This window comes from Fringilla coelebs (assembly GCF_963513975.1).
Source record: "Fringilla coelebs genome assembly, chromosome: 3".
Classification (NCBI taxonomy): domain Eukaryota; kingdom Metazoa; phylum Chordata; class Aves; order Passeriformes; family Fringillidae; genus Fringilla; species Fringilla coelebs.
Window position 1 is genome coordinate 106,487,971 of NC_140030.1, and position 142,538 is coordinate 106,630,508.

The 142,538-nt window shown below is 44.8% G+C and overlaps 4 protein-coding genes across 4 annotated transcripts; 3 read left to right on the forward strand and 1 right to left on the reverse strand.

Moving 5' to 3' along the window:
- Positions 1-5,494: 5,494 nt before the first annotated feature.
- On the forward strand, positions 5,495-37,314 carry PARP1 (poly(ADP-ribose) polymerase 1). The gene is made up of 23 exons (XM_084203010.1): positions 5,495-5,640; positions 9,415-9,577; positions 10,052-10,170; positions 10,902-11,116; positions 16,434-16,530; positions 17,949-18,065; positions 20,260-20,436; positions 20,850-20,991; positions 22,476-22,616; positions 23,330-23,572; positions 24,507-24,575; positions 25,369-25,501; positions 26,650-26,845; positions 28,115-28,243; positions 29,812-29,895; positions 30,700-30,822; positions 31,311-31,439; positions 32,139-32,237; positions 32,789-32,941; positions 33,208-33,335; positions 33,701-33,762; positions 34,824-34,938; positions 36,373-37,314. The coding sequence occupies exons 1-23, from the start codon at positions 5,521-5,523 to the stop codon at positions 36,452-36,454; spliced, it is 3,036 nt and encodes a 1,011-aa protein (XP_084059136.1). The 5' UTR covers positions 5,495-5,520; the 3' UTR covers positions 36,455-37,314.
- A 5,633-nt stretch (positions 37,315-42,947) lies between these two features.
- LIN9 (lin-9 DREAM MuvB core complex component) lies at positions 42,948-79,607 on the forward strand (the record flags this gene model as incomplete). The annotated part of the gene is made up of 15 exons (XM_084202263.1): positions 42,948-43,026; positions 52,624-52,656; positions 53,675-53,769; positions 56,286-56,390; positions 58,218-58,351; positions 62,334-62,459; positions 65,283-65,440; positions 66,554-66,687; positions 67,905-68,024; positions 68,195-68,296; positions 73,059-73,139; positions 76,354-76,479; positions 76,805-76,987; positions 77,094-77,191; positions 78,460-79,607. 15 exons carry the CDS (start codon positions 42,948-42,950, stop codon positions 78,563-78,565), a joined length of 1,680 nt encoding a protein of 559 aa, XP_084058389.1. The 3' UTR covers positions 78,566-79,607.
- Positions 79,608-82,282: 2,675 nt separating this feature from the next.
- On the reverse strand, positions 82,283-83,071 carry MIXL1 (Mix paired-like homeobox; the record flags this gene model as incomplete). Its single annotated transcript, XM_084201631.1, has 2 exons — positions 82,283-82,699; positions 82,784-83,071. The coding sequence occupies 2 exons, from the start codon at positions 83,069-83,071 to the stop codon at positions 82,283-82,285; spliced, it is 705 nt and encodes a 234-aa protein (XP_084057757.1).
- A 21,883-nt stretch (positions 83,072-104,954) lies between these two features.
- On the forward strand, positions 104,955-122,713 carry ACBD3 (acyl-CoA binding domain containing 3; the record flags this gene model as incomplete). The annotated part of the gene is made up of 8 exons (XM_084203032.1): positions 104,955-105,213; positions 112,128-112,269; positions 113,312-113,452; positions 114,182-114,340; positions 115,795-115,969; positions 118,673-118,865; positions 119,534-119,818; positions 120,656-122,713. 8 exons carry the CDS (start codon positions 104,955-104,957, stop codon positions 120,865-120,867), a joined length of 1,566 nt encoding a protein of 521 aa, XP_084059158.1. The 3' UTR covers positions 120,868-122,713.
- Positions 122,714-142,538: the final 19,825 nt, after the last annotated feature.

Genomic DNA, 142,538 nt, shown 5'->3' on the forward strand with positions numbered 1-142,538 from the left:
AATCAAGAATGGACTACAGCTGGCCGTGCAGCAAGTGCTCCTCTGCCTCCAGCTCACTGGGCTGAGCATTTCAAGTGAAGGAGCCATGGTGAGACTGAAGATCATCTCTTCCCCAAGTTATGTCTCCTCACTGTCATCATAAATTAGGTATGGACTTTATCTCCAAAGCTCACTGTTTTATGTCCCTTTTAACATTTGCAATTAGGAGAACTCTGAACAATTCCTTTCAGCATTGCTTTGCCACGACATCTGCCTTTGGCTGTAGGCTCTAGTTTAATTAACTTGCCATGAGAACAAATCTCCTTTTACCCTTTTTTAATTTCCCACTCTCTAATTTCATTGCATAGTGATTTGTGTCTCAGTTGCCACATGGGGAAAGTAAAACAGGGATAATGTCAGGGTGAATAACCTCAAAGCCTGGCAAGCACCCAGGTACTGACTGTGGCAAGTACTGTGGCTGCACTTGGCTCTGCCCCTGGCTTTGGAATATTATCTTCCCCAGACTCAGGATATGTAGTCACACCACAGAATTTACTGGGAGAAAGCTACTCAGTCATGTTCCCAGGCAATCTGAAATGCTGTTTCTCACCTATCAACCCCTCCTTTTCCTACATCTACTTTCCTGGGCATCTGGAAAGCTGAAAAAGCATGTTTCTTTAAGGGACCTTTCTAAAGAAGAGAGGAACCATCAGAGCTGCTTCACACAGACCTCTGTGCCGGTCTGTAATGCAAAATTATTTTGGGGGACTGAGAAGGAGGCCAGCTCTGGGCACCTCTGCCTTGCAGGAGGAACACTAAATTCAGCCAAAGAGATCGCATATGTTAATGATCATCCAGGAGAGAGGAACCACAAGAAGTCATTAAGCTATTCAAAACTTATTTTAGAACACCCAGACAGGCTGATAAGCCCTCTGATTTATTCCATGGAAAGAAAAGGCAGCAGAATGCTCAGTTAGAGGTGGGGGGGCACTGTCTCACATCCCTTTCCCACTGGTGCAGTCTCAGGGATGCCAGTGGGATGATCACTTGCAGAAGAAGGCACAGCTGAGCCACAGCAGGGGTTGCCTGTAGCCTCCTGCCTGGATGCAAACAGGGTCATCCCAGCCACACTGATTATGTGCAGTGGCATGAAAAAGTGGGCCATCAATACAGACAGGATAACCTAGCACTGAAGGGGTTTTTGTTACAAAACTCTTGAGCTATCAGATATCAAAGGCCAGATAATATAAAGCCTCCTGCAGCAACAAATCCAGGCTTGAGCAAGAACAGTTCTGACTCCCCCACAGGCTGTAAGCAGTCATGTTTCCTGTGTATGTCCAACATTTTCTCACCCTTTGTGAGACACTTAGCAGGGAGGAAATCTTGCAGGGAGACATCTCAAGCATGTGTCAGAAATGGAGCCCAAAGCAAGACAGTCTGGGAGATTTAGTGCTCAGGGTTCTGCCAGCACAATCTGAGGGGAAGCATTTGGTCCTGTGACACTGAAGAGATAACTTACATCTTCCTGGTACCAGAGTTTGACCTACTTCCCTCTGCCTTTCAGAGGAATCTAATGCAAAATGGCCCAGAAAAGAAAATGTAATTCTTTGTGGTGCCCTGAAGTCACAAGCCAGGCACCTGAATGCTTGACACTGAATTTCACAGTCTGAGACACTCAAAACCGCCAGGGCTGGGGTTTCTTGGGCCATTCTTTTCTTCTTTACCACTTCTGTGCAGTTTGCCTCTGGAGAACAGAAATTGCTGGGGCCATCCTAGAGGTGAGATTGCAGAAACAGAGGCTTTAAGAAAACCCCAAATATCCTGACATTTATGCTGAAGCCTGCAAAGCAGACCTTTTGGTTACACCCCCTTCCTCACCTATGCTCCTGTCGGCAGCACAGCGAGCTGTGGGAGCCCCTGGGCACGTGTGAGATATGGCTTGGTTCTCCTGGGAAGTGCTGCCCTGTAAGCACCAGCAGCCAGTCTGGCATCTCAGAGTCAGTATAGGGAGATAATCAAAAACACCTCTGAGGATAACTGTGGCATTCACATTCTCTGAAAAACCCCTTCACCCAGGATTTTTCTCCTGGGAAGCTGAGAAGCCTCAGAGAAAAAGGAAAACAATTCTTATCTCATTTGCTTCTCCTGTGTTGTGCTCATGTGGAATGTGTTTGGAGATTGTTCATCCACAGGTGATTGTTCCATTGGATTCTGCTGTGAGTTGTTTTCACTCTTTGGCCAACTGGGGCCAAGCTGTGTCAGGGCTCTGGAGAGAGTCACGAGTTTCCATTATTATCTCTTTAGTATTCAGTAAGTATCTCTCCTGTATTCTTTAATATAGGATATATTCTTTAATATAATATAGCATTATAAAGTAATAAATCAGCCTTCTGAGAGCATGGAGTCGGATGCATCATTCCTGCCTTCATCAGGACGTTCCCAGCAAACACAATAGATAACCACGAGTTCTACTTGAGTAAAAGAGAGGACAAGGACACCACTGGTCTCACACCTTGGTGCAGCACTTGTCATCCATCAGGATCCCAGCAGTCATCAGCCCACTGGGATGGGAATATTGTTAGAAAGGGATGTGAGGGATCACAAAGATCTTTCTCTCTCTGACTGCCCTTGCTCTTGCTGCATGCAGGCTCTGATAAAACCCAGCAGCTAAATACGAGGGCTCTGGAAGAACTGGATTTACTTAAAGGGATGATGATTCCCCAGAAAAGTGGCCTTGCAGATGTCACTTCTCTCAGCTGCTGCCAAAGCATTCCCTGTCTTGTAACAAAACTTGGTATCTGTGCTAGCCCTGACTCACTGGTCCCCCACTGCCCAGGACAGAGGAAGGGATGTGCTGTGATCCACGTGTCACACTTGGGAAGACAGAGAGCAAGGCAGCTCTGTTGAGATCAATAGATTTATGGAAGGAACTAACATGATTTGGCAGCTCTTGACACCACAAATCAGGATGACAGCCTACAGAGGAAATTACACTGCAATAAGAAGAACCATAGCAATGTAATTCCTGCTATTTAGATGTTTCTGTTTCAAAGCAACACTAGTTGTAGCCAGACAAACTCCTGTGGAATTCTCAAATAAGGCTGAAAGGGTTAAGTGCCCTGATCCTTTAGAGCAGAACCACCTACCCCTTTCAAATAAAGAAAATCCACTAAACCCCATTTGGACTAGTATTAATGCAGTGTGCATTCATAAGTGGGGAAAAAAAAAAGGTTAAGCTTAGAACAGCCATTTGTTACAGTCACTTTCTTTGCTTGTTTGCATGCTTGCAAGCCTGTGAATGTCTGTGCAGAGCTCTCCATGACATCTTACAGATCCTCTGCAAGTGTCTAGGCTGCAAGATGCAGAGCAGCATTTTGGTGTTTGGGCTGCCTTTCTTAGGAGAGAAAGTGGCCCCAGCTAGAGGAAACACCAACAAGGAGTCATTGCTCTTTTGCTCAAACACTATAAATAAATAACATATAAACAAAAGAGTTTTTTCAGAGAAACTGGACAAATCCTTGGAAGAAAAATTCCCCCCAGGATAATGGCATGCAGGAAATCCCTGAGCCACAAATCTCATGAGGCTGGGAAATATTTGGAAGATCAAGCAGTGGTTGTTTGGCCTTTCTTATGTCAGCTCCTCACAGAGGCAGGATCAGGGTCAAACAGTCCATTGACTTCACTTGGGATAATTCTTCCCAGTGAACCCTTAATTGTTTGTTTGCTTTCCTTCTGAATGCCCTTGGATGGAGCAGGATGGAAGCAGTCCTGCTGAAGAGGGTGAGTGCCACTCCACAGCTCCCTGCTGGTCACCTTCAAACAGGGCAAACCCCTTGGCAGAGCGAGGGGCCACCCACCAGGTGATGCAGATGAACTTTCCAGATGAACGGGACAGGAGAAGCAGGCACTGGGAATAATGGGCACTGACTCCGTGATTCAGAAGGCTGAAAAATTGCTTTATTAAGGTATGTTATATTACACTAATACCATATTAAATTACATACTAAAAAGATTCTATACTAAAGAAAAACCCATGAGTGTCTGAGACAGCCAGGACACGGCTTTGAGTGACTGGCTAATCGCTCAAAACAACTTTCACCCGTGTCCAGTTAACAAACCACTGTTGGCAAACAATCTCCATAACACATTCCACAGTGAATAGAGACAAGGATTGCTTTCTCTTCTTCTCTCTGTGCTTCTCCAGGAAAAATCCTGTGAGAGAAAGAATTATGTATCTCTCTGTCCAGAGAACGTGAATGCCACAGAATGGAGTTTTCTCCCCATTTTTCCCCGGGGTGGGACCAAACGCACTGCTCTGCCTCTGAGCCAAGAGGGCCAAGAGCTCCTGGAAGGAGTGATCAGCAAGAGCGAAGATTCCGCCGTGTCTGTATGCTCGCAGCACCATCTAGTGCTTCGCAGGGATTTCCCTTCCTCCTTCCCCAGATCCTCAGGGATGGGGATACCCAGGACCCATCCTGTCCAGCCGATAGTCCCAGGCTGGCTGTGAAGGAAAGCCTGCGGAGCACACAGCCTGGAGGAGGGCAGCACAGCATGAAAGGTGTGTCAGCATCTCAGGTGTGCCCCTCGAGTGACACTGCCAGCAGCCTCAAGCCCACCCGGGGCTGCACATCCTGCCTAAGCTGAACGCTAATTTCAGAATCTCTATAAAATTAATGACAAATGCTTGGCAAGGGTTTGCTTTGGAGTAACTTCGGTGCTCTCCTCTTCCTTTTTCCAGGGAAGCTGCTGAGCCAATGCCCTCTGCCGATAGTAGAGGATAATTATCTACTGTGAGTAGGAAAAAAAAAAATCCAGATTTAATTTATCAAATCGCTCTTTGATTTTGTCAGCAGCCGGAATGTTATTCCCAGGGGCTGGAGGACACACAATGACAGAATTGTCAAGGTTGGCAGGGACCTTTGGGGATCACCAGTCCAACCCCTGCCCAGGCAGGGTCACCTGGGGCAGGTGACACAGGGAGAGGCTTTGGGCTGGCTCCAGAGGGACCCCACGACCTCCCTTCCCTGCGCAGCGTTCCCAGCGCTCTGCCACCCTCATGTGAAGAAATTCTTCCTCATTTCGGGGTGGAAATTCCCGTGTTTTAGAAATTCTCGTGGTTTAGAAGTTCTCGTGGTCCAGTTTACGGCCATCGCTCCTCGTCTTGGAGCACGACCGGAACGCCTGCCTGGCGGTGGCATCACGAGGCCGGTGTTTGTGTGCGGGAGAGCTGCTGAGCTCAGCTTCTCCCAAACAGAGGGGAGCCCTCCCTGTGTCCCTGGGGTGCGGGACAGGGACACGGCGGCGGCGGGATCCGAACCCGCGGCCCTCGGGGCGCAGCACGAGCCGCGCCGCCGCGCCCGCCTCCCATTGATACACAGGAGGAACCTCCAAGCCTGCGCAATCGATGCCCGAGCGGCAGATCCGCCCGGCGGGCGAGGCAGGGGTGCGCGCTCGGCGCTCGGCTGGCGCTGCCGCGGGCGGGGTGGCGGCGGGCGCGCGGCGCGGGGCGGGGCGGCGGCGGCGGGAGCGGGAGCGGCGGCGATGGCGGAGCCGGCGGAGAAGCTATACCGGGCCGAGTATGCCAAGAGCGGCCGCGCCTCCTGCAAGAAGTGCGGCGAGAGCATCGCCAAGGACTCGCTGCGCCTGGCGCTCATGGTGCAGGTACCGCGTGGCGGGGTCGCCGCGGGCGGGGGGCGGGCTGATCCAGCCGCTCCGCTCGGTACCGCCGGCGGCGGGGCCAGCCCGGGGCACCGCTCCCTGCGCTTGCCGTGGTGCTCCGGAGCCGCTCGGCCGCGCCTTTCGCTGCTGCGGGGGCGAGCGCAGCCTATTTTTAACAGAGGCGCCTTCCCTCGCTGCCGTGTCCGCAGCAGCGCCGGTGCCCGGGCAGCCCTGCCCGCGGCGCGCCCGGCCGCGGGGCGCCGCCTCCCCCGCTCCCCCGGCTGCAGGGGCGGCTGGAGCCCAAGCCGTGCAAAGTTTACCGTACGGGGCCGGGGGGCGGCCCGGGGCGCGGACAGAGGCCCTTTGTTGCCGTCCGGGGGGCGAGGCGAGCTCCGCGGCTCGGCTTCTCCGTGCCCCGGGAAGCGGCTGCCGCTCGCAGCGCTCGGTGGCCGGGCCGGGCCGGGCCGGGGAATCCCCGCTCGGTGCGCGCTTTGCATGCGAGACAGAGGAACTGCGGCCCGAAAGCGGTGAGAGGGCTGGGGCAGCCCCGGATGAGATGAGAGGAGCGGCCGGGCCCGGGTGGTCTCGCTGGGCTGGCTGGCACAGGGCAGCTGAAACAGCTGAACCGCAATTGGCGAGCGGGCCGCGAAGGCACGGTGTGCTCTCCGCCGGCCTCCTGCTGTTATTCGCCTTTTGGGGAGGAGACTGCTCGGCTCGCTTTTGGAAGGAAGGGAAAAGCCCCGTGCTGTGTTGGGGGCTGGGAGCTGTGCGCGGAGCCGGCATCCCTGCCTGCTGCGGGAGGATGCGGAGGGAATCGCCGCTCCGCAGGGAGCGCACGCCGCTGTCCCGGGAGGGGGGTCTGTCCCCGCTGGCTGCAGCAGGGCAGAGGGGAGGGGGCGCCTGCAGCGTGCTGGGGAGGGGCTGAGCTTGGGGGTGTTGCTGTGGAAGGTAAGCAAAGGCTTACGTGTTTGTGTCTACGAAGGAGAGCAAGGACGTGGCAGCGCAAAGCCCTGCGGATGGGTGGGTGGATGGATGGGTGCTGTGGGTCCCGAAGAGCCTGGTCTGGAGGACGTAGCTCCAGATTTGTAGCTCGCTTGTGCCCCTGGAAGAGGAGGCTCCGCTTGTACGCGTGGGGAGGAAGGGCCCGGTCCCCCCCTCGCCCGAGCTGCGGGGGCCTGCCGGCTGCCGGGCGGGGCTGGCAGCTCTGCCGGGCTTGGAGGCCAAGCTGCTGTCCCGCAGGGGAAATACCTGCCCGTGATGCCTTTGTTGCCCAGAGCCTCCTCCCCCGGGGAAGGTGCGGTGCCGAGCTGCAGCGCTCGCTCGCACGTGTTCCCGCTGCCTGTCCTTTTGTCTCCCCTCCCGCTGCCCGCGGCCGCTCGCTGGAGCTGCTCCGCCTCCCCTGCTCCGGCTGCTGCTCCTCCGCTTCCTCACGTTTGTTACCCCTTCCTGTCTTGCCCAGGAGCGGAGGCTGATGCGGGGTGGGCTGCCCTTCATCAGCCCGGGGGGGCAGGAGTTGTGTTCTGCTTCGCTAGGGTTTGGTTTAAGGAGTGAGCTGCTGGGGACCGTGACATTCCTCCCAGAGCCACTGCCTTTCATTGCCAGACATCTCCCCAAAATTGCCGGTCTTACACCAAACGCTTGTATTTTTATTTATTTTCCCCACAACCTCTTGAATTTTCTTGCTCTTTCCTGTGCCCTCTGCTAGTTTTTGTACAGCAGAGCACACCCTCTTGCTGAGCATCCTGCTGTAAATGCATGAATTTCACCAGAGCACGCAGGTCCCTTGCTTTTTCCTGGGGAAATCTCCTGCAGAGCAGCCTCTGTGCCAGCGTCAGTGCATCGAGCTTTTCTGCAAACGGTGCTGAAGAAATTAAAGGGAGATACAGACCAAGGCCGTAGTTGTGTCTGCTGTAACCTCCCTTTTGTTTTTGTTCCTCAAGTGAAGGGCTCTGAGTGACAGTGGGATTCTGGGTGCTTGGCACAGGGCAGGCACCCGGGCCCTGCAGGACCAGCACAGCTTTGTCTTTTGCTTCCAGCTGGAGCTGAGTGGTTTCTTTTATCTGAACGTGCACTATGAAAGTGAATCGGTTTCTTTTTTCCTTAGTTTGTTTAGGAAACTATGGTCTAGAGATAGGTGAGCTGAGAGAAGTTGTGTCAACAAGGCCCAGCTTGCCTAGAGGTTTCATTTTCCACAGAGGAGAGTCTGAAACTCCATGTTGAGGAGATTACTCGTGGCTTGTATGGTTGTCTTAAAGATTGAGCCAGCTCTGCTGTCTTTTGTACTCCCCTTGTTGCCCTCAAAACCTTTGTGCTGCACAACTCTAGACACAAGCCCAAAATTGCATGTGACTTACAGACACTTTAAAAGCAACTGCAGGGTAGCTGGGTATGCAGTCCTGGCTTGTGGGAAGGGCCCATCTGGAAATCAAAATGTCCTCTTACAGTTTGGGTAGATGGTTGGCTGTGGTTTGGGCTCTCAGATCTGGTTCTGTGCTGTGTTCTTCGAAGCCCTTTCCTTTTCCTTCCTGCTCATGCACAAAGCCCTGCTGTTGGTTTTGGCTTGGAGCTCTCCCTCCTGTTAGTGAGTGACACATGGAAGGCTTTCCTAGGTCGTTAGTTCTGTATCATCAGTAATTAGAATTACACAGCACTGAGTATTATTAGTACAGCAGCTGTTTGTGGGTGTTATTTGGAGCCAAACCACTGTAAGGTTATTTTGCCTGGTGGGTAACTGGAGCGATGCCAGGATGGTACCCACTGTGTCTGAGTTTTAAACAAGTGGGATACTTGCAAAACAAGTGCTTGGTGTGGGGCAGGGCACTCTGGAGCTGCACTTCAGGGAGGACTTGGCTGATGCTTCTGTCCTGATCACAGGATCATGGAACAGTTTGGTCTGAAAGGGGCCTTGAAGATGATCCAGTTCCAACCCCATGCAGTGGGCAGGGATGCCCCCCACTAGATCAGGTTGTTCAGAGCCCCATCCAACCTGGCCTTGAGCACTCCCAGGGATGGGGCATCCACAGCTTCTCTGGGCAGCCTTTCCCAGTGCCTCACCACCCTATCACTACAAGCCCTTGTGAAAATTCCCTCTCCAGCTTTCTTGTGGGCCCACTTCAGGTATTAGAAAGTGCTATAAGATAGCCCTGGAGCCTTCTGCAGGCTGAACACCCCAAACTCTCTCAGCCTGTCTTCACAGGAGAGGTTCTTCAACCCTCTGATCATCTTTGTGGCCTGCTGTCAACCTCTGATGCAGAACTGTACTTGGACTGTGGTGTTTCCGTTGAATTTTGTCCCTACCTCCTGCAGGCCACTCAGCCACAATCCTTGGAGCTGCCCTTCTTATCTTGTGCCTGCCATGGGTTCTCCAGTATACAGACTGTTTACTTGAGAAGTGGCTCTCAAAGGGATGGTGGAGCGAGGTCAGCAGCCTCCTGTGCTGCACAGTCTCGTAGGGGCTGGTGCAGCCATGCTGAGGTTGTGACTTCTTTTTTTTCTTTCTGTAAAACAGATGGGCTGAGCAGCAGGGTGATGAACTGGTTAAGCTAGCTAAATGCTCCTTCCACGTCTATCTACTTTGGGAACATCTCTCCAGCAGCTTGTCTGTCTTATTAGATTTTCTTCTTAGACTCTGTGCTAAATAGTATCTATCTCTTGATTTAAAGAAGAAATTGTGTGTGTTTACCCAGATACTCCTTTTTATTTTGGGTTTTGTTTTGTTTTTCTCCTTGATTCTGCTTGAATTGTTTCATCTTGGCCTAATGTGCTCTTTTTTGCTAGTCACCCATGTTTGATGGCAAAGTCCCTCACTGGCACCACTATAGCTGCTTCTGGAAGCGGGCTCGACTTGTGTCCCACACAGACATCGATGGCTTCCCTGAGCTTCGGTGGGAAGATCAGGAAAAAATCAAGAAAGCCATTGAAACTGGAGGCCCTGGAGGAGGTAGGCAGAAGCTTTACGGTGTTTGGAAGCTCATCTGGAGCTGTGCTCTCTTTTGTTGTGCTGTTATTATGGAGATTTGATGCTCGCGTTGCTTCAGCGAGTGATGTCGGAAGAATTGCTGAGATATCTCCACATGTTAAATCAGTGAGGAGAAAAAGCCAAGTCCCTTGGCAGATGTATTGAAAAACATTTCTTGTTTTCATGATTGGTGTATTTAATTTTCAGTTCTTTAATGTTAACAATGCTGTTGTACTGTTTTCTTAGTGGTACCTTCAGTTCAGTGCATGGTTATGTGGCTCTTTGGTGCTTTTGAGCATGGGCTGCTTGTCTTGCTTTCTGTTCAAATTCTGGACGAATGAGTGGCTGGAAGCCAAGAGGTTTATTAATGCAGACTGCTAACAATCTGGGACAGAGAATAAAGAAAATAAGGGAATGCATATTAAAGCTGAATTCTGTATTTGCTTTGTTCTCCAGGAAAAGGAGGGGAACAGGAAGGAGGTGGTAAGGCTGAGAAGAGCCTGAATGACTTTGCTGCAGAATATGCCAAGTCTAACAGAAGTACTTGCAAAGGCTGTGAGCAGAAAATAGAAAAGGTAAAAAAGTTCTCCATCTCATCTTTTCTCTCACCAGTTTTAATTCAAACAGTGGCTTTTGTAATTGCTTCCTGTCTGTCCTGCATATGGAAAGCACTTGCAGAGCTGCATTTCTATGAGCAGCAGCTGTGTCCTGGACAGCTGGCAGTAAAGGCATCCCTCAGGCATGGTAGCCTGAGCTTCAAGCCTGGTGATCCCTCCTTTCACTTGGGTCTTTGAGCAGGCTGGGAATGCTGCTCACCAACATTTCGGTGGCAAGAGGGCCACCACTAACTGCAGCTTTTCCTGCTTGTTGCTGCACTGCAAACCATCTACTTGTTGGACATCTGAAAGGTAATTTGCAGTAAGACAGGATAAGATCATATTAGCATTGATGTTTGAGTGATAGGGACATAAAAGTTAATTTTGACATGTGCCTTTATGAGGCTTGTTCGTGTGAGTTTTACTTGGTAAGCTTACTGGAAGTTGGAATAAAGACAACAGGATTACCCAGTTTGAGTGGATTTTGAACAGAAAACTGCCTTAAAAGGTGACTTTTTCAACCTAGCAAGAGTACATGAAAATGGTAGAGAAACTGTAGTGAAAGGGTTTGAACAAGTGTTACAGACTTTGATAGAGGAACTGTTACTGCTTACAGGTTTTTAGGAAGCACCATGTTGGTAACTTCTTAACATCCTACTCCCTCCAGGATGGCCTAACAATTGCTCTTGTGTCACTTTGATCTCCCTCAGGGCCAGATCAGGATTTCCAAGAAGATGGTGCATCCTGAGAAGCCCCAGCTGGGAATGATTGATAACTGGTACCACCCCGACTGCTTCGTGAGCCGCCGGGCAGAGCTGGGCTTCCTCCCGGCCTATGGGGCCACCCAGCTCCTGGGCTTCAGCATCTTGAAAGCTGAAGATAAAGAAACTCTGAAGAAGCAGCTCCCAGCCACCAAGAGTGAAGGGTAGGTGGTCAGTGTAAGAAATTGTGTTGTCTGGAGGAGCCGTTGCCTTTAAGTACATCCATGATGAGTGTTGTGGGACGTTGTTGTCTCTGTTAGAAGAATGTTTGCCATAGGAAGGTTTGGTCCTTCCTGTGACCTCAGGCAGATGGCAACAGACATTCCCTGTCCCTGGGAACCTGCAGTCCCTGTGAGTGCCTTGAGGAAATGCAGAGACCTGCAGGTGTGACTTGGAGGGCTGATTCAGGGCTTTCAGCCATAAAATAATGCTTGTGTAGTACAAATGGATACTGGGCTCCGTGTCTCCTTGTGTGATACTGTTATCAGCAATGGTTTCTCTGCTCAAACCCCTTGTTAGAGAATTGATTTGACATCTTTTATCTATGAGCTGCTGAACTGTGATAGGCACTGAATCTGATAATGGTGTTTATTGGCCATGTAGTGCTTACACTTGGATGCTTTTGTTTGCTGAATCTTTTATAGTATGTCTGAAATTTCATTGCCTTGCATTGAGATCTTCAGTGGAAGAAGCTCTTGACAGAACTTGTACTGACAGAGAAGTGTTTCCAGGTGACTTGCTGGCTTTGTGAATCTTTCTTTTTTTAATGAAGGTTTTTGTTACTTGTTCTTGAAATGGCTTTGCCTGGAGTCGTGCTTCATAACACAAACCAGTGTTGTATTGTCCCCTTAAAGAAAGGAACATGAGGTATTTCTTGATCCCACAAATAAGGAAGATCTTGTCATTGGAAAACATTGGGCTTCTCTGTGTATATTTTAGACTGAATTCAACTTTGTTTTTGCAAAGATTTGCCATGAAAAATGTCCAGTGAGGCTGATGTCTGTTCTGAGAAGCTATGGCTGTGTCACAGCCGTGCATTCTTTGTCAGTATTGGTCCTTCAGGTATGCAGCTGATGTGTGTGGTGTGCAGTTCCTTGGCAAGCCACTGCTCCAGAAGCATTTGGCAGTGGTGTGGGTGCTGTGGGGAGAGTCCTGCACAGGATGGAGGCTTTGGCCAGAGCCCTGTCAGGTTCTGTTCTGTTCACCTTGCTCAGCTGAACTGGCAGAGGCCAAGAGGAGATGTGTGTATCTGTTGGGCAGCATGCTGTCCTTCCATGCAGGGTTTTTACCTCTGTGTGCATTGCTTAGTGTAAGCAGAAGTGCAGTATTTGAATGCACTTGCAGGTTTTCAAATAGTCCTTTGCTTTTTGTGCTGAGATGTGAGTTCTGCTTTGTCCTAGAACAGTGAGTTTAAAAGGGTTATTTGTAGTTTTCTCCCATGTCCTCAGAAAAACTCTAGAGGTTTGACTGTGTAAGTGCTTCTCTTGCCTGCCCTGACTCTGCTTTTCTGGGCCACTTCTGGGATGCTGTGCAAAATATGAAGGCTTTGTAAAGAAAGGCCACAAAGTAGTTTGCCAAGTCACTGTGTAAATAAAAGCCTAGAATTGCAGTGGAAAAAAGCTTGCACTGGTGATGGAGGGTAATGTGAACCAGCACCTCATGCCAGAAAAGCAGCAGGATGTCTCATCTTTCCTGCTTTCTAAGCACTTCCTGAACAAGCCCCTGAGCCTTGAAGTTGCTGGCTGGCTCTTGTACTCCACTACCTTCTGCTCTTTGGGCTGTGCTTGAGCCAAGGGTGGTAAGGGTCAGTTGGAAAAATCATGGCCTGTCAAACAAACAGAATGGGTGAGAGTGTAAATAAACAGCGTGAGTGGAGGAGTGGGGTGTGCTGACTGTCTGGTGGTTTTGCTGCCCAGAAAGCACAGGAATTATGGAGAAGCCAAAGGAAGAACACTCCAGAAACCTGAATGAGATGCAGTTACCTCGGATAATTCACTTTGTGCATTCAATTAGGTAACAGAAACTACCAACAGAAATTTCAGCCTCTTGCAGAAATCATATTAAAGTGTCTGTTGCAAGTGAGATTCTCAAAATTATCTTTAAAGATATTTCTAAATATGCTGCATTTGAATTGTATCTTGACTCAGAAGTCTGTGCAATTCAGATGTGACACATCCAAATTCAGGTGCTGCTACTGCATGTCCAGCCCATACTTCAAGGAGAATCTCAAATGTGGGGACTGCCCTGTCAGCCCTTTGTGTAAAAGTGGCACTGAGACGTGCCTTTTTCAGATGGGAGAGGTGTGGTGTGGAGCAGGGCTACCCAGAATAAGTTGGAAAATCCTTTCTTTGTGAACACCAAATATGGGAGGATTTACTGCAAGGATCCTGGCTCCTTTCCTCAGCCAGCTGTGGGTGAGACATGCAACCCTCCCTTGGGCTGTCCTGCCTGAGCACTAACACTTTGCAGAGCTGGGAAAGGAGGATCTTGTGTCCTTGCCTGCAGCTTCTCTGTGGAAAGAATGCCTGTATGCTGGGGTAGGAAGTGCAGTAGCAGCTTGTGAGCTCCTTTTGACAGCATTTCTTTGGTAGCGTGTGTTTTGTCCTCCTGCTCTGAGCTGTAATACTTCCTGTATTTTCTGCCTCACTTGTTTAGATGGAATTGCTGCCCAGGTCAGGAGTAAAGTGTCACTCTGGAGATGTCATGCAGCACTGGATTAGCTGCAGAGGTGACCTGAGGCAAATGCTAAGTGCTCAGGTCACCAACAGTCTGGCTGTGCTTTACAGAGAGGAGGTGAAAAAAGGAGTTTATTCCTGCCTGCTGGGCTGCTTGCTTTATCCAGCGTTGTTGTGACTGTCCTTTCCACCTTTTCACTGTAGGGAGAGGAAGAGGCGAATGTGAAAAATAGAGTAGCTGGTCAGGAAGGGCCAGGCCACAGTGGGACAGCTCACTTCCCTCTTCATCTCCTCTCAAGTTGGAATAAATCTTGTGTGGCCTCCATGAAGGTGAGAAGTGGTTGGCATTGCCTGGGAAATGCCAGTCCTTCCAGCTGTTGGGCTGTAGCTGTGAGAAATGGAAGGCTGTCCCTTCCCCAGCAGGAGAAGGGGTGTGCACAGTAGCACCCCACTGCTCTGGGCAACACATGGTTTTGTGACCCAGGGATGGAAGATCCTTGTGTGTGTGTTCGTGTGTCAGTGAGGGTGTAGTTTACAGATTGCTCTGAAATGTGCTGCTTTGGGAAGCTGCAAGATGAAGTCAGCTTTGCCATTCCCTTCTCCAGGCTGTATAAAATGATTGGTGTTTGCTGTAGCCTTGGGCACAAAAGAGAAGGTGGTGACCCATAGCTTTATGCCTCCCTGCAGTTGGGATGATCCCTCCCACTCCATGGTTTGCTCCAGTGGCTGGAGCAGGTACTGTAATCACTGTACAGCAACTGCTGTCCCCTTGACTGTGAGGAGAAGCTGCCAAAAGAGCGAGTTGCTGCTGGAATTTGGCTGCATTCCCTGGGTCACAGGGTCTCTCAGCAGTGATCGCCTTCCAGGGGCTGCTGTGCTGGATTGGCTCCTTTAGGAGATAAGTTACACTGTGGGAGTGAGTGCTGGCTTGCTGGAGGCAGCCTGGCTGTCAGCAGGCACTGCAGATACCCAGGGCTGGGCACCCCTCCTGAGCACTGACATCATTAATCCCTGGTTTGGGAAGGTGCAGCACTCTTTGCACTCAGGCTGGTAAGTTTTTCACAGATTCTGTTGTGTTATAACAACGCCTGACTCTGTTATAACTTAGGGAAGTCATTGTCCTCTTGATAGGGTTCAGTGGATGCTCTGGTCTTGCTGCAGCCAAGGAGGTGAGAGGACTTGCTTGGCCTGGGGACTTCTGGAGGCACTGCTGTGTGTGTGCTGGAGCCAGTCCTGCCACACTGGTTGCTGCTTGCCTGATTGAGAACACAGGGTGAAGTTTTTCTCAAGCAGTTGCTGGCAGCACAGTGTGGCTGTTTGCCTCCACCAGGAGGCAGGGGGATGTACAGCATAGCCCCTGCCCATTGTTGGCACCTGGCAGGGGCACAGCTGGAGGATGAGATCTTCTGCCAGACCAGTTCTCAAAGTGCTCTGAAATGTGGTTTGGTCAGAGGTGCTGATGGTGGGCTGCTGTGGCCACTGCAAATAAAGTGAGCACTTAGCACAATTTTAGGGCCAGGCAAGTTACTGGAACTACAGGTCTCTGGGAGGAGAGTACCTCCTGACAGTCTTAATGGGAGCAAGGTCCTAGAAAGAGAACTGTTTAAAATTTTAAGTAGGAGAGCAATCAGAAATGTCAACTTCATGACTTAACTCTCAGCCACAGCTTACAAAGTTGAGAGAGGCTTTCTTAAAAAGAGAACTGGTTGATGTTTTGTAACAGAAAGCATCTCTGTCAAAATGGAGTGTGTGATCCAGGCTGTGTTTGTGCTCTGCCTCGAGTTGCAGGTCCGTCCTATCTCAGCTGGGATAGAATTTCCCCTGGCATCCTCACAAGGAGAACACACACTCCAGGCAGATGAAGGGGATGACATGACTCTGGAAACATAAATTATCTTCTTCTGTGGTCCCTTGTCACTCTGAAGTCTGCAAAAATCCCCCTAGTTTTCATTTGGCTTTCTTTTTCTGGTCTTTCTTGAGCAGTGTTTTCTGTAACTTCTCCCTTCAGTTCTCAGGCCTAGCAAATAGCAATAAACTTCCATGCATGCAAATCCCAACAGTACATCACAAAAGCACTGTGAGCCTGGAAGCATTTTCCAATGCTTGCACTTGAAACTTGTGCTACAATGCTTGCACTGAAATTTTCCAGGAAGTGGCACCTGTTTGGTTTCAGAGGCCTGACTTAATTCCAGTCTGAAGAGAAGCTAGGTGGGAAATACCCACCTAGGGAAACACTCCTAGGGAGTATTGGAAATACTCCTAGGGAGTTGGGAAATACCCAACTAGGGAAATACTCCCTAGTTTCCCAGTGTGTTAAATCATTAAAGTTACTGTGTTTGCTCTCCTTTATTTCAGTATAGACTGCCTAAGCTGATCAAGCTGTTGATTCAGCTGAAAGACACTGTGGTCTTTTAACCTGCATTGCTACTACACCTCCCCAAATTTGGAGAGCTGTTCAGTGATTCCTAGGTATGCCTTTGGTGTGTAAATGAATAGATGAGATGAATATAGATGAATATGCCTGAGAATGTTGCAGTCTTTCACGTGCTCTTTTCCCACACCACACAGTTACCCCATGGAAAACCTCTGAATGTACCTGACCTGATTGAGGCAGCTGACATTGCAGAGCCAAGTGCAGGTCTATAATCTAGCACTGAGGAATTTGAAAAGTGGATTTGCCTGCCAAAACTGTGGATATTCAAGCCTCTGCAGACATTGGCAGGCAGTAATCTGAGCTCTGGTAACTGCTGGACAGCCATTTCAACAACTTCCTTTCATGTGTGTGTGGTTTTGTTTTGTTTATTAGAAAGAGAAAAGGAGAAGAGGTGGATGGGAACGTGACTGCAAAAAAGAAGCAGAAAAAAGAAAAAGAGAAAGAATCAAAGCAGCAGAAACAGCTGAAGGTGAGTTTTAGCTGCTCACAACCCAAGAACTGCTTTGTTGACAGAGTGCAGTGTCAGGCACTGACAATGAAGTGCCTCTAGAGAAGGCAGCACCTTGTTCCCAGAGAGAGCAGTGGCAGCACAGACCATCCTTGTGCCCTGGCACAGGAGGTGCCCTGTCACTGAGGCTTTGCTGGAGGGAATCCACCCTGCCCCTTTCTCTCCAAAGACAGGCAGGATGTTCTCTTGGACTTGGGCTTATTGGATTTAAAGAGATTAGGTTAAATGCCTTTTTTCTGAGAGGCTGGTTCTGGGCTCCTTCTATCATCTGACTGTGGTGGCTGGAGCTTGGAGCCTGAGCACTATTGCAGAAAAGCTTGGAAAACAATAAATAGTTCATTGTAAAAATTAAACAGCTATAAAGTGTGCAACTAGATTAATGAAAAATCAAATCTTTTTCACCCTCTGGGAAGATGTGTTCAGTTCGTGGGTACAAATTGTGATAGATCACAGGTTTCTACCTGTCATCTTTTAGAATATTGTGGGAAGAATCCCTAATAGAGCTTCAGGAATTTTTTATTTATTCAAAGTTTCCAAGGCAAAAAAAAAAAAACTAACAATCTGTCTTTGCTCTAACTGAGGTCTTAATAGAGCTGTAGAAAAATGCTGGCTCTGGCTTTATGCAAAAGTTTTCTTTTTTGTTTTGTGGCAGCACCATAACTTTCAAAAAAGATATTTTTAAGGTTTTGCTGCTGCAGTGCGGATGTTTAGGACAAATGGAGGCACTTTGTGGATCAGGATTAAGTTTGGGTTCACTTTTTTTAACAGCATTTCATTAAGCATGATCACTAACACTGAAAATTGCACCACTTAACCCTGTAAACCACTTCTTTCAGGGCAGACTGCATTTTTGATGTAGCCAATGGATAACATTCAGAAACTATTTGAGATGTTTTAGGATGCTTCTGTGCTTCCCAACCCTTTCAAGTTCTGTAAAAAGCCCAAAGGAATATGCATGCTTCTCCACACTGCTGCAGGTGTCTGATCTGGTAGAAATTCCTCTAATGCTTAGTTATCTTAAAAAAAGAACAGTGGCAGTCAGCATTTCTGATTTTTTTTTAATAGAAGGCTGAAATGCAGCTACATCCCCACTCTTTTCAGTGTCAGCTAGGTAGGTGAAATTTATATAGAATGCTGAGACTTTCAAAATAAGGGCATTGACATTTGGAGGATGTGACTTTAAGGGTCTGTTTTAGGTGTTTGGTAGAAGGTGTGACTCTCCCTTTTGGTAAAGTACTGGTTCTTGGAGCTCTTAATCTCACAATCTGTGTGTAAGATAAAGTGGACTTGCTAAAACCTTGTGCACATACTGCAGTTTGAGGAGTGTTCTTTGCTGCTTGCAATGGATTGCTTTCTAAACTGCTGGGTTTTGTCAACAGGAGCAGACAGAGCTGATCTGGGGCATCAAGGATGAGCTGAGGAAGGTCTGCTCCACCAATGACCTGAAGGAGCTGCTGATTGCCAACAAGCAGGAGGTCCCCTCAGGGGAGAATGCTGTGAGTTTGGTTGTAGTTGCTCTGTGTGTGTGTGGGGTCATGGAATTGGTGAAGCTGACCTGACCCAATATTGCTGCAAGGTCCACAAGTCTGAAGAATGTTCCAAACATACCACTCAAGAAAGAAATTTGGTGCAAAGCCCAGTCCTTCTGTCCCAGGACTCTGGTATTGCTGTTACACTTGCTTGTGAAGGGTGGTGTGGTGGTGAGTGATGCTGAATTCAGCATCTTTGTCCTGGTGTAGTGCCTTTATTCTGTTATGCTCAAAGTGCTCTGTGCTGGTTTTTTTTGGAGCTGGCTCTTCATGAGCAGGTTAGTTAAGGCACTTCACATGGCCTCCCTCAACTGGTGAACTATGCATAATGAAGCAAAAATTGTACAAATTCTTTCCCAGTTTCTTTTCTAAAAACAGTCCATTTTGGTCTATGTCATTTGTGAAAGTCTGCTCCCTTTCAGAGCCACATACTGCTTTAAGTATTTGTATTTATCAAGACTCTTTCTAAGGAGTGTGGGCTGGCGTGTGGGAAGTGTCTAGACTCAAAATGGTCATGGAATAGTCTTAGGCAGGAAAACCTGGACTTGTCTGAGCCTACATCCCCACCTACCTCCTCATGTGCTCAGATGCAGTAGCTTGTCTTCTCCCTGGCATGGCAGCCTGGTCAGGTGCTGTGTGGTAGGTGTGTTCTCCTGGACCACAGGATTGTAGAATGGGTTGGATTGGAAAGGATGGGGTATTTTCAGGGTCCCCTGTCATGGGGAGGAATGTTGAATCTGATTCCATGTTCTCAGAAGGCTAATTTATTTTTTTATGATATTATATTAAAGAATGCTATACTAAACTATACTAATGAATAGAGAAAGGATACTTACAGAAGGCTGAAAGATAATAATTAAAAACTAATGACTCTCTCCTCAGAGTCTGATGCAGCCTGACCGTGATTGGTCATTAAGTCAAAACAATTCACATGTTGGATAAACAATCTCCAACCACATTCTAAAGCAGCAAAACATATGAGAAGCAAATGAGATAAGAATTGTTTTCATTTTTTCTCAGAGGCTTCTCAGCTTCCCAGGGGAAGAATCCTGGCCAAAGAGGATTTTTCAGAAAATATGACAGTGACATTGGGATTCTATAAAGATTTCTTTCCAATCCCCATGGGCAGGGATGCCACCCCCCTAGATCAGGTTGCTTAAAGCCCCATCCAACCCAGTCTTGAACACTTCTAAGGATGGAGAATCCACAGCTCCTCTGGGCAACCTGTTCCAGTGCCTCACCACGCTCAGAGTGAAGGATTTATTCCTAATATCCACTCTAAACATACCTTCTTTCAGTTTAAAGCCATTATCCTGTCACTACATGGCCTTGTAAAGTGCCTCGCTGCTCTCTTGTAGATCCTGTTTAAATTCTGGAAGGTCTTACAAGGAGACCTTGAGACCTTTTCTCCAGGCTGCACAATCCCATGTCTCAGCTTGTCTTCACAGGAGAGATGCTCAAACCCTCTGGTCATTTTTGCGGCCCTCCTTTGGCCTCACTTCTGCAGGTCTGTGTCCTTGCTCTGGTGGGAGCCCCAGATCTGAATGCTGCTCTTCAAGGGGGGATCTCTTGAGAGCAGAGCAGAGGGGGAGAATCACCTCCCTCTTCCTGGAGAGGAGAGGCTGAGCCAGGGGTGTGACACTGTTGAGTCAGGGATGGATGAAATGACTCCACGGTTCAGAAGGTGAAAAAGAGAGACTTAATATATTAAGAGGTAGCATCCTTTTATAACCAGGATTGCTAAGGTGAAACCTGATAGGTCTAAAAGTAAAAACCTTCCACACTATTGGTGATCCATGAATAGCACACTCTGAAGGTACCTATCTATAAACAACATGAACAGAAAAAGAGATCATTGTTTTCATTCTTCCTCTCTAAGTTTCCCAGGCCTGAAGCCTGGGAGAATTCTCTTTGACTGAACTGAGAATATCCACAGGACTGTGAGCAGGAAGAGCCTTGTGCCAAGCCTCTGTGGCATCAAACATCCATCAGTGCAGCAGAGAGGCTTGGTTTATGTTCAGAGTGTGTGTGACGTGCTGGAAGTGTCTGTGCCAGCAGCCTGGCAGTTGTGTTCTCGTGCAGCCTGGGATAACACGGTGTGTGTGTGCCTCCAGCCTCCTCCTGCCATGACCTGCTCTGTGTTCTCTCTCTGGTGCTGTAGATCTTGGACCGAGTAGCAGATGGGATGGCCTTTGGAGCTCTGCTGCCCTGCGAGCAGTGCAAGGGACAGTTTGTGTTCAAGAGTGACGCTTATTACTGTTCAGGGGACATCACTGCCTGGACCAAGTGCGTGGCTAAAACACAGACTCCCAACAGGAAAGACTGGGTAATCCCAAAGGTGAGTGTTCACTGCATATTTGATGTTCTGAAGCCCATTTCTCTGCTGATTGGACAAGCAGCAGTCAGTGTAGGATGCCAGAGAGCAGTGTGCTGCAGCACTGAGCAGCTGTGACAGCAGGCAAGGCCTGTCACAGCCACATCCCTCCAGGAGCAGGCAGCTAATGCATAAATAAATCATATTTTTTCCAGTAACATTAAATTGAAAGAGTCGTTGATTTGAAACTCATCATTTACCCTCTTCCAGCTTTGTTTTCTCAGTCAGTAAAGTGGGGGTTTGTCCACCTCAGTGTGAATCAAAATAATTTCTAAGATGTGCAATAAATGCCAACATCTGGCCAGCATTCAATTTATCCTTATAAATCTTATAATAATATTTGTTGATTTTAAATTGCTTATGCTTCCATCCCACAGGAGTTCCGGGAAATTCCTTACCTGAAGAAATTTAAGTGTAAGAAGCAGGACAGGGTGTTCCCTCCAGATGCTGCAACTGTGAACTCAGCACCTCCTCCCTCTGCATCTGCTCCTTTGTCAGAGACTGTGTCTGCACCCAGAGGTAAGTGTCTGGCTGGGCATGGCTTGGTGGAGCTCAGGATGATGATCAGGCTGGCATTCCCAGCCAGATAAACATGCCACCCTGAACAGTCCCACTGCTCTCCTGCTCTCTAGCAGGCAAAGCTCTCCTGATAAAAACAGTGTCTCCTGTGCTTCATCTTCCCAGCACAGGTAGGCCCTGGTTGTGTGGGGTCATGGGCTTGAGGTTCTGTTGTTTACTCACAGATGGTTTTGAGTGTTTCTTGATTGTGAGGAAATGATGTGTGTGCAGTGAATCAGAAATGTAAAGGCTGATGTTGCAAATTGTGTCTCAGGGGAGACCTGCTTCAAAGTGCCACCTCACTTGGTTTCTTGGGGACCATCCAGGGATGTCCTTAATGCCAGATATTCCACATAAATGTAGGCTTTGAGGGCAAGAGGGTTTTTCAGGGGTTTGTTTTGTTTCTAAGTCATCTACTGAGATTTGGCTTTACTGATCACTGACTCCACTTATGCAAAATAAATGTGCTGTCTCCAACTGGCAAAAGGTAGGTGGCTGGAATGAGTTGCATGCTTTGGTGATAAAGCCTGTCTGTTAAGTATATGCTGACTTCTAGTTCTGGCCATAATTTTGGGTGCAGGGCATTATTGTTACTTGGTTAAAAAGGTGGGCGTAATTCTGCATGGTTAGCATTCAGCCAGATTATGTTATGTTAGCAATGAAGATAAAGTAACCCAGGTCTTGTTTCTGATTAGCAAATGATTCCAGCCCCAGTGTCCCCTGAAGGTAAACTCAAAAGGTTGACCAGATTTAAAGCCAGGTTGCTTTGTTTGCTAACAACCAAACTAATCTGAGTTGAGGAGAGAAGAGGAAGCACAACCCTCAGCTGGTCAATTAGAGTTGATAGCATTTATCTTATAGCAGTGCAAATATGCTCTTGCCATGTCCCGGACCAGGCTGAATTGCAATGTTAACACAATGGTTACCAGTTTGCTCCTGACTTCTTATGGGGTTTGCACAGTAGAACCTTGTACTCTCTATAAGATCAAGACTGGAACAGTGTTGCTTGAGAGAGAATTCTCTCTGCAGCCCCTCAAAAAAAGATTTCCTTTTGAAAAGGCTGGAGCTTTCATGTGACAGTGAATTTCTTCCATGCTATCCAGGCATCAAAAGAATAGGGAAGCAGAGCACAGTCCCTGGTAGCACAGTGCTGAAAGAAGGCTGATTCTTTTTACTTAACAAAACAAACCAAGAAAAGGGCAAATATGCCTGAATACCATTTCCCTGTCTTCCATCCCTTCTGTTTGTTGGTAGCTGCTGAGCTTTGTTCCCTTTCCTCTGGGAAGGGGAGCTCCCTCCTGCTTGCTTAGCATAGGTCAGACCTGCTTGGCCCCTCCTATCCCTGCCAGCTGAGCTGATTGTACAGAGAGGGGGGGATGCTGTCACTTTGTGCTTGCTGTTTGTCCAGGAACTCTGTGCCTAACGTGTTGTTTCCAAACCTTTAGACAAACCACTGACCAACATGAAGATCCTGATTGTTGGGAAGCTGTCAAAGAACAAGGAGGAGGTGAAAAGCATTGTGGAGGACCTGGGAGGAAAGATGACCACAACAGCTAACAAGGCCACCCTGTGCATCAGCACCCAGAGTGAGCAGCCATGCTGTGGTTCCTGGCAGCAGTGGTAACAGAGCTGAGCAGATTACAGAGGACACTTGTCCTCAGAGCTGTCTGGGGATCAGTGTTTGGATTAGGAGGAGTGTTTTGTGTGCACACATGGCCTGAGTGTGCTTGGAAAAGTAGACAGATGTGTGCTGTTTGAGTTATGCTTACCCAGCAAGTTAACCTGGCAGGCTGAGCCCTAAGGCTCTCGTGGGTCAGTGGCAGCTGGGGTTTGTGTGCAGACCATGGTGGTGTGCCAGCCACCTTTGTTGGGATGAGGGGTGCTGAGGGCTGTGTCCATGCTTGCCTTGGGGAATCCCCAGAGCTGACTGTGGGTGCCTGAGGGCACTGGTTTGCTCTGCTAGCAGCTTAGAGTCTGCTCTTGCTCTGTCTTGGAGCTGTGTAAACTGCTGAGGTGGGAGAACTGCTCCCATCCATCAGAAAGTCCAGCTCCAGCTGAGACCTGGGGAAGGGAGAACTGTACCAGCCAGGTAGAACAGGAGTGTTCCTGCTCTAGCCCAAGCTGTATCTTGGAACCAAGGAGGAACTTGGCTCTCCAAAGAACATGGTGAATCCAAAACGTAGTGGAATTGTGTTTTCACACAGTGTTACAGAGCCCTGAATCGTGGCCAGAGGGAGAGGCTGAGGTCTAAAACCTCATGGATGCATTTTTTTCTCCCCTTCCTATCCTGCCTCTGCAGAGGATGTGGAGAAAATGAGCAAGAAGATGGAAGAAGTGAAGGAGGCCAAAGTCCGTGTGGTCTCAGAGGCATTTCTTCAGGACGTGAAATCTTCCAGCAAGGACTTCCAGGAGCTCGTGTCTCTCCATGCCCTTTCACCCTGGGGTGCAGAGGTGAAAATGGAGCACGAGGAAATGGCTGTGGATGGGAAGAGCAGCAAGCCCCCAAGTACAAAGAGTGCTGGGAAGGTCAAAGAAGAACAAGGTGAGAAACAAGGCGGTTGTTTCTCCACAGGCCTGTTCAGTACTGTGCGTGCACAAAGCAAACCTGGGTATGGTCTGTCCTTACCCTTCCCTTGAATTTTCTGCCTTTTTGTTTCCTCATGATAAGTTTATATAATGGACCTCAGGGCAAGACTAGCTTTAAGTAAACATGAAACTGTCTTCTGAGCTGGCTCTTGGTTCTCCTACTTCAGTCTGCCCAGACTCCCTACCATCAATCCAGTCTCTTTCTCATAAAACATCAGCTTCACTGCCAGTTTGGGTTAGTTTTGCAGCTCCTAGGAGGTCCTAGGACAGCAAAATGACAGACACAACTCAGGGAGTGTTGGCAAGTGAGAAAATACTGAGGTCCAGAGCACTGAGTCTCTATGCTACTTGATTTAGAACACAATGTTTTTGTAGCAGTGTAAAAATATTGATGGCATTACTCATCAATGCCATTATTAACCCTGAATGGTGAACAAAACCATCACATTTGCTCACTTCTCTTCAGAACCTGTTCTTTGTGTCCTCCAAGTGGAGGTTTCTGTCATACAATTGGGTGTGTTATTGCCAGACTGTCTCACCACAGTAGCATCCCCAGGGAATCCAAACACTCCCATGCCCTGAAGTTTTTAAATCCCACTTCCACATTTGTGGTTGTGTTTATCTCCAGTGCAGGTAAAAAAAACGACATGGTCCACCTCTTGGGGCCAGGAGAAAAAAAAAATAGAATCTGGGGAAATGTAATTTCTCATTTAGTTGGCTGCTAGAGCTAGGTTAAAAAAATGGCTCTGAAGTCCTGAAGTCAGTGTGTTCATATACTGGGAATCTGCTTCACCTTAGGGTGATAATTATGCAAATTGAGAATTTTAAGGTTGATTCAAGTGAGACTGTGTTGCTCACCTAAGAAAAAAATTAACTGTCTTTTACTGCAGGACCTAGCAAGTCTGAAAAGAAGATGAAGTTAACAGTGAAGGGTGGAGCAGCAGTCGATCCTGATTCTGGTGAGTGATAGCAGTGCCTGTGCCTGCACCACCCACAGTCATCAGAATGCGTGATGGTTTGGAAAAGGGTTTTTCTCTGAAAGGATGAGGATTCCATGAAGGAGCATGAATTTTTTAACCTTTACCATTGCTATCAGAGGAAGCATATTGATTCACATCCAAGGGTGAATATTCCAGGACTTTCTAGTGCAGCTTTCTTCAGAAGGACCACTTAAACTAAGGCATGCACCTTGTTCAGCTTTATGATCTCCTGTCAGTGGAGTGAGTAAAGGCCCAGCCAGCAGAGGACACAGGTTTGGCATAAGCATCTGCTGATGCTACTCTCCAAACCTGTGGTGCATGGATGCTCTGACAATTTGTACTGCATCCAAGGCCAGCCTTTGGTTTTCAGTCCATTTGCTAATCTGACACCTGCAGAGCTGCATTTCTCCTGAGGATTCCTTCAGCTGCTCACACAGTATTAGATCCTGGATTTTAGATCATTCTCTATTAAAGGTTACAGGTTTTTTTTCCTCTAGTTAGGATGCTAACTAGATACTAACTCTAGTTTCTTCAGATACTGGGTGTTCTGATCCTGTGTTTATCTAAAGTTTATCTAAAGGTGTAAGCTCACAATTCATTAATTAATTCATGGTGCTCCAAGTAGTTTTGAATGAGCTGTGTGGTCACTGTTTTTTGCAGTATTTCTGTTAAATCACACTGCTGCAGGAAACATTTGGATGAGTGCAAATGCAGGAAGGAGAGCTAAAACAGTAACCTCCTCCTCTGTGTTCTAATTTTTTCTTCTCTGCAGGTTTGGAGGATTCTGCTCATGTCTTTGAAAAAGGTGGGAAAATTTTCAGTGCAACCCTGGGACTAGTAGATATTGTGAAAGGAACAAATTCCTATTATAAGCTCCAGCTGCTGGAGGATGACAGAGAGAACAGGTGAGTTTAGTTTTCCCTTCAAAGCAAAGTGTGAGTAAAATGTCTTTGGGGAGATAACAGATTGGTGTAGTTACTTGAAGGAAAAAACCACTGCAACACAAATGAAAAAAAAAAAAAAACAAAACTAAAAGAACTCCTCCAAACCTACCAAACAAGCCACCTATGGAGAAATCTGTGCTCTGCATGGAGACATTCTTTGTGGGTGTTGACAAAACGTAGGGTGGTTTTTTTCCCCCTCCATATTCTCTAACTTAATGTTGTGTTCTAATCACAGAGCTGTCACCTTGGGAAGCAAAACCAGATTCTGTCTGTTCTACCACAGTGTTAGCCTGAATTGTGTGCCCTAAAGTGTAACAAAATGCATGAAATAGTCAAGAGCTGATGGTGTGTTTAGCTTTCCAGTCTCATTGGGTGCATGGCAGAGCTGTTCAGTGGTTGCATTGCTGATTAGATGAAGAGATTGAGAAGGTTCTTTAAAATAAAACTGCCCCTGCCATACACATAAATGACACAGAAATCCAGGGTAGCAAGGACTGTGGTTCAGCTCCAGATTTATTGCATTTTACCATGTTTTTAATAGGCTTTGTTCCTGTCTCATTTGTGTGAGGTTGTATCAAGTCTGGGATTCAGTACGTGGAGGGATCTCAGTGCCTGCATTTTATACCTGACATATTGGAAAGGCTGATTGATTGTATCCCCATAAATACTACAGAAGCTCACCCAAGGTGCTGTCAGCAGTACAAACAAATATTTGATTTACTTCTGGTTTCTCTAAAATACTGAACTCTGGGGCCTGGGGCTTAAAGATGCTTTGTCTTTGTTTTTCAAATATATGACCCCAACAGTCTGAAGGTTTGTATTTGCAAAACACGAAGATTGAAGAGATGTTAGCCTGTCTTTTCCTGCTGTTCACCCATTTATCCTCAGGGCTGTGGTTCTGGTGTGTTAACACTGGCCATTTTTTTACACCAGTTCTTGGACATAGAGTGATTCCTCTGTTGATTTCCCACAGTGAAAAAAAGGTAGAAATTCTTTTTTCTACCTTTTCACACTCGCTGTGGTGGAGGGGGTGTTCCATAAAGTTACTGCTATGCCAATAGCACTGGAGTGGCTGATGGCTGTTCTTTTGTCCCATTGCATTTCTCCAGGTACTGGGTGTTCCGCTCCTGGGGCCGTGTGGGCACTGTGATTGGCAGTAACAAGCTGGAGCAGATGCCATCAAAAGAAGATGCCATTGAACACTTCCTGAATTTGTATGAAGAGAAAACTGGCAATTCTTGGCATTCTAAGAACTTCACAAAATATCCCAAAAAGTTCTACCCACTGGAAATAGATTATGGACAGGTAACCCTGAAATGCCCCTGTCCCAGGTGGAGCATTGCTGAGGTTCCCTGTGTCACTGTTCTGTTCTGTGGATCTTTTGCACTTCACAAACCAGGGGAATTGAAATGCAGCTGTTGCATATCTTCTCTCTGCTACAGGGGAAAGCTGTAGGTCAAGGATCTACATCCATTAAAATAGCCCTGTTGGGAAACTAAAGAGTTTTCTGTTATCAGATCCCTTCAATGCGTGTTCCTGTTTACTCTGTAACTTTAGGGACATTAATTTGCACTTAATCCAGCAGTCAGTTCACATACATCCTGTCTGAAAACTCGATTTTTTTTAAATTTAAAATAGATGCTTTTCATCTGTCTGCTGCCTCCAAAAATCCTCCCAAATGCTGTAGCAATTCCAATGCAGTGTTCCACTTAGTGCATATACTGAGCAGGGTGAGAAAGAAATTATTCACTGCCAGTAAGATTTGGGTTTTTAGACAGCTGAGATAAATAAGAATTCTCTTCCTTCTTTCCAGTGGGGATTTGTGTATTTATTTAAGGGCATACCTGTTACCTGAACTATTTTCAGACTAAACAGTTGAATGCTATAAAATTGCCAGAGCACATATTTTCAAGACATTGTGTTTTTCCCTGGTCAAATTAATGGATGTCATCTTTCAGTGCAAAGCACTCAAAGCTTGGCTTTAATTCTGGAAATTTGAATATTGCAGTGGCAAAGTGTCTGTCTCAGTGTAATGTACAGTGTTACTCAAAGCACCTGGCTGATGATTTATTTGTGTTGTGCTCTCTCCATGAAGGCATCAAGATGGTATTATGCCTAATTGATGATTCCTGTACACATCTGTGGCAGTTTTTATTACAAAAACTTGGTGAAACTAGTTATTACATCTGTTTTGTCATAAAAGCAGCAAAGTAAACAGTCATTTTCTCATGTGAAAGTCTCTGTGCAGCAGAAAGCTTGCAGAAAAAGTAATTAATACTTGCTTGAAGTGAAGCAGCAATGCAAAGAGAGTTCCTAGTCCCTTAATTCTACTTTCTGCATATTTTTTTACAGTGCTATCTCTTGAAATAGTATCTGCCAAATTACTGAATAGGTGTTTTTTTTAAACAGTTTTGTTCCAGAATGTCAGAGCAGTGTCCCACGCTCCCCATGAACTTCAGGCTAGTCATAGTATGCACACACTAAATTGGTTTTGAGTTGTTGCCATGGCAGCCAGCCTGTTACTTTTTAATCCTTTGTGATTTTGCTAATTCTGATACTATTTTTACCTTGCAGGATGAAGAAGCTGTCAGGAAATTGACAGTAGGTGCTGGGACAAAATCAAAACTCGCTAAGCCAATCCAGGATCTTATTAAGATGATCTTTGATGTGGAGAGCATGAAGAAAGCAATGGTGGAATTTGAGGTGACTACACACATTCATGTTTCTTCCTAACCTACCATCATGCTTGCACAATCAGAAGAAAGTTCTTTGCAATCCAGAGTGCTTCTTACTTCCCAAAAGCCAAGTTTGAGTTTTAGATCTGTCTTAAAATAAAGGCAAGAGTCCGACTGGAATTTGCCAAGCCCTGGAAGTTGTAGCTTAGTTGTGATACATGCAGTTCTTAAAACACAGGTGCATTTTTTGTCTGTCAGTGTCTTCAATTTAACAAGCCTATGAGAGAATTGTCTGTCAGTCCTGGGAGCAGGAATCATTCTGTGGTTTTGTTTGTTTATGGTTTTTCCCAGTCACATCTGCATAGTGACTGCTGTTTGCTGGATGCTCTTAAAGCATTAACACAGATAACCAGTGTGCTCATCATGTGACACTGGTGACACTCCTTTTTTCTAAGCAGGGAACCACATTTGGGGGCTGGAGTACCATGGATTTTAGGTAGCAAATGAGATGCACCTCAGACTAGAGGAATCCTGCCAGTTCGTACATAAACTAATGGAAGTGTCTTGTCAGAGTCCAGATCCTCTTCTGCACAGGGTGGACTTGGGATTGTTTTGGTTGTATTTCTCATTTGTTCTAATAAAACTCTTATTTTCATCCATTCTTCTTTTCTCCATTCTTCTTGATCCATCCTTCTGGCAAGTTTTCAGAGAGGGGTTTGGTAGCATGATATGTCTCTCCTTGCACTGTTTTACTGATGTGCAGAGATCCTGCTGTTTGTTTTAATGCAGTCATTTGAACTAATTCTAAATAAGAAATTTCAGTTTTCTTCAGCCAGCATAGTTATTCTGCCTAAGACTTGACATTTAAGCAGCTGTTCTTTGCCCTCTGTATCATTATTTGGAGTGCCTACCTTTCAGAATAGGCTTTGTACCATTTTTTGCAGCTTACCTGAAAGCTTTCAGATGGCTTGCCCAGCATTTTTTAGTACCTTAAATTAAATTCCAGTACTCTCCCAAGATCCATCAATACACAAAGAAAACCAACGTTAAATTATATCAGTGGATAAATGCAGGCAACCAAGACATTGCTTTTAACTTACTTGAGGGGTTTTGGCTCATTTTTTATGAACGTGAAGCGCCTCCTAGCATCTTTGCATTTGGCCCTTGATAATTGTAGGGTAAAGTTGGAAGAGGGTGTCTGGATTGTACCTAGACACAGATGATCTTATGAACAAGAATTACTTCATTCAGTTTGCTTCTTTGCCAGCCTTAAGTATATGGTTACTTATGGATTAAGAAATGCATCTGACACCAGGTTAATATTAAACTTCATGCCAGATAATTAATATACTATTTTTGTGTTGCCCTAGCATGTGTGCTTAGCTTCCTATTGCAGTATTCCTTTGGTTATAGGATGTCCTCTCAATGGTGTGTCCTTCTGACATAATTCCTCAATCCTCAGAGTCTAAAATGTTTCCATTCTTTGTTGGTCAGTCCTATTAGCATGGCAAAATTAGTTCTCTAGAAACCAGAGAGGGAATGCTGCAGTGGTTTGAATGTAGTGAAAGTTGGGTTTAATACTTATATCTTTATCAGATTGACTTGCAGAAGATGCCATTGGGAAAACTGAGCAAGCGACAGATCCAGAGTGCGTACTCCATCCTGAATGAGGTTCAGCAGGTGAGCATAAAGGAGATGTTAGAGCAAAAAGGGAATTCAGAAGTTGTTCTGGGCTCAGTGGGGTGAATGCTGAGCTGTGCTTTCTCTTTCTCTGGGGAAGAGGATGTGGCTTCCATGGGTAACCAGTTAGTTCTCTTCACTGTTGTACCAGTGAGCGGTACTTGTGTCTTCAGCAGTTTTGTAGCACAAACTTTAGGCTGTGCCAAACAGAAATGGCAGCTGAGCAAATAAAGCTAAGCTGGTGCCTTGATCTAGTAGTGAGCTGGTGTTTCCACCCCAGAGAAGTCTGTCAGAGGATTAGAATAAAGGTTGAGTTGACTCAGGAAAGTGTCTAGTTTGATAACGCTGCTGTATTTACACATCGTGATCTGAACCATTCCAGAATCACTACGCAGTATTGCCTTTACAGATTGCAAAAATGCACCAGCATAACCCATGGCTTTTTGTCACAGGCTCCTTGGCAAAGCATTGATACAGGAATTTCTTTAGATTCTGGAATAGACCAGACCCTTGACAAGGATATGCACCATTTAAATGTCCTGAAGACTTTATTTTGCCCTCCAGAAACATAATCCCCATTGAATTTTTCTCATACACAATTCCATGTATTTCTGTGCAAATACTGTGACTTGCTGCACACAAGACACTTAAATAGAATTGTTCTTTTGAGTCCTGTGAGACTAAAGCAAAAGCTTTATTTGCATTGCTTCTCCTGTGTTAGTCCCTAAGTATCTTGTATGGTTTATTGCAATGGAGACTTAGTCTTACTCAGTAATTTTCTTTGGTGCTTGTTGTCTTGTCTAGGCAGTTTCTGACAGTGGTTCAGAATCCCAGATTTTGGACCTCTCCAACCGCTTCTATACACTGATTCCTCATGACTTTGGGATGAAGAAGCCACCTCTCCTGAATAACTTGGAATACATTCAGGTATTGACTAGAAACTGTTTTTCACAAATGTTGGAAAGTGGTGTTTGCAGACAACAAGTCTTGAGTTGGACATCTAACATAGAGAGTATGTGAGGTTTAACACTTACTTAACCTCATAAAAGCAGAGATTAAAGTAAGCATTAAAACAAGCCAAAAGATAATCTGAAGAAAAACAAGTTTAACCTCATACTTTCATGAGGTTAAACTTGTTTTTCTTCAGATTATCTTCTTCTTAGTTTATGTGCATGTGTCTGTGTAAATACTATATGCATAAGGTATGAGAAGATAGAGATGTTATGTATATACATGTGTGTATATTTTAATATATTTGGGGCTGTATATATATTTAAAGACAGTATTGTTTAGTTATTAGATGGCACCATTTGGCCAATGATTGTCAGACACTTTTTTAATTTGGAGTATCCCAGACTTATTCTGAACATGTCAAAGGCCTAAGTAACATAACATTTCCTGTTTCAATTCTTCAGGCTAAAGTGCAGATGTTGGACAACTTGCTTGATATTGAGGTTGCTTACAGCCTTCTCAGAGGTGGAAATGAAGATGGAGATAAAGACCCAATTGACATCAACTATGAAAAACTTAAAACAGATATTAAGGTAAAGGAAATAAGAGGCCATGAGTGGCTGTGAATACAAGCTGATGTCCTGTTAGTTTGGAGTAAAATAAATCACCCAGACTGTAACTGGACAGATATATGGAACTGAGGTGGGATAAGGAACTAGGATATGTGTTTAAGAGATGCAGAAAGAGCTGAGCTGTTTTGACCTGGAGAAAAGAGCTCAAGGGATATTGTATCAATATCTAGGAATATGTGATGGGAGAAAGAAGGAAAGAGAACAGAGGCAGACTTTCCTCAGTGGTTTCCAGTGACAAGAGGCAGTGGGCACAAATTGAAGTACAGGAATTTGTGTTGAAACAAAAGAAAAAGCTTTTGTTATTGATGTTGTTTGTTTTGGTTTTTTTAATTTGTTTACTCTGAGAGTGGTTGGACAACTGGAAAAGGTTGCCCAGAGAGGCCATGGAGGCTCTCTTCTTTGAGGTGTTGAAAGCTGGACTGGATTCAGTTCTTGGCTGACCCTTCTTTGAGTGGAACTGAAAATCATCTCCATTTCCAGCACTGTCTCAGACATCCTGTGGCTGTCCGTATATCTGTCCATTTTCTCTAGCTAGGAATGTATTTGCACTTAAATGGTTGAGGAGGTTTAAAGAGTGCAGTTGCAGGCCTTGGGTGCATGTTGTCATAAGATGGCTGCTAGTTTGTGTGCTGAGGAGACTTCTCATTTGCCTCTTTGCAGGTTGTTGACAAAGATTCAGAAGAAGCCAAGATTATCAAACAATATGTGAAGAATACTCATGCTGCTACACACAATGCATATGACCTCAAAGTTGTGGATGTAAGCTGGGAAATAATGGGGTTTATCTTTGGGAAGATGGACTCTCCTAAATTGCTTTGCTTGTTTGCAATTGCCTTACATTTTTGAGTAGCTAACTCAGTTTTCTCTGTTGAAGGGATGATTTGATAAAACATTTTCTTTTAATTAGAATAGCAAAAGTCTAGGCAGAGATGAATCTAATGAGGTGTTTTTCCTTTGGTGTTTTTATTTTAATTTAATTTGCCTCAAAGGGAAGGTGGAGGAGTAATCATCTGAAATTGAACCTTAGTTCATTGAATGATTTTTTCAGAAAAATAGAGCCTCATGAAAATGCAGAAGAAAAGGTGGAGAAGTAATCAATAACAAGTGCTGCATGATTGCTGCTACCTCTCTTTTGCTAGCCCGACACAGCCAATTACAAACACTAAAACCCATCCTGATCAATTTCCCTAGCAGATCAATGTACTTTGCAGATCAGATTTTTTTTTCCTTCTCCCCTCTGACGAGCTGCATGAAGCTAATGGTTTATTTGCTTGGTTCTTCTTTTCCTCCTATCCTCTTCTGATCTGAAGATCTTCAGGATTGAGCGTGAGGGGGAGAGCCAGCGTTACAAGCCCTTCAGGCAGCTCCACAACCGCCAGCTGCTGTGGCACGGCTCCCGCACCACCAACTTCGCTGGCATCCTGTCGCAGGGCCTGCGGATAGCTCCGCCTGAAGCTCCTGTGGTGGGTGAAACAGCTTCTCTGGCTGCCTGCATCCCTGTGCCCAGAGATGGCCACAGGCAGGGACAGCCTAAAGAAGGGAATTTCTGTCTGGGGAGGGGCTGTGTTATCTGCCACCATTTAGACAACATCGTGTCCCCCGAGTGGGTTGTGCGTCCATGTCCACAAGAGCTTGAGTTGCTCTCCCGGGAGCCCAGCCAGGTGGATTCAGTGCTGCTGGGTTATTTTATTACCCCAATTTTAATTTTATATTTATTTCCTTCTTGCAGACCGGCTACATGTTTGGGAAGGGCATCTATTTTGCAGACATGGTATCCAAGAGTGCAAACTACTGTCACACATCTCAAGCTGATCCCATAGGTTTAGTACTGCTGGGAGAAGTCGCCCTTGGAAATATGTACGTAACTTATGAAGAGTACTTGCTAAATGTGCTTAATACATCCTCATAGAAGGTGATGCTAAGGTTGCAAGCCTTCTGTTCAGTGTGAAGAAGAAGCATGTGTTTTTTCTTCAGAAACAAGATCTGTTTTTTCTTAAAATAAGAGCTGTTGTTTCAGGTCTAGCTTAATCTTGTACAAAATGCTAACATCATTAAAATTAGTAACTAAGACAAAGAAAGTTTGAGTTCCAGAAGACTAGAACTTAGATTAACTTTACATTAATTCATCATAAAGTAAAGCCTGAAAAATTTGTGATTTTTTTTCCACTAAGATAGTTTAAGATTAATGTAAAGTGCTATTGTGTGTTCTTTGTGCTGTCCAGGTACGAACTAAAGAATGCTTCCCATATCACAAAATTGCCCAAGGGAAAACACAGTGTCAAAGGTAAGCATTAGTAGTTGTCATTAGTAATCTGTAATTGATGGCAGACTTGGTTGTGGTGCTTAGTAAAGACAGCTATAGTCACTTCTTAGCTGTACTTCCTTTAAGAAGTTGCATAATGTTGCCCTTTAGTTGCATCAGGATTTGTATGGGGTGTTTTAAGATGCAAGTTAATACACTGAATGTTAAGACTTAAGGTGCTGAAGGTCAGGAGGAAACTTGTATTTGATGTTACACTGGAGAAAATATAAAGTACATTCTCCAACTTCTTACATGCTTTCATCATAACAATACTGTGTCTTTTAGAAGAGAGATGAATAGATCAGAAGAGTCATTGTTTAGCTTTCAAAGTGGCTTAGAAGCTTGGACAGAAGGGAAAAGCTAGGAATAAAAGTTCAGATGGAATAACTGCTCTTATTAAACTTCTATCTGCAAAAAGTGTCATATATTGAAAAAGAAGATGAGAGAGAAGACTTAGCTGTCTCACTCAAGCAAAAGAGATGGTAATCATGACTGTCTTCTGTACCAAGATGGAAGATTGAAGAAAAGTACCTTCAGTAATGAGTGGCTTATCTTAAACTATTCATTTTGAGAGGCTTAAAAAATAGGTTGCCTAAAAGAGAATAAAAAGTAATTTTGCACTTTTTTCTATACGTACTACTCATGTTATGGATGTCAAATCAGATTTATATTGAAAATTTTAATGAGAATAAGAATTGGTTTGTTGTACTTGTCTGAAAATGCTGCAATGTGCATGTTTTCATTCATGGAGTTAGGATATGAGGGCTACAAATCTGTTCTGGTTTAGCTTTGATCATACAGATTAGACAATTAACAGTTTAAAGTCTAAAATTCTCATTTTTAATGTAGCAGAGTATAACTGCCATAAATATGGTGATGCTGAATTGAATAAACAAACAGTATTTTTCATGTTCTGTTGAAGATACTTCTACACTTGATTTGAAAGTATATGTGAAGTGGTATTTGGCTGGCTGGATCGTTTTCTTTTTGTGCAAATCTGTTTGCCTCCTAGATTTATAACTAATGTTGTTTTTCCTTTCTAGGCTTGGGCAAAACTGCTCCTGATCCCACAGCCACGACTACCCTTGGTGGTGTAGAGGTTCCCTTAGGGAATGGGATCTCCACAGGAATTAATGATACCTGTCTTCTGTATAATGAGTATCCTTTGCTGTTATGTTGGCTGCACACGGTGTTTGAGTGTCACTGCATTTGCAGGACCTCTCTAAGGCCAGTTAGGAGTTTTGCCTCACTGTGTTTTTTTTGGGTTTGTTTAAATCTGCCTTGGGGAGTATTTGCAGACAATCTCTTCTGCAAGGGGGATGATTTTTACAGTTGGTGCACTTAAATTGTCATTCTGCAAAAAAAAAGGAAACAATACACATTCCAATAGCTTTCCCCAACAGGAACAAAAGTTATTGGAGTGATCAGGCAAAATTGCTGTATTGTTTTGCCCAGAGATGTGCCAGGACAAGGGGAGGTGAATGCAGCCTGTGGTTTCTCATCACTCCAGTCTGGTTTCTCCCTCATGGTGCTGTGGTATGCCAGCTTGGCCAGGAAGAGGTGGGGGAGCCAGCTCTGTGCTCTTGCACTCTCTCAGCACATCTTTTCTGTTCCCCAGACCTCTGCAAGTGTTGAGGTATGGCCCAAGTGCCCAACAGAGATGTAGCCATTAAGTCTCTTTCCAGGCAGAAGTGCCTCCAAATCAGTTTGTGCTTTAAATCCACAAGAGGTCATAAGAATGTAAATAAGTGATGTCTAAGGTCCAGCTAGCTCTCTTCACTGCCAGTGAAGCAGGTAACCCAGTAATGCAAACTTTGAGTTTGTAGAAACTGCCTGTGGCCCTGATGAGCTGTTTTTCTCCCTCAAGGAGTCTGGGCCACACAACTCATGGCAGTACTGGTTTTATCTTGAGTTTTCTTAAATACACCATCGGTCAGATGATGAGCTGTAATACAGTCGATATTGGCTAGTTGAGATAATATGATGTGTATTTATTTTTTTTTACACTTAGGGATTAGAGGTAAGTTTGAGGCCTAAAAGATTGTGAAACAAATAGATGAGCTGGGACTGTCTCTGGAAAAATAAGATTGTGCAAACACTGCCAATCATTGTAGAGCTCTTCTTTGTGATTCCAGTTTGGGTTTTTTAGTGGAAAATGAAGGTATTAGTGACTGTGCTGGAAGGTAGCAATAGAACTACAATTAAATTGTAAATGCTGGATCGGAATCTGTAGCTCTCATTTAATCTATATGACTCTTCTGCCCAGATACCAAGAGAGATGTGTGTTACTATGACAGAAAATAATTTTCAGGAGCCACAACCCTGTATCTAAGTCAGTTCACCTGCCTGTCACTCAGGATTCCTGCTGCACTATTCTCCACAGAACTTAATTGCTTGTTCCTAACTATTGTATAAAACATTTTCAGATGGAAAAGTCAGATTTAAAGCTTTGTGGTTTGAGCTCTTAGAATTGGTTAATCACACAGGCATCTGTATGGTAACTTAAGTTCAAAGGTGAAGTTCTCTGTGTTTTGTGGTTTTTCTGTGTCATTAATACCAACTACTGTAATTATTCCTTAACATTCTTCCCAGATATATTGTGTATGATGTTGCTCAGGTAAATCTGAAGTACCTGTTGAAACTGAAATTCAACTATAAGACATCACTCTGGTGAACAGTATTTAGAAGCCCTGTTAGAGTTATACTGTAGTTACACTATAGCGTTGACTTCTGACATGCTTATGCATTGACTTCTCTTACCAAGATATCAAGAGCTAAACTGCAGGAGAAATTACTAAATACTATTTAGTACAACACTTAGTGAAAGTTTTATATTAAAAGTGTGGCAATACACGGACCTGAATTCTGATGAGAACGAGTACCTGGTTTTGTTTTATACCACTTCTAAATCTGGTGCTTTAAGTGTTTCTTTTAATTGACCAAACTGACAAGAAAGAAAAAAGGAAATTTTTCTGGTGTTCTTAGCCAAACAGAGCTGGGCAAGAACAGGAGAAGGAACTTGAGCATGTTTGTGGTACTTGCTCTGTGAAGGTTCCCCCCTTGTTTAAGATACTCTTTTTCAGTTTTCACTTGACTAAATGATAAATGTGCATTTATTTTGAGGTAAAAAAATAAAAACTAATTTCATACTAACAGTTTTATGTTTCAAAACTTCCAAATTGTTTTGGTTTTGAGTCATAATTTAAATGTATTTGGTAGAATGTTCTTAAACATGGTATCTCTCTCAAGGATCGAATGCCAAATATTGAAATCTGTAGTCATGTTTCAGGAAGTTATGGTGAAATTAAAATTTGGACTTTCCACTGAGACTTCATCTGTCAACAGTTGGTGTGGTAAACATGGAAAATAAGCTTGTGGCTGTTTGAATTTAGTATTAGCCCCAATAAACCTCCTTTAAATACCTACCTTCAACATGATGTAAGTTGGTTGTTGTAGACTCACATCCTAACAAAGCTGTAAGTTGAGTTTGGGCTCAAGCTTCGTTCATCAGGACCTGGAGTGAGATCTGTTACCACTCTGTCGGTGGTCTTGAAATGCCTGTCTCAAAACAGCAATACAAACTGATAATTCCAATGTTTCATGATGTTTGTTGCTTCTCACTTTTAGTCATTGAGCAATATGGGAGCACTTAATCATAGAGCAACATCAGATCATTCTCTTAAAAATTACTTGATTTCTCTGGGGCATTAGGGAAAGTGATGGCTAATTCCCAAGACAGGACAGTTCAAGCTGATTCTGACAGTTGTGGCTTCAGTCTTCAGTAATCTGTGTGGAAAGAGCAGATCTATTTCTTAAAATGTTGTTGTGTCCCAGGGCCTTTTGTAAAAGGAGTTAAAGCCAAAGTGGTTGCTAATGGTGCAGGTCTTCCCAGGACCCCTGAATGAGAAGAGGATGAAGAGTGATAGATGAAAAATAAAGCTTCTTTCAGGGAGAGAAGGAAATGTAGAAGGACTGGGCAAGTTGTATGGCTTGAGGACAGCTCAACAGAAAAAATTGATTGAGGATGGTGATAATGGATTTTGAGAGGAAGAGAGTAGCCTGTCTTCTGCCTCAAGTAGCTTAACCAGTGGCTAATCATTGTTTTGCTTCCAAAAAAACCTTTTTGGTAAGTCACATAAGTATGATCTTGTCAGTCTCTGAAAGAGAACAAAAGAACTTGTTCAATTCAGTTATAAGATAGATTTTTCCCCCTCTTAAAAAAGCAGTTTACAGTTCAGTTTGGGACCAGGAGTTGAAGGCAGCTGCTTTTGTGCTCCCTCAGAGGTGGCTGAAAGTTCCCTGTTGCTCCAACCCAAGCAGCACAAGGAGTGCTTTGTGCTGTGTGCATTGTGCTCAGTTATAATCGCAGCACAAGGAAGTACATCCCAAGCAGTCCCTAAGTTCACAAATACAGCAGGAAAAGCTACAGGACTTGCTGAAGAGGCAGCAGGTGCCTTTTGGGGGCTGTGGGAGAGCCCTGCCACCGTCCTGCAGTGAAACCTGATGTCAGCCCAGGCGCTGCTTCTGCTGCCAGCCCGTGGGAGCGGAGCAGACCCGCGCTCCGGAACGCGGGCGCTGGTGCTGCCAGACCCGACGGATGAGCAGTCTGTCCCCGGGGCCAGGCTGGCAGGAGCAGCGTGGTGACAGTCACTGAAAGCCCTGCTTTGGCAGTACCAGCACAGAGCAGAGCTGGATGAACAGGCAGTCCCATTTCTGTCAAAAGCACTTGAAAGGAACGGGTTTTCAAGACATTAGGTCCCATGACATCCTGTGCTTTTTTTTCAGGGGAGACATGTTGAGGAATGGCTTCTGATCTAAATGTTAAACTACCAAAAGCAGCAATTTATAAATATTTAACCATTTTATCTTTATTTAGCATGGCTGCAGGCCATGTACAACAGCTCACAGACATTAAGATAGCCCGTGCAGTTAATTGAAGGAAGCCAGCCTAGCCTTACTGATTCGCAGTCAGTGTAAATTCTTTGTGACTTGCCTGAGTTCATGGGGGAAAAAAATGTCTGAGAAAAAAAAAATTAAAGCACAAGCTGCCCATCCTGGTGCTTTAGCCATAAAACAATGACATTCTGCCACTGCCCCCATTCAGTTTCTAATCAGAGGAAAGTGGGGGGGGAGACCCCAAAGCAAATAATTTCTATATGACAAAGACCTCTGTACACATGAAACTTTGTCAATGCCATAAATAATTGTACTCCTGTTCTTAAATGAGGCTTGAAGTGTTTGTAACTACTGAAGTCTCTGCTTCAGCTTGCTTTCTGGGAGACTGTTAAAGACCTCACTCTGTGAATTCTGGGGACATAATGATGTAATTGTCTGCTGAAGTGTTATTGCAGCCAATTTATATCCCACTTAATGTTTTGCCTAAATTGCTTTTATGTATGTGTTGAGGCCCCTAACTTAGTCCATTATACTCACGCCTCTGTTATGCCCATAAAAATAGTTTCCACTGTTGTGGACTACATGCATCTGAACAAGAGCTTGTGTGTGCTTTCACTTCAAAATTAATGCCTGGCTGCTTCTCCAGAAATTATCATTTTGGAGATGAAGTGGCACGTGGGAGAAGAAATGCAGATGTAGGTCCCAGCTAAGATGAGTTGCTGTGATGATTTTCATTTGTTCTGGTGTGAAGGTAGCATGTGGGCCTGTTGTGGGCATTGCAGATCATTTCTACAGAGGTGAGATATACAGGGACAGGCAAGGCGAGAAGAAGGAATGACTCCCAACAACTCAGGGGAAACTACTGCTTCCTCCACCCCCTCATTAAAAAGTATGTGATTAATGCATCAGGACTTGGACTTCACAAGAAACTGCTTCAGTGACTAAAGAGCACTCACTTCTGCCAGCTGTCGGTGCTTTTCTTCCTACTGCCAGGGCCTGCCTAGGGGAGATGAGAAAATGACAGTGTAGCTGTCTCCTGAAGTCAGCACTACCTGCTCTGTGCTGACGGGACTTGGAGTGCATTGGTCAGTAGGTGGTGTAACCCATGTGTTACTGTCCTCTGCAGCAGCTGAGCAGCAATGGAGCAGGGCAGTGCTCTCTGCAGCATTTCAGCACACACCATTAGGAGCAGTTGCCTAAGGTGACCCTGGCGAGAGCGAATGGCAGCGGTGCAGCCATTCAGAGACCATCCCCTGGCTGTGCAGCTGAGCAGGTGAGTGAGTCAGCAGCACCTCAGGCAGGTTGTTGGCAGGGAGCACAGATGTTTTCAGTCACCCTGCCTGTCGGAAGAGTGGTGTCATTTCCACGTCACCCAAGTGCAAACTGCAAATTTTGCACTGAAAACATTGTGTGTTCGTGTGCACGCTCACAATGGACCTGGCTGGGGCGTCGTAAATGAGATCGTGTTTGTGTGACTTGGAAACAGTGAGCACAGAACATGGAAAAACCAGAACATGGATATACTGCAGTACTCATTAAAGGCCAAGATCTAAAAGGTTCTTTATCCAGGAATCATAATACAGTGTTGATTGTTACCCTTTCAACACAGTGAATGGTAATGGCTTCTGTTAAATATTTTCCAAGTACAGCTGTTGGAATGAAATGATGGAATAATCATCATTGTGCTGTTGGGAGCAGAATTCTGCCTTCACACCTGTTAATTTGTGAGATGATTGGCAGGAGATGTTTGGGGAGGGGGAAAATCTCTCTCACCTTTTTCATCGAGTTTTGTTGCCGTCTACAAAGACTCCCTGAGAGGCAGCGAGTTTGATTCCCTTGTAGAAATTCACACTCTTGAGGACAGTTTCGAAATGTGGTTGTGTTGTAGAGCACTTTTCACCCCTCCCTTGCAAAGCCCTTGCTCAGGGAAAGCTGTAGCACCGGAGTGGCTCTGGGCAACGCTGCTTTGAGCACAGCCAAACCTGATGACAAGGTTTACAAAGCACAGCAGTAAAAACCTCGCTGGTGATCAGTGTCTTCTGTCAGCTGTGGAAGTCCCAGTGTCGCCAGTCTTAGCTGAGTACTGCCATACAGCCCTTGGAACAAGCTGAAAATACAGAGAAATATTGGTGTCATTAACACCTTGTTCTACTGAGCCTGGCACGGGAAGGTCTGGCTCGTGTCAGGCATTTTGGGTAGTGGAAGTGTTTTATTAAGAGGGGAAAATTGTGCAGGATTTAATGTTTGGGGGGGGGGGAGTCAGTGTTTGGAATACCACAGATTACTATTTCGTTGGGTTTTGTTACTAGTTTCTGTAGTTTTGTGCCTACAGTGCTTTTCAGCTGTCTGCTGTATGTAGCAACTTTCTTTGGAGCTGTGCAGTATGGAAAGCTCTGACTGAAGAGTCTTAGGCCCGTTGGGGGCTAAGGGGAGGGAAGGCTGTTTAAACAACCTTTCAAAATGACCTGAAAAAGGGGCTGGAAATGCAAGCTAGGCTTTGTATTTTCTTTTTCCTTTTTTTCTTTTTTCAGCTCTGCTACAATGTACATAGAAAGCCCTGGGGGAAATTTCTAAAGCATTTCACTCAGTTTGTTTCTTCGCTTAAAAACTGCCTTTTTTTCCCCTTGAGCACAAGGGCAGCATTGATTTTATTTATTTATGTATTAAAATTGTTTAATAACATGACCTATATCCTGCCCCTCTCAACCTGCTAGAGGGCCTAGTCATCTGAGTTCATTAGCAAATTAAGAGCACAAATTAAATTCTATTCCATGTCCCAAGATACGCATTTTCTGTATTGTGTAGAATCTTTGGTTTCACCTAAGCACTTTCAAAGACCTGCATACAACCAGGCATGGCATCCATTTTGCATTACACCACTGTGCTCTTGGCAATATGCTTAACATGTGACACAGACTTCTTAGCCTTGACTAAGAAATGCTTTTTATTTATTTTGAAGCTCAATTTGCATTTTCATATTTATTTTTATATCTTAAAAAAAGGAATTTTGCTTGGTATAATAGCAGTAGATACTCAAAGCCAAACCTATGCAGAGAGTCTGGTCCATGAGCAATTAAGCTGCTTGTGGTTCATGGTGGTTTTTCCATGCTTGTATTTCTTAACTGCAGAAGCTTTAGAATTCACTGTGGTGCAGAGACCTAAGAAAACTACACAAAAAAAACCCCATTGCTGCTGCTTGAAGAAAGCTTTCAGGGGTGAGATGGTAGAGGGCAGGCCAAGACAAGGAGCTTGTTAGGCAACAGCCACCCACTTCTGGGGTTTGTTGGCTTTCCCTGGCACTGGGTGACAGCAAGTGAGACCTTGACCTTCAGGCCTTGGGCTGGGTGAGCATTTCAGCAGCCTCTTGGGCGGAGTGCCACGGGCCGTGACAGCAGGGCCAGGGCCGGCTGGGCCGGGATTGTTGTGATCCCTTACTCCTCCTGGAGCCTCACCTCTGCAGTCCTTTATGAAATGTGACAGGGAAAATAGGCACAGTTTAGTAAAACGTTGTTACTCAGTGGAGGAGGATGGATATAATGTAACAGGATTGTTTAAAGACTCAAAGGTAGCACAGCTACTTTGGGGTGACCCTCTGTGACACCTCCACCCCTTTCCCTCCATCCTGAACTGTCACTCATTCCCCTCATCCCACATCATAAGAATGTTGGAGCAAGTCCAGAGGAGGACCATGGCAGTGATAAGAGGACAGGAGCACCTACCCTGTGACAACAGGCTGAGAAAGCTGGGGCTCTTCAGGCCTGGAGAAGTTTGTGTGAAGACCTCATGGCGACCTTCCATTACCTGAAAGGGAGCTCTAAGGAAGCCGGAGAGGGACTGTCAGGAACTGTAGTAGTGGTAGGACAAGGAGTAATGGGTCCAAATGAAAGGGAGGGAAATTAGGTTAGATATTAGGAACAAAGTCTTTACTGGGAGCGTGGTGAGACACTGGAACAGGTTTCTCAGAGCAGCTCTGGCTAGCCCAGCCCTGGAGCCGTTCAAATCCAGTTTGGATGGGGCTCTGAGCAGCCTGGTCTAGTGGAAGGCGCCCCGGCCAGTGGCAGGCAATTGGAACTAGACTGGAAGCAGTGTAGCGTCCACTCCGACTCCTTAACGATAGCCCTGCGATCCCGCGGGGCTCCGGCCGCCGCTGTTCCCGGCGCTCCCGGCCGAGTCCGTTCCTGCCCCGCCGCCCGGCCCCTCACGGCCCGCGGGCGGAGGCCCCGCCCCGCGCGCGCGCCCGCCGCGCGCCCGGCCCCGTCTCCTCCCCCAGAATGCCCCGCGCCAGGCAGCCTTTGAAAAAGCGGCGCGGCTCGTTCAAGATGGCGGAGCTGGATCAGCTGCCTGACGAGAGTGAGTAGGGACCGGTGCCCCCGCTCCCGCCGCCCCCTCGTCCCGGCGGGACACCCGCGCCGCGCCCCGCCGCCCGCCCGCCTCCCTTCTTCGCTCCTTCCCTCCCGCCGCGGGCGCTGTGCGGGGCCGGAGCCCGAGCCTCCTCCCTGGCAACCGGGCCGGCCCGGCCCCCCCCCCCACCCCCCCGCCGCCGCCCCTCCCGGGCGAGGCCCCGGCCCGAGCGGCGGGCGGGGAGCTCCGTCCCGAGGGTGCGACCCCCGCTGCCCTCGGGGGTGCCGGGGCCCGGCCCCCCGCCCCGCCCGGGCGGCACCTGCCGGGCGGGCGGGGCGGGAAGCGGGAGCCGGGCGGGGCGCAGTGACAGCCCGCCCTGCCCGCGGGGGTCGGGGCAGTGCGGGGGAAGGAGCGTCCTGTCCCGGGGAAGGGGTGAGCTGCCCGCCGCTCCGGACCCGGCTGGCGCCCGTGGGGGCAAGAAGGGCTGGTGTGTTCGTAGCCGGTGCCGTGCACGGTGCGAGCAGCTCCGCAGGGCTGGGGGTCACGGCGTGCACACGCTGTGTCTGGGGGGCACTGATGAATGCGCAGGGAAGAGCTCAGAGCCCTTGTGTTGTGTGTCAGCAGCACAAACCTGGCTGTACAGGTGTAAGACAGCATGTAAACATGTGTTTTCATGCATACGGTTCTGTGTATCTGCACCTCGAGTGCTGTGTCCAGTTCTAGTTCCCTTACTGCTAGAAGGACATTGAGGTGCTGGAGAGAGTCCAGAGAAGGGGAGTGGAGCTGGGGAAGGGCTGGAGCTTTAGTCTTTTAAAGAGCAACTGAGGGGCTGCGGGTGTTCAGCCTAGAGGAGACTCAGGAGTGGCCTTATCACCCTCTCCAGCTCCTGAAAGGAGAGTGTAGCCGGGTGGGGATTGGCCTCTTCTCCCATGCCCCAAACGAGAGGGAATAATCTCAAGCTTCAGCAGGGGAAGTTTAGATTGAGTGTTAGGAGGAATTTCTTCACTGAAAGGGTGATTGGACATTGGAATGGACTGCCCAGGGAGGTGGTGGCGTCGCTGTCCCTGGAGGTGTTTAAGAAAAGACTGGATGTGCCAGTTAGTGCTGTGGTCTGGTTGACATGATGGTGTTTGTTTAAAAGCTGGACTCGATGGTCTCAGAGGTATTTTTTAACCTCATTGATTCTGTGATCTCCATAGGGTTTGTGTGGATGTTATTTTCAAAGAGCACAAAGATTTGATAAAAACTTTAGTGTAGCTAAAAACTAGAGATGTGTTGCTGTATATGTGGATTCATTCACAAAGTACTTGAGAGGAAATTATTCAACGTAAAATGCATCCAGATGCCATCTTGATATGTCCTCTTACAAATTCCTGCCAAGCCAAAACTAGGGCATTTACTGGTTTCAATGGATGTGCATAGAATGGGGCAGGCATCTTTTGGTGGCACTGTTTTGTTCAGCACCACTCAAGTTCATCAAGATACCAACTCTTTCCATATCAAAGACTCTCAGAAAGAGGTGAGTCAGAGTGGAAATCTTGCTTCTGGCTGCTCCATGTGGGTCTTTGTTACAGCTCCAAGAACTGTCGGGAGAAAAATTGGTTAATGTGCCCACATGGCTAGTGTCGTTGTGTTAACTGAACAGATTTATGGAGGATCATCATAAATTATGGATGGAGCTGACAGTCTCAACTTGGTGCAGCTCAGTCATGGATGCTGTGCTGCATTTAGAGACTGATTAATACAAGTCATAGACCAGTTGATATGACTGTAATTAATAATTAGCCGTGGTTTATTGCTTATTAAATGAACTTTCCCTGATCACTAGAATGGGCAATGTTTAAGTTCGTGTTCCTCCATTTGCCTTGCCCATTTTCCAGAGAAAGCACTGTGTGTTTCAAGAAGTTAATGTGAAGTATGAAAAATAACTTTTTCTTCTCTGTCACTTTTATTTTGCCTGCAGTGACATTGGGGGAAGGTTTGACAGGGGTGTCACTTCACCTGTAGCAGATACAGTAGTAGAGTGTGTGACTCAGTTTCCCTCAGGATTGGGCTATGCTGGCCACCCTTGCAGCAGTGTCAGTGTTACAGTCTCTGCTTGGCAGGTGAGGCAGACACCCTGTGGTTGTTTGTAAAGGCAGTAAACTTCTGCTCTGCTAACCTTGACCTTAAGGTTTGTATTTACCTAAGTTTGGTGCAAGTCAGAGGTGTTGTCCATCAGACAGGGAGCTTCATGTTTTCTGTAGCATTGCTGAACTGCTGGAACTGTGAAAGTTTCAAGGAGTGGCTGGCTTGTGCTTCCATTCCTATTCTATGCAGTTTTGGTGATCTGGATGTTTTCAAATTACACTAGTTTGTGTCACACATAGTTCTTTCGTTTCCAATCCTATACTTAAAATGAAGATGTAAACTTAGTCCTGACTAATTTAGCACTGACTTCATGCAGCTCTCAGTCTGCAGCTTAATATATAAAGGACAATAACAGTAAGCATTGCAAAATTGTTTTTGGAATATTCCTATGATATAAAAAGAAGTTCCAAAAAAAATCAGAATAGTTCATTATTAAGAGACTTTGAGATTTATGCATCACCCCTGTTAATTTTCTCCAACATAGTTTATAGTAAAGTAGTAGACCATAACTGAGCTTTCACATAAAAATAATTACAGGTAAACACAGCATACTTGGTGACAAGAAGGCTGACATTTTGCTGTATGGTAGGAACCACACAGTTTTACTTTCAGATTGGATGTCTGATGAAGTGGAATTTGTCCCAGAGTATTCTGATAGCACCTGCTTGCCCTCTGGCAGGTTCTGTAATGCAGCTGGGCCATGACTGTTCCTTAACCCAGGAGTGAGATGAATGTAATGCACACAGTTGTCTCTCATGATATATACTTGTTTTATCTGCTAAAGTTACTATTCTGTTGTTCTCTAAAGCTGCTATTCTGCCTATATAAAACAGTGAGAGGCTTCATGCTGACAGCCTGAAATGGTGTGTAAGTTTACATGCATTTCTCATTTCTTGTCGTTTGAGGCCTTTCCTGTGCTGCTAGGGGAGAGCCGTGCAGCAATTTGGGATGCACGTGAAGAAAGAACAAATCTGTGGCAAATCCTCTAGCTGAAAAAGTCCAGAATATTAAAGGTCCCAATTGCAGAAATACTTCAAATACTAATAATTTTATTTATATTTTGAAGACAAAAAATTGTTTCTGCAGGCTGTTGGGTCGGTGCCCAATGAGTGACTAATTTTAGTCAATGCCTTTTTTTTCCCTCTTCTTATCTCCTGGTAACTTTGCAGTGGAGGTAAATGGTGGGCAGCCTTGGTGCTGCAGACCAGATGGCTTTTTCTCTGTGTCTCAAAAGAGGGAATCAGTGGATTGTATTGGAGCATACATAATGCTGCCCTGTCTCCTGCTGCTGGTAATAGCAATCTGATTTGTGGGCTGCCTGGTTCTAAAGCTTGTGCAGTGAAGCTGAGGGGAGGCTCTGATGTGAAATGAACTTTCTGCTGAGGTGAGGCTCTGCTAAAACACGCAGCACGTGCAGATGTGACCAGAGATTGTCCTGGTCCCGCTGGAGGCAGAGCTCTGCCGAGAGCAGCGCAGGCAAAGCCACCTCTTAGTGCATCCTTTGGCACAAGCTGCTCTGAAAAGTGGGTGCTGGGACCTGCTCTGGGAGAGGGAAAGGGAGGTGCCGTTTCCAACAGGAGGGTGCTGGTCAGGGATCAGGGGCACGGGGCCGCTGCCAGCAGCGAATCCTGTGCTGCCTGCACACAAACTCCAACCAGCAGCAGGAGAATTGGGGAAAGAGGCACCCTCCTCATCCAGGGGTGATGGCTGTCAAGGTTCAGCTTTTACAGTACAAATTCTGAAGTCAGCGTTTTGCCAAATGTAATGTATTGGTTGGCATGGTTGGTACTGTTCCTAAGGGCTTGTGTTTTAGGACAGGCAGAAGGGAAGCGGGATAAGGATCTTTCTGCATGGGTTTTTATCACATGGGGGGAGGCTGCAGCATAAGGGCAGCACTTCAAGCAGAAATTGTTGTCTTTACCCCCAGCGTGACCTTTTGCTGTGGTTCGTGGGTCCTCTGCTCTGTTGCTTTCCTAGACAGCTGCAGGAGGTTGTGGCACACCTCTGGCACTTCCATTTTTCAGCCCCAAGGGAACGTGAGTCCAGCACTGCTGTGGCCTGGATGTTTGAGGCCAAAAAAAAAATCAGCAGAACTGTGTGAGATTGCAGTATTTGGGAGAAGGCTCAAGGTTAGCTTTGTGGCTGCTATACAGTACTCACAACTAATAGTTTTTGGGATTATTTGTGCTGCCTACCTTTAAAATTGTATGTTACCATGGTATCAGTGTATTGTCCATTATGAGAACACAGTTTCAAAAAGAGGGCTTTGTTATTGTGGTTATTGTTACAGAAGTCCTGTAGAAGTGTTCACATGGCTGGAAAACCTACCTTCCATCAAGTAGTTAAAGTATGATTTGGAAATATATGTGTCAATTTATTAGTGGGCTCATAACATGAGGAAAATACTGACTCATCTTGAAGTGAAAAGTTAGTGTTTGTTTATTTATTTATTTATTTATTTATTTATTTATCTCTTCAATGAGCCCTAAGTTTGGGGGCAGCTTTAAAAAGTCCCCAAAGCCACTTCTCCCTCTTATGTGTATGTTTTACATTCAGAGTTTTCCTGAATAAGCTTTCCTTGCAAGTGGCCAATTGTTTGAGTGGCTTCCTCTGCTGAAACAACTTGTGCTGTGCTTGTGTAGATGAATGATCTCTTAGAGGATTAATGACTCAGTCTATAATAAAGGCTCATGTTTTTCCCTTCTTCTCCAGGAGTTTCTTCTGTCACACCATTTTTAGTGCTGGCAATGCAGATTAATTACATAGGTTTTTGAGGTAGTCATGCAACCAGTGTTAAAATAACTGCTCACCTGTGCAAATTTAGACAAAATAGTCTAACTATCTGGAGAGGAAAGGCTTTGCATAATGTAATTGCTGATCTGGATCCTAGAATTTGCTATATTGATTTAGATATGCCCCTTTGTGCTCACACATTAGTGAAATCAGCAGCTATAGAACATCCCTGTGGTTACTTGTAACATTTAGTTTCAAAATTATCAGCTGTTATAAATTTATTATTAATTTGGAAACACTTTCACAAACCTAATATGCTAGTGTGTGTTCCTGTTTAGATTTTCAAATCAGCAGTTGGGAAGCCAGGTTTGAACTGCTTTACTCCATCTTAGTACTGAGGATGTTCATCAAGGCATTCACAGCTGCCCATATTGAATTGTGGTCAAACTCCTCTTTTGTTCAGTTACAGCGTTTTCAAATGAGGGGAGGCAGTAGTTTTAAACTTGGTTTTAAACTTAAACCTGTCTTTTATCTTTGAAAAGCTTTTGCAGTTTTCTCCCACTCCTCAAAGCCTATCTCCACATCAGAATTACTTTTTGGAGCATTCATATGGCCTCTAGAGCAGATAGAGAAGGTTTTAAGGTCTCTTTATTGCAGTGCTCTGTGTGTCCTCCCTCCCTGGGAGCAGGAAGAGCTGCAGGAAGGATTGCTGGGGACTCAGAGGGAGCAGCAGTTCAGGACTGGAGGAGCTGTCCATGCTCAGGGAGCCACGCTGGCCGCCACTGCAGCCAGCCAGACGTGAAAACATCAGGGCCCTTGGCATGCCAGGCTTGGCACACCTGGCATGGCTTTAACCTTGGTGGCTTTTTATCGATTTGCTTTCATCTGGACTTGCTGAAAATCATTTCTTGCAAGTGTTACAAAACACATAAATACACTTATTCCTGACTCTTAGTTGCTGATGAGCTTCCTGTTATGATACTATTTAATACCTCATAATCTAGAACGGGGTTATTTTTATTGCACATCTGTGGTGCACATATTTTATAGAATCATTGGGGTTTTTTTTCAGAGCCAGGAAAGGCCATTATAATCATTTTAGATTCTTCATTAAACATGCTGGGTATACTTGTATTTGGAATTTCTGTGCATCGATTTCAATCTTCCTTTTTAGCTACAGTTCTCTAAAAATGTATTGAACTTGGTTTAAGATTTTGACTCATAAGGAGCTCAACATGCCTTTTCTTGGTATAGTTACCTAAAATCTGTTAAACTTTGTATTCATTGCTAATCTAAATTACCCAATAGAATCTTTCACAACATAGGTCTAGTTATGTCTTTCCATTAAAAAAAAAAAAGGCTGCAGAGCTATTTACCCATCTGAATTATCTTCCTTTGTAGATACTTGTGATCAGTGCAGATCTTGACCTTCTTTGGGAAGAACAAGATTGGAGTGTCTTTACTTTCTCACAATAAGACATGTCTTTAGATCTTGAAATTTATCTCCTAGATCTCTGCTGAATCTTTTCCTAATTTTACAGACTTAGTCAAGTGTGAATATTGTGTTCAGGTAATTAATTTACTAACAGCATATGCAGAGCACTACTCAGTAGGATAGTAAGACAAAGCTAAGGTAATTTACAGTTTGCACTGGAGCCGTGTGCCAGTGCCACTGCTGTGCTGAGCTGCCTGTGCCTCCTCCCTAGGTTAAGGGGTCTTTTACTCTATTAAGAAAGTCACCTTTGAGATCCTCTGAACCTGGAGGAGCTGGAAGTAGATTTTATTTGTAATAACCTGTATGATTCACAGGCCTTATTTCTTGCTTTCCACCCATTTGTTTTGTGTTTCTGGAAATGAAGTCCGTGTCATTGTCATAATAGATATTTACATTCAAGTGTGTGTGTGTGTGTGTGTATTCTACTTTAATCTCTGTTTATAATTAAAATGCAGGTTAAAAAGACTGCCTGTGATTATATAGTTGTTATTCAGAACAGGAGTATATAAGATTACTGGCATTTAGTGTGAGGCTAGTATATTATAAATCTAGTTATTATTGTAAGTGAAGTTTTGTACAGTTTGAATAAACTTAACCTATCCTGCATCACTTGGCAGTTTTTATAGTCTTGAAATGCTTCTATCTGTATTTAGTGTTGGTTGGTTTTGATTGTAACACCATTGCTTTGATCATCATCCTAGTTTCTGGTTTTGTGGCCCTGGTAGTAGTGACAGTACTGCCCAACTAAAAGGAAAAAGTGGGGAGATGTACCATATTCCTTGGAGTTTGGTGGTGTTGCAGGTGGCCCTAAAATCAATATAGAAGAACTTGACAAGAAAAGCCATGTTGTGTCATATTGTTTAGCTTTGAGGTAAAATGAAGCTTATGGACATCTCCCTTGTCATCTTAGTATCCTTCATGTGTTCTACAGCTTTAAGCTACAGAAGTGTTGATGTTCATTTTCTGTACTTTGTTACAGTAAAACAGTTTCGTTTAACTTTTGAACTTCCATAGATCAGGAATGTTTTATTTGGACACTTGTATTCCTAAATAAAGATGCCCTGGATACATTAATTACAGGTCAAGTGAAAACAAATGAGCAGCCCTCTTCTAACCAGCATTTATGGAAGATTAACTATCCCATGTTGAAAACTCCTTGGCAACTAATGCTGTTTTGGAGTGCTAATCTTGTAAAGCTAGGAAGTAGCACAGTAACCTTCTGCTGGCCCATCATCACCCTCACTCACAGGTGAAGCATGCCATGGTTAGCAAAGCATCTCAGGCACTTCAGCTGTGAGATTGACACCACCCCAGATAAAGCTTTGCTGCCTCTTGCTGAGTGTTTCTGTTCCATTGTTAACAGTCTTCGTACTCACCCTGGACTGGATTGATTGAACTTGATTCATATCAACAAGATAGTGAGAAAAAGAAGGAAATGCTTGTGTGTTCAGATGAAGTGCCTGAGATCCCTCAGAACAGTGATGTGCTCGGCAAAGGCAGCATCTCCTCCATTTGACAACCCTGATGACCCTGCTGCTGTGTCCCCATCCCCAGTGATGTGTTCTTAAGCTGTGTACTTAACCCCTGCACACATTTCCCACCATCCCCTATGTAAATTTGGGACACAGGAGTTCTTCACTGTTCTTAATATTACCTTTCAGAGCTGTTCATTCTTGGTTGATAGCAGACTACCCAAGTATTTATGCAAGCACAGTGTGTGGTATTGGATTTTTAGCATAAAATGTAAAAAAAAAATTGTGATACCTTGATCATACAGCTTTGTTTCAAAAGCTGAACTCCCTGTGATTCAGATCATCACAGAATTGTGTTCCTGTACCAGTCACTGATAGGGCTCCAACCCAACAAAGGTGATACATCAGAAAAGAAATGTGCAGGAGGTGTGACAGTGCAGCCCAGCTGTGTCACTGTGGTTCTGACATGGAATCCCAGATGTGGTTGCTGTTGTAGATCTCAGTGGCTTGGGAGATACTGGGGTGGAAACTCTCTAAACCCTCAGTGAGTCCAAGCTAGTTCTGTTTCATATCTTAAATTTTTTTTTTAAGCTTTTGGGGGTAAAGAAATAGAAACTTTATTTCATTTTCCTTTCTTTTTTATATTGAAATTTTGGTTTTTAACAGATGGCATAGTAAGATGGCAGCAAACAAAATACTATGATGAAAACATAAGGGATTAGGGTTTTTTTTTTTGCTGTTGCTGCACCGGTATTCTCTGTGATAGTCCATGCAATGTATTCTCTTAGAGGGAAGTATCTGTGAGGTTAGGAGCTAAATAAATGGCAGCTGCAAGGAATTCTGGAGCTTTGGAGTCAGAAAGTTCTTGGAGCAGCAGTTTCAAAGAGAAGATGAAGGAGAGAGCAGAGAAAGTGACAGGGAGAAGTGATTGTCACACAGGAACATAACTGGAAAGATAAAATTGATTTGATAGAAAAGCATGAATCTGGGGAGGCATTGTCATGCAGAAATATCTTTTCCTGTGCTAATGCAATTGCTTCAGACAGCTCATTCTTAGACATTTGAACATTTCTGAGCATGAAGGCCCACTGTAGTCAGGCCCAGTTGTGTTTTTCCTGGCCCAGGAGCATTGCAGAGGTTCTACAGATGCAGTGGAAGGGAAGCAGTGAAATTTTCATGTGTTTATTACACTGCTTGAACAGTTGGAGCAAAGTAACAATCCTGTCTGCATTTGAGGTCTGAATCTGCTGCCTTTCTGAACCAAGAGGTACCACCAGGGGGCAACTAGCTATCCATCTTCTTCCTTTTGAGCATGAACCACTTCTTTCCTGGGAATCTTGGGCGCTGAAGAATTTTGAACTGGTAGAAATCATTTAAAAAAAAAAAAAAGAAAAAAAGAAGTTTTCTTGTCAGTTGTAAAATACATTTGCAACTGCATCAAAAAGCAGCCACATGGGAGAATAAAGTTTGGACATAAAGCCTGTTGAGAATTTGCTGTGTTAAACCCAAGTGTTTAACAGCTGAAGTTGTTTTGTAGGCATGAAGCTAAAGGTAAAAAACACAAGGTGAATATGCTTTAAGGATTTATTGGTAATAAATGTATCATTCTATGCCTAGTGCCATGGAAGGTGTGCTGGGTTTGCTCATTCAGCTGTGAAAGATTTTAATATTAAATTCCACGTTCTGCCTGAAATTAATTAAGAATGAGTAGACTCTGTGTAGGTTGTGGGGTTTGAAATAGCTTGTGATTTATGTGGACTTTTTGCTATGTTGCAGGTTCTTCAGCAAAAGCACTTGTGAGCTTGAAAGGTAAGAAATTAATATGTTATTTACTTGTACCCAGTCTGACTTTTAGGTGTATTTAGTTTCTGTCTTCAGAAAGTTCAACAAAATCATAGGTTTTTTTGTTGAAATATGGTGGGGTTTATTGTAGGTATTTGTAGTTCTATAGAATGATAATCCTTGGCAGTTGAAACTACATATATTGTAGTGTATTTAGACACTGCTCTTCTGGGTGAAATTCCTGAAATGTGTTTTTTCTTCAAAAGTGCTGCCTAGGCATCAAGTTTGATGAGAAGATTGGGGTAATCTTTCATCTCTTGAGCAGGAGATACAGGAAGGATTCTTAGTGAGACCTGTACACGTGACACAATTTACATTAGGAAGGCATTTCACAGTTTTATGGTGTTCTCTGTCAGCAAGTTGTGGGCTAAATCAAAAACCTGCTGCTTTTATTTTTGTCTTTGAAATTATCTTCATGAGCATTCATACAAATTTTGAATACTTCTCATTTGCCCAATAATTAAAGCTTCTTTATGTATTACAAGGGTTTTGTTACACAAAGAAGGAGTCATGGCTTGTTGAATATGTTGTCACTAATTCAGATCTGTTGCAATAAAATTTTATTTACTTGTTGGTGTACACCCACTTAATAATTTTCTAGAACTAGAGGGTGTCTGTGTCTTGTAGAGCTTTGCTTTGTTCAGTTATAGCCACAGTTCAGCTGTTGATTTGTATCAACCTGACAGTGGAAGTAACTGATTCCAGCAAAGGAGGTTTCAAGAAACCTAAATGTTGTCATAAATAAAAAATACTCATTTATGTTCCTCCTTGTAGTGGAAATCTCCTTCAGTTTTTTTAAATTAATGTTAAGAATTATTTAATAAAAATACTGAAATCTAAAATTTGTTTTCTACTGAATTCAAAGGTGTTGCAAACAAATGTTTTAGTAGTTGATGATGTTATACTTGGTTTTGGACAGTAGTTATTTTAAAACATACACTCACAGATATATAGATATAAAAATTATGTACTTTCTTCACAACAGAGGGAAGTTTGTCCAGTTCATGGAATGAAAAATACAATTCTCTGCAGAAAACACACATTTGGAAAAGCAAGAATGCTGGTTCTGCAGTGGAAATGGTAAGAAACAGTAAAAAGCTTCAGAATTGGTAAAATACCATACAGGAAGCCAAATGTGAGGATCACAAAAAAAGGCTGAGATTTATAGTTTTGTAATGTCCAAAGGTGAAACTGTATCCTTCACAAGCACTTTGCACAGTTTGCATAAGAGTTGAAAACGTATTTTAAAAATGAATAATCGAGCGCATTAAATTGCTGACCTCGTTCAAGATAGGTCAAAATAATTTCCTCTCTTTTTTCTTTTTAAAGTAAGTGCTGTGTGAAGTATTTATACTGTATCTACCACTTTGAGCTCAGGAATCACCAATTCTGATCAACTGTTTTTGTATCTCATGAAATATCTCACTTCTAATTATGGCTGAGAACTGAAGCATAAAGGAAAGGAAGGGAAGATATCATAATGCACTTCCATCATTGTGTCTTCTAGGGGGCAGATTTTAATAAAAGTGAAGGACTGTCAGTGAAATTTGTGTCTTAGGCCTTACATTAAAGAACAACCTTGGGGTGGGGATATGCAATGAGCCTGCAGCTTCCAGTGGGATGTCTGGTGTTTGGGTTGATCATTTCAGCCTTGTGGTTTGTTTTTGCTTCACTGGTTGTTTCTTGTCCTGTGATCTTCTCCCTGGTATTTGTTTTGGTAGGATTCATACACATGTATATATAAACACATATGCTGCTATGTGTTTATGCTAGAGAACATAAGGTCTACAAAATGCAGTTCTAGGCAGAAACCAGAACTTTGTGAAGACCTCTTAGTTCCTGCAGTTCATGTCACAGTATTCAGCTGCTTCCCTGGAGTGCCCATCTTCCCACAGAAATAAGCCTTACTGGTAACTTAGAAGATCACGTGTGCTAAAGACCCAAAGTGCCTGACTGTAATATCTGTATAAAAACCTTGTCAGTCTTTAGGTATGGTGGCTTTAGGTATGGTGGCTAAAAACACAGCCAAAACTTGAGTGTAGCTCAGTGTTCTGTAGAAAACTGGGGGAAAGATCAGAGCATAGTCTGACATGTTGGCAGTGACCCATGTTGCTAAGATGTTATGGAATAGTTTGAGTTTACTGAATGCTGAAAGTTTTGAAGACATGTTTTACTGTTGGTTGAAAAGTCTTCCCAAAAATGCCTGACCTATTTAGCCACTGTGGATGATACCTCTTTGCAACACTTGTTATTTTATTCTAGTGTGAGGCACAGGCAGTCCAGAGTGATGAAACACTCTTCTCATTTTAGGTAGTTCTTTGGAGTAGAGTTTGGCAGTTTCTGTTGAGGGTTGTAAACAGTTTTCTTGGTCTGGCTCATGATGATTTGGTTACCTTGACAATATACAGTTCCTCTGTCCAGTGGGTGTTTTTCCTGGTTTGTACTGTCTATCAGGAATTAATGTTTTCTTCTGTGTACTGCATGTGGTTAGGTGTCTATCACATACAGAGCACTTCTGTTACTTAAATACACTTGTGTAGTTCTTTTTATAAAATATATCTAATTTAGAGTAAGAGAGGCACATTTCCTGGGAAAGCCCCATGTTCAGATGGCACGGGGCAGACAGATTTTTAGCTACCACTGATTATTTAATAGAAAATATCTCTTTTCAAGCAGTCAACCAGTCACAAATGTATTAAATGTCTTTCTAAAGTGCAAATGCTTATAAATGAAATTTTATTTAACTGTGTTGATTTATTTTGCCTCTGGTTCTTGTACTGGGGCACAGAGCCTTCATGGAAGGAAAAGGAAAAGCTGCTTCCCCTCAGTGCTAACAGCCAGCCACAGGCTGCTCTTTTGTCCTCAGTGAAAGCAGGAGTCTTTTGTCATAGGGTCAGATATTGAGGAATAACTAAATGAGTTTTTTTCATGACACATTTATATCATTTCTTGTTTTCAGTCAGCCTTCTAATTCTTTCTGAGCTATAGCAGCACACAAGTAACTTTCACTTAGCATTAATTCTAAATTCTTTTTTCTGAGATTGTCACATAACTTATTCAAGATGTATTTTCTTCAGACTCAATCTTCCTAGCATTTTGCTATGCAGATACTTTCAACGAGTTAAAAAACCAGCAAACACACGTCACTTTATTAGAAAATTCTTGCTAAAATTCTATGTAGCTGAGAACATACAAAACAAATACAGTGTTTGAATAAACCATTTTTTAAATCTGAAATTCAAAACAAATTGTTGAACAGATGTACTACTTATAGCCAAGGCAAGCTAAGATACACAAGTGTTTAGACACCTAACTCTAATGGAAACAAGTGGGAGTTAGGCTCTAAATACTTCTGTGAAACTGGGCCAGCAGTGTAGTAATGGTTATAGTTAGCACTGGAAAAGCCTGGAATCTTGAACTCCTTCTCTCAGTCCTTAGATTTCTGAGTGCTGGTAGGCACTATTTATTGTGTACCATGTGCCTGAAAACCAACAGGTGACAGGATGAGAGGCATTTCATTTCTCTCACTGTGAATTCTCTGCATGAACAGAGAAATCAGTTTTCTTGCTTGTAATTCTTAATTTTGTTCCCTACAGCCCTTCAGAAATTCAAAACGGAGTCGGCTCTTCAGTGAGGAAGATGACAGACAAATAAACACAAGGTCCCCCAAAAGAAATCAGAAAGCTGCAATGGTTCCACAGGTACCTACATACATGTATGGAGATACTTTTACCAAAAAGGGGAGCAAGCCTCTCTAGTTCTAGTTGAAAATTTGAATATATTTGCTTTTCAAGTTGCATTTTTGGTTTATGAATCTTCTTGTGAGGAAAGCTGTTGTTATAAGTAAGCCACAATTCAAAACAGATTAATATTTTTCTTTCTTACCACTGGTTTTGTTTATGGGAGTACCTGTTCTTTGGGATCTTGAACACAGAGCTAGAAAGGATTCCAGACTCACTGCCCATCATGCTTCTGCAAACAATCATCTCCTGTAGTCAGCAGAAATTTATTCAGCTTCAGTTTAAAACTGCCTAAGTGTTTTGCACTGATTATGTAACTGAGAAGGCTGCAATAGAATTTAATGTATCCCAGCAAGTTAGGGAGGGACTTGCTCTAGATTTGTACCCTAACTGTATTCATGGCCAGCTTTACCTTCTTGATCCTGTAATGCTTAAGTCCTCAGTTCAGAGAGCTTGTTTTTCCATCCTCCATTTGTTTGTCCACTCCTTGATATAGCACAAAAAAGCAGCTGTAATTTGTCAGCCTTTATTTGCTAGGATAGGAAGGGGAACATCTCTTAGTCTCAGTGAGTTTGTCATCCACATCACTTCTCTGTGCCATCACCTTCTGAGGCTGAACTTACCTCACTGATAAAGTCCTGTTTGGATACTGCTCTGATTTGCCTTCTGAGCTGTGCTGTGCAGCAGCTGTGCCGTGTCTGATGTGAAAATCTTGGCACTCGCCATTTAGCTGGGAACCATGACATTTCTCCTCAGCACCATGATTTTTTAAGAGTAGAAAGACTTGGTTATGTTCTAAACCCAGTTGTTTTTTGCTTAAATGTCTGCTTCTGGAGGTCTAATGATTGCCAGATAAATATTTGCTGCAGGGACTGCATCTGTTGTAGTTCACAGATCTTGCTGTCCCACCAGGCTTTGTTTCCTGGAGTTCCTGTGGGAGAAAGGGTTTTGTATCTAGGGCAGTAGCAGCCAACAACATGCCTACCTTATTCTTTATCTTATTATTGCTGCTACTAAAGTCCAAAATATTTTGAATGTTTGGGGAAGGATAATGATTGATGATGGCATGGACACCCCGTTAAACCTATAGTCTCAAAAAGCTGTTATTTTTTGCAGAAAAGTTGTTCTTTCTGTCAGCTAAGACAGCCATCCTTAGAACAAAATTACAGATTTATTTTTTTATGGTCTTGTTTAAACACGGGTCTGTCTATTATGCAAGCAATCTAAGACAGTGTCTTTTCCATGATTTATCAAATAGCTTTCAAATGTAGTTAAAACTTGATTGCTCCTTTCACTTGCAGTTTTCTAAGCAGACACTCTTCTCAAGGCTTTGCCTGTGGTACATTCCTGTCCTAGCTTCATCCTGAGTTTAAGAAGAGTGGGCAAGAGTAGAAGTTCTAGTGCAAATCAGGCAGGTGCTGTTGCTGGCATCTGAGCTGCAACACCAATTGTGCACACCTGAGACAGTTGGTGGGGCCTCAGAGTTTTGAAGTCTCTATGTATTTTGGTGCCATGCTGTTCTTACCAATAATGTAGTTTTTAGTGCTGGAAAATGTTTCTGTTAGAAGAGCTTTGTATGGAGATAATGGTATTGATCCTGTTAAAATTTGCTGTCTGTTCTATTTGATTGCATTGCTGATATAATGCAGTAAGGGTTGTTCTAGATCTGCAAGAAAAACATTGCTATGAAACAGTATGTGCAGCCTTTTATCAGGAAAATCTGGTTTATTTGAATACTGAAAAATATTAGATTCTATTTAACTGTTGGTTTATTTTTTTACTACATAGAAGTTTAGTACAACAATGTCCACACCAGAAAAGAAAGTGTCACAGAAGATTGGTTTACGGCTTCGGAACCTGCTCAAACTGCCCAAAGCTCACAAGTGGTGCATATATGAATGGTTCTATTCAAATATAGATAAGTATGTTTGCTTTGTATAATTATCTCTTATTAGTATAGAAACATGTAATTTTCTAAAATTCAGCTGCATAGTTTCATATATTGGTTAGATACTCCAATTCATTCTGAAATTACTAGTTATGGAAAGCTATTTTGTTTGGTGGTGATGGTGGTGGGTGTTTTTCTTTTTTTCTAATGAGCAATGTATGTGCTCTTGGTTCTTTGCATCTACCAACTTTAGAAGGTCTTCTATAGAAAGCCTGCCTTCATGGATGTGATTTTCTTTTTATCACTTCTGCCTCTACCAGATACCAGATTTTATTCATCATGCTTTTAGCATCTGAAACATGAAGATATCAGAACACTTAGACTTTTCTGAACCCTTGCATCAGTGCTATACAGAGGAGATAGGAAGGACACTGCTTCTTCATAAAGTGCTGCTTTCCTAAAAGGTGTAAATGTTGATATTAAATATTTTTTCCAATCATCCTATTTTTATTGTGATCACTAACAGAGCTTCAGGCTGTGACTGTTCAACTCTTGTCCAGATATCAGCATCCTGCTTGGATCTCATAATGTATTTCCTGGACTGTTTCTGCAGTTTGTGCCTCAGTTTTTGGCACTTGTTCTCTTAATGCCACTATCACAGTGGTGTGAATTGTTTAAAAGAAATAATTTCATTTCTAAAATGTAAAAAACATTATTGATCAACAGAATATTAAAATCGACGCTGTTTGACTAATAGATGCAACTAAAGTATTTAATATTCTGAAGAATGGCCTCAGAGTTAAGCATTATTTTCCAGAATGTACAAACAAAATAATTACTGTTTTTCCTTCCTATTTTGATCACTATTGCTGTAGCTTTTTTTCCTTAACTGTGAAGGCAGTCATAGCAACAGAAAAACATTTTGGCTTATATGCATCAGAAGTGGAAAAATTTCATGTCCATTTTAGTTAGTTTTTAATTCATCTCTAGGATTTAATTCCTTTGAAAGAATTAGTCTTTTCATGCTTCTTCCCCAATTACATGAAAAAAAATGTATAAAACAAAAAAAAACAACCCTGTTTATTTCTAGGAGTAATTTTAATATGTGACATTTTTAAGTAATGATTTTTGCAACACACCTAGGACTTTTAGTTTATTCTTAAAGAATTGTCTATGAAACTGTAGGTATATCAGTAGACTAGATTTTGAGTTTAGCAGGTAATTCTGAAATCCTCTTTGATAGCTCTCCATGTATGCAGGTGTGGTGGGTTCTCCTTGGCTAGACCAGATGCTCATCAGAGCTGTTCTATCACTCCTCAGCTGGACACAGGAGAGAAATTTTGACAAAAGGGTCTAAGGATGAGATAAGCACAGGGGGAGACCACACCAGGTACTGTCATGGGCAAAATAGACTCAGCTTTGGGAAATTAGTTTAATTTATTGCCAATCAAATCAAAGTAGGATAATTAGAAATAAAACCAAATCTTAAAACACCTCCCTTCTTCTTGAACTTTATTCCCAGTTCTCTTTTCTCTATGTCCAATCCCCCATAAGCACAGGGGGACAGAGAATGGGGGTTGTGGTCAGTTCATCACCTGTTGTCTCTCTCTGCTGCTCCTTCCTCCAGGGAAGGAATCCTCCCACTCCCATGGGAGCCAGTCCTTTGCAGAGTTCTCCAACCTGAGTCCTTCCCACAGGCTGCAGTTCTTCACAAACTGCTCCAGTGTGGGCCCCTTCCATGAGATGTAATCCTTCAGGAATAGACTGCTCCAGTGTGGGGAGCACAAGTCTTGGCAGAAAACCTGCTCCAGTATGGGCTCTTCTCCATGGCTCCACAATCCTGCCAGGAGTCTGCCCCAGCAGGGACTTCCCATGAGCTCACAGCCTCCTTTGGGCATCCCCCTGCTCCAGCGTGGGGCTCTCCATGGGCTGCCGGGACACAGCTGCTTCACCGTGCTCTGCAGAGCAATCTGTGCCTGGAGCACCTCCTTCCCAAACCTTGGCTGGGTGGCTGCAGAGCTGTTTCTCTCAGACACTCTTGCAGCTCTGTCCTGCTGCAGTTGCACAGGGTTTTTCCCCTTCCTAACTAACATTGTTTCACAGGCACAGCCACCATTGCTGGTGGGTTCAGCCTTGCCAAGGGCGGGTCCACCTTGGAACCAGCTGGTGTTGGTTCTGTAGGATATGGGAAAAACTTCCAGCAGCTTCTCAAAGAAGCCACCTCTGAACCCCACCTCTGCCAAAACCTTTCCTGGCAAATCAAATACAGCTCGTACTGCTCATAAGATATTGAGGTATTATAGCATAGTTTACTAAGAGACTGCATATCTTTGGAAGGAAAACTTTGATACATCTTATTTGGAGTGATATGATCCAGGCTTAATGAGAAGCTTTAAAAAGTTAAAATCATAGAGCTATCAGCTGACAAATTATGGCTTACTGTACAAATCTCTGAATATTTTAATCAAATTATTGCATCCAAAATTGGAATAATCAAATAAAATGCCATGCCTGCTGTAAGTTTTTGAAATATTTTTATTTCTACAACTGTCATCTGTGGTTATTAGATTATTGAAGCTGATTCAGTTGAATTCTCTATATACTACTGCAGTGGACTGTTTTCTGTAAAGTGCCATTGATTTGGGGCCACTAGAGACTTCTGAAGTGCTACTTACTACTACAGTGATCACAGGCCCTCAAAAGCAGATACGCCTGTAACTTGCTTCCACCATTTTCCAGAGCTTCCAATCCTGTGGATGCTGTGGATTTAGAGTTTGCCTGCTTAAGGACAAGAGCTAGTAAGAACAATCAAATATAGATTATCTTTGTCAAAAAGAACCAAAAAAACCCAAAGCTAAATAGTTATTCTTTATATAGATATCTTATGTTAGCAATAGTGAATATGGATAAAATGATACTGTTGTATACTCTTCTGTGTCTGTTTCCTGAGCCTCACTGCTCATTCTTTTTGTTTTCCTTTTCACTTTGTGCTGCAGCTGCAGATCCTCCTGCTGCAAAACTATTCTATTCTATTCTTGCCTGGGTTTCCTTATATCTGTGCACCTTTCCTCTCTCCTGCCTCCCCAGACACTCAGTTGAAAGCAGTGTTGCTTCCAAGGTCCTCTTTGTTCTGTGCTGGGTATATTCCCCTCCAAACCCCAGTGCCCTGCACAGAGTGGAGAAAAGCAGCTTTCTCTAGGATGCAGTTATTCTTTTGTTCTTGCCAGGAGGGATCTATTTCAGTTGCACATAGTCTTTTATGATTAACCTTCTATTAGATGGGCATATCTGCTGCTGCTCCCTTGTCTCCTCAGCCTAAGAAGGATGTGATAGTACAAAGAAAAAAGGCAGTCATAAAACAGAGATAGAGATGGGTCATGGCATCAGAGAGAAATTCCTCAGTTGTGCAGGTCTGTTCTCTGAACTGTCACTTCTCTCATACTGATCCTGTGCTTCACCATGGAGTCATGGGGTGATACAATAGAAGTCTCACCTGTACAGGTGTAGAGAATGATGAGTTGGTTCAATTTCCTGTATTTTGGAAACTTCTGTTGAGAATCTGAGTTACAATTGAATGAATTGATGAAAAAAGGTACTGTCTGTCTGTTTCTCAGTATCATATTGTCCTTCCCTTTATTCTCAATATTTCACTCTCTGGTTTCCTTCAGTGTGTTGCAGTATCCTCGTGACACTGAGCTGACTCTGCTGAAGTTTCATTTGGTGCCTTTTTATCCATTATAGAACAGGATGAATTGTGTGTATTTCTCTGTAGAAACTAGAGAAAGGAGTATTTTTAAATGTCAGTGATAGTAAGAGTCAAAGAACAATAGTCCTGGAAACTTTCTGATGTTGTTTTTGTCTGAATTGAAATTGTTCTTTGAATAGAAGCGTCTTGTTCATGTGACTAATTTATATAAATTTTTTTAATGTGTTTGTGACAATGGATGTTTTTTGGAATCTTGTGACTAAAGTTTACTTAGTGTGGTTAATACAGGACTATAATTGTATTTCAACAGGCCACTATTTGAAGGAGATAATGATTTCTGTATATGCCTGAAAGAATCTTTTCCAACTTTGAAAACCAGAAAATTGACAAGAGTAGAATGGGGGAAAATCAGGCGATTAATGGGAAAACCACGGAGGTAATTTTTTCTTTCTTTTCTTTCAGCTGTTACTTACATGTAGTTTTGATGTTACTGAAATTATTCCTTTTAAAAAGTTTTGCATTCAAATAGTAGAACAAGACAATATCTTCAAAGTAGTAAAACTCATTGTATTGAGGTGTTCTTTGAGCACCTCTCTCCCTCACACACCCTATTCCTTAAATGCATATGTCCATGTAGTTTCCATGAACCTATGCTTGAAATGTTTTCTTCCCACTCTGGATAACTAAATGTCCAAGCTAGGTTGTGTTCAAGTTGTGATTGTATTTTCTATACTGCAGTGCTTCCTGCGCTGGAAGAGCTAGCCAATTTTTCACTAAGGGTTTTTTTTTTTTTCTATCTATAACCAGCTCTTCTTGGGGAAAACAGGTGTACATTTTCACCTCATTTATTTTATTATTGTTTTTAAAACTTTTTCTAGATCCTCAACTTTTCTTAAGTTGGCTATCAAGACAGAGAAAAGATAAAGTCACCCATAAAATGTTGTCCATTGTAGAGAAGAAACTAGAATTTAATGAAGGACATGGGGTTCTTTTTCTAATTTAGAGTTTTTAATTCTTAAACCCTCTGATTAAGCTCAGCCTTTTCACAAAACCTACACAATTTAGCCTAGACAAGGCTAAAGGAGGATCTCACTTTTGTACATAAATATTTGAAGGGAAAGTATAGAGAAGATAGAGTCAGTTTTTTTTCCAGCATTATCTGGAAAAGAGGGAACAGGCACAAGTGGAGTGGTAGAATCTCCATCCTAAAATGTACTCTAAGGCCCTCTGGGTGTGGTCCTGGGAAGCCTCCTGGAGGTCATTCTGCTGGAGGGGTTGGAGGAGGTAACCTTCAGAGGTCCTTCCAAACTTGACCACCCTGTCATTGTATAGGTAGTGTTTCATAAATTAATCAGCCTTTTATTTCTGTGAATGCAAACACTAAGGCACTGAATCAGTTTCTTCATATGGAAGATATGGAATAGATTTCTGAATATATTCACTGAATATATTTCTTCAGTGATCACTGAGTCAGGTTTGTATTTTGCATGATGGAGACCATTTCATCTTCTGTACCTGCAAACAACCTAAGTAAAAATTGTCAGTCAAGGGAAGGCAGCAGAACCAGTTTGAAAATAGCTCCTCTAGGAAAGATGTTCATGTAATTTGAGCTTAACTTTGCTTTTTATTCCTTTGTCGTCATGCTTCCTGCTGAGAAAGAAATGGTATATTTGGAGGTTAAGTTATCAATTTCTCCCTCATATGGTAGCCTTCTGTGCAGTGCATTTCTGCATTACCTGACAAAAGTACCTCACCTTCAGCTCATTCTTGCTTATGTTTTTCTCCCAGTTCTTGCTTAGGACTAGCATCTCATTGTGTTAACACTGGGAGAAAACAGGTGGCCTGTGCCCCATATAACTTAGAAAACATGTACAAGATAAAAGGCAGGTGATGTGTGAAACTGCTGGTCAGTGTGAAACAAAATGGTCTCAGCATTCTGGCACCTTAGTGCTTACAGTCTTGTGCACAATGCCAGGAAGAGAAATCGTGGAGAAAAGTGAAAGGGCTTTGTGGAACTCTCCCAGTGAGGGGTATACAGAAGAAAACCTAAGAATGTTTGTTTCAGCATGTAATAGGAGAGTAGTAGAAGCAGTCTTGAAAAAAGGAGCTGACTTCTTGGTAGTACTGGGTTGGAGATGGCTCAGGAACATCTTGAAGGGATTTAAGTCAGAAAATAATTTGTAGTGTAGTAAAAGGAACCATCAGCACAGTTGACAATGTCTTCTAAAATAACTTAATAAATAGAACTGATTGATCGGTAATCAATATATAACTGTATGAGTTCCACAGAAAATGTTTAATCTGGATTTGACTGCAGTAAAGCAATTAAAGGTGGCAAATTATTTGATAAATAACTTTCTGCAATCAGGCAGACGTTAAATAACATTTGTGCACCTTTTTAAAATTACTTTTTTCATTGACACAAGAATGAAGAAACTTTTTTTAGTAAGGAATAAAAGATAGGATTGAGTTCTTAATGTCTCTTTGCTTATCTCCCTCATGAATCTTGCCTATTTGTTAGGTTAGAAATGAAAATTGATACCAAGTAAGCCCTTTGGGAGTGAGCCTTGCATCTTCTAGATTTCATTTTAAGAACAACCCTACCCCCCAAAATGGGGAAGGAGACTACTACAGATGATCTGATTTTCACACAGTAGCCCAAGATCAAATAAACTTTCACTATGATCAATCTCAGAACAGTTTTCAGCATAACAGATCCTGGGGCTGAGCTTTGCACGGGTGCAAGGAGACGAGACAGAGAAGTGCCCTTCTATGTGCTGAATCTGGTGCCCTTTCATACTCAGTTAGCTTAATTGAGCTAATAAGCACATGTGAAAGGGATCTCCTGTGTATCAGTGAGTGCTGGCAGCCAGGGCACTTGCAGGACGCCCTCCTCAGTGCATTGAACCGGCATTCAGAGCAGACTGGGCCAGCTTTAGCTTTGTTGTGACCCTAGATGGATCCTTATAAGCAGAAAAAAAAATCCTAAAAAGTTGTGCTCTTTAGATATACCACTGCAACAGCTACTATTCCTGAGTATTATTTTAAAATAGACTCTTATTTTAAGGGTGAGAATTCTGAGGAGTAAGCTTGTCTAAATGCATTCAACAAGATGTTTTTTCTTTTGAACACATCATCCCAAGCTTTTTCATTTTCTTACATGGATTTTTTTAAACTGTGCTTATTTATTTGATGTGCCTTCACATATATATGTTTTGAGTGATTAATTCAACATATATTTTATCTAATGATATTGCAGGTGTTCCTCTGCATTCTTTGAGGAAGAGAGGTCAGCATTAAAACAGAAACGGCAGAAAATCAGACTTTTGCAGCAGCGGAAAGTTGCAGATCTTTCACAGTTCAAAGATCTTCCAGAAGAAATTCCATTACCACTTGTAATAGGAACAAAAGTTACAGGTAATTTCTTAAAAACAAACAAAATAAGCAGCCAAGTGTATTTTGCAAAGATTTTAATAAGTCATAATCCACTTAGTGCACATAATTATAATAAATGTAAAGCATCAAAATTGTGTCATTTTTTTGTCAGTTCATTGAGAAGGTGCTTGTGAAGATTAGGTGGTATTTTTAAAACAGTGATGAGGTTTTGAGGTGCAAACTTATGCAGCAGAAATAATATGATTTATTATTTCTGCTGGTCAGATTGTAAGATTTTTACATGTCTAGTATGTCTAACTCATTTTGGAGAGAGGGAGATGCTTAACTTCAAAATACTGAGTGTTGTCTGAGTTTAAAATCTAACCTAATAAGAACTTGAACTTTATTTTTTCATAAATAGAAAACTACCTGTTTTGAAACAGATATCCAATTGATATTGCAGTGTAATTGGATGTGTATGCTGAACATGACATTGCCTTACTAAAAAACCTTACACACAACTGAGGAAGGAATATTATTGAAAACATTCCACAGGTTTTGCCTAGTTTTATGTAAATTTGAATTCCTCTCTCCTGACTGATTTTGGTCCAGGTGCTTTTCACTTCAGCATCTCCTATTCAAGCCACGACAGTTCATTGCATTTTTTGTGTTGAACACCACTGCCCTTAGCTCTTGCTGAAGAGCAGATATGCACCACACTGCCTCTCCTCACTCTCCTAGACCTGTATCCTTCTAGTGTAGAAGGACCTGCCTTCCACACTTTTATTTGATAAATATGCAGTCATCAGAGGAGGGGTTCAGAGAGAAGCGCTGTGCAAAATCATCTGGAAATTGACTTTTGCCTGCAAAATCTGTCTGTCAGAAGGTACTGGGTATGAAACAGTGGGAGTTTCTTAGACATAAGTGTAGTGCTAAGGATTAGATTTGGGAAATATTTGACCTTCAAACTTAAATTTTGTATGTTTCTGTTACATACTTTTTTTCTGGGTTTGCTGGGGTTTTTTCCATTTAATATACGTCCTTTAAGTATACCTATAAGGAATTACTTGCAAAAGATGTAATAAATCTGATTTTGTTCTTTGTGTCACAGCATTGTAATGTTTGGTTTCTTGGTTCTCCTGTTGTTCTTTTCAGCCCGTTTGCGAGGTGTCCACGATGGTCTGTTCACTGGACAAATAGATGCTGTAGACACTCTTAATGCTACCTACAGAGTGACTTTTGACAGGGCAGGTCTTGGAACACACACAGTCCCAGATTATGAAGTTCTTGTAAGTATTAATGACACATTCTAAAAGTGGCTGTAATAAGAAAACGAAATTTTAAAAATCTACAATTATATGCTTTAATCAAAAATAAGAATTACACCCAGGTGGTATTGTCATAAAGTAGAAACAAGCATAACAGATGCATGGGAAATTCCAGGATAATAAAATTTTACTGTTTATGGTTTACAAAACAGGATAGCCCTCTATGATAAAAGCAAAATGGCTCAGGGTGGAATAATTTACTAGACCAGCTATGGTAGGCTGTTAGAATTGCCTGAGTTCAATATGAAGAAATACAATGAGTGGTATAAGATCCCAAAGAGAATTCTGCAATGGGATCCTGCCAGGTTTTGCAGAAAATGTTCAAGAAAACCCTGGCCCTTTGTGATTTGCCAAAGTCAGGAAAGGCCTGTGGTAGTTGCAAGCAAGTATTATGAGTTGATTGAACTTGATTTTGAAATTTTTTGTGCTAATGAAGCTACATGGGAGGATGTTGTTCTGGTCAAACAATTGGAGATTATCTCCCAGCTCCTAGGCTTTGTTCCTGCCAGGCAGTCCAGCCTAGCCTGCAAGATTTCTGGAGGACCTCACTTTCTTGTGCATCTTGTGTGGTGTTGGATCTACATAATTCTTCTAATCTCTGTCATTGTCACTATAGGACACGAAATAACATCACACACACACACACTGCTGTTCTCAAGGCAGAAAAAGGGGAGTTTAATTTTTGACTCCAACATTTATAGATTTCCAAAAGTGACAGTGGATTGGAGGGTGAAAGTGCCACCTCTCCAATGATACTGGACAAACCAACAGTCCATCAAATTTCTCCTCCTACATAAAAGAATGCAGAACAATAAGTTATTTACAGAAAATGTGTGAGAAAGTTTGTTACAAGAATGTAAACATCAGAAGGCTTAGAAAAACTTAAAAAATCAGGGTGACACTGTCGTGGTCTGAGTTTGGATGCTCTGCTGAACTCCTGTTGTGATTTACCTGCCAATAGCATTTTTGGAAATGTTCATGCAGGTTTTATTTGATGTGATGCAAACTCCTAGACCAAAAGCAAAACATTAATCTTTTCCTGATGTTGGGCTGGGGTGCGGATAGGCACAGCTAGTCCAGATCCCAGAAATAAATTATCTACATGTTCCAAAAGGGTAAAAATTAATCAGACACTGAAGTATATCCTTCCTTTCCCTGTCCCTGTCCCTGTGTGGCAGAGTAATGAGCCTCATGAAACCATGCCAATCTCTGCCTTCGGACAGAAACAGCGGCCTTCGCGCTTCTTCATGACTCCTCCCCGATTGCCCTACACTCCTTCACTCCAGTCTCCAATCACAGTAAGTTACTTTGTTCAAGTGCTGTTCATCACCAAAGTATTTTTTGATACTTGAAGCTGTTACCTTAAGAAGTTTTTGGGATTAGTTTTCTGATGTTATTTTGCATGATCAAAATGTTAGCAAAACCCTGTGAAAAGAAGGAATTCATTTAGATGTTTTATCCTTTATAGGACAGTGATCCTTTATTAGGACAATCTTCATGGAAAAACAAAATTTCAGGCACAGATAGTGAAACACTAGGAGGCTTTCCAGTAGAATTCCTCATTCAAGTGGTAAGTATTAACTGCAGCTCTTAATTTTGTTGTTTATTGTCCTTTTGTGTTTGTTCTGTCAATTCTTCAGCTGTTCAATGACCTTCTGTTAATTTATGACAAATATTGTAATAGCCAAATCAACTTTTGAAGAGATGTTCATATTTGCTTTTTATTCCTCCCTTCTTAATTTTCTCACCTGTTTATAACCTTTGAAATATGCTGCTTTTCAGACCACAGAGGTCCTCAAAAGTGTCTTATTTTCCCAGATCTAACATTTTACCTTAAAAAAAAGTATTATTTGTATGTGCAGACTTTAAAACTTCTTTATTTATTTAAAATATAGTTACATTGTGGAAAGCACATGTGCCTATATGTATTATCATATATTTTATGTTATATGCTGTTCTACCCTCTTGGAGAAGAAAAGCAACACTCATTCCCATGCAAGCAAACATTCATTTTATAGATAACGCTACACAGAAAATCCTTTTTTCTTCACCTTTACGAGATATTTTTTCAGTGGTTTTTGTGTACTATTTCAGAAGAGCACAGACAAGTAATGTTAGGAAGCTGAGGTTCACTGAATACTAAAACACATTGAAGCATTTTCCAGGATGATTGAGGAATCTAATTGCTCATGTTGGCTTAGCTTAAGATCAGTGATTGAAGTCTTTAACAAGGAAAGCAGTTTTAAACATGCCAAAGGAAATTGGAATGATTCATGTTTAAAATATTAAAAACTGAGAAACAAAATGTGTCTCAGATTTTAAAGTCTGTGTAATTGGTCAAAAGAATAAATTTGTGTCAGAAGCTCACATGATACACTAACATTTGGGCCATTCAGCATAATGGATTTTGTTTGACAGTATCATCTATTCAGCTTTTTTAGAGGAAACTTGTATGAAGCTGCTTTTGAAAAAGGTGGCATGGCATCTAGCTAAGAAAATTTAAAATAGATGTAGTTGCTATAAGATTAATTATGGTAAAATTGAAATACACAAAAGATACAGTCTTTATGCAGCTAAACTGTATCTGCAGCTGTTTGAGTCACTGACTATGATCAGTGAGACTTCTAAGGTAACTAAGGTGTATTGAGCTTTACATCTACTTAGTACATCAAATTGATCTGCTTATGATATTGTTTCTGCATTTGAAATATGAAAATGTGTGATTTGTCAGTCACATGTGGTTGTATGTTGCTACTCAGTATAAGGAAATCTGAGTTTTACAAGTGTAGGCCTCTTGCAAATGGTGGCATTTTACAAAGATACCACATTAATATGTGTTTATGCTTGAAGATTTTCAAAATGCTTTGAACAAAATCAATCAATAGATTTTTGGTGTTTGTCTGTTTGAGAAACGACAAAGAATCACAGGCCTTAAACATTTATTGAATGATTTGAAACATTGTTTTTAAGAATCAATTTTTTAATTTAATTTTTTAGAAGTTGTAGGAGGTACTGAAATTTGGTATTGTGCAATACATGAGGCTGGTGAATGCTGAGTATTGATTGTACTGTGTTCACCAGTCCAGATGTATTTTTATGTTAAGGGTTACTACCCAGGATGTTTTTTTAGCCTTTCTGATAGACCTGTACTTAAAAAAAGTCAAATCCCTTTTTCTCATTTAATGTTGATTCGGGAAGTAAATGGTCAAAACCAGTTTGATTCCAAGAAAACTGTCTCAAAAACTACTGCCAGGCTTTTGTAGCCTTCCTTTGCTATTTATGAGACCACAAAGAAACAATTTTATGGGAAGAATTTTGGACAAAACAGAAAATACAGAGCACACCTCAAATAAGGTTTCAACCCAGCCCTTTATTTCCCTTATCTGAAATTAATTTGGATGAAGAGGAAGTTAATCCAAAATCACATATGTACAATGACAAATAAATGCTAGGGGTATTCTCTTTACCTATAACTTGACATTTTAAGAAAACATTGGGACTTGTAACAACTATTTTAATCATTGTTCTACCCTTAGTTTTTCTGAATCTTTATATTTATTACTACATGTTACAGTTTGACATCTGAGACTGTGGACTGATGCATTAGAAGACTGGATCAAAAATTAACGTGATATTAAGAATAAAGTCAGCAATAAATGAGTATTTTTTTTCAAATCTTACATCACATAATTAATTAAGCATGAATCCTTAAATATTTCACATGCTATATGGCAGGTCAGAATAGATAGAGATTGCATTTGTACATTCTAGACAGTATTTAAATTTGAAGGACGTTTTTCCAAGTATTCAGCTACAGCTTTTTTTATTTTCCTTCCTCCCTGCTTCCTTTTTTTGTTTTGGGGTAAAGAATTCGGTTGGAAGGCAGCACTGTAGGACAAAGCAGATGTTGGCAGGGTCGCTGCATGCCCGGTAGAGGGAGTGTGGTGATGCAGCTCAGGCTCTGCAGTGACCTGGTGTCTGCTTGTGGGGAAAGGAGGGATCTTCCCATCTTAAATGCACGAGGAACAATCTGAACATGGGCACTCCATTTTTGGCTGTTTTCTCCTTATGAAAATTCTGAAAATATTGCATAGTAAGTTAGCACACACTGCATTTTGAAATGCTCATATATTCTGACTAACAAATGAAATCAGAAGTGAAAATCTAAACATTCTGGTTGGGTTGTCCCTTCTTTTCTTTTAATGAGGAAAAGCATTGTACTAAAAACTTGTTTCCAGTTTATTGAGAACTATAAATTGCAGCAGTAAACAGGATGAGTTATGGTGAAAATAGAGTTGTTAGGCAAGAATTTCTCAAGACAAATAGGTCTAGACTGAATTACAGCATTCACTGGCAGATGAAAATGGAGGTCTATGTAATAAAATGTACCCCTGAGAGAAAGTTGGTGGACATGATAGATACAGTGAAAATCCTTAGAATCAGATTATCCTGATCACTGGAATATATCTTGGAGTAGGATGAATATAATAGAAAATCCAAGCTCATCCAATAGAGAACTAACACTGTGCATCCTCACGTGTGTCTGCACATCAAAGTAGAAGTTAAGAATCAAATGCCTTGCAAATTTGGGGAACAGATTATATATTCTGCATTAATTTGGGCACTCATCAACTTCATGAAGGAGAAGAATGTGTTAGGCAGTTGCTGGGTGGTGATGACAGCAAAGCTTGACAAGGAACTTTTTGGCAGCAGTGGCAGATGGTGTATAGTGCTTTTCTTCCTCACAGGTGTTTTATTGGCAACACGAACACTTGTGTGGTGTGTTAGAAACTAGATCAGAGAGGCAATCCTGATCTAACAGGAGTAGAAGTAACAATTTTAAACCTTTTCTTTCTTGCCCCTTCTGAATTTGTTTTTTTGTCATTATTTTTTCTGTGATTGGGTTCTTCATGCAAAATGCAAAGAGCAAAAATGCAAGTGCTGTCACTGGGGGACAGTCCAGGGACAGAAATGAGCAGCTGGAATTGGGAGGCTGATAACTCATGCAGTGCTGCCTCTGTGCCTCTGGCCATGGCTCACTATCCATTCATAAGATGCATCTGGCAAAATATTTGGAGTAGAAAGAGAGAAATACTGATGCCATTTTACAGGTTTAGTTGCTTGGTGTATCATTCAGAGTACTGTTACAGGCGTTCTGTGCTCACACACAGGAAAGATGGCAGTGAATGGAAAAAGATACAAAAAGGGTCGCAAAAATTTAAGAGATGAAGAGCCCTTTAAGGCAGTGAAAAGGCTTGGATCGTGCTTAGTCTGGTAGAAGAACAGTGGGGAAGAGATGCTTTTCTTGTCTCTGAATAAACAGGGATAAATACAAGGAGATAACACTATATTTAGCTGAAAACCAGCTTTGGCTGTTTGGCAATTTCAAACAAATTGCTATGAAGTGAAAAAGAATGCATTTAGCATGGAAATTCCCAGACTATTCCTCATTAGCTGCAAGAGATCCTGGAACAATTTTCTAATTACAATTTGTGGGGGCAAGCAACCTGGCTGCATTAGGACTGAACTTAAAAATCACAAAAGTGATCATGTATAAATGAGATGTGTGTTGAACTAGGAGTTCCTATTTCTCCCAGTCACATGTTTCACTGCTAGGATGCAGTTAACCCCTCTGGAATTTATAAAACCTGAAATTTTTGCTCTGTTTAGTCCAGTAATAAAAGTGTTGCTAGGATTTCTGTCAGGGCCCTGGAATATGAATAGTTTTGGGAGTGATGAGTGTGTTGAAGGTGCTCCCCAGTGTTTCCACTTCAGCCTGCTAGGTCCCCAGGGCAGGAGACACAGGGTATTCCCATTACAAAAGAGGGAAATGGAAAGCACAGAGTTGTTCTGTATAAAATAGATCCAGTCTCTATACCAGGGTTTACTGCAGGAGTTTGCACAAAGAGCTGGTGCTCGGTGGAGGGCACAGCTGAGAGCTGTGTGGGAAAAAAGGTGCAGTAAGGTGAGTGATACTAATTGTAGTATCATGACCATAACACCCTTCGCTCTCCTTCAACCTGTAAAAAGAAAGGTTCTTCAGCCTCTAGCTGACCATAAATCATGTTAGTCTTCCTTTAGGGAATTTCACTTAATGGATTTTAGCACTCAACAATTTAGGGTCCTTGGAATCGCTTTAAAAATCTCTGGAAATTCCATCATTTAATTTTAATTTTAATTAATTTTTATTTCTGCTTCTTAACTTGATCAACAACTGAGAAATACATTTTAAATTATGAAAGAAACAGGTATGGTTTTTTATCTTGAATTTCAATGGCATTTCAAAACTGCTTAAGGGCCTATTCTTTCTAAAAATAGTTCCTTTGTTTTAGACCAGGTTATCGAAAATCCTTATGATCAAGAAGGAGCACATCAAACAATTGAGAGAGATGAACACAGAAGCAGAAAAGCTGGTGAGAATGTTCTCTTTTTTGGTTATTAAAACAGGATATGCTTTAACAGCTAATGCAAATAAGGAGTGTAGTCTAAATAAAATCTGTATTTTGTTTCTTTCTATGACGTGAAATGTCTCTATTATTTTTAAAGACAAGTCAGAGAGATCAGTTGTTTCAAATATGATTCTCCTTTGAAAGAACTCTGCTTTGGAAACTGATTAATGTAAACATCAGGATAGCACATGTCAGTTAACACATAAAGGAAGGAAATACTCTGTACCTTGAGAATTTGGAGTACAAGTTTATATGGTAAGACATTTATGCTAAAACTGTTTTGCAGGTGGTAGATGGTTAATACTCATTTCAGAAATTTTTGTGTAAAGCTCTGAGTGCCCTTGACTGGCCTTTAAAGTTACAGTACCACAGCAGCTACAGTGTAATTAGCAGCAGAATAGTTTTTCTTGCTAACTTTATCTAATCAGCAGTCAGTAAATCAAAATTCTAAGAGTGGCTCTTCTACCACCCATGGCTATAAATTAACTTGAGAAACACTCAGTCTCAGCCTCCTGCCGGCATCCATCCAGGCTTCTGTCTTTGCAGTGTACAGAAGGCTAAAGGTTTGTGGAGAAGAAGGGAAACAATTGGTTTATTTCTTGAAACAAAACAGTTGGGGTTTTTTTTCCATGTAAAATATAAACTATTTGAATGTTGAAAGATGTGACATTGTGGTGAGATTTCTCTTTGTGCCTTCAATGATCACGTGCATGTGTGCATTCTGTTACACTCCTTCCTACTGCCCCATCTCTGTGTGTCTGTAATTTTCTTCTCCTGTGCCATGGTGGTGTTCTTCAAAACCTTATCATTCCAGTTACTACATTATTTTTCCTGTATTTTGTGTGTTAGTAACTAAACTAGATGCAAAGAGAAGCAAGATTAAAACATGTTGTTGCAACCTGCAATTCTGATAATGAAAAATTACCAACTCTTCCTAATTTTTTTTTCTGAGTTATTTGTACATTTGGGAGGTCCATAGGAATGACAGTATCCTTCCTCTAGCAAGAACCTGAGTGTTAGCTCAGCTATTAAGTCATAAATTACCTGTATTGTTACTTTTCTTGGTCTCCTTTTTCCACAGAATTGAAAGAGTAAAAAAGCAACTGGGAAGGAAATACAGCAATAGATGCTAAAATTGCTACATTTTGGCTCATTTGTAATCTGGCTAAGGACCTTGAGATACTTTGACATTCTTCCCTGCTCTATTTCCTTTGAAAACCAGCAATCGTAAAGCAACCCCCATTACTACTCAAGGCTGTCCTGATAAAAATAGAGGATGTGATACCTTCCTATTGGGCCATATTCTTAGCCCATCTTCTAATCCTCTTTGTCCCTTGGCAATCCCATCTGTGTTTGTGCCACTGAGTATGTGTTGTTTCTCCTTTAAAATATATTTGCTTTGAACAAGAAATCTTTTTCTGACCCCATTTCGCTTCAACATCAATACCATACCTGAACTTGAATAAAATTGAATCCTTTGAGTTCATTCAGGTGTACCTTAATTGTCAGACTTTGGTAATAATTCATACATTTGTTGTTTGATAATTGTTAGAGTACCACTGCTGTTTGGTTTAAAGTAATCCTTTTGTGAAGACTTTTGTTCAATGACTGATTCTATATAGAAATAAATGGAACTGACCAAAATCAGAAATGGTACTGATTGTAGGCCCTTATTATCTGGCAATAATAATAAATTTGCATGAGTCAGAGGGTGCCTTCAGAGTAGCTATTAATATATACAACTGTACATTTTTTGTCTAATTTTTCTTGATATCACTCTAGTACAAATCACTGTGTACATAAACCAGTGAACATTTGGATAAACAAGTATAAATGGAAAGGAGGTGCAATGAAAACAAGGTGAAGGTAATGCTGGTTGTCTCAGAGAAGCATCTAGATCCTTGGTGACAGAGGTGTTACCTGCTTCCCTCTACTGAAAGCCATCCATCTCTTGTCAGTTTAGCTGTTCATCACTGTTTCCTGGTCTTGGGTTTTGCCCAGGTCAGAAGTAGTAGTGCTGCTGCTGAGAAATATTTCTTTTGTCATCACTAGCACAGAATGCCCTTAGCCTTTCCTCTCCTACAGGGAATTCATAATTGTCTGCAGCTTCCACAGCTAAGCTGGAGCAGTTCAGTTTGCTCTAAGGGAACTAGTCACTGAAGAAGGTTTGAAAGATCTGATTCTTTATGTTCCACAGCTGCAGAAAGTATGCCAAATTTATACCACTTTCCAGTGAATTCTGAAATTATGGTGTTAGCTTAAAGCCCTGTTGAGTTGGTATTCAGATTTGTAAATCCCTAGAGAGCATCTCAGTGATTAGGTTTAATGGGGAAATTTGAACTGAACTCATAATTGAAACCTTTTGAGTTTTTGACCAGGATTATCCTTATGGAGGCTCTTGACTTTGCAATTTGCTTTATCTTGTGTGTAAAATCTATAGCTACAAGTTTTGCTTGTAGGAAGTACCTGTATCTCAGTCCTATGGCTGGAACTACCTCTAGCTTCTCTTACAAGAGGCAATTTGGAGAGCAAATTTTATAATATATTGTATGTTTTGTTTCAATTTCACAAAAATCACCCGAACAATGTCAGCTGTATTCTGAAAAGAGTGTAAGAAAAAAGGTACTGTATTTTGGTATTTATTCTTTTTGTGGAAAATCGTGCTTACAAAATACTATTACCAAATATAAGCTCTAGTAACTTTCTTTTTTGGCAGAACTGTTAGCTGTAACAGCAGGTGTGTAGCACTGAGTCATCCTCAAGTGACCAATAAGTTACTAGCTAAATGTGCCTCCCATCCTGCAGCAGAGGTGGTTGAGGCCATACTGTCCTGTGCTGTTCCTCTGCTGGCAGGATAGTTCTCTGCTCAGCCAGCAGGGAGAAGCCATGCCCAGCTACTGGAGGAATAAGCAGGTCAAACCACAGTCATCTTCTGTAGGATTTACCACCATAGATGATTGTAGCACTTCAAGAAGGGAGTAAAAGCATGGTTGTTACCTACACACTTTCATCTGGAGTTATAAATAGTCATACTGCATTTTAATATTTTGTATGTTAACTTTTTTTTTTTGACACTGGGATTTCAAATATCTCAGTATTATTTTCAAATAAAACCTCCTTTTGATGAGTTCAGAATCTAGTATTGCATTGACTTTGATTTGCTTTGTGTTTTCCACAGAAATCCTATTCCATGCCAATTGGCATTGAGTTTCAGAGGAGATATGCAACTATTGTTCTGGATCTAGAACAACTAAACAAAGACTTAAATAAAGTTTTGCATAAAGTTCAACAGTATTGCTATGAGGTAAGATTTTGCTGGAATCTCTGTGTACTTGGTGGTTTTGCTCAACCTAATTAGAAAACTGCATTTCCTGGGAATAGGGGGTGGGTGAGGGTCACACTGAAATGAAAATGTTGGTAGCTGTGTTGGATTCCTTCTCTGGAATTTGAGCTGCCTTTGAGCAACACCTTTCCTGATACCAGTGGCCTGCTCTTAAGTAGGCATACATAAAAAAACCCCACTGTGTACTGTACACACACAAACTGTCTTTGAGATCATCTCATTTCACACATCCACCAAATGCAAAGGACATCTTCATTGTTAACTTCTCCCCTTCATCCCTCTGCAGCTTGCTCCTGACCAGGGCCTCCAGCCTGCTGACCAGCCCACGGATCTGAGGCGCAGGTGTGAAGAGGAAGCTCAGGAGGTCGTCAGACAGGCCAATACCTTGTCAACAGGGCAACTCTGTGTGGAGAGTGAAAATTTAACTGATCTTATCTCTAGACTTACTGCAATATTACTGCAAATTAAGGTAAAAAGGTTGCATAAAATAGCTTCTCCTGTACAATATCTAGTATTAAAGCTCTGCCAGTTTTTGTGCTGAACTGTGAGAACATTTTTGTTTTCTTCTTCCACAGTGTCTAGCAGAAGGAGGTGATCTGAATTCCTTTGAATTTAAATCACTAACAGATTCATTAAATGACATTAAGAATTCAATAGACTCCTCAAATATCAGGTATTACTTTTTGAATATTTAATTCCTAATTACATGCTTTGTGATAGTTCTTACTGTATTTTAGAGGTGAACATTGATTGTAATTAAGGGGTTTCATCTGGTAACTTCTACTTACAGGAAGGGTCCCATCTAAAAGGGGGGCTTCCTAAAGCGATTGTGAAATGAGCAGTTTTCTGTTTGAACCTATCAGTGAAGTAACATGTTTTAAAAGAAGTTTAAAAGTGCTAAATTGATGCAGCAACAACTAGACTTTCTTGTTCTTTGGTAATTTATGACAACTAAAAACTTATTTTAGAACATTGTCAGATTTTGAAATCTCACTAGTAATACGAGTATTTTAAACCAGAGAACAGTACAATTTCAATATTCTTTTAGCACACTCAGCCCCTTGTCTGTAAATATCAAAAGGTGGCATATGAGACAATTAGAGGTTCTGAGCAGCTTCCATTGGCAAGATTTTAAGCCAACAGGCAGAAGAGCAGCCATATTGTGCCAGATCAAAGGCCAGTCTAGTCTAGATGGGCCATTTTTCAACAGTTGTCACAAGCAGCTGCCTGAGGAGGCATCATAAAAATAGCAAGAATGTGGTAGCAAGGGAGTGATACTTGTCTGGAGTACCCTGCAGCCTCCAGCAATTTGTGACAAGCATTTTATGCTGCTAAATTATGTCATTTAGAAAATAAATCTAAATTCTAAGTGGTTTTTTATATCCTTACTACTTGTACTGCTACATAATAATGGGAGGCTGTATGCATGAATTTTTAAATTTTTAAGTTTTTTTCCCAAGGATAGTAGGATGACCTTTTGATTTCAATATAGTTATTGAGAAATGCTGTTTTATAGCAATTTTCATTAGGAAAAACAAAACCAAACCTCAAACATTAGTGAAACTTCTTTATTATCAACCCTGCAAATTGCATATTGGAATTGATTCAAGCAAAGAAAGTGATGATGTTTCCATTTCATGGTACTATTTTGGCCATTTTAGCATCTCTTCATAATATTTCAATTTCACTAACTCTGGTCATGTTAAAACCTTACATTAAGAGTTTAAGTCAGTGATTCTTGATTTCTGGCAGCTGTTTGTGCAAGCTGTGTTTTCCCATATTTCTCTGTCAAGTTGCATTTGTATGTACTGTTCTCTGATTCACCTGAATTTTTATACTGGCTAGGCTCACATCTTGATTTTTCACTGCAGAGATTTCAGACATGACTCTTACATATGGGGTTCAGCATTTCTTACTTTTGTTCTTTTTTTCTTCCCATAGCTGTTTTCAGAATAACGTTGAGATCCATGTTGCACATATTCAGAGTGGTCTGAGCCAGATGGGAAACTTACATGCTTTTGCAGCCAATAACACCAACAGAGACTGAAAACTTCCTTTCAAGTGTACAGCAAGTAGTTCTGGAAAATCTTCTTCCTTTCTATAGGCTTCACCAAATACCCTAACTGCCAGAAGATAAGGGAAGAGAAAACCTCTCAGAAAGGATCCTTTTAAATATATTGTACCTGCTTCTTAAGGAAACCAGCGTTACATTAGATTTCTCCATTTGTTATTCACGTGCAGTAGTTTTGCTAACTGGTAATCTCTTAGTAATTGCATTGATTATAGTAAACTTGAAAGCATACTTTCATATAATTTGAACTCGGTTTTTAAAAGTTCAGATGAATTCTGCACACCTCTTGCTGTTGGATCTCCTGGTATGTTAGAAGTGCTGAAGAGGAAATGGCTGGAGTTAGTAGCCACATGGCAGGTCTTTGTTGTGTAAAGCTACACGTCTGTGTAGCTCTTCAGAGCTGCCAGCTCAGCGCTTGGGAAGCCCTGACCTAAGGAAGCAGCAGCAGGATACAGCCAGCAAACTTAAGCTGTAAACTGGAGGATGTTGGGCAGGTCTATCGATCAGTCAATGTCTTGTTGGAACTCTTAATTTATCATAACTTATAGAAGGAGTCTAATGAAGGAATATAAAAATGTAACTGTTAACTTTCCAGAAAGAGATTGGTTATAGCTTTTTCTCTGCACACAGGACAAAAGAAGTGTTTTAGGTGGTATTTTATATAAGTGACTGGTTAAACTTACTGTTTTTCCAAATTCTTGTTTGTTTTGCACAAGTTTTAAATTAGATTACTGGTTATTCAACAGTACCCACCATATATAAATATGAAGATTTTTATAATTAAAGATAACCAGTGAGGTAAACTGCAAAAATAAGAAGTGATAGCCTGCCTATACCTTTTGGAATGTTAATCTTGTAAAAAGTGTGTATTGGTTTGTTTAAATAGTCTTGTAAAGCTTCTGTGTAATGAATTGTTTCCAGATTTGGATTTTCAGAGATAGCTGTAGAGATGTTTTTGATTCTTTTAGATGCCTCATTAAATAAGGTCTTTTATATGTTAATGTATAAAGAATATGTAAACAGGATTATTTTCAATTTTAAAATTTTGTATAGTTTAAAGATGCTTCGGTATTCTGTGTTGGTATTGTGCCACTGCAAAACTTTAGTGCAGAGTTTATATTTAGCTAAATTTGTTCTGTTAATTAAGAGAAATGCATAAATCTTTTATTCTCAATGAAATTTGTAACTGAATAAATTGACCTATGAGAGTTGATATATTTCACAAAAATGCAAAATTTCTTGCAGATGGTCTCAGGTAATTTTTTTAAGAGAAGCTAATTGCTGAAAATGAAATGATATGAGGATGAGGTAAGTAACTGTTTTAAAAGGTATTTTAAAAATTTACAAGGGATACTATAAAATAATGATAAACAGTAATTTAGCTGAGTTACCCAGGAAAACTTACCTCTCATAGTGCAATAGAACATCACAGTGGTCCCTGCAGTTGCTTTTGTAATTATATCACTTGTTATTTTGTGGTGTTACCATCTGTTTGATAAAGAAGACAGAAAGGAGTCCTCTCCCACCACCTTTTTCATGTAAACAGAAAAAGGTGCCAAAGCCTAATTTAAGGTACATAAATTTAGTCAGGCAGGAGGGAATCAGCTCTACAGCTAACTCAGGAAGAAGGAACCATCCCCTTGCACCCCTGTACTCAGGTGCCTGCTGCTCCCTCTGCTCTGATCCCATCCTGCTGTTGGGGCTCAAGCTCAGCATGTGCACTGACTGCTTTTGAGGAGCAGGATTTCCAGTAGGAAACACCAGGAGGGTCATTTGGCCCTGTTGATAGCAAACATCCCAACTTGAGGGGGAGACAAGATTTAGGAACCTGCTTTTCATGACAACCTTTTATCCTACTGGACACAGAATACATTGCAATAACCACCACACTCCAATCTCAATTCTGATTCCTTAGGTATGATGGTTTTTACATGTGGATACTTAAATGTGCTCTCCAGTATGTTTTCTGTTGCTGTAGGTTTTTTAATTACTGGAGGGTAGTATAGCATAGAAGGATCTGTCATTTGTGATTAGCCAATTCCCTTTACATGCCATTTGTCCCACTCATGTAGGCAATATGTATGTACACATCTTTTCTTTTCTTTAAAGGCTGAATTTCTCCTTGCTTACTGATGTGTTGGGTCAGAGTTGGTGTTGAATCTTGGTGACAGTGACAAATCCAACTGCTTTTGCTGAGTGTGCCCCAAGCATAGCAGGAGTCTCAAGAGCTCACTGCAACAACCATACATGAAGTCTGCAGAACAAGTTACTTTATTATAATCAGTAAACTTGAATTTACCCTGAGCCCCCAGGAGACCATGGTCTCATTTTCTGTCTCTTCCTGCAAGTGCTTCTCTCCTGGGGTTTGCCTGATCCCCTGCATAGCACCCAAGTCCACTTGGGACAGATGGTGCCTGAGGTAGGTTGGTTGGTTTTTGGTTCATGTTTTTTTCAAGGATTGTTCTGGGGTTTTTTTGATGGAGAGTACTAACCAGCAACCCTGCCATGCCGCTTCTCCTTGCAGTCGAAGCAGAGTTCAGCTGTCCCAGATCTCACAAACACAGGTATGTTGTGGGGTGGGATTTTGTGCATTGGTAACCTTTTTCTGTGGGGCATGATTCCTGGTACAGGGTATTTCTCCCACCAGTGCATGGGTCATTTTTCCTGTGCTTCTGGCATTTGGGTGCTTTTCCATAACTTACAACTTGCTCTGCTAGGCTCTGAAGTACTGTTTTGCAAGCAGGAAGAATCAGCCTTATGCTCAAAATACGTACAGAGTAGAGAGTCCTTTCTCGATAAATTGAATTAGAGGAGAGACTTCTGTGGTTACTGATTTTGCCATTTTCAGTGCAGAGCTATTCAGCCCGCGAGTGATCATATGAACAGCTTCTGAGTAATTCCTGCCTACAGCTAAAGCACCCTTACAGTGTCCACAAAATACTCCCATTTCTCTTAGTTTAACATTACCTTGGCTTAAGTGGCAGACTGGAGGCTTTTGTCTGAGCACTTGAGATCTGGGCATTTGTATTACTTAGGCCAGACATTTCCATTTTCATTTAGGGGTGGGGGTGTTTGTTTAGGGCAGATTTAAGACAAACATTGACAGAGAAAATTTAAGGCAGTTTCTGTAACCTGTCTCTTGGGCCCCTTAGGTCTGTTACCAACATCTGAACTGCAGCCGTAGCTCTCCAGACCTGGGAGGAGAACCTGCAGCTGATATCTACCGCTTCCCTACCCCACTGTCAGCCAAGGTAAGAAACCTTGCCCCTGCACCATGTACACACACAAGCAGATCAAAAATGTAAACCTTTATTTTCTTTTCCTTGGTCAAAAATCCCCGACAGACCATCATTCTTTTTTATCACTAGCCCCCACCCCCAAAACACAGTGGATTTGGGTTAGCTTTTTGGCTAAAGAAGGTTAAATAGATATACTAAACATGATACAAGAAAGCTTTAAATACAGTGTAAAAAGATGCCCTCAGCTGATGGAGCCGACCCGTATCTTTCTTAAATAAATAGGTACAATCAGTTACTACCGGATAAAGTGCAACAGTGGCAGAGCAGCAGTGAGGTAGCGCGGTGTGTGACTGCTCCCCGCCCGAGCAGCGGGACGGGGTCCGGCGGGAGGGCTCCGCAGCCTTTAACCCGCCCGGTTAACCCCCGCCCGGGCCGCGTCCCGCCGCGGCGGCGCTCAGAGGGCGCGGAAGGCGCCGAGCGCGTTCTCCTCCCACTCCGAGCCCGACTCCGAGTAGCCGCTGGTGTCCTCGGCGTCCGACACGGGCGAGTACTGTCCGCAGAAGGCGCGGGCCGGCGGGAAGGGGCCGGCGGCGCTCCCCGCGAACGGGCCGGGCTCGGCCCCGCCGGGCTGGCCGGGCGGGAAGCCCTCGAAGCCAGGACCGGGGGGGAAGCCGGCGGCCGGCGGCCACGCGTAGGGGGCCGAGCCGTCCTCCGTCCGGGCCGCCCCGGAGAGGGCGCAGCGGGGCCGCTGTGGGGCGCGCAGGGCGGCGAAGCGGGGCGGCCGGGGGCAGCCCGGCGGCGGCGCGGCGGGGCCGGGGCGGGGCGGGCCCCGCTGGCGGCGGGACTTGGCGCGGCGGTTCTGGAACCAAACCTGGGGAGAGAGGGCGGCGGTGAGCGCGGCGGGGCGGCCCCGGCGCGGCGGCGGGCGCGGCACGGCCCGGCCGGCGCCCCTCACCTGGATGCGGGACTCGGGGATCTGCGTGGCGTCGGCCAGTTTCTCCCGCAGGTAGATGTCGGGGTACATGGTGTCCTGGAAAACCAGCTCCAGCGTCTCCAGCTGCGCCGCCGTGAAGCTGGTCCGCTTCCGACGCTGCGAGGCCGCCGGCGCCCCCTCCGACGGCTCCGCCGGGGGAAGCGCCCTGAGGGCGGGCGAGGCCGGGCCGGGCCCGCCGCCCCCCGCCCACCTGCCCGCGGGGAAGGCGGGCGGCTCCGCCGGGGGCTCCCCGAAGCGCAGCGCGGCCATGGCAGCGGCGAGGAGGGGGCTCGCACGGCCAGCCGCGCTTTATAGCCGGGGAGGGGGCTCGGCAGGGGCGGGGGTTCGAGGGGGCGGCACGGCCCCGCGGGAAAGGTGAGCTCCGGGCACCCCGCCGGGCTCCGCGCCCCGGGCTGCCGGTGGGGTGCCCGACTTGGGGCGGCCCCTGCCTTGCTCAGCCCAGAGGAGTTAGTGATGCCCTCTGCGTGCCTGACGGGGGTGGGTGATGGCTGGCAGCCCTCGACTCCCCGCCCGAAAGATAGACAGCAGGAGGGAGAAGGGAGTGGGCTTTGCATCCGCAAAACAACTGGGTGCTGGCAGTTTGGCACTCCGGAGAGGACCGGAGCAACGGCTGGCTTATTTCTAATACATCATCTGAGCTGGTGGGGTTATGGAGTTCACTCCCTCTAGTTATTGGTGTGGAGGTAGATTCTCTCGAGCAGCTGACTGCTTTGGCAAGTAATGGATCGTGCATGGTGTGAGACATAAAGCAAACAGAAGTTATCTCTTCCCGTGGTCGCGACTGCTCCGCTTGCAGGGCTTCACTGCCAGCTGTGCGGGTGGTGTACAGATTCCTGCTGCTGCTGCAAAAACATCTCTTTCTTTTTAAGATGCGCATTAATTGCACCTGGAGAGCCAGGGCAGAGGCAGACGTTGCTGTCATCACCTTTTCCACCTCTTGCTAATGCCTTTACACATCACACTGGCACATCCGTATGATTCTGCCAAAATTGATTCCCAGACAGAGAGGTCTTGTGCTGAAACCTCAACAACACCAAGGCACTTAAAATGGTTTGTCCTTGTATTACTGTTTACAACTGTCTCCCAAGAAAAATTACTTTGTACAGAAAATCATGTTAAAATTGTTAAAAGCTGTTTTTAGAAGTTTTGTTCCTAAAACATTTGTACCTTTGTGCTTTTACATGTGCAGCAGTCCAGGTGCTTTCATGACTGAAGTTTCCCAAGCTCATGGGCACACAGCAGTCACACCCATGAGACTTAAACAATGATCTCAGTTAGCAGTGTAACGAGAGGGCAAAGTGATGAGAAAGGGCATAGGTGAGTTTTGATCCAGAAAGCACAGACAGCATTATTTAAGATTTCTAGTGAGAAACTCATGGAGAGTTGAATCACTCTTCAGATTGCTTGCAGATTTAGAAGATGCCACAGGTGGCAGCAAAAGAGAATTATTCCAGATTATATTTATGTGATGAATGTTTTATTGTATTTTACATCAAATAATATTCCGTAAAACATAGCAGAGGTTTCTTTCCTGAAGGATTTAATCCTGCTTGGAATTATGCCATTATAAGAATATAGTTTCTAGGCTTTGGTTAAGATTGATGAAGGCTGCCAGACAGAGAGAACAGGTTTTTGAGGGAATGTGTTTTTTCTCAGACAGACGTGTTTTTCTTTCAGCAGCAGCCCAGGCTTAAGGAGCTGCTGGCACCACAGGCCCCCCACTGTTCACCCCTGTCCTGATGCCTTCCCTTTAGCTGAACATGTGTCAGTCCACACAGTGTGCTCAGGGAATTAACCCAAGTTAAATTAACTGTACAGGAACAACAGTTGGGGTTGGTTGTTTGGGATTTTTCAATCCAGATCTGGGATTCCTACCTATGAGTTACCAATACCCCCAGGATGGCTGTACAAGTGAGGGAACATGCCAGGTGGAGCAGGAGGGAGATGAGGGGATCCCATCTGGGGTTCTGCCCCAGCTGGACCTGATTCTGAGCTAGCAGAGAACAAAACTGAGACAGACTGCCCAGGAGCATGGTGGTTTTCAGTGTCAGACTCCCCATTAAGACAGCTGTCAATGTATATTGAACAGATACTCAGGAAAGAGTGAGTACTGGGAGCTAATAGACCTGTTCCCAACTCCTAAATCTGGAAATGGGCTGACTCTTTGATCTCTGACTGCTGTGACATCCTTCAGACCAAAAGCCTCCTCGGTTGCCTTGCCCTTTATGGTTCCAGAGGTGTTCCAACAGCTGTCATGTGACAGTAGCTGACAGGCTTCCCGTGGTGAGGAGGAAAACAGTGAGGCTTCCCAGGCCTGAAAACTTTTCATTGGGAGACACAGATGTAACAATTATAGACTTTTTAAAAGTCTACATTGTTACAATGAAAGTAAAATATCTTCCACACCCTACATTTTGTAACATTCCATGTTGTCCGTGGATGCAGTGTGACCCGTGGCTCTCCCCTGTGGAATAGGGAACCCTGTGTGAGTGAATGGTGGGCAAAACCCTTGGTGCAGCCCAGGACTGCACACACAGGGCCCTGGATGTGGGATTCCCACTCAGACTCTTCATCACCTGGCTGCAGACAATTGTATTTTCTGAGTGGATGAGACTGCTCTGAGCAGGTCAGGCTCTGCTGCCTGTCTGCAGGCGCTGACTTCTGTTTACTTCTAGTCTGCCTCAGTTTCCCTGTCTGGGCTGGCTGGCATGTTCATATATTTTGGTGATGAGTTTTCTGCAAAGCAATTCTGGAGCAAGACCAGAGCCCAGGAATTATATTTTCCCTTTCCTGTTGCTCAGAGCATCACACACTAATTTTTTGTCCGTGGGATTCTTGTGGCCACCCTTGTGTATTGGCTTGGTTTGAAACAGGTCTAAGATTGAATAAAAGCCACGGGGACAGTACTGATTGTAAAGGAGTGTGCTGTGCTGTTAGGTGGACATCAGAATAGAAGGCTTCTGCCTCCTCCCAGGCAAGCAGGATGGCATGAAAGACAGCTCCTTGCTTCCTTCTAGCAGTTCTCTCCCCTCCCAATGCTGGCATACTTCTCCACAGCTCCCACAGGGAATCATCCCACTGATGTCCTAAAAGTTGTGCCTGTGGGGTATTGCAGTGTGCCTCCTGCAGCAAGGAAAAAGTGCTGTGTCTGGATTCAGGGGAGTTTCCTTTCCCTGACAAGTACTTTTCCACCCCGCTGTGCCCCTTGTAGTCTGACAAAGAAGTTTCTGATGCCTTGTAGGTGCCAACATCTGCATGGAGTCATACCCAGGTAAGGGCTGGAAGCGTTTAGAAGACATTCAGTTTTGTCCCTTCCTGTTTTGTAGACTTGCTTTTATTTATATCCCACTAAGGCAAAAAGGGGGATTTTATGTCTTCCCTCAAGAAGCAGAAGCTGTGACACAAGTCCAGAAGTGGCTTGATTTTTGAAATTAAGATGGCAAAAACTGAGAGAGCTATCTCTAAAAGAAAAGCAGACTGCCTTGTGTTGATATGAAAAATTACAGGCTGCTTCTGAAGCTGTTTACAGTGATCTTCACTTTGTTTGTCAGGAGAGAAACTTCCTGTGCTTTTGTATATGCTGGGAGTGCCTCAGCACTGAGGCATCTGTGCCAAGAGGACTCACAACACAAAATGTGCCTGAACCTGCAATAAAGCAGTTCTAAGCTTCAGCTGGAGAACACGCTCTCACATCACTGCTGCCAGCTCTGAGCATCCAGCAAGGGCAAGACAGGCTGTGAAGCACCAAGGTTGTGGAGAAGCAGGGGAAGATAGGCCCTGTGGTGAGTTTTCCAGCTAGATGGCCCTTCAGCCTTTTGCATGTCAAGCTGGGGAGGTTCTCTCAGGCTCTTGGGGCTACAAAGTCATCTTTTAAATGTGCAGTTGAAGATCCTGCTTTATGTGACTTGAGGAACTGGAGCTTGGGAAGCATCCCAGAATGCAGTGTGACATGCAGTCATGGCTTTGCTGACAAGACAGACACGCCCCTTGAAATAACTAACATGTGAGCAGTTCTGCTGCTCAGTCCTGGAGGGCATGGGACACCTGGGGTTTTGCCATGCAGTGATTTGTAACCAGCTGGGCAGCCTTGGCTGTGTCCAAACTCCTCTGGTTTGATGTCACATCACCCTATTCCTTCTAGGACCCTGCAGGGACACTGTTTGTGCACAGTCTTTTGTCATTCCAGCAAGGTTTGTTGTTTTTTTCTTTTTGGTAGCTGTCTTCAACATGAATTCTCTGGTCACTAAACCCAAGAATGAGGTTTTTAGAAGGGAGATTTAGTAGTCTCTTGTCAACCTGAGTAAGTTTGCAAAGATTTGGTATCTTGGAGATCTCAATTTCTACACCAGTTTTAATTGAAATTGGCCGAAAAGTTAAAATCTTATCACAGAATCATAGAAAGGTTTGGGTTGGAAAGGACCTTAAAGATCATCTAGTTCCAACCCTCTGCCATGGGCAGGGCCACCTTCCACCAGGCCAGGTTGCTCAGAGCCCCCATCCAACCTGGCCTTGAGCACTTCCAGGGATGGGGCAGCCACAGCTTCTCTGGGCAATCTGTGCCAGTGCCTCACCAGCCTCACAGTAAAGAATTTCTTCCTAATACTTAATCTAAACCTCAAATCTCACTTTGAAGCCATTTACCCTTGTCCTATCACGACATGCCCTTGCAAAAAGTTCTTCTCCCTGTATTAGGAGACTGACCAAAAAAAAGGGACAGTGGTCACACAAACCTGATTTCATTAATTTAGAGAAAGTTTAAGAAAAAATAAAACCACATTTTTGCTGTTAAGACTAAAGTTTAAGTTATCCCTGGATAGCTTGTCCCTAAAGAAGCAATCCCTGGATAATTATCCTACAAATTAAATTAATTGTAATCCAGACACGTTCTTTATGGTTGCATATATAACTACATTTGCTCCAGAGTTTCTGCTGGCAGGAAAATACCATATAATTTCCAGCTTCTCTAGCAGGGCCCTGATAGCAAAAATTGTTAATGCATGCAAGGCTTAGGTTTTGAGGTTTTTTCATTCTGCCTAAGAGGAAATCTTTATATGAATACTTAATTTCCCTTTGATTGCTTCTAGTCATTGTGACAAAGCTCTTTACAACCTCGAAATGCTTTTAGAGGTTTATCAGGTCTTCCCAGTGTATAGACACAAGGTCTATCTATTGAGGCCCATCCAGGCTTTTAGGTAGAGTTCTGAGATCCTGCAATGATGTCATGTTTTTAATTTAGAGTTGTCATTTTTCTAGTCCTTACATCTTTAACAAGGAAGAGCTTGAGCAGGGTGGGCTATGTATAGTCCTCACTCTGGCATGGTTTGCAGGTGCCTTGAAATGTATTCTTGAAAGGCCTGAGCTGCCTATCCATTGTGGGTATTCAGCTGTGTCCCTGAGAGCCCCTCCTTGTGCAGAGAAGAGGGGGCTTGCCTTGCTGCTCAGCCCAGGGAGTGTGTTCAGCTCCAGCTGGGACACAGTGAGGGGGATACAGCCGGTGTCTCACTGCCAGGTCAGAAATGGGACTTGGCCATGCTCCAGGCTGTCCCAGTGGGTGTCCAGGTGCCTGAGCACTGGGGAGTGAAAGGGAGATGGTGCTGTCACAGTGTCCTGAGTGTGCCCTCGACCAAGGGGCTGGGCTGAACCCTTTCATCACTTTTGTGCTGTTACCAAAGGTACACTGGGCACATCTCCAGCGCGATGGAGCCCATGGAGAGCCAGAACAATGTCAGAGCCTGGTGATAGCAATCTCCTGGTGATAGCACAGGTCATTTCAGATCACCAGGCTTGCCCAGCAGCTCTGTGCACAGACAGAGGGTTAAAATAAATGCAATGTACAAGAGGTCATGTTCTCTCTGAAAGATGCCTGCCTTGCTTGGCTCAGACCTGGCCAACTCTGTATATGCACGATCTGTTTTCCTTTGAACATTCAGCTGCCGCGTCCCCTCGGCTCTGGCCACGAGGAACTAATAGTATGTTGTGACTTTAGCCCTGTGCTTAGGAGGGGGATGTGACTTGGTGGGGTGAGCCATTTCCTGGGAGGTGTGAGACGTGACTTCAAGACCTGGTGGTGCCATTCGTGTATTCTGCTCCGAGGAGTTGATAAGAGCTTCAGACACACAGAGAGCCTTGAAGGAAGCGCTGGTGGAGGCTGGGAGGCGCAAAAACCCAGCGAATGCATATGAAAAGATCAAGGGGCTGTATTTGCTAAATCCCAGCAGCAACAGGTCTGGGGCAAGATGCCCAGGTTCAGAGAGGACCCAGACACAGCAACAGGGCAAAAGCAGAGTATGTCTGATGGCTGGCAGCTGGCTCCCTACCATGGGAGGGAGAGGAAGATTCAGGGTTTGGGAGTGGAAGGGAGATAAGAGCAAATGGTGGGGGTGGGAAGAGGGAAAGGGCAATAGGGAAAAAGCTACCTGGAGACAGGAGGGCCTGGTTGAAAGAGCATGGGATGTTTAGTGTTGGATTTAAATATACTTAAACCTCAGCTTAACTTTGGGTCTTGAGATACATTCACCCTGCCACCCTCAGGATATCTGACCCTCACTGATGCTTCTGTAGTGAGGGGACAGTCACACCGAGTTTGCTGTGGCAGCAAACCCTAGGCTTAAACAAAATCCTTGTTGCAATTCCTCTGTGTGCCTTCTCTGATTTTACATTTATATTTAAATCGTGAGAGAACCTTAAGCTTCTATTTAATAGATTTTACTGTAGTGCTTTGCTTACTCACATGCTCTGAACAAGGTCATGCCCAACTCTTAGAGATATTTTCCTTAATGAAGATTTGCTGAGAACTGTTGGTGCAGGTGGTTGTGTATACAAAATAACAGCACTATCCAAACTCCCAAGAATGTTTAATTAATTTACTGTGAAAGCAAAGGAATATATTTGCAGATGAAGAAAAAAAAGAAGAAAGATGATAAGAACAGAGCTAAGGGAAAAGACAGGACCATGTTTTCCTCCTTTTCATTCAGCACCTACTTAGGAGAGGCAGCCTGCCAGGGTGCAGATAGGATATACACACAGAGTAGGGCAGGCAGGGTGATGGATAGCAAAGAGGCCACATTCTCCTCTAACAGCCCTGGATAACAGCATGAAAAACTCCAAACAGTCCCCTCTCTTCCCTCTTCAGGCTCCTTAACCTTAGTAAGCAGTATTAGAGCATTGTTTTCTACCTTTTCTTGGCAGGCTCTTAAACCCTTATCATCATCCCCTGCATGTGGTAAGCTCTTCCTTCTACTCCAACTTAACAAATGAGTCACAAGAGTCTGTTTCTGTCTTGCAGTGTTTGGTATCTGAGAGCATGAGCTGCTGAAATTAATGGATTTTTATGTAAATGTTTGTTTGTTTTGTTTTGTTTGTTACAGCTTGTGTCTCATGGTTATTGAGAAAAGGATCCAAATGTGAAGCAAGTTTTATTCCAATGGTTTAAAACCAGAAGACAATACACCAGAACCAGAACTGGATGCCTGTTATAATATGAACACAAACCCACGATCTTTCTCTGCCCTTGGCTGCCCTGGTGCTATTAAAATCCACCAAGTTTTCCCTCTCTGAGTGGGACTGCCTGGAGAATCCTTCATCTGGCTTCCCTGTGCTTCCCTGCTGCTTCTCAGGCATGTGCCAAGGTCAGTGCTCTGGCTTCAGCCTAATCATTCATTCTAAATGAATTCTCATCAGTTCTGGAGATGGGGGACTTTTAGTCTCATGTATCATAACATTTACAACAAAAAATACCATTTTGGTTTTGCTCTTTCATTTTTTTCTGGGCTCTTTAATTTTAAACATTTTCAAGCCTCTGTAAAGTCTGGAAGATTTTCAGGTTTAACATGTGGATGGAACATGGGAAGTTTCACCTGAGCTGGGGTTTTGCAGTTGATCATTAAATCAGCAGTACCACATGATCATAGCTGGGGAGTGCAGTGGTTACTATGCCATTTGATAAAGTTATTCTCTTCTGTGCATGAACTGACTCATATTTCTTTGTTATTTAAAGTCAAATTAAAAAGAAGTGCCACGTAACACACTCGTAGGCATTATTTCCGTGGGTTATCCTGACTTTTGTGAGCCCACAGCACAGTTTTCTGGTGCCTGACTCACAGAGAAGCTCCATGAATTTGCACAGATCAGCATCTCCATTCTCCTCCCCCACTGTCCTGTCCCCCTGCCTCAGCCATCCCAGATAAGTTGTCCTGTGTGTTGGATCACTCCTCTGGCAAAGGCCCTCTCTGAAGCATGTCCCTGCCTCCAGCCTGCACCCCTGCCCCCTGGGCTGCCCTGCTCATTCTCTCACTCCCATTTTACATGACAGCTGGTTTTCTTCCCCTTTTATTCAAGCTCAACTCCTTGGCTTTTATTTCTGGCAGGGTTATTTTTCTATTTGACTTTGGCTCTGTTTGCCAAGGCCACACCCTTGTCACCTCCTGATTCTGATCCTCTCCTTTGTTGACTAAAGGTCTTCCTCTCCTTCCTTTTATTGGTACTTTTATCTCTTTCTCCATTATCTTTTAGTCCCCTTGATTCTTACCCCTCTCTTTTACGTATGACCAAGCTTGTTTTAGATATTACTTGAGGGATTTAAGACTTTTCTCTCCTTGACAGCTTTTCTTCCCTGCCCCTGGAAGGCTCTCTGTGCTGCTGGACACATGGCAAAAGAGCAAATGCATTTATTGCTGCAGATGGGACAACTGCAATCCAAGGTGGAGAGTGACTCTGGGCAGGGGTGATCTCAGCAGATCTCTACTGCCATCTTAGCCACCCCCCACATCTTTTGAAGACCACATTTTTCCTCTTTTGCAGTCACATCTTTGCAGCTGGGATACCTCTTACCTAAGGTATTTGAGGTAAGAGGAGGTTTAAAGGAATGCTGAGGGTTTGCTGCAGGTCTGAGGGATCAAAAAAGAGTGCAGCAGCATCATAGTGTGGCCTCTTTTGTCACTCACTGACAATGCCTGAAATATGGCTGTAGACAAAATATTTATGACAGTGGCTGGAAATTGCAAAGCTGGGCAGGATATCACATCTATCACAGCATCACCTGGGTGTTTTACATCGTGTGTGTCTTGATCAGTGCCAGCATAGCAGTGTTCATAGTTTTCTGGTTTTCTGGCATTTCAGAAGCATTGTATTTCTCTCAAATTTTGCCAGGATAAGGGCAGAAGTGAGAAGATAATGAGTTTTCTTTGATTAATCTCACTTGGTTAAGCTCTCCTTCCTCTGTGTTTTGTATTTTTATCAACTAAGGCAGCAAAAATCCTGGCATCTACAAAGCAGTTCACGATAAACAAGGAACCTGCTGCCACTAAAAATCCTAACAGACCAAGGACTGATCCTACCTGCCCACAGAGCTTGATTTTGCATCTCTTCAGCCAAATGGTGATCTTTGCTCTGGCTGCATGGAGCAGACTCCTGCTTTAGGGATCAGGATAATTCCTAAGAGCCGCACAGGTGTCAAACCAAGCAAACCCGCCCTGCATGTTGCACTCTCTGCTCATCTACTCGACCTGACCTCCTTTATTCCAAACAAGTCTTTGCATTTCAGATTTCCACAGCAGCAAGCTGCCATTAACAGTGTGTGACCGAGTCTGGGCTGTCCAAACACCCCCATCAAATGCCACTGTCACTTGCCTGTGACCCCAGTGCTGAAGAGCAGGTGCATGGCACACTGGCCAAGACACACAGGGCTGTTCCTAGAAGATGCCTGTTCCAGAACTGGACTGGTGCCTGCTTCCTGCTCTCCAGGCCTTTATGTAATCTTGAAGCAGTGCAGCTTCACCAGGTTCCTTTGTCTAGCCAAAGTGCAAAAGCTGTTTTCAGGTGGGAATTTTCCTTAGGACTGTGTAAAATGTGTAGGCACAAAGTGCTGCAAAAGACCAGGTCATTCATTCCAGGTCTGAGTGAGTTCTTTCCCTGTCTGCACTTCCCAGGGTCACTTCTCAAACTCTGGCCCATGTTTTCAGCAGCTGGAGAAACCATCAACCACATCACACAAAAGTAAAGACTTAGTCACTTTTTTTTTCTTTTTTTATTTTCCCCCACAACAGAAGGAGAGCCACTCCTGTGAAACCCCGTCCAGATCTGTGGGTCCAGGTTGCTGGTTTTCTCCATGTAGGCATGTAAAAATCATGAATTGTGAAAAAAGGGGTGACAAAGAGCTCTTTGGAGCACTTGCAGAATAACCATAATTTAGATAATGGCAATTTTTCTTTCTCTGGGTAAAGTCTGAGCCATTTGGGAGTTGATCATTGAACATTGATATGAACAGGAAGGGGAGCATAACATAAAGAGGATAGCAACAACCCTGAGGCTGGGAGACTTGTGTGGCTGCTGGTGTCATGTGCTGTAGCAGAAATTGGTTTGAGATTTTGGAAGGGGAAGCAGTGCTGGTCAGTCCTGGCTGCTGCGCCGGGGACGTGCTGATTCAATGGCCCCAAGGATAGTGCGTTTTGCAGCAGAGAGGAGGCTCATGTCTGTGCAGCTTTCAGGAGGAGTTGTGCCCTCACACCTCACAAACAGCAAACAGTGTCAAGTTGTGAAAGGGCTTGTGCCAGTAAGTCTCACCTGTGATGTTTTTGGCAGGATACCTAACCAACACCCAGGGAAGGCTCACAGACTGGTGATGCACTGTCTCCTCATATTTTGCAGTTTTTGCTGGTGAAGGTAGGCTAGATATCCCTGGCTTGGCCCCTTAGAGGGACTTCTGGCCAGGACAGTGGGTCCCTGCAAGGTGAAACAGAAGTCAGGCTAAGAGTAAGATATTGACATTTCCCCATGAGGTCGTGTAGGATCCCAGAAGAAGCCATATCTGAAAACCAAAGAGTCACAGACTCAGAGAGGAAGTGCAGTGCATGTAAAGCTGTGAAAGTACCCCAGGAAACTCAGGCCATTCCTATGGAGTATGTCTAGCTATAGAGTAATAGAGATATTCAGACACACACAAGGACAGTGTGGATTTAGAATTTTTGGGGCTAGACCTGAGTCCTGGATAAACTTTAGCTTTGTTTCAACTTACTCAGCTTTGTTATTTTCATAATAGTGAGTGCAGAGCTCTCTCCCAAAAGCCCTGGAAGCTGCTGGTCCAGTTCAGAAAGGGGACTGGGTGTGTGATGCTCCTCTCCAATGATTTTTACTGCACAATAGCTTTTAGCCAGGTTCTAGCAGCATCCTGGTGGCACCAGTGATAACAGCGTAAAAGCATTTGGCCTCTTTTGGTTTGGACACTCATCCATGGGGCACTAGGAGAGCTACCTACAGTGAGCTATTACAGCTGTTGCTCACTGCTGACCTGGGCCAGATTTGATTGCTGATCCTGAGAGGAGATGTTTCACTCTGTCATTCTTCTCCTGAGGTTTCTGCTCTTCCTGGAAAAAAATATTCAAGGGCATTTCTGAGGGATGCAAAAAAACACAAGCAAACACATCCCCAGGCTTTTATTTCTGTGCTGGTATTGCATTGCTTCCTGACCCTCTCTCCTCCCAGCAATGCCTAGATTTCAGGTTGCATAGGCTGGGTGGAATATATTTTAGAACAAGACTCTATTTAGCTGTGATGTCAACTGCAGCCAACTATAAAAAGCTCAGTAATGCTCTTTGAAAGTGTAACAGCTGCTGCTCTACACAGTCCCTGGTGTATTACAAGTCCGCCCTACTTCATGTTCACACAACCAAAATAAAATACAATAGCAGTCATTAAATAGTTCAAGGAATTTAGGACATAATCTCCCCAGAAACCAGGAGGAATTCAAGGTTAGACAAACTGAGTAATTTTGCATGGTTTGTTAACAGAAAGGGAATTTTACCTGGATTTGCAAAATTGACTTTTACCTCCCATTGACTATGTGCTATCAATGATCCCTACACAATGACAACAAAGCAGCAAACCTTCCTTTGGGCAGCTCTGTGTGTTCACACACACAAACTGAGCTCTTGCATGGGGTAAGTCCATCAATAAGTTACCCAACATATAAACCCCATTTTCATCCTTAGCTGGATTTGGTCATCTATATTTAAAAAAACACTGATCAGGCCAAAATTTCCCATAAAAGCAGGAAAGGAAACAGTTGAATGAAACATTATTTATTAATCTAGATGAACAGACAGAAGTGAATGAATGACTGTGGAATTGTGCTAGCACTGCACATCCTCACAGTACTGGAGAGATGGTTTTGGCTGGGTCTCTGTTAAGGACAGCCTTGAAATGCTGGATATTGTAGTAAAGTCTTTTTTTTTTTTAATTTGAGCAATAAACATTCAGGAATGTTTATTTCACTCTGTGGACTTTCTTCTCTTGAGGACTTTGAAAAATCTTCCAGGCATATGTCTGCTTTACTACAAAGTGGAAAGGGTTGAGCAACCTGCCCACAATGATGTGAAGGTCAGTGGCAGAGCAAAAAGGTGAGCCTGGCTGTGCTTTCCCCCTTCCCTAGCTGCTGACCTGCCATCTGTCGAGCTGACATTACCAATGTCACATCCAGTTCCATTGTCTGAAACCAACTGAGACAGCTCAAACAATATGAGTCCAGGAAGCAACAGTTACATAAAAAAGGAAAGTTGCAGAAGAAAATCTCCTGAGTGCCCAGTTTGCTGTAGTGGTTGCTTGAAGTCCTGCTGGGCTGAGCTGTGGCCTGGCAGGGCCTGTAGTGGGGACAGCACTCTCCTGCCTTGCAGAGCCTCCAGCTCCTGTCTGCATCCTTGACAGGACTAAACAGCGCAAATTGGCTGCAGTGTTGCAGGCAGGGTGGTTTGGTTTGTAGAGCAGATAGGGCTTTGTAGTGTGGGTGGGGAGCAGGCTGTTCCAAGGGACGTGCCAACCCCTGTGACACAGGCTTGGAGCAGCCCTGAGCTCACCAGTCTGCAGGAAACGCTTGGCTGCCAGACACGGCTGTTCCCAGAGGTGACAAGACAGTCAGGCAATGTGAGCAATGGTTTGGCACCAGCCAAAGCCATTGGGATGGAAACATGGACACCATGGGATGGGCTTGGCATGTCTGAGCACCAGCTGCACCCAGCTCCCAGGAAGGGGTGTTTGATCCATGAAGGAATCAGAGGCACCCAGCAATGAAAGCAAGCAGTCCCCAGGCAGGCAGAAAGCTTGGGAGGGAGCCAGGGAGCAGCCCTGGTGCCTATCCTTCCCTGGCAGCTCTCTGGAAACCCCCTTGGGCTCCCCCACCTTGCCAGGGCTCCTGGCTGTTCATGGTGTGAGCAGGAAAAGGATCTGGCTGGGGAGGTGGTTTCTTCTACCCACAGATGCACATGCAAACACACAGAGTATGCTTGTTTAAACAAAGTGATGCTGGAGAAAGGTGACTTGTGTCAACACACAGAGACTAATTTACATGCTACAGTGTGTAGCAATATGGTGTCAGGTAAGAGCTGGCACATTTTTCGTGTCCAGCCATGTACACATAATGGTATCACAGGGGGAGACGAGTTGCTGTGGAATTAAAGGCTGTGTTTTCTTGAACAGCACCTAGGAAACAGGATACTGAAAATCCTAGAACATTCAATAACTTCCCAGCCAGTGCCTCTAACAGTCTGCAGATTATTTAAGATTTTACTATATCCCTTGACAACTAAGAGCTCAGTTCTTTATATGTTGAGCAGCCTCTATTCTAAATAGGGACAGCTGAAACTTTTTGCAAAGCTTTTCTCTACCTTTGTCTGAGGATTTGTGACAACCAAGTGGCTTCCACACTTCTAGAAGTGAGAGTGGTAAATTGTTGGCCATGAGCCCATTTGATTAAAGAAGAGAAAAAACAGTCCTGCAATCCTAGATGGGTGACAAGATGAAACTGTCTCATATAATAACCATGGAAACCTCAGGCCCCTGGTGTTCTGACTCCCTGGCTATGATTTTCCACAGTGACCAAGTGATTTATTTAATCCTTTCACTACTTCTTTGTAGTCTTGGATCTTTGAGGTGTCAGGAGGAATCATCAAAACAACTCCTGCAACACATTAGAAGGGAACATCTTGTGCTGTATCACTGGGGAATAAAAAAAACCTACTTCCTTTCAAAACACATTTTTTTCCCCTGTAATATATTTTACAAGTTGAGGAAAACAAGCCCTTTCAAAAAATAATAAAATTAACTGAAAATTTGGACCCCTTTGCAATGAATGTGATCCCAAAGCTAATATCTTTTTTCTTTCACATGTGGTTATAACAATTTTTCTTCTTCGGATCTTCATGACTTTCCAGCCCTTCTGAAGGATTTTTCTCCTTAGATGGCAGTTAGAAAGATGAAAATTGTTAGATATTTTGTTGTGCATTGGGTTACTTGCCTCTAAGTAAGCATTATTCTCATCAAACCAGATAATATTGGATATTCTTACTTATTTCTGTGGGATTTGGGAGTCCTAAGCAGGATCAGCCCCTTCTTGACATGACCACTTAAGCCAGGGGACTGGACTATTCTCTTAAAGTAATCAACAGTGAGATAATTACGTTTTTGCACCCAAAATGTCGTGAGGTGGGTTGGAACAAGTAGCCACTGACCTGCAAGTGGCATTTCACACCACAGTGATAAGGTTCAACCCTCAAAGATTGCTACTGCCCTCTTTTTGGATAGAGAGGATTAGCAAGAACCAGCTGTCTGTCATGGCTAACAGGCTATGGGCACACAAGGAATTTCCTTCCCCAGGTTTTGATCCAGAAGGAAATGTCTGTTGATGCTCTGAATATTAGAGCCTGTTCTTCAGCTGGAAAATGCCATTGTTTTGTTGTTGTTTAAAGGTTGCTGAAGAATTGCAGGGATGGGCACTCTGTGGGGGCCTGTAATAAAATCAACACCATGACATATTCACCTATTTTGATCCTAAGGCCTTGTCTATACCAGAGATATGGTTTTTTTCCTCTATCTCAGTGATGCTAAAGATACACTCCTCATACCTATGTGTTTATAGCTACACCTAAATGAGGGATTTTATCAGCAAAAGGCCCAGTTCTTAACTCACATAATTGCACTGCTAAGGCTCCTTGAGTGCAGCCCAGCTTATATAGATTCTGCAGGCAGAAGGATGCCAGAGAATTGCTCCTTTCATCATGACAGTGTTTTATCTCAGGGCCCAGTGCTGACATTCTGAGTGTTGTTAACCTCTGCTGCTTTAGGACTGGTGTGTAGGAGCACATCACCACTGAATCAGGCATTCAGATACTTCTCTCCTGGGAATGTTGTTCAGGAGTTTAGCTGGTGAAATGTACTGACCTTGGTTAAGCTTTTCCTTTGAGAACTATTGCCCTGTTTTTCCCACACATGCCAGCCATCCCAGACCCCACTTAACAAGGTACATTATGAGGTCCCCAGTGGATGACTTCATGATTACTTTAAATTATATGTTAATATGTTGTTCCCTTCTTCATTCAAAGGTTTAGTTATCTTTTAGCAAAGCATGTGAAAGGAAAATGATTCAGTATCTCTGCACTTAAGAGAAAAACGTACGATGTCTTCAGCAGCAATTCCTCTCAGTCATCAGCAAGATAGGGACCAGAAGGTGTGTAAATAAACTACAGACAATTTTAGCTGAAGGGGCTGGGCCAGACTATGGATGTACTAAACATGACAGTGAAGTCTGGGTTGGTGAAAAGTAAGGGCTTGGCAGCTTAAGCAGATCCTCCCTGCAGTTTCTTTTGCCATCTCCCTCATTCCCACTCCTCTCCTTGCAGCCTTTCACCCTGACAATTGTACTGACTCAGTTTACGGGGCTGGGTTGTGAATCAGATCTGGGAATAAAGCCAGGAGGGAGAGAAGGAGAAGAGGTATAAAAGGAAGGAGGCTGCATTTCACTGCAAGCCAGTATTGCCACTGAAACCCCCTTGTACCAAACTACGGCCTTCTGCAATGATGGAGAGAGGAGCCACAGCTTTTCCAAACGGAACATCTGTAAGCCAAGAGAAGGCACAGTTAACCAGTGCAGCCCCTACACAGTGCAGCTCTGTGACTCTTGCACTACTGGGAAAGGATGTTACTGCTTATCTCCCAAAAAGACAGCCTACTCACAGAGAGAATGAGAAGTCCTGGCTTAGTCGTTTGTTCTGTGCTGTCCATTAGGAAACTGAACTGAAAAGGTTTCAGCTCCAAGTTTCCATTTTTGTTCACTAGCCTCACTCTCCATAATCTGCTCTGATTTTATTATCCTCAACAGAAAATAAAAAGAAATGAGAGGAGAAAAAGGTGTCAAAAGACTATTGCCAGTCTGGTGAGTCCTGTGTGATTCTCAGCAGTTCTGCTGTGCAGTACATTTCACTCTATAGTTGTTGCCTCTGTGAGTAACTTCCCAGGTCCACAAAAGCCACAAAGGAACGGAAGTCAATAGATTTAGTCCTGCCAGCCTCTCTACTAGCAGTCCACAAATCAGAGGAGGTTGAAATTGACTGCTGGAGTGCAGTACTACTCATACTGAACAAGGGAGATAAAAATACACTTCCTGTACTGAAAAGATGTTCATTAGAGCAGAAGAGCACAGGTAGGGAAGCAAGCTATTGAGTGATCTGACTCTGGCAGAGCAGCAGGATGGCTGGATAGGCGTGGCTGCTCTTTAGGCTGCAGTTTGGTAGTGCAGCTGGGTTATATACAAGCTGGTTCCTGACTGTTTCCCATTTGCACTGCTTTCCTTATGTTGCATTTAGTGGCTGTGCAGACACAGGGAGAATCTGTTCATCTGGTTGACAACAGGGGCAAACCAACCATGCCATAAAAATGAGGAGTTTTCAGCCATATCGGCCAGCTGGATCAACTCATCCTGGAGCCACTCCATTGCTAGATCCAGTGAAAGGGAAAGGGCAGGAAACACAGCTGGGAGCAGCAGTGCAGTGCACAATTTGGCATTAGCTCATGGCTGTAACTGCTGTGCCCAAAGTGCTCCCATCCTCACTTCCCTGCTCCTGGCAGCATGCTCTTGCTGCTGCCAGTGGTTTCCCAATCCCTCGGTGAACCAGGCCTGCCCTCTGAGCCAGCAGAGAACTAGCCCAGCTGCTTAAAAAGGTGAAGAGGGCTGCTGAGAGGCCCAACTAGCTTAAGAGCTGGCAACCAGGATGTTGATGGGAGTGTGTGGTGTATGGCTGAGAGCAGGCCAGGGCTGCAGACATCTCATCAAACCTCATTCTCAATTTAACTCAAAGCAGGAGAAATAACCCCAAACAACAACATAAAGAAGTGAGCCACAGCTGAGAACCAGCCACATGCTCTCCACTAAAGAGCACATTTGATAATCAGGAAGAGGGACAGGCTTACTGCATGCTTTTGAAAGGTGTGTTATTCTTCTGTTTGCTGAATAGAAGGAGTGACGTGGATAGCGCCACGTGGTGCACACACAGCCTTGCTCTCACCCCGAGAGAGGCAGCAGGGGCAGCAGTTTTGCAGAGAAATCTCTCTGCCTAGCATTTCCTGTGCCACTGGATAGCTTGCAGTCTCCAAGGTAAATACAGTTAATTTGAAAACAAAGCCAAAAGAGAAAAGGACACAGGAGGGAAGAAGCTGGTATATAGCACAGCACAGAAGAGGACATGTGTGGAGCATCAGAGCTCAGGGTCAGCTGTGTGCCTCCTCTGTCATCTTTGGGGACACGCGCTAGTTGAGGTCATACCCTGCCACGGAGGTACAACTCACTTTCTGGACGTGTTTGGAAAGAGCATCCATAGGTGCTCTGAATTTACATGGATAGAAATTGTTCATCTGGCTCTTGGTTCACGTTTTTTTCTGGGCACGTAGCCAAAATTGCAGTTGCTAATTGCATCAATTTCCCTGTTCTCTCTTCTGTAAAATCACTTCATTAGAGGAGTTGGTTAAATTCAGGAAGTGCTCCAATTCCTGGCCATATCTCATTTGGCAAAGACTTGTAGATAAAAGTGCAGTGCTGCTTCTCCCAGGTCCTGTGCCTGTGAAGGGCGTGTCTGTTTACACAGCCACACCGCAGCAGATGCAATCATATCAGCGTGAGATAATGGAACTGGTATCGCTTCATTTATGAGGCTGAACTGCTCCTTTATGGTCACCTGGAGCTGGGATAGCTGCCTCCATGCTATGGGACGTTTGTTGTCTCTCAGAATGGACATATTTAGTGAAGGTGGACCTTAGCACCTGTATGTTTCCTCAGGAGTTGCTTGAGCACCCTGCCAATAAACCTGATTTCAGCAGGATTTGCTGACATGGCTAAAAAGGCACTGCCAAGATCCTACATCCAATTAACTTATTCTGCACCTCATACAGTAAGTTAGAGAAATTAGTGTGGATGTCACCATAAATTACTACAGAAATGCAAGGCATTGGAGTGTGATCCTTGAGTTCAGCATGTCCTGAACATCTAAGGAGTTACTGAGAACATCTGCTGACTGTCACATGTACGTTAGGGTCACCATGAGCTCCTAAACTTTAGGAAAAGCAATAAGTAGACAAAAAAAGAGCAGTTTGGTGGTAAATGAGGTTGAGTGGTCACCAAAATGGGCAACAATGGCAGATGATAATGATGATTCTGATTCATTCTAAGTCTTGGAAAAAGATGTTTTCCAACATCCAAAGTCAATTTGTATGAAATGACTGTGATCAAGAGAACTCTAAGGAGAAAACAAAAACATACCCTTGGTCTGGATTGTATCAGACATAAGCACAAATAAAATTTGTTTTTCTTCATGTTTCTAGCAGAGTTGGGAGTCCACTACATTGTAACAATGCCTCCCTGGGTAGAGAGTGTCAGACCAGCTCCTAACCAAACAGCTGATCTCTGTCATGTAAGGAAAGGCAGGCAGACAAAGAGGAAACCTTCAACTGAACCAAAAGAGCTTGAACACTTTCTTCCCTCTGGTCCTGGTTCTATTCAGTCAGTAAAACTCCCATGAACAGAAAGCAAAGACAGAAGAGCAATAAGATTGTCACGTTATGGAAAAAGGTCAATCCTGTTAATAGCCACAAAAGCAACTCAGTTTCCAAATTTTGAGGAATGAAATTAATCTATTAATCTGGTCTCCCTCCCAGAGATACACGTAGCCTTACCAACCAGGCACTGCACTCCTTCCCAGCTATGGAAGCCCTGGGCTGCCACCATAGCACTAGGGCTGGATGTGATGGTCTCACCCAGTTTATTGAATGTAGCCATTCCTAAGAAACTGATAAAAATATTTCCTGAGCGGGAGATTTGCATTTCTGAGCCCATAACACAGCACCAGACCCAGCTGCTCAGAGATGTTCCTTTGGGATAATCAAATATTTAGCAGCTGCTGCTGCAGCAAACAAAACATTGGGCCACATCTCTCAGAGTGGGGTTCTTCCTCTGTCAGACACCACCACAGGAGTGGGACTCCTGCAAAGGACAGCCAAAGACACAGGAAGCACATGGGTTTCACCCAGGGCTGTCTGGGGACAAGGGCTGATGCTCTGGTACCAGGAAGAGTGGAAGAGCTCTTTGTTTACACGAGGCCAGTGCCCTATGAATGTTTTGATTCTTTACTGTATAATTTCAGTGAGTAGGTTGGTATTTTTAACTGTCAAACATTCAGCAGCTTGAATTAAATAATTGATTTTTCCTCTATAAATTTTCTAGGTCTACATTCCTTACTGGAGAGCACTGTACTTAAAGGACCAGACTCCCTCTCTGGGACTTGTATTTCTTTTGTGTTTCTTTTCCCACGCAGAAGCTGCTGTTCCAAGAAATGAATGAACAATTTACTGGCTGAACTTAGCATTTTCATCTTATCTGTGAATTAAGCTAAGGGTTTTCTCCAACACATAAATTATTGGGAACTCTTTGTCATAATCATGTGGGAAATATGTCTCCATTTACAGGATTGATGAGCAATTTACTGAAGGTGTTGCAAGTCACACTGGTTGCATGCCAGGGAACAGTCAGCTCAAATAACCATCGCTGCAAATTCAAAATTTTCTTCTAGAAAAATGTTTCATCATTTGTCATTATGTGATCCCAGACCAGGACTTCCCGACTCCTCCCAAGATTTAAACTTCCATTTTTTGCTAAAATACCATCTCACAGCTACTCCCCACACCTGGTGGAACTTCACTCAGACACAGCTCTATCAGAGACCTTGCTCTGACTCTGCAGCTGGGACCTCTCCAAGAGTTTATGGTGCCCTTTGTGGAAGAGGCTGCTCTGCTGGTGCCAGTACAACTTCAGCTTCTCTTACTCTAAGGATGCATTTTAAGGGTAAAGAATTCAGTTTCTTAAAGCAGGAACTATGGATTAAAGTGTAGAATTGATGCCAAGAGAAAATATTTATGAAGTGCATATTCCTCAAGCCAAGAAGGAAATGTGTCAGACCAAAACTTTGAAAACTGAAATTTCAGTAGAAGTGATTTATAAACTAACTATTAAAGTGAAGCTGGCTATGATGCTGAAGTGACAGACCTGTACGGCAGGGTGCAGGCTTGTATGAGGAGATAGAATCATCTGTTCTGTTGTTAGACTTGTCTGTGAGGTAGCACCAAATAGTACAGAGAACTGTGTGCTCTGGAGAGCTCCAGCCAACAAAAGGGGATCGTGCACCCTCATTTTGCAGTCTTTGGCAGGAAAAAACAAACTACATGGCGTTACATTCAATCCTCAATAAACAAAAATGCTTGAGAAGAGGCAAAGGATTTCCAGTTGGTTGTAAAATTTATTTTGAAGCTTAGGTGACTCATCATTCAAATTCAAAACCAAATTCTGCCCCATGTGTAGTAAACAGTGCCTTGAGTGGCATTGTCTCCCAAGAAATACTAACCAGAAATGAAGTCATTTAATTTAAAGCTTTACATTTCTTGTAAAGAAATCCATTTCATTGTCCCTTTTACCCAAAGGCTTCTAAGCACTTTGTAAGTGTGAAAATAAAATTTCTTCAATATTCCTGAGAGATCAACAGATGGATCCAAAGCCACTTTGAATGGCAGATAAACTAGGCAGTGTGACAAACTTCAGGGGATAACCCTAGAAGGGGACACAGGCTTTGGGGAGACCCCAGAGACTCCCACCCCCTCGAGTTTCAGGAGGCTGCAGAGGTGTGCAGTTGTCTTCTTTAGCATTGGCTTCATGAACCACCAGGCAGGGATGTGCCACTTCTCAGGTGTGCAGCCTGCATCATGGTTTGGCTGAGAAATGTGACCAAAAGCACTCCATGCTAACACAGTCTCTCTCAAAATCCTGCAAGCAAAATTGTGTGAGCTGGGAATAAACCTCTGCAGCCGTGCATGGCAGCGAGTCTCAACCCTTCCAGAGCACACCATAATAGTATTATTGTAAGCAGTGTTTCACGGTCACAAGGGAATGAGCTAATTGCAGACACAGCTCTTGGAGAAGTAATTGCCTTGTGCTCTTTTTACCCTTCTCTGGCTCATTTCTTTCCTCTCCTGTGCGAGTGAGGCCTGAAGCATGATGTCTGAGAGAGGAGGACAAGAGGTCAGCGGCAGACCCCACACCACCTTCCAGCTGGAGCAAAAGGCTTTTACAGAATCATTGGATTGTCAAGGTTGGAAGGGACGTTGTCCAACCCCCTGCCAAAGCAGGGTCACCTGGAGCAGGTGACACGGAACTCTTCCAGGTGGGGTCTGAATGTCTCCAGAGAGGGAGACTCCATCACCTCCCTGGGCAGCTGTTCCAGTGCTCTGCCAGCCTCAGCGCAAAAGGCTGAGGTGGAATTTCTTGGGTTATAATTCACAGCCATTGCTCCACATCCTGTCACGGGCGCCACCGAAAGTCTCGGCACTCTGAGATATTTTTATGCGTTAATGAGATTCCCTCTCAGTCTCGTCTCTTCCAGACTTGACAGGCCCATCTCCCGCAGCCTCTCCTCACGAGGGAGATAACGCTGCTGACAAACCATTATCAACCGAGCATCCCAGAAGCGCGGACAGGGCGCCCAGCGGCGGCTCCCGCCGGCACTCACGGCCCCGGGACTGCCGGGGGAGGCAGCCCAGCCCCCGGGGCGGGCAGTGTCCCTGAGGGGAGGGCAGGGCAGGGGAGGGGAGGGCAGGGCAGAGGAGGGGACGAGCCGGCCGCCAGCCCGTCCCCTGCCCGGTGCCTGCCGTGGCCCGGCTGCGCGGGGCGGGGCCGCGGGCGGGCCCGGAAGATCCGGGTCGGAGGGGACGGGAAGTCGGGACGTGGCCGCCGCAGCGGAGCAGGAGGCGGAGGGCGGGTGGGAGGCGGCGGAGGAGGATGGCGGCGGTGCTGAGCTCGGACCGGCTCGAGGTCTCGGTGGACGGGCTGACGCTGAGCCCCAACGCCGAGGTGCCGCCCTGCGAAGCGCGGCCGGCGCTGGGCGAGCCGGTGGCGGGGCGGGGCCGAGCGGGCCCCGGCTCCCCGGGCGCGGCGGAGGCCGGCGGCGAGGAGGCGGAGGAGGCGGCGCTGAGCCTGGAGCGGCGCTGGGGCTTCGCGCTGGAGGAGCTCTACGGGCTGGCGCTGCGCTTCTTCAAAGGTGAGCCCACCCCCACTGCCCCCCCGCCGGAACCGGGGCAGCTACCGGCACCGGGAGCCCCGGGCGGCATCGCCCTGCGGGGTCAGGCCGAGCCCCGGGTGCCCCGAGAGCCGCGGGGGGCGGCCGCAGGAGCGCCCGGTGTGCCGGCGGCCCGCCCGTGGGATGCGCTTAGCCTGGTGCCGGACGTGAGCCGGGGCGGGAGCTGAGGCTGCCCCGGGCTGCGGAGTGGGTGTGCAGCACCCCGCCTGGAACCGGAGCGGCGGAGCTCCGTGCCGGTGGCACGGGAAGGGAAAGCTCGCGGAGGTGGGCGAGGAGCGCTCGCCGTGAGCGGCGCCTTGCCCGCTGCCAGCCCGGAGGTGCCGTGCCCTCTCCTCAGCGTGCCAGCTCCAGGGCTGGCTTTGCTGCTCCAGGAGCAGAGGACACAGCCTTGAGCTGTGCCGAGGGAAGTCCAGGTTGGACATTACGAAGAATTTCTACGCAAAAAGGGTGGTTTGACAATGGAATGCGCTGCCCAGGAGGTGGAGGTGTTTAAGGAAAGAGTGGATGTGGCACTCGGTGCCATGGTCTGGTTGACACAGTGGTGTTGGGTCAGAACTTGGACTCGATGGTCTCAGAAGTCTTTTCCAACCTAAGTGATTCTATGATTCTGTGTGCCACCATGAGCCCAGCAGGCAGCTGTGAAATACCGAGGCTGTAGACCTGGAGTGCTTTTGCTGGGATCCCCTGTAGCCACGTTTGCTTCTGTGGGAAGATGGACATACCTTGCCACACTCCGGGAGAAGTGGGCTATGGGATTTTGAGGGAAGAGCTGTGCTCACTACATGGAGCACATTCCAGCACTCTGTCGCTCCTGTGGCTTCCAGACAGACACTGCTTCAGGTGGAGCAGGGAATCCAGCCTCATGCCTGCACTAGGGAAGGCAAGCTGTGCACTTGGAAAGGTCAGCCTTGTGGCAATCAGTTGTGAGATGACCTCCCAGGGAAGCTGCCTCTTCTAAGGGTAAGCACTTGCTGGCAGGTGGAAACACTGCTGGAAGGACAAAGCTGTCTTTCTTCACATTGGCTGCACTTGGTAGTTGTTAGGAGCATGCAAGGCTCTAAACAGTTTTCTTAAGCCCTGGTTCTTTGACTCTGTTCTGATGCCCTTCCACAAAGTAGTTATTTTGTTAGCATGCTAATATACAGAGGTGTTATTTTTTTAAAGCTGTAAAAAATATGAGGGATCGTAAGATCTTTTTTGTTTTCCTCCTGTATCAGAGCTTATCAGGTTGTGGAATCATTGCACTTGTACTCAATGTTTCTTCTTTCTGTAAAAGAAGTTGCTTGAAAGAGTTCTGGTTGTGTTTAATGATGCAGAAAGAAAGGGCTCTGCAGCAGCAGCAAATTCCTTCTCTTGGTCAGCTGTGGTCTTTTTCTGTCTTGGGTTGAATATTTTATGGGAACCTGTTTTTACAGGTGAACTTGTGTTTACAGTGCAGAAGTTACATGCTGTGAATGACTTTATCTATATTGTTGCTATGTAGCAATAACCTATATCTATTATATCACGTTTTAACAGAATTTATGTTCTGGCTTTATCTCCTCTCTAATTATGAAGTCTGTGGGGTGTTACTTGTGTACAGGTTCCAGTTCCTTTCCTTGTGCTCTCTTAGCAATGTTTTTTCTTTTTAATCAAAACTTAATATGTTTCAGCTTACTCCCGCTCCTTTTTTAACCTTCTGCAATTTCCTGTAACTCGTGGTTGTGCTCATAAGATGATAATTTTCCCCATTCAGTTGTGTTGTCATTCTTTCCAGTTAAAATCTTGTTTCTCTATCATTGTGGCTGGAATAACTCACACAAAGTCATTGCCCATCATTTCATCTGTAGATTTTTTCCTAAAAGTGACATAACACAAAGATTTTTATTTATAGATCTGATGAGGAGCTACAGGAGCTTGCAATACTTGAGTTACTGATTCTGCCAGCTTGTTCTATATCTGCACAGCTCCAAAAATAAGTGGTCTCGTTTCCAAATTATTTTCATGCTGTCAGAACAACTGTGGGAGTGGGCACGCTTGGTTAGCAGCCCTGTGCATGCCAAGGAGCAAACAGGGATTCCTCCTGTGCTTCAAGAGAAAACAGATCTATCTGAAGGGTGGCCCATCTTAATAGGTCAGTGCTGAGATCTTGTTTCTGACCATTCTTCTAAAAACTATGCTGTTAAGAAGCTTTTTTTCTGCTTCAGTGTGCAGCCCGAGTTGTCTGTAACTCTTGGGGTACTTTTGTCGAAGAGAAGTTGAATCTGATCAAAATACTTTGAGTTTGCTTCTTTCAGTGACTGCTGACACTTGTCAGTGGTGGCATACTGTAGCTAACAGAGTTGCTGAGACAAGGCAGGGTGAGAGTGTGTATAAACAATGAGCAAAACACAACAGAAACTAGGCTAGGCTATTAAAGAGACTCAAAAGCTACTTTATTCTGTCTCTGATAAAGACAAATCTAAAGCAGATCTAAAATGCTCAACCCTGGGTCACTTCAGCTGTCAGGCCTTAGGCTGTGCAGGAGATGTGCACTATCTTTTTTTTTTTCTTTTTTTTTTTTTTTTTTTAAGATTCTTAATGGCTTGTGAAGAGAGCTTTTCAGAATAACAGAGGCATAGAAAATAGATGGTAGCAGTGTTCCAGTCCATTTTTCTGTGGGAAACAAGAGCCTTCTTTCCCTTATGCACTCTTCCCCTTGCTGCTCTGTTAAGCCTAGCGCAGGTCAAGCAGCATTTTGGCTGCCATTAAGAAGCTGCTCCACTGTGCTGGATCCAGTGGAGAACAGTCATGTTACAGTCATTGTACATTTCTTTGTCTCTAGGACTGCCTGTAATTGTGAGCCCTGGGGCATCTGGCACAGCAGAAGTGTCTCTGATGGCTTCCTCTGCTTGCTGAGCTGGTACGAGTAGTGCCAGTGAAGGTAACCTGTTCAAGCTCTCTCCTGAAGCAGGAGAGGCTTGGCTTGAACAGCTCTACCAGCAAATCTCTCCCAGGATCAGCCTGGCTTTGTTGTTTTCCACTTCCTGTCATTGAAATACCATTGCACCCAACCTTCAATATATGACGGTCCCTAAAGTGTTCATGCACTGTCTAAAGTGATTTGCAGTGCAGCAAGTCTGAGCAGACAGTGCACAAACCATATCATTTTGGTATCTAAAAGCTCTTCTGGAATGTTAAGTACTCTAATTTTCTTTGACTGCCCTAAGTTATTTCCTCTTATCCTAACAAGAATGCATCTTCAGCCTCAGCTGAACATCTTTCTCAATTAATTGTTTGACCTCTTTTTTCAGCACTAATTTGATGGTATGATTGTAATTCATAAGTTAAGTAGGCTCTTGTTGTAAAGAATATGAAAACCCCTATAATGTATCTACATTTGTGAAGTTGAGCTTTGATCATATTTAATTGGAAGGGCCAGTCAGTAATTCTTCTGTGGAGGCAAGACACACTTTCAGGAGAGGAGGATTAGGAGTTGTAAGAGTGAACTGGGCTCTGCAGGCAGCAGTTCAGTCCTCACACTTCTCAGTTTTGGTCTAGCTCATTAAAACATTGCAAATGAATAGAATTAGCATATGTGACTTCTGCTTTTAAAAGCTGCAGGTGAAAAATCACTCTTCACAAATTGTTTTCTAGCTGCTTCTGGATGACTCAACGCTATCCCAATGGAATTAGGCATTTAAAGTGGGTGAAGGAGGTGAAGTTGGAGTGGAAGGTGCACCGTGTTTCTAATGGAGAAAAAAATCTGAAGTTACAGAGCAGTAACAGTATCTTGCACAATGCAATCTCTTAAGCATATTTCTTAAACTCCTTTGTGTCTAAATTTGTGGTCTTTTATCAGTCCATGTCAATAATGCAGTGCCACACAGTGACATAAGCCCCTCACATTACTAGTGACAGCTTCATCTTGTTGTTGTGCTTGAAAACTGAGCATCTTCCTGGCCTTGCTGGGTCAGGGATGCCAGTGGCATGGGGAAGGTTTTGCAGCTGCTGTATCACTGCTTTGCATTTGGATTTTCCAGTGTGTTCCCTGGAGCTCTTTGATGTTCTTCCACTTCCCCCAGCTGTGTGAGGTGTGTGGGTAATGCCTGCTCAAACGGCGCCTTCACGGATGCTTGGATACATTTGGCACTTCTGCTTGTCTAGACACACTAATGCTCTTTTTGGCATATTTGACTCTGCAGATGAATTCAGGTCCTCTGGTTCAGTAAAACACCAACAATTCCTGATCTTTGGGGTGATTTTACAGTGTGGTTATGCTGTAGAGTTGGACTGCAATATAGTTAGTATGAAACTTAAATTCACTGTCTGACTGGCTGCAAGTGTTTTTCTGACAATTTGCTTCTGAGCTACATTATCTACAAGTCACTGAAAGCTTGTCTTGTGTTTTTCTCCTCTGTCTTTTCCCCCTCTCTTATTTAGCTTGTTTGTTGTTCTTCCCTTGGGTCACCATTCTTTGTAAATGCAGATTTTGGCTTCTCACAGTAATTAGGGCATGAGGTTTGACTTCTCTGTTCTGTGAAAATGCAGATGTGCTGTGCATTGCATGGGAAATGAAGGTTTTTTCACTTTAACTCTCTTCAGGAATGAGTTCAAATACTGATGATGTTATCTGGCTTAGGTAGCAGTTTAGTACAGCAAATGGCTGTGTGTTTTGCCAGACAGATGTAGGTACACAGGTTGTGAGAAGTTAACTGTGCTAAGAGGGACCCCCTTGAGAATCATGCTTTGCTCAGAAGCCTGGCAAAATTTCAGCGCAGTACCTTTGTCAATTGACTTGCTTTCTAGCCCCAGTATGCCCCAGGATATTAAGTATTATTTCAAAGTAGTGCTGTTTATTGAGGCTAATGGAAGTGCTTGTTACCTAATAAGTAAATTTTGAGTTGAGTGTAAAGTGTGAAGAATTGAGGAAAAGCCAAAGGGCTCTTTGGTAGGCCTGAGAGCAGGAGTTGAAAGCTCACCAGAATATGGTGACTTGAATCCCTGAAGGATCACAGACTTGGGGTGGGAAGGGACTGCTGGGGATTGTCAGATTTAGCCCTCCTTTTCAGTTCAGGCTTCATGACAGTCTCTCCTTGAGTTTTGAACATCTTTAATCATGGAGGCTTAAAAACTTTGTAGGGCCGTCAGTTCCAGTGCTCGATTACTCTCAGTTAAAAAACAAAAACAACAACATTAAAAAAAACCAACAACAACTTCCAGCAAACAAAACAAAACCCCATAAAAATGCTTAAGTGTTATTTCTTATACTTCAGTTTGAGTCAGCTGCCTCTTGTCCTTTCATTGTATACACTGAGTAAACTCTGGTTCAGTTTTTACATTCCCCCCCCCCCCCATTTTCTACCCCACCAGATATTATTGGAAGTAGGTATTTTTGGGGAGAAATGCTTCTGTTTTTGAAGCTGGCAGTTATATTTGCTGCAAGGTTGTGTGACACTGGTACAAGAGCAAATACTTGAAATTCTGCAACAGTGATGTAGACTTCTGGGAATGGCTAATAAGTAATTAAATATTTGCCTTCCTAATCGTTTGATTGTGGCTTCAAAATAAATGGCATGTACATAGTAGTTCCTTTTGATGTTTCAGCTGAGTAAGTCCAGCAATGTACTGAACTTTGTCAGTCAAAAATAGAATGTCTTGCTGTGACCTGCAAGCACTTTCCCACTAGGATTGTTTCTGATTTCCGGAAGTATTTGCTCTGAGTTTTTCAATACCCTAGTAGGGGTACTATCCTTCCTCTCTAGTTCTGAGATTCACTTCTTTTCCTGTTAATAACTGTTCATAAGTGTCAGCTAAGCAATTTTACAGTATGTGTCAGCCTGAAATTTAGGTGTGGACTGTTTATTTTGGGGCTGTAAAGACCTTGCTCCAAAGGAGAACTGGGAATGAGTGGCAGCTTTGTCTGTAGCTCCCAGTTACATGGAGAGCAGTGCAGTCATGGGAAGTGAGTATCTTTTACCTCTGGTAGCAGCTGCTTCATTTCTCCTTCCAAAAGGAGATAGTGCTTATTTATTTGTTTTCCTGTTCAAGAAAAATACCTTTTTCTTAATGAGCAGTGTAGTCACACACAGCAATGCCTGTTTCTTTGATTTGTTTTGACAATTTAAATGTGTTGAGGTAAGTCCTAGCTGACTAATTTACATACCATTTTAAATCAATGCAAGTATCTTCTAACCAGTAAAAGCATGGTGGGATCCAACTGGGAATGCTTCAGAGGATGTTCCTGTGGAGCCACTGGAACGTTTTCAGGCTTATGTTGCCTTCTTATTGTCAGAGTTCACTGTATGTGTTGGAGCTGATGGAGTCAGCTACAAGGCTTTTCATTGTGAGGGGCTGTTCCAGCTGCCTTGGCCAAGGGCAGCAATTGGATTCCCTGAAAGAAAACTCTTCTTAACTCTTAATTTTTGCCCTCTGCAGCTCTCCTTGCCTTCAGCCTTGGTTTTTCTGCTTTCATCAGTGTGAAGAGCATGAAAAGAGAGCAGTTTATAAAGCTAACATCATGTCTTTCTTTGTGGAAATCCTTCCTATGCACACCAGAGTAGACTTGGCAGACACATTTTAATTCAGTTAAGGATTTTAAATATTTTAGAGATACAGGTCCATATGGTTTGATGTTCAACAGATTAATGTAAACATCTATGTGATGACTGACTGTAGATAGTGGGATGCAAAGCACTCCACTCTGAAGTTTTCATTAGCTGAAGTAGATGTGTTTCTTCTGGACAGATCTATATTTTAAATAGAACTGACTTAATTTGTCTAACCTTTTGTCACTCAACTTTTTTTTTCTCTTTTTTATGGTGGAAATCATGGTAATGGTTATGCAACATACTCATTCATATTCTGTGCTTAATTAATCACAACAGTAAAAATTTTTTTTTTTTTTTTCCCTACAGAAAAAGATGGCAAAGCCTTCCATCCAACATATGAAGAAAAGCTCAAACTTGTGGCACTGCACAAGCAGGTTCTGCTGGGACCTTACAACCCTGACACTTGCCCTGAAGTTGGATTCTTTGATGTGCTGGGGAATGATAGAAGGTAAAAGGGCTGGTGCTTTTGTTGGTCATAACTCTGCTTTTCCTGTGAGGAGATAACATCATCCAATTTCTACAAGTATGTGGGTTATCTCAAGTGCCTGTGCTAGTGGAAAGTGAAAGTGGCCTCTTCAAATACATGTAAGAAGTGTGAGTCACAGTTCAGTACAGGAGCTAACAGAAGATTATTGTTGTGTTTTTTCTTTTTCAACCACACTAGAAGCTGCTCTGCTGGCAGTCCAGTTTCTCATAGCAGTTTAAGATGCATTAGTGTACAGGTCCATGTTTCATCCAAACTCCATACCACGGCTGCAGCAGGCCAAGGCTTTTGCCAGTGGTAGAAGCATTCATCACAACTTGTCCTTACACCAGAGCTAATTTCTGAAGTCAGAAAATTAAAACCTGGTGCATTCAAACCCTGAGTAAATCTTTTATGAGACCTGGGAAGTCTCAGGTATGTCTCTTGGGTTGCTTGCAGCTCAGGCTGCACTTCTCATGTTCATTGTTGCTCTTTTGAGTGTTCTGGGGTGGAGGCAATGTGCAACACAGCAGTGGTTTTTCTGAGGTGGACCCAGTGCACTGCTTTTGCACAAAAGGATGCAGCTTTTCTTAGAAAGAACAAGGCTGCTTCTTTCAACTAACTGAAGTGCTGTTATTAATAGTTGTTACCATGTTTGTTCATTCAGGAAAGTGTATACTTTTCTTCCTTCAAACTAGAGTAGAAGGAGGTGAAAAAAATACTTCAGGTTCACTTGTAGCTGGGAAGTTTTTGGACGTAGCTCAGAATTCAAAGTAGGGTTGATGGGATGTATGAAATTTCATGTAAGAGCTGAGTTATGTCTATTTGAAAGACAGAAGAAAAGAGAACATTGTGCAGGCAGAAGAGAACATTTTACTGTCTTTGGGAAGAAGTTGTTGGTTCTCTGAAACTGCAAATGATGTTTGGTTCCTGGTCTTCCAACTTTTTTTATTTGCTGGGTAGTCAGCACTCACTACTGGCTTAAAAAGAACTGAGTCTGTTATTTCAGCTGAATTCTCTCTCTCAGGAAGGAATGGGCTGCCCTTGGAAACATGTCAAAGCAAAAAGCTATGACAGAGTTTGTCAAGCTCCTACATCGGTGCTGCCACTTGTTCTCAACGTATGTCACTTCCCACAAGATAGAGAAAGAAGAGCAAGAAAAGAAAAGGTAACATTTGTGTGCTTTGGTGTTGGCATCTATGGAGTGTGTAACTCTTGGCCTGCAGACAGGTTCACAGCTAGCTGAGGTTGGAGTTGTCTTGGGAAGGGAAATGCTTGAAATGTAGGTGGCTGTGGTACCATTTGATCTCTTTAAGCCTTTTTACTTTGCCAGTAATGGGTGGTTTTTTAGGAGTTTTAAGAATTTTGTTTATACTCTCATCTGCTTAAGAAGAAATGCTTCACAAAATGTCTGTCCTGATATGTCTGTGGACTAAATATACAGAGAATGTTAAATTGTCAGGTTTAAACTTCTCTTCTAGTATGGGTTAGCAACTTGATAAAGGCTGCCTTATTATTGCTTCTAGGTGTGATTATTAAACCATAGTATCCACATCATTATTGAACATGTGTGAAAGCTTGGAAGACATGTTTAAAGCTTCCAGGCAATTTTTTCTGCAATACAGGTGGCATAGTAACGGGTTAGCATGAATATCAAATTGTAACACAAAATTTACCCTTGTCATGCTGCTGAGTGCAATCAAACTCTGCAATAATCTGATTTTTTTTTGTGTGTGTGTGTCCAATAAGACACTTCTCCAGGCCAATTAAAGTGTGAGGAGATGGTACCAGACAAAAAGCCTCACTGGTCAGGCAAAAGGCAGGTTACAGCATGTTGAAAATAACTCATCCTAGGATTGTAGGAATGCTGAAATGGCTCATTGAGTGGGTGTTGCAGGAGAGAAGAGGAAGAGCGGAGGCGGCGTGAGGAGGAGGAGCGGGAGCGGTTACAAAAGGAGGAAGAAAAACGGAGGCGAGAAGAGGAGGAGAGACTGAGGAGGGAGGAGGAGGAGAGGAGGAGAATAGAGGAGGAACGACTTCGGATGGAACAGCAGAAGTGAGTAGTGGAAACAACACTTAAAAGAAAATAGCTGCCTTGCATTTGAGACAATTGGAATATACAGTTCTAATTATATTTCATTGTTCCCATCACATCCAGATGCTGAAAACACAGATCTGGCTTTGCACATGTAATATTTAAGAGAATGGTAAAGCTGTTCCACATCAGCCAGCAACTAATTTCCACCATAAAAATGTCTTTGCAGGGGGTGTCTCTGAAGTAGATCCAATGCTTGCTGTGTAGTCGTTTTGAGAAGGGAGCAAATAATTCAGCCACAAGTTTTGCTGCTTGTTTAACATGAGAGGCAGAGGAGTGTAAGAGGCAGACATAAATTTATATATATACAATAGGAAGTGTTGCACAGTGCTAAGTAACAAGTGTGGTATGCCTTGAAGTTGAGAGGGTTTTTCATGTGAATGGGATTGTGTATTAAGTGGTCATAGCAGGTGACAGAGATAAAGAGTTTAGACAGAAAAGGAATGTGGGTACCAAGTGTATCTAAACTGGTCATAGTTTGCTGAAAAACAGTAAATCCTGCTCTTTGGGGTATTAGACCAGTCTAATACTGATGCTTTAGAACGGGGTTTTTGGGGATGGAAGAAGAGTGAGAAGGAAATAATTTTTCTTGCAATTGTGTGATACTTCTTCCTTCCTCTGAAACACTGATAGCTGGTCACTGATGGATGTAGCATGAGACAGGCCCTTGATCTATCTTGTCATTTAGCCATAGGATTTCACTGATGGACGTAGCATGAGACAGGCCCTTGATCTATCTTGTCATTTAGCCATAGGATTTCTGTTAGCTCTTTGGAGAGAGGAGAAAAACAGCCTGTATATATGTAACCCATGTGTTCCTCCTGAAGTTTCAGCAGTTGAGTGTACTGGAGATGCAGATACCCCATCTGGCAGCATGTTTGTTGTTGTTGTTGTTCCTGAATTAGACCACTGTCAGTCATGTTTTTTGTGTTTGTTTGCATACTGACCAGGAAAACTAAGATAGTTACGTGGTGTGTTTTTCTTAGATTCACCAAAAAACATTGGTGTGCTCTGCCACAGCAGGTTTGTTCCTACCAAATTTATAGAAACTCTGCTGGGAAGGATGGTTTCTGGAAAAAGCATATGTGGGTTTTTTCCCTTGTTTGTTTGATAAATTTAGTCATGTGGGTTTTGTGTAGCACTGCCTCTTCATCAGACTACAGATTGAAATTATGGTTGTTTTAACATTTGATGTTTCCAAACAACGGGCAGAAAACGTTGCTCCCTTCTTTATGTTCTCAGCGTATTTTTAGGCAGAACTCACGGCTGGGTTCAGTCCATTACGTAGATTCATTTTAATTGGGTTTTGCAGAACAGAATTAAGTGCTGTCAGTGGCCTCAGAGGCAGCTCAGTGCAGGGATTCCCCAGTGCCTGAGCTGTGGGTGAGGCTGTGTGTGCTCCCCGTGCTGTGCAGGCAGCAGATCATGGCAGCGCTGAACTCGCAGACGGCCGTGCAGTTCCAGCAGTACGCGGCGCAGCAGTACCCCGGCAACTACGAGCAGCAGCAGCTCCTCATCCGCCAGCTCCAGGAGCAGCACTACCAGCAGTACATGCAGCAGCTCTACCAGGTGCAGCTGGCACAGCAGCAGGTATGGCTGGGCAACCTGGGAGATGTGTCCCTGGGAACCTGGGCTCTGTGTCCCAGGCTGACATTGGGAACCTGAGCTTTGTGTCCCAGGCTGACATTGGGAACCTGGGCTTTGTGTCCCAGGCTGACATTGGGAAACGTGGACTTTGTATCACTGGGGAACCTGGGCTCTGTGTCCCAGACTGACACTGGGAACCTGGGCTCTGTGTCCCATGCTGTCACTGGAGAACAGGGGCTTTGTGTCACTGGGAAATGTGGGCTCTGTGTCCCAGGCTGTCACTGGGGAACAGGGGCTCTGTGTCCCAGGCTGACACTGGGAAATGTGAGCTCTGTGTCCCAGGCTGACACTTGGAACCTGGGCTTTGTGTCCCAGGCTGACATTGGGAACCTGGGCTTTGTGTCACTGGGGAACTTGGGCTCTGTGTCCCAGGCTGACATTGGGAACATGGGCTCTGTGTCACTGGGGAACTTGGGCTCTGTGTCCCAGGCTGACATTGGGAACGTGGGCTCTGTGTCCCAGGCTGACGTTGGGAACCTGGGCTTTGTGTCCCAGGCTGTCACTGAGAAATGTGGGCTCTGTGTCACTGTGGGAACCTGGGCTCTGTGTCCCAGACTGTCACTGGGGAACCTGGGCTCTGTGTCCCTGGGAACCTGGGCTCGGTGTCCCAGGCTGTCACTGGGAAATGTGGGCTCTGTGTCACTGGGGAACCTGGGCTCTGTGTCCCAGGCTGTCACTGGGATACATTAACTTGTCTGCTGTTATCTCCTTGGAAAGATAATTGCCGGAGGGAGAGCTACCCTGCTAGTGACTAATGCTGCTTCAGATTCAAACACCAAAGCACCTTTATTTGTCTCATCTTTTGGAGTAGTTTTCTGAAGCAGCTGTTAATTAAGAAAACACTAAGCATTCTTTACTAATGACTTGGGTCAATATAATTATTAGAGATGAAATGTGAGCTGCTCTGCTGCAGCATTGGGGATGTGTGTGTGTAATTTAATGACACACCAATTCCTCTGAGCATGAGAAGATATTGTATTTGCAAGGAATGCCCCAATGAAGGCAGGAATGATGCATTTGACTCTATGTTTTTAGAAGGTTAATTTATTACTTTATAATACTATGTTTTATTAAATAATACTACACTATACTAAAGAATACAAAAAAACCCTTACTGAATGCTAGAAAGAAAATAATAAAAACTTGTAACTCTTTGAATCCTAACAGCTTAGTACTAATTACTAACAGTTAATAACTAATAACCTACAGTTAATACTTACAGTACTAATAACTTACAGTTCATGAGTTAAAACAACTCGCACTAAAAACTAATTAGGCAATTTCCTGTAAGTAAAAAATTTCTAAACACATTTTACACATGAACACAACACCAAAAACCACAAATGAGATAAAAGTTGGGGTTTTTTTTTCCTGTAATGCTTCTCAGCTTCCCAAAAGAAAAATCCAAAACAGAAAAATTTTTTTAAAAAATACAAATACCACAAACAGACCTCTTCAGGTGACTCTCCTGAAGATCAGTGCAGAGCAGCAGGCTGTGCTCAGCCCTGTGTTTCTGGCTGAGCATGCACATGCAGCACTGTAGCATCACTGCTGGCTTGGAGGTTGCTTCTCCCTGCCAGCCTGAGCACTGCTGACATCTCTCTCCTCCTGCTCCTATTGCCTGACTTCATCACATACTAATACCTGATGAAGTTGCTTCCCTGCATTAAGCTGCTCATGACTTGGATGGGAGGACAGGCTGTAGCTGCCAGCCTGAGCTGAAGACCTACAGTTCAGTAACTGATTTCCTGTTAAGTCATTTGTGTTTTGTGGAGGCTGATGCTCTCAGTAATGTCCAAGGAAGGGAGCCATGTGAACCTCATGAATTTCAACAAGGCTTCTCATCCCAGAAAGTGTTTATGGACAGGTTTGATGGAGCTTTGAGCAGCCTGGTCTAGTGGAAGGTGTCCATTCCCATGGCAGGGGCATGGAACTGGATGAGCTTCCTTCTGAGCCAAACCACATCTGGATGGAGTTGAGGTGGTGTAGGAAAGTCAGAGACTTTTTGCCCTGTTATAATTACTCTTTGGGCTTCCCTCATGTAGCTTCTATGACACTTCTGAGGAGTATTTGCTCATCAAAATCTTGTGATGATTAAATCATCCTTTAGAGTGGCACTGTCACTTATATCTTTTCCCTGTCCAAAAAAAAAAGCCTGTGTTGTCTCTCTGGGCTGGTAACAAGGGACAGGGAGGTTGCTCAAGAGAGTTCTCTGTTTGACTGATAAATTGGCAAGTAGCTCATTGACCTTCAATAGTCAGCTCTTCTTAGACCTGGATGAGCTCAGGCTGGATGGAACCCTTCCAGCCAGCACCAAAAAACCCAGCAAACAAGTCACACTTCCAACTTGGATAGAAATGTTATAGGAAGGAAAAACTTCCATAGTTAAGTGCAAGAGTTTGTGTGTACCATAATTAATTTGAAAGTGGAATTTTTTTTTGTTCAGGTTGTATCCACCAGCCTAGAACCAAGTGATTTCACATCCCTTGGGACTGAGCAGATGTAGCTGGTTAATGTGTGCTGCCCCTTGTAAGCTGAAAGGGAAGGTTTTTCCTTTAAGTTGTCTTTATACCTTCTTCTGGAAGGTATAAAACTGGCATCTTGGGAGGGTTTGGTTGTACTTGACTTAAATTCCTGTTGTTTTAGGCAGCCTTACAGAAGCAGCAGGATGCAGTGGTGGCAGCAACAGGGACACCCCTGACCACTGCATCAAAGGTGAACAGCCCTGCCCCAGGGGACACCCCATCCATTAATGGGCAGGCCAGTGCACATGCAGACAGCCCTGAAAAAGAGCTGGATCCAGAGGTTTTGGAAGAAGCACTGGAGAATGGACCAAAAGGTGGGACTAGCTGAATTTCTTAATTAAAAATAAATAGCAAATGCCTTTCTTAGGGTTCAGGTGTCTTAAGTAGGGTTCCTGTGGTTCTTTGTTTGGCTTCATTTGCCTATGGAAAAGCTGGGTCTGATTCCTGGGACTGCTGTCTCTCATGGGAGGATAATATTGCATAGGCAGAGCTCAGCTTTGGGAGGGGAGGGGAGGGAAGGAGGAGCATCTCAGCAGAGCTAATGGGATCCAGTACCTCCTGTCACTCTAGACTTGAAGGAAAGGGGCATAAAAGTTCTAGCACAAAGGTGTTCTGGGCAGAAATATGCTCAGTTTTATTTGAAGTGGGTCAGAGCTGTTTAAAGATCTTCCAGTGAAGGATCTGTGCAATATAAGCCTGTCACCTGTAGCAGTACATTTGCCTTCTGAGGCTTTTGTGCATAAGCACTGCTGCTTTAAATGTGCTGGATGGGTGAACTGGTAGCATTTAGTAGTGTTACAACTAAATTTGCCCTGGTTCATACATCTTTTCAGAGCTGAAACTTGCTTCTTCTGGTACAAAAATCACCTGGAAGCAGCTTTAATGCTTGGGGCCCTCAAGTGCTCCTCAGGCACACACTTAAGTATGCAGCATAAACAACTGCAACAAAACCTAACTGGAGTATTTCCTCCCCTGTCTCCAGATTCTGTCCCAGTGATTGCTGCCCCATCCATGTGGACACGACCCCAGATCAAAGACTTCAAGGAAAAAATCCGTCAGGATGCAGACTCTGTGATCACGGTGGGCCGAGGAGAAGTGGTCACAGTCAGAGTCCCAACTCATGAAGAGGGGTCCTACCTCTTTTGGGAGTTTGCTACAGACAATTATGACATTGGTTTTGGGGTGTACTTTGAATGGACAGACTCCCCTAATACTGCAGTCAGTGTGCATGTCAGCGAGTCCAGTGATGATGAGGAGGAAGAGGAAGGTAAGCACACTGATGTCTGTGAACTGTCGGGGTTTGCTGGGAGGGAAACCCCCACTGTGGTCTTGTATAATCTCCTGCTTTCCCTGGCTTCCATCTGGCTGCAGTTATGATTTCAATTTTGAATAGCAACTGCAGTTCTGCAATTAACTTCAGTCCCCTCCGTGGGTCACAGGCAGCTTAAAGCAGCTGAGGCTGGGGAAATCCTTCTCCTGAGTCAGCTCTTCAGTAAAGTGAAACCCGTGGTGTGACAGAGCACAGTGGATCTGCACTCTGAAACCTTGGGAGCAGTCCTGTCCTGCTGTTCAAGAGGTGTTTCTAGGGAGGAAATTTCCTTGAGGCTGCAGCAAAACAGCCTCAGAGAGCAAGTGCTGCTAGTGGCTGGGAGACAGGTCACAGCCTTTGCCGGTGGAGGAGGCCAGCATACCATCACAAAAATGTTTTGAAACGAGCATTTGATTTGCTTGGAAGGAGCTGCCCTGACCTAGGAAGCAGTGGCTTTTTGGGAGTCACTACCAAGCAATCTGTGCTCAGTATGGCACATCAGTGCTGGGTGATTGTGGGACTGAATAGAGTTTGGCATCTCCACAGACTGACCTGGCTGTGCTGGGGAGATGGGTGTGGTGAGTTTTAGTATCAAACTGCTAAAATAATGGTATAGTGAGCTTGCTTGCTGTTCCTCCTGCTTCTGGGTGCTTCAGCCCCAGCCTTGGTATGAATCCCTGTGACTCCTCTCATTCCTAAAATGACAAAGAGGGATTTGTCCCCTAGAGATTAGTCTGACTTGCCTTCATAAAGCATCCACCCATGTTCGCTGACACCTCTCTTTTTCCCTTGCAGAAAATACTAGCAGTGAAGAAAAAGCCAAAAAGAATGCCAACAAGCCTCAGCTAGATGAAATAGTGCCTGTGTACAGACGAGACTGTCACGAAGAAGTGTATGCTGGCAGCCACCAGTACCCAGGGAGAGGAGTTTATCTTCTTAAATTTGACAACTCCTACTCTCTATGGAGGTCAAAAACAGTTTACTACAGAGTTTATTATACTAGATAAAGGTGTGGCTGTGTCTGAGGCTGGGCTGTGCAGAAGATGTCGTTTTATTTGGAATTTTCTTCAAGCATAATGGATCCTTTTGAGTCTGTGTTTCATCCTGTCTGTATCTGTATGGTTTGTGTGAACTTTTAACAAGTAGACACTGGGATCTTCCTGCTCCATGACACTAATGCATATTGCATTGGGCTTAACACAGGATCTCCCTAACCTTTTTGGGGATTGGAGTCAATGGCTCCAGTGCTGAGGTCACATCCATTGCACTTGTTAAAGCCTCATGAAAAAGGGGGAGGGAGTTGCTGGCTCACTGGCTGGGTGATCTGATGTTTCCAGGTCTGGATGCCTTGAATAACTCGTTGATGGTTAATTTAAAGGTCCCATCAGTAACTGGTAGATTTGGATGCAGTTTGCTGTGTAGCAAGTTTCTCTTAACTGTAATTGAATGTCAGATTTTTTACACCATTAAAACTTGAAACTTTAAGTTTATGCAGTTTAGAAACAAGTTGTCTCACTTCTGTCCTCATCAAAGAAGAAACATTCAGTTCCTTAAACCAGTGTAGTGTGTAAGACCAGGATGAACAACGTCCTAAAAGTACAGCAAGTAACCTCTTCTGAAGGCATAAGCTGAATGATGTTCAAAAGTATGTGTAACAAGAAGAACCTTAATCTCTGCCCCACTGATAACCCTGGAATAAAAGTCATACTTTGATGCAGTTGACTTTGAACAGGACACAGACTACTCCTGAGTTTAATGAGGATTTTAATGGGGTAGACTGAAAAAACTACAAGGCTACCAACTTGAAACCAGTTTTGTAAGACCTGAATCCACGTGTTGTGCATCTGGAGAGCAGTCAGTCACTTTGATAGAGTATAGGAGTTATTGTTGCACTAATGATGGAAATCACTGCCACTCCTTTTTAGTCTGAACTGGTGATAGTGGGGTGCAAACTTTCTGCTTTAATTTGTAGCTGTGGGCAGAAAGGCCAGGTGCACATAGAGATACTTAAGGTAGCTTTAACCTCAATTTCACATGGTTTGGTTGGGGCATTTGGTATTTCCTAAAGTGAAAAAGCAGTGCAGAAGTCCCTTGGCTTGAGGCTGCAGTAAGAATCCTCTCCCTGGGAGCCCAGGGGTGACTGTTGCAATAATGACTTGTGCAAGTGCTCTGTGCATGGGTGATGCACCTTGTTACTGAAGGGAAATGGTTGCTTTGGGTCTCAGACCAGCTCTTGCAGTCAGGCTCCCATTGATCAGCTGCAGCATGAGCAGTTCCATGGCAAATGATGCTGGGCTGGCAGGGTTTGTGTGAATGGTCACTTTGTACATACATGATACTTTACTTTTCTCATACCAACCATGGAGATACTTCTCCTAGAGTGCTTAACTTGTCATCTTGCTTTTTGGGTCAGCAACACCTTACCAGCTTACAGCTAGTTAGTGCTGCTTTATCCAAAAACACTGTACAATGTTCTGCTCTTGTGTACATACAGTATATAAACCATGAATTTAGAAAGTACCTTGCTTTTAAAGAAAACTGTATTTAATGTAAAAAAAAAAAAAAAAGAAAGAAAAACAACAAAAAAACCCCAACCCTTTTAAAAAGGCAGGCACTAATATATTTCTTCTGGTCTTCAAATTACTTTTTTTTTGGTTTGTTTTTTTGTCCATACAAAAATGTTACAACTTCTTCCTTTGAGAATATCTGTTCTTGGGAGCGGTGTTTGTTGCTTTAAATGGCAGCACTTACTGTCATGTGTTGGATGCTAGAAATTCTACATTTTCAGACTTTTTTTTTTATTGCCTCTGGCTGTTGATAGTACAGTACAAGTGCGATTTCAAGATACCTTGAGATAGTATTTAATCCTAATTAAAAGACATTTATCTGTAATGCTGTTGGCTTTTTATTAATTTGCAAACCTTGGCATTGCTGTGTATGGCTCTGGAGCTGAGCTAAGCTTGTCATCATCTCTCTCATGTTCAGAGGTTCAGCACCATGCTCACAGTGTGGTCAGAGGCTCTGCCCAGGAATGTCTCTGGCTCCCTGCATGAGGCCATCTGTCAGTACTGGAAGAGCCCAGCCTGAGCTGCAGAGTCTCTCTGGGTTTTGAAGGGGTAGCAGAAGGGGTTGGATGTGGGCAGCTGAAACCTGTAAGCTTTCTCCTCCAAAAGTGTCCTGAAATCCCTCACCTGGAGCGCAAGACAGGACTATGCCCGGTTTAGAGTGAACAAGAAGAAAAGCAAGGAGCTAGGGGCAAAAAGGCAAGTTCTGCTGAGGTTTGTGTCAGTCACTTTTCACTGCTTAGCTGCTGCTGGTAAGCAGCTTAGCCTGGAGCTGAGGCCAGGATGTGCCCTAATTCGGTCCCAGAGTTCACCTGGGGAGCAGAATTCTCTTCAGAGTGAGCAAAGCAAATGCTGTGCTGTGAGAAGCAAGATGCTGAGAAGTTCAGTGTAGCAGAGTCTGGGTATGCTGCAAGCTAATTTCACACAAAATGTGCAAGTGCATTGAAAACCAAAGTAACTACAGCAGCAAGCCTGCCCCATTTGAGCCTATTTTACCTGTCATGCAGGTATGAATTCCCCTTTTCCCAATTAGAAGGGAAGCACTGTGCTCCTCACAGCTCACCTGGGGCAGCTCCCTCCACAGGAGTTATTACAAACACTTTGTGCAATGAATGGAGTCACTGGCAGTGGCACCAGGTGACACAACATCACCAGCTTGGCAAAGCTCAGTTCTGAATGCACTGGTCCTTTGAGAAGAGCTAAATAATCCCAGGGAGAAAACAGTGTTAGAACAGGTTCTTGGAGGCACTTTGGTGGGAGACAGCAAGGCAGGGTCTTCCTTGGCTCTGCCATCCCAGAAGGAGAAGCAGTGAGCTCAAAACAACTTCCTAATTAAGCCACTTGTCTGCTCTGTGACATTTTCCTTGCTTATCCCCTCTGCTGTCCTTCCCACCCCTTGGCTTTGGGCACTTTCTGCCTTGTGCTTTGCCAGTCACAGATGGGAGGCTGATATAGCCATGCAATATAGATAAAAAGTTATCATCTGGTATCCTAAAAATAAGAAACTTGTAAGGAATGAAGAAAAACAAGGCAACACTTGTTCTCTGTAATAATTTCTTCTCCCAGCCTTTGTTATTTGCATCTTGTGCCTTCTCCATCACAAAGCTGGTGAGGAACCTGCTCCTTTTACTCAGGGGTTCAACACTGGCATGGCTCACTTGTGGTCAGATTTGGAGGAGTAATTCCTTATTTCAGCCTCCACTTCTCTGGAGTTTGGTGTTTTCCTCCAGTGCTGGATTTCAGCTTTTGTGCACATTTGTTTTAAGGAAGCAGCAGCTGGGTGATGGGCACTGCTCTCACCTGGCCTGCCAGCAGCAGCTCTGATGTTTCATCCCTTGCTGTGCATTTGAGAAAAAATTCCCCTGAGTGGAAAAAGCCAATTCCCTTGGCCTGGATAGTTCCCCACTCCCTTTCCCCAGGGATGTCTGAGCTGCTGTGCCCCCCTCCAGGCCAGCTTGCAGCTTTCCTGCTGTGGCTGCATCCCCTGGCTGGGCAGGAATGTCCTGGGGAAGGCCATCCAGGGCTGCTGGCACCTTGTCTGCCCAGGAATAATAATAATAATAATAATAATAATAATAATAATAATAATAATAATAATAATAATAATAATAATAATAATAATAATAGTAGTAGTAGTAATGATGATGATGATGATGAAAGATGTATTTTCGTGACCAAAATAACCCACCCCAGGTCCTCCTGCCCATTGCAGTGGTTTGCACTGAGGGGTTGCAAATCCTCAAAAAGTTCTCAAATCCCATCTCTCAGGCTGTGCAAAACTTTGGGAAGTTATTTGCAGCCTGCGTCAGGATCACAGAGTAAGCTCAGGGCACTGGCAGAGTTTTGCTTGATGCTTGTTGAATGTTTGGCTCTGGCCTGAAGAGAACAGAGGTTTTTAGTGTTTAAAAGAAAAGAAAGTGACACTAAAGCTTGGATTGCTTCATGCCCAGGGGAAAGTGACTTCATGCAGGCCTGGGGATGGGGAGAACAAGGCAGGAAGCAGAATCAGCTGCCCCCCAGGCAGTGCCCCGGGGCTGGGCTTTGCCCTGGCACAGCAGAGCTCCAGGAGCATCCCAGCACACAAAGCAGCCCCTGCCCCAGCCAGCCACGCCCCACAAATGTCCCCTTTGGCCTGATGTGTCCCTCAGAGGGGACCCACAAGCCTGCAGGAACCCAAGGTGGGGTGAGCTGGGTGACCCCAGGTGGGGCAGCACTGAGGAGAGGCACCTTCTGCAGATAAAGCTGTGCTAGAGTGAGGTGGAGACAGATCTGAGATCTGGAGATAAAACTGTGCTAGAGATGGAGATAGATCTGAGATAGATCTGGAAATGAAGCTGTGCTAGAATGAGATAGAGACAGATCTGAGATCTGGAGATAAAACTGTGATAGAGTGAGATGGAGATAGATCTGAGATAGATCTGAAGATGAAACTATGCTAGAATGAGATGGAGACATATCTGAGATAGATCTGAAAATGAAGCTGTGCTAGAATGAGATGGAGATAGATCTAAGATAGATCTGGAGACAAGGCTGTGCTAGAATGAGATCTGAGATAGATCTGCAGATAAAACTGTGTTAGAATGAGATCTGAGATAGATCTGGAGACGAAGCTGTGCTAGAATAAGATCTGAGATAGATCTGGAGATAAAACTGTGCTAGAATGAGATCTAAGATAGATCTGGAGCTGAAGCTGTGCCGAGCAGGTCTGAGCAGGTTGCTCAGCCTGGCTGGATGGTTTCCCCTGGATGAGTGAGTAATCCTGTTTTCCTAAAGCCTGCTCACAATATTTCTCCCTGGCAAACGCTCTCCCTGGGGTTCTTGTGCCCAAATTAATTTTTACAGGTAGGCTCTGGGTGCTGGATAGACAGGGGCTGGGGGGGAGCTCCCCCACAAGGAGCCACTTTCTGCTCCCCTGGTGCCAGCCCAGGGGGAGAGGGGCCAGCTCTCCCTTCCAGCCTGGCTGGTGGAACTTGCAGTGGCCACAGAGCAAAGGAAAGCCCTGGAGGAGCAGGGGGGCACTGCCAGGGCTGCTGGTGCCAGCCTGGCCAGTCCCAGCCATGGCACAGCCCCAGCTGCTGGAGGATCCCCTGCCCTGGTGCCAAGGGAAGGGCAAAGACCGAAAACAGTGGGGAAAAAAAAGAAATATCCTGAGGCTCCAGCTGTGGCTTCCTGCATTTCTGGGCTTTGCTGGGATGGTGTGTAACTTGCTGCTGTGGGAGAGCTGGGGCTCACTCCCACCGTGGTGCATGCTCCAGAGCCAAGGGGACAATTCCTGATGGCAATTCACCTCGTGCCCCCAGGGCTCCCAGAAAGCCCCCAGATCACCATCCCCATTCAGACCCAACCAGCAGGAGGGTCTCAGGGACCAGGGCACAGGGGAAATCAGGGCACAGCCTCATGCATGGGGGAAGTGGGAGGTGAAGGGAGATGCCCCCAGCACTGGATGGGGTGGAGGTTGTGCAGAGGAGCTTCTTTGCCCGGCCACAGGAGCATTTCTCTCAGCCAGGCTTGGAAAAATCCTGATCCTGGCTTCAACCCCAAGATGTTTTCAAGGCAAGGAGCTGCAGCTGGGCTCCTGCTGGGCCTTCATCCTCCTCACTTCCCTGCTGTTGGCAGCACAGAGTCCCAGCCAAGCTCACCCAGCCAGGCTGGGGATGCACACAGGGTGCCAGCAGTGCCCACCTGGACACACGTGAATGGTGGGACTGAAACCTCCCCAGGACAGCACAGAGGGCACAGCAGAGCACCCAGGAGCTCCAGCCTGCTCTTGGATCATCCCAGCACCACAATTTGGCTCCAGAAGACAAGAGCAGCCACATTTGGCACTGGGGGTCGGGTTGGAGTCAGCAGCAATATTTGAAGATGTGTGTGAATGCTGTTAAAAAAGAAACCCAGAATCAAACCACCCTAAAGCAGCTGCTGACCTGGCTGCCAGGAAACTGTCCCCACTGTCCCCAGAGCCAGCAGGAGCTGCCCCCTGCAGAAGAGAGAGGGATGCTTCAGCCAGCAGGGCACCAAGCAGGGGCAGGACCCCTCCTCCAGGCTGAGCCATCCTGGCAAAACAACCCCCATGGGCCAGGTTTCTCATGGCTCATTCTGCCTCCCTGGTTTCTCGTGGCTGGTCCTGCCCCAGCCTCTGGCAGCACTGAAATCCAGCTGAGTCCCCCCCAGGTGCCCTTTCCGTGTCCATAGCTCCAGAGCAGGGCTCACAGGGCTCAGCCCAGCAGCACAGGGTGCCTGTCCCAGCCCGTGCCCAGGGCCACCCCGGGGCTTTGCTGGGAATGTCCCCAATTCCTGGCTGGAAAGGGCAGGGAGACACCTGAGCCTGGGGTGCATGGGGGCCCCAGCCCTGCAGCAGCCGGGAGAGGGCTGCAGCTCTGTCTGTCCTTGGGCTGCAGCTCTGTCTGTCCTTGTCTGCTCTGTCTGTCCATGGCTGCTCTGTCTGTCCTTGTCTGCTCTGTTTGTCCTTGGCTGTTCTGTCTGTCCTTCGGCTGTTCTGTCTGTCCATGGCTGCTCTGTCTGTCCTTCAGCTGCAGCTCTGTCTGTCCATGGCTGCTCTGTCTGTCCATGGCTGCTCTGTCTGTCCTTCAGCTGCAGCTCTGTCTGTCCTTGTCTGCTCTGTCTGTCCATGGCTGCTCTGTCTGTCCTTCGGCTGGTCTGTCTGTCCATGGCTGCTCTGTCTGTCCTTGGGCTGCACTGTCCATCCTTGTCTGCTCTGTCCGTCCATGCCTGCTCTGTCTGTCCATGGCTGCTCTGTCTGTCCATGTCTGCTCTGTCCGTCCATGCCTGCTCTGTGTGTCCTTGTCTGCTCTGTCTGTCCTTGGCTGCTCTGTCCATGGCTGCTCTGTCTGTCCTTGGTTGCTCTGTCTGTCCTTGGGCTGCTCTGTCTGTCCATAGCTGCTCTGTCTGTCCTTGGGCTCCTCTGTCTGTCCTTGGGCTGCTCTGTCCGTCCATGGCTGCTCTGTCTGTCCTTGGTTGCTCTGTCTGTCCTTGGGCTGCTCTGTCTGTCCTTGGGCTGCTCTGTCTCTCCATGGCTGCTCTGTCCGTCCATGGCTGCTCTGTCTGTCCTTGGGCTGCTCTGTCCGTCCATGGCTGCTCTGTCTGTCCTTGGTTGCTCTGTCTGTCCTTGGGCTGCTCTGTCTCTCCATGGCTGCTCTGTCCGTCCATGGCTGCTCTGTCTGTCCATGACTGCTCTGCCTGTCCTTGTCTGCTCTGTCCGTCCATGGCTGCTCTGTCTGTCCTTCGGCTGCTCTGTCTGTCCATGACAGCTCTGTCTGTCCCACCCCTGCTCCTTCAGGGCTCCCCAGACAGGGAATGCTGCCCAGCCTGGCTGCAGACCCAGAGCCCCACAGCCCCTCAAAGCTTTTCTGCACCCTAAAAAGGGGGGGCACCATCCCCGTTCTGGCGTGGGGCACAGCCAGGGCCGGGGGTGTCCCCAGGGCGGTGACAGCAGCTGCGTGTCCCTGGAGATCACTCCTGGCAGGGAAGGGATGCTGGAATTCTGTGCCGGCGAGGAGCCCCCAGCTCCGAGTGGGGTTTGCATCCAGCCGAAGCCCGGCGTGGCTCGGGGAGCTGCTGGGATCGGGCCATTAGATGGGGCTGTGGTTAAAGAATCCGGATTTGGATGTCAGGCTCCCAGCAGGACCGCCCGGGCTCGGCGGGAAATCCCGGGCATCCCCGCCGTGCCCGGAGCCAGGGATGGGCGCCCGTGGGATGCAGAGGCACGGCAGGAGGGATGGGAGTGCCAGGGCTCTGGGGGGAGCTCAGGTGGGAGAAGTCCTCAGGTGGGGAAGATTTCCACTCCAGGTGTGGCAGTTTATCCACCCCCATTCCCCTGTGTGAAAAATGCCTATTTTATGATTGGCTTTTCACAAATATTGAAATGAATATTATATGTGTTGTGTTAGAAAGTTATGCTGCATTAATTCTCTGAAGTAGTGTGTTAAATAGAGTTTTAGGTTATAACATAATGTTAAAATAGAAACTATGCTATGTAAGATATTTTTTAAAGAAAGGACTCCCACTGAGACAGCAGCCCCAGGACACCTCAATCTTTCACAGAAAGAGAATTTATTGCCCCTTTATCAGAACAAACGAACTTCCCGCCTTGCTCAGCCCTGAAGACGCCGTCAGGATTCAGAGGAAGAAGCTGACACTGCCCAGACAGAATCCTGTGTTTGAATGGAATTTATGCATCATGGATGAGGTGTATGAATATGCAACAGGCTGTTGCTTTTAAGGGTTAATCCTCTGTTAACGTGGGTCCTTTTTGGGGCTTATTTTGCCCAGAAAGAGGTACCCGGACTGTCCCTAACTCTTTGTTTTTATTGTCTCATATTGTCCTAATCCAAATCGTCCAAATTTTTATTACTCTAATTATATTGCTATTTTTATAACCATTTTATTACTTTTACAATTTCAAAAACAAGTGATTGGGGTTTCTCACACCCTGTAACATCCCTTGCTTTTCCCTGGTGTGGCACACAGATCACAGAAATGGGGAATGATCATGGATCACAGAAACACCTGGCCAAGGCAGTGCTAACCTGCCCACGGGCTCTTTTGGCTGACAGAAAGAATCTCAGCAGCTCCTGGCCTAAACCAGAGAACTGTTGAGGCTGCAGGTGTTGGATAAAAAAAAAATAAATCCAGCTGAAGACTTAAAAGCTCCAAAAACAACACCAAGCTGAGCAATCCTTGGGGGAACCAGCACCTCCGTGGCACTGCTGGGGGGTGAAACAGTGAGTGGAGCTTGCCCAGGGATTTCCAAGCCACAGTGGGACCCCTTTGCCTTGGGGCCATCCCATCCCATCCCATCCCATCCCATCCCATCCCATCCCATCCCATCCCATCCCATCCCATCCCATCCCATCCCATCCCATCCCATCCCATCCCATCCCATCCCATCCCATCCCACCCCTTTGCCACGCAAGCTCAGGAGCCTCTGGGGTGCTGGAGGAGGTTGCAGGCAGAGGAAGGAGCTGGGCTGGCCTTCATCCCAGCAGCAGCATCAGCATCTCTGCTCCCACAAAGGTGGGAACTTGTGGATCAAAGAGCACAAAACCAATGTGCAGGCACGAGCAGCAGCCTCCTCCCTGCACAGGCACATTCTGTGCAGCAGGAATTCACTTTGCAGCAGGCAGATTGCTTCCCTTCGAGGACAGGAGCACCCAGGAACAGCTGCTGACAACACCAGGATTTTTGGCAGCTCCCATGTCCTGTTTTTTTGAGGGAATAAAGCCATTGATCCAGATGAGAAGAAGAAGGGGTGGCCTCAGGCTGCACCCAAAGCTGTTCTGCTCTCCCAACAGCTGGATGGGAGGACATCCAGCAGAGCAAGGGATGGATCAGCCGGGAGAAAGCCCCTGGGCTGCACCGGGACAGCCGCAGCAGCGCCGGCCGTGCCCAGTGGCAATCCGATCCCAGTCCTTCCCATCCTTGATAAATCATGAACCAGCAGAGGTGGCCCAGCAGAAGGAAGGCCAGGGCTGCTGGAGCAGGCAGCACACGTGCCTGCACGAGGGGGGTGAGCAGGAAAAGAAGGAGGAAGTGGAGACAAAGAATTTCCGCACCATCCCTCCAGAGCGCTTCCTGCGCGCCGGGAGTCAGGAAACGCTCCCGGGAGAGGTGCCCAGCCCAGGCTGAGCAGGGCCCCACACAGCCCCTGGGGAAACAGGCACCTAAACACATTCCCTAAACGCTGGGAATGAGCTGGGAGCCCACAGCCCACACCCACAGTGAAAATCCCACCTGGTGTCTCATGGATTTGGGAATGGCAGCTCAGCGCAGAACACGGGTGGACCAAACTCTGCAGGATCCACATCCCAGCTCCCTCCCAGCAGCCCAGGGAGCAGCAAACCACCAGCAATGCCACCACTCATCCTCCTGGTTCCTTGGGGATTGAGAAATGTCATGTTTGGATAACAAACTCAGAGCTGACCCGAGGGGCAGGAAGGCTGGAGCCCCGGGAGAGGCTTCTAATTCCTTGGAGGAGCCTGGGAGGAGCCTGGCGCAGCTCCCTGCATCCCACAGGTGACATTTCACATCCCCCAGCAGCGCTGCTGGCCCTGCACAGCTTTCCAGCCAGCTGCAGCCAGGGCTTTTCCTGCTCCCAGGGAAAGTTTGGGATTTAGGGCTGCGTTTGTTTCCTGGCCCTGTTTGGTAGAGGCAGCGCCTGCAGCTGGCAAACCCAGCTCCAGAGGCAGGGAGTGACTTTTACCTGCTGGAAAGGTGAGTGGTCAGAGCATCTGTGTGATGTTCTGTGTTTTATACATGCAGACATGAAAAATTCTGGGGTTTTGTTTTTTTTTTTTGCTTTCATTAAATTTCTCCTCGTTTTGTGGGCTGTTCATTCCGGGCTCCTGCTGTGTTCTGCAGCTGGCAGCTCAGGGCTGCCAAACGAGGGGATTTCACTTGGGTTGGTTAAATAAACCTGTCCCCATCAGAAGGGAGCACCTCTCACACGTGGGGTGGCAGCAGCCTCTGTCACCAGGGGCAGGGTGACACACCAGGCAGCTCTGACATGGGCTTGTGCCTTTTTTGTTCCCCTCCCTGATCTGCTTGGCAGGAGATGGTTAATGCCTGCAGTCAGAGGCTCTTCATTAGACAGCTCATTAGTTAATCATGTGTGGTTTCTCCTGTCCCCATGCGTGTGACAAGGGGAGCTGAGGAATCCATGGGAATTATTTAAATCACCCACATCCCAAACCTAAGGCTTTAACACCCTGACAGGCAAAGGAGCATTAATTCACACAACTACAACCTCCTGGCATCCTCCCAGTGCCACTGCTGCACTCCAAAATATTAATAAGCCCCAAAGCAAGAATGGTTAACACTTTAGCCAGTTAGAAAGAGCTGGGGGAGGGGGGTTAAGCATTAATTTGTCAGGAAGATGACAAGATTATTTACATTGTCAGGAAAGCAGCTCATTAAAGCTGCCCTCATGCAAATACTTGGCCGTGCTTTGTTGGGAGAGCAGAAAGCAAAGGGAGCTGCTCCTGACAGCAGCTTGCAGCAGGGGAGTCACAGAGGGAAGGAAAAGCCAGGGGAAGGGATCTTCTTTTAAACAGATCCAGGCACAGGGGAGAGAGAAGGCATTGCAGCTGCCTGGTTTTACCCAACCTGTTGGGCAGGAGGTGCCAGGTGTGAGCTGACAGGATCTGATGGCTTGGAGGTGTTCCCTTCCTCCTTCCCACAGCGAGCAGCAGCGAGGACCAGCCTGGTTCCATCCCATCTCTGTGTGGCAGGATGCAGCTCCGTGGGCTCCCAGGTCTGGGGGTGCCCTGTCACCCCCAGCCCTGCCCTGTCACCCCCAAGTGACACCAGAACCACAGCCTGGAGCTGCCCCCAGGCTTCACCCACTGATCCAGGGGTTCTTCCAAGCTTCAGCCATCAGGGAACCCTCAGGGGGTTTGTTTTAAACCTTTGTCACCTTAGTGCACAATTCCCTGGTGCTGGGCTCCTGCAGATCCCCAGCAGCCCCCCTGCTCTCTGCTCACACCCTGAGCACCCAAGGAATGCATTTGTTTTTGAAGGAGACCCCATCAGCTCTTCAGTGCTCAGTGAGAGGGCTCTGACATCCTCAGGGAGAAGAAACACAAACCTCCAGACACAAACTCCTCTGCTGTATTCCCCAGGCATGCAAGGAAGAGGAGCAGCCCCCAAAATCACCATCAGGCACAACTGGGGTGCAGACAGGACCTGACTTTGCTGCTGGTCCCAGTGGCACTGGGGAGGGGAGCTGGGTGCAGGTGAGCACTTCCCCACTCGTGAATTGAAGGGGGATTGGGCATTTACTGCTTTTAAATGAAGATTAAAGTCTCCCCCTCTGCTGGTGGGAGGCTCAGTGGGGTCTCTGTGGGAATGCCAAGGGATGGGCAGGGGCTGGGGCAGCCAGCTGGGAACCCTCCCTGCCCCATTTCCCCCACTCACAATCCTTCAGGAAGGCAGGCTGGGTGCTCCTCTCACAGCAAGGAATGCTGAGCCCCTGAGGACGAGCCCACAGCCCCCACTGCAGCTGCTGGCTCAGGGCACTGTGATCCAGAGGGAGCATCCCAGGAGGGGGAGCCTGGAGCAGCAGTGGATTTACCCCTGTGGCTGCAGAGCTGCTGGCACCTCACTGTGCACCCACTCAGCTCCCAAATTCCCCCTTGGCCCCACTGCCAGCACCCTCCCAGCGTCCCCCCTCCTCCCAGAGCATCCCCCAGCCCCCTCTGGGATGCTGAACTGGTTTTGCTGGAGCTGCTCAGCACCCAGGAGGGAAAAAGAGAGGGGGGCTGGTGACAAATTTGCTGGCAGCCAAGCTGTTACAGCCACAGAGTGACTGAGGAGAGGCAGGGAGGAGCAGCATCCTTTATGGGACCAATTTATAGCTGGGAAACAGCTCCTGGGCACAGGAGGATGGATGTGCTTCCTCTGGGGCAGCATCCATTAAAGGGATGGATTTGGACAGGGTGGTGAGGAGCAGCAGCACAAAAACCCTAAAATAGACACCACCACGCTTCTTTCTGTCTGCCTCAGCTTGCACAGGAGTTTCAGCTCTCCCAAGGAGAGGGATTTCCCACCTCCAGCCCAAAGCTGGCCCAGTGTGGTGGGCTCAGGCTGCAGAGCCATTCCTGCCATTCCTGGAAGGTTTACACAGACCCCAAACCCCTCCCACGGCTCCCACCTCCCCCTGCCAGCCTCTAGATTGCATGTGGATATGTTCAAGGGGTGCCCCAGCAGGAAATTCTGCATCCCAAGGAATAGGGAAATGCCCAGGGAAAACCCAAATCACAGGAATTAGGGGAGGTGAGAAGTGCTGAATTCTGACTCAGGAAATCTGAGAGGCGAGGGAGCGAGGGAACACAGGTGGATGGAAATGAAAGAGCATTTCTGTCCTGTCTCTGAAATCCTGACCTTTTCCACAGCCTCCAGCAGCTGCAGAAGGGAGGTGGGGAGGGGAAGGGACTGGGAAGGGACTGGGAAGGGGCTGGGAAGGGACTGGGAAGGGGCTGGGAAGGCAGGAGATCAGCAGTGCAGTGCAGCTGGAGGTCCCTAAAGCAGGCTGCCATCCCCTGGGGTAACATCCAGATTTTTGTTCCCAACTCTGTCCCACTGAGCTGTACAACAAATTGTGGAGTTTTAATTTAAATTCTGGCCCAGTACCTGTGAGTTTGGGCCCATTCCTGGCTGTTGCCATCAGTCCCTGCCCCTCAGGATGTGCCACGCCAGCACCTTCACCCTTGGGCTCCCACATGAAATATTTGGCATGTTCCCTGCCACGCTCAGGCAAGCCAAATATTCTTTCCCTTGATTTGTTCCAGGCACAGCAGCCATAAACCTCATTCTCTGGCCTCTTGTTTGGAGTGATAAGAGTGGCTCAGAGGAAGGCAGGGATCCATCTTTCTCTGTGCCAGGTAGCCTCAGCACATCTGCTGAGCAAACACCCTCAGTTTGTCCCCCTTGCTACCCAAAATCACCTCCCAGCCCTGTCACCCCCTCCTGTCCAGCCCCAGTTGCCATCTTCTGCAGGTGAGCCAGCAGTGCTGGTGCCCTGTGCTCTGTTAAATCACATTTTTTCCTGCACACAGGCACTCTAAGACATCTCTGAATTGACTCTGGGCCCCAGGCAGACTTTGTTCCATGTGAGTCTTTAACCCTCATTTCTTTTTGCCTTGTTGCTGGAAGGAAACTGCCCAGACTGTCCCCGTGCACACCAAACAACCCCTCTTGAGAAATTCTTCAGGAATTCTTCAGAACCACTGCTCCCTGAGTATGTGCATAGTAGCAGGAGCAATTTTTAATTACTTTAGAAAATTCATCTGTTACAGAATCATCACAGAGGGGTTTGGGGGGTAGGAAGAGATCCTAAAGATGGAACTGGATGCAGTTCCAACCCTCCTCTACAGAAGGACACCTTCCGCTAGAGCAGGTGGCTCAAAGCCCCATCCAATGTAGCTTTGAAAACTTCCAGGGATGGGGCATCCAGAACTTCTCTGGGCAACCTGTGCCAGTCCCTCACCACCCTCACAGTGAAGAATTTCTTCCCAATATCCAACCAAAACCAAAACTCTTTCAGTCCAAAGCCATCACCCTTTGTCCTTTCTCTACAGGCCCCTGCAACACAACCCTTCTCCAGCTTTTTTTAGGTCTCCTTTAGGTACTGCAAAATCTCCCCAGGGCCTTTTCTTCTCCAAGCTGGACAACTGGACAACCAGCTCTCCTCACTCCAGCAAGTCCTCCAGGTCCTTCCAGCTCTGGTGTTTCCAGAGCTGGATGCAGCCGTGCAGGTGGGGACCCACAGGGGCAGAGCAGAGGGGCACAATGCCAGAATTTTGAACACTACACAGAAGTCATTTGTGCAGTTAAAACAACTTAAATGGGAACTGTCCCAGATTGCAAGGCAAGATGTATTTTATCACCATCTGTTTGGCAGTTGTATCAAGTGGGCAATTCTCCTTATCTCTGACTTATCACAATCCCTCCTCCCTCGGGAGGGGACACCTGCTGATAACAGCTATCAAATGTCACTGCATGGCTGATAAGAACTACAGCATCCCATTGGGAGATGTGAGCCCAGAGGGTGGAGCCAAGCATTCCTACCTGGATATAATCTGGAGATCCTGGAGCACCAGCACAGCTTCTCCACTGGACTCCCCAGAGGAACAGCAGCTGCCTCTTCTTCCACTGGATCCTCAGAGGCAGACTGCACCCTTTCTACAGGATCCCTGCTCCAGCAGAACCACCCCTGACACTGCAGGAGGGCTGCAGCCACAATTCCCATTGGACTGCTACCAACACCCTGACCAACAGGGTGTCAGGTTGGTTCAGACTCTGTCTGTGTCGTTCTAGTGTATTGCATTATTTTATTTTATCCTTTTATTTTTTCCCCTTCCCTATTAAAGAACTGTTATTTCCTGCTCCCAATCTTTTGCCTGAGAGCCTCTTATTTAAAATTCATAGCAATTCAGAGGGGTGGGGAGGGTTTTCATTCTCCATTTCAGGGGAGGCTCCTGCCTTCTTTAGCAGGCACCTGTCTTTCCAAACCAAGACAGGAACACAAGGAGTCATTTCACCAACTGCTTGCACAGCTGGAGGTTGGAGAGCGTGGCTATCCTCGACCTGCTGGCCACACTGCAGGGTATGCAGCCCAGCATGAGGTTGTTCTGCTGTCCCCCTGAGGGCACAACAAGGTGAGCTTGGCCAGGTTCCTGTGGGAATGCTTCCCACAGCCTTGCCTTGCTGGGAGGGGAGCCCCTGGATCAGCTGGCAGCGCTTTCCCTCTCGCTGCAGCCGTGCCTCGGGAGCAGCTTCCGTGGTGCTCCCTGGGTGGGTGCAGGGCTGAGGAGAAGCCTTGGGACAGGGGACACCTGGGGTTGGGATGGGAACTTGGAGCTTTTCATCCAAAACAGCCTCAGCCCTTGTGGCTGCAAGGGATGCTCCTGGGGTTTTTGGAGCAGCCAAGCAGGGGAAAGCAGCCTGGAGCCTGTCAGCATCCTGTGAAAGGCAGACCAGCCTGGAGCAGCCCTGAGATGGTTTTTGCTGGAGCATCCCATTGTGGTGGCCATGAAAGGAAAACCTTCCTTAGGAAGCACATGGATTGGTGTGGTTCCTCTTAGTGCTGGATTTACCCTGGAACAGCTTTAATAGGGCACCACTGCCCTCCCTTGTTCTTCCAAGAATTACTCAGAATCCCCCAGCCTGCTGCACAGATGCTCTGCTCTCCAAGTAGCCATTGCCTTTAATTTTGACCACCACACAGAAGTGATTTCTGCAGTTAAAACAACTTAAATGGGAACACAAGGAGTCATTTTAACAACTGTCTGCATAGCTGGGGGCTGGAGAGTGTGGCTAACCTGGAAAATGGGAAAGCTGACCTCTTATCTGGAGCACAAGGCTGAGAACTTCTCGCTCTTCTCCTCATGTGTCAGATGGAAAAGAGCCAACCACCTCCCCTTAGCTGCGTAGAGTGGTGTTCATGGTCTCCCCAATTAACATCTGCACATTAATTAGCTCTTTGTGCCCAGTTATTCAGTTTCTAACCCTTATGACATCCCTCTGTCAATGGGACATGTCCCCATCACTGCTGCCCGGACAAAGGTGTCTGCACGGATGGGAAAACGCAGCCAGGATGGCTCAGCTCCTTCCTAGGGCTGCATTTCTGCCACAGAGGTGCTGTGTAACCTTGGAGAATAACAACAGCACCAGAAAATAATAAGCCTTTCACACAGGGCAGTTATGAAAAATTGAGCTGCTTCTGAAAGAAATAAATAGAGTGGCTCGAAGTCAGCTCAGCTGTGACACAGCCCCATCAGCCCCAAGCTTCCAGCAGATTCTCTCAGCATTTCTTCAGTGCCTCTAAAGCATCCTTTCAGCCCCTTCCACCTCTGCAGCTGCAGGCAGCCCCAGATATCCTGGGAGGGAGCATCCCTGCCATCCCTTCCATCCAGCACTGCTGCCCACGCCGGGTCTGCAGCCTGGCTTTGGGGAGGAGAGAAAATCCTCTCCTCCCTTCTCATTTCTGTCTGCCTGAAATGAGGTCTGGAGGCTGAGCATCTGCTGGATGTGCCAGTCAGGCAGGGCCAGGCTCCCCTTGTCAGTCAGTCCCAGAAAGCCCAGTCTCCATGTGCAGCCTGGAGACACACACATGGCCCTGGCTTCCCAGCTGGAGCCACGGCTGGGCAGGGGAAGGAAAGCAGCAGGAAGGAAAAATGGGGATGGAGACTGGAGCAGAGCACACACAGAATGCCTGAAACCATCCAGCAGCCCAGGTCCCCCTGGGTGCTGCCTGTCCCAGCCTGGGGTTCAGCCTCTGCCTCTGAAATCCAAGCCTGGCACGGGGGGATTCATGGATGGTGGTGGAAATACAGGAGCAGACAGCAGAGCCAAGCTCATTCAGCACAGCAGAGTGATAAACAGAGAGCAAACAGCCCACTGCATGCTAATTTCCCATGAGGATCAATTAACTGTAGTTAAAAAATATATTTTTAATGTCATAGTCTTCAACTGTCACTGGCTGATTGCAGTCACAAAGTGGAGCCAAAATCCTCAGTCAAAAATGTTGGTTCCTCATTAAAAAAAAATAAATAAATTTGGCTGCCAATATCAGCACCAGGCAGCCCTGTACCCAACAGAGACACAGGAACCAGCACAGGGGACACCAAGAACAGGCCTAATGCCAAAAGAGTGTTATGACATTTTATTAAATAAAATATGCTTATTTAGCCACCTCTGAATAAGGTGGGTGTATTCCCCACTGTTGGAATCTGCTCAGCTATGGAACAACATCATTACCAACATCTAGGCAAGCATTCTGAGCAGCAGGGAGCTCAGCAACGTGGCTGAAAGCTGATTCCCATCAGCAGGAATGCTCTCCTCTCCCAGCTTCCCAGGAGAGACCTCTATGAATTCCTGCATCAATTCCAGCTTCCAGAGGATCTGTCATGGGAGGAGGGTGCATTCCAGGAGCTGAACCCTCTTCTCCTGGGTAAATCTCACCTGGTGGTTGGGGGCTCTTTGGAGTGTGCTGCAAATACTTACAATTGTCCCAGCCACGCTGCCAAGGCACAGGAGCAGCAACCTCGTGTTCAGGAGAGGAAATAAAACATCAGGAGAGGAAATAAAACATCACAAGTGATGTGACTTGCCCAAAAGAGTTGAGAAGTCATTCTTGGGGCAAGGCTGGGAGGGCAATCCCTCTCCAGGGCTCACACAGAGAGCTGGGTGCCTATTCCCAGTGCTGACTGCATCCCCAGTCCATTTTTTGCTTGTTTGAGTCTCCATCACACTTTTGCTCCACCCTGTGGTTTGTTGTACCTTCTCCTGAGTTTATTTGATATGGAAACACTTCCAGGGGGAAGCCCTGGTCACAGCTGTGCCATTGCATGAACACCAGTGGGCATTCCATGGGTTAATTTTATCCTGCCTTCAGCCCAAAGCTCCAGCTCAGCTCCTCACAGGTTTCACCCAGGGTCCAGCAGCTCCCTGCATCCATGGGATGCAGCAATGGATGCTCTATGAAGCCCCACAGTGCTGGGATAAAAGCAGCACCAACACATCGTGATCAGGCCAGCTGAAGAAGGGTTTAGTGCCAGGCTGCATCCTGAGGACAACAGCAGCACCATTAAAATAAAATAAAATAAAATAAAATAAAATAAAATAAAATAAAATAAAATAAAATAAAATAAAATAAAATAAAATAAAATAAAATAAAATAAAATATAAAATATAAAATATAAAATAAAATATAAATAAAAGCAGTTCCATGTGGTGCCAGCCAGCTCACAATGGACCCCAGCTGCTCACTTCACTGAAAAGTGAGCTTCAGACACTGGAGCCATCTTCATCCACCTGGCAGTGGAACCCAGAGCCCCACAGATTTGTGCAGCCCCAAATCCAGCCAGGAGCCTGCTGGAACTGGAGCCTTGCTCTGCCCCTGGCTTTGCTGCACCTCCCTCACACAGCAGCTCTGAAGGCAAACTCCCTGAGCCTGAGCTGCTCTGCAGAGCACCTGTGGAATCCCAGCAGGATGGAAGGCTGCTGGAGAAACAAAATTAATTTTATTATATTTAGCAGAAGAAACCCAAGAAAGAAATCCTCATTAGAAGTGTGCTATGTCTGTCTCAAGGCTGTGAAGGGCCCTCAGAGGAGGTGAGGAGACAGGAGGACAGCAGGACAGAGCAGGAGGGACAGACATCCCTTCACAGCCCTTCACAGGCTCTAAAGAAATTGCCTGGGCTGGCCCCTGGTGGCTGTGACCTGGGTGATAAATGTGAGCTCCACACTTTGGTTGGTGCTATTTCAACGCTGTACATCAGTAAAAATGTTTCTTCTTTCTGGAGAATCCACAATAGCTTTTGCCACCTTAAAAAAAAAATACAGAAAAGGCAATATTAACAAGTAAACCTGGGGCAACCTACTTCTAACAGCCCTATAGAAAAATAAAATTATAGAGAGTCATATGTATAAAGCCAGCAGCAACCTTCCATCATAGTTCTCCATGCCTCTCCCCTTGTGACATTGGTATGAGATTGAGGAAATATTTTTTAATATGCCTAAATATATAATTACCATAAATATATTATCATTTAAACATTAAAAAAGCATCTGTCTAACCTCACATGCTTTAATAACAACATATTAGCATTACATATTTCAGCATGCACATATATAATTAGTTACAATATATTTACAATAAATATTTGTGTATATAACACGGGGTGGGTGCACTGGCAGGACAGGGACCCTCTGCTCCTTCCAGCCAGGGAATGCTGTGGCACTCCAGGGAGCAGGGCTGTGGCTGTGCAGAGAGGGGCAGGGCAGAGAGGAAGATGGATGGCAGGGAGGGAATCCTCCTCTCTCACCTGCAGGGAGAGCACAAAATTCACCCTGACACAGAGTCTGAGCCACCCAGCATTCCCAGGCTGGCCCTGCTCCTTCCCTGCTGCTGCTGGGAGCACATCCCCTATGTGCTGCTGTGAACTTGGATGCCACCCTGTTAGTGTTTATTAATTTATTGAATGAACACCAGCAAGGTTGGATGCTGTCTGTGGCTTTGGCTTCTCTTTTCCACAGTATTCAAAGCAATTACTTTCATGGAAGCAAATGGTCCATTTAGCTGGAGAGCCTATAAGGCAGAAATGAGATCAGATTCCTGAACAGATGTGCCCTCCTCTAGAGGGATTCAGTGTCTGCCAGGCTTCACCATGACACCAGGCAGAAAACATCTCTCAACTCCACTCTGTGTGAACTGCACAGCAGAGCTGGAGCTTTTATCAAAGAGCCAGTCCCACCCTCAAAACAAGGGCAAATACCATCATTTTAAAGCATTTCATGTCCCAGGGAAGGCGAGGGAGGAAGGATTTCTTTCTCTTGGGGAGTGGGGATGGCATCACCACAAAAGCCCCTAACCCTGATCCACTAAATGAGTCCCTCTTCCTCTACAATGCAAATTAAAAATGCTTCTGCTCATTTTTGGCACACACAGGCCCCAAGAGGGGGTGGAGGGAGCCCACAGCTACTGCACGTCCCCACATTGTGTAACACTTTCCCTTGCTGCTGCTGTGCTGTCTCAGGAAACACCTGAGCTCCCCACCCAGCTCAGTTCCAGCCCAGCCAGGAGCAAGTCACAGCTCCCTTGTGTCCCTCCAGAGGCTGCAAACCAGGGCTGGGATATATGGCAAAACCCTCCTGCAACAGCAGACCTCAACCACGCCAGGAAAACAGTGCATCCATGCACAGAGGATCCCCCAGACCAGCACCTGGGGCTGCTCCTGTGGCTCACACCTGCCTGCTGAAGGCCCAGCTCCCACCCTGTCCCCCAGGAGAGCAGTGCTGCCCCCAGCCTGCCCCCCAAGTGTCACTGTCAGCTTGGATGTGACACACACACCTGGTCAGGGTCTAAGGAGAAAAAAGTTTTTTATTCTGCGTATTCTCTAGCTTATATATTCTTAACAAATGACTTGAGTCATTAACTGCATCACAATAACTTATTATACTCATTGGTGCAAAGCAATTAACGTCAATATAATTGGCAAAAGTTTTACAGAAATTTAATAAGGCATGTATACACATCTACTTATGCACCTAGTCTAGCTCACAAAAATTTTCATGTATCTTTTCTAATCGGTTTCTATGTGGATGGTCTGGTCTTCTTTGCTATGGATACACTCGAAAATCATCAATTGTTATTTCTTCTATTAACTCAGCTTTGCTTGCAGCTGTCAAGCCCCTTCATACCCCTGCTCCAAATGCTGCCCACACCCCCAGGATCTGCTGGAGGAGTTTACCCTCCTCTGAGCATCTTCCCCACCCTCAGCCCAGCGGGCTGCAGATGGCAGGAAGCAAAGGAAAAGCCACCATCCATCCATCCATCCATCCATCCATCCATCCATCCATCCATCCATCCATCCATCCATGTTAGAACATGGGTTGGACTCGATGATCTTAAAGGTCCCTTCCAACCTAGAAATTCTGTGATTCTGTGATTCTGTGATTCTGTGATTCTGTGATCCATCCATCCATCCATCCATCCATCCATCCATCCATCCATTATGCATCCATCCATCCATCCATCCATCCATCCATCCATCCGTTATCCACCCATCCATCCATCCATCCATCCATCCATCCATCCATCCATCCATTATCTATCCATCCATCCATTCATCCATCCATCCATCCGTTATCTATCCATCCATCCATCCCTTATCCATCCATCCATCCATCCATCCATCCATCCATCCATCCATCCGTTATCCATCCATCCATCCGTTATCCACCCATCCATCCATCCATTATGCATCCATCCATCCATCCATCCATCCATCCATCCATCCGTTATCCACCCATCTATCCATCCATCCATCCATCCATCCATCCATCCATCCATCCATTATCTATCCATCCATCCATTCATCCATCCATCCATCCGTTATCTATCCATCCATCCATCCCTTATCCATCCATCCATCCATCCATCCATCCATCCATCCATCCGTTATCCATCCATCCATCCATCCATCCATCCATCCATCCATCCATCCATTCATCCATTATCTATCCATCCATCCATCCCTTATCCATCCATCCATCCATCCGTTATCTATCCATCCATCCGTTATCCATCCATCTAT

What these genes read in the sequence shown, in the direction of transcription:
- PARP1 (XM_084203010.1), top strand. Translation starts at nt 5,521, where the DNA reads ATGGCGGAGCCGGCGGAGAAGCTATACCGGGCCGAGTATGCCAAGAGC. An exon ending in GCCTGGCGCTCATGGTGCAG is followed by an intron (nt 5,641 to 9,414) that starts GTACCGCGTGGC and finishes CTTTTTTGCTAG; the next exon opens with TCACCCATGTTTGATGGCAA. An exon ending in ATGACCTCAAAGTTGTGGAT is followed by an intron (nt 32,238 to 32,788) that starts GTAAGCTGGGAA and finishes TCTGATCTGAAG; the next exon opens with ATCTTCAGGATTGAGCGTGA.